Below are 144,179 nucleotides of genomic sequence, written 5' to 3'. Positions count from 1 at the left end.
GGTCAAAGAAACAAATAATCAAATACAAGACAGGCTTACAGAAATCCAAACACAGACAATCGATGTGAAAACTTCTACAGACACTGAAATCCAGAATGTTAAAGATAAATTAACAGAGGACGTTCAGACACTAACTGACAAAATAGAACACATAGAAATTAACCATGACACAGAAAATTTAAAGGCAGATTTTAAGAAAGTCACCAAAAGCAACCGTAAATTACGAAACGAACTGACAGAAAAGATCAATGAACTCACTACAAGAATAGATCTTTTAGATACTAACAATGACGAGAGATCAGACGACACTGCATCAGTCCCAGTGCAACAGAACTCTAATAGTAATAACACGCCATTGACAAATATACAACAAACTATCACAGATCTAAAATCGCGTAATGATTCATTGCATCAGCAAATAAATTCTCTACAGCAAGAGATAGCGGACGCACAAGAAACCGCCGCACATAATCATTTTCAACAGAACACACACCGTTACGAAATGCCTCAGATCCATAATACATATAATGTTGGTAGACTTCAGAGAGTAAGAGATTTTACCCAGGAAGAAAGACACACAAATCCATATTCAAGACAATACGACAACACTTACACACACAGACATGAAAGTTTTAATCACAAACATTTTCTTTCAGTTAGAAAGTTTAAAACATTTAAAAACGACAGGGCGCAAATACATCCGTTGGATTTTATCCAACAGTTCAGGGGAGCACTTCCACCATCATGGCCAGTACAACATAAGTTAGAATTTATTGTCAGTTTTCTTGAAGGAGAACCAGCACGACGAATGCGACCAATTGCTAGACAATGTTTTTCCGTAGAAGCATTTGAGGAAGCATTTTTATCAGCATATTGGTCTGACACTACACAAAACAGCATCAAAGATCGGCTACTTAGTTTGCCAAACTTTGAAAATTCTACCTTTCCAACAATCACACAATTTTTCGAGTACATGGTGGAACAGAACCAGTACCTCAACGAGCCATACAGTCAATCGGCATTAATACAGCTTTGCATTTCAAAACTGCCCAGAGCTTTGAAAGTGTCATTACTGACAGGGCATCAAAAGGACAATGTATCCGCTTTTAGAGACATCTTACAACTATTAGAAGCACACCAGGCAGACTACGCATTTGTTAACAAAAATTTTTCACGACAGAACGGAAAACAAACTCAGCTACTTTTGAACAAACACGATTTGGTAATAACAATCCGAGTAAACGCTTTCGCAGCGAAAATGACAACGAAAACAGGAGTAATGAAAAACATTATACTGACACGGTAAATTTATATTCAGGACAGCAACAGAATCCGAGATTTAACACGCAACCGAATAGGTCAAATTTCCATATGAATCATCGCTCAGATAATGCGACCGGGGAAGGCCATTACGCGGGTCGACCGCAAAATGAACAAAAACAAACGTTTCTACGGGGTGCAGGTGGGCTGCCGTACAGTCACAGTTATAACGACAGGAGAAAAGAAAACGAACACAGACCGCCGAGGACGTTCCACAATGACAATTTTAACGGAAACTACAACAGGGCCCAACAGCTGCGTTATCGTATGAATGTACCAGACACCAGATTTCATCCACCAGACACTGCTAATAATCAAAACGGCAGAACTGTACAGTTGATAGAACACATACCAAACTCCCAAGCTGAAAATCACATATCGGAAGAATTATGACTAGAGAAAACCTGCAATGAATCTCTTAATGTCGATACTATGAAATCACACAGAGAAAACATAACGACCGAAAATGCCATTACATTTGACGACGTGAGAGACACATTGTTACAGGAAAAACCAATCCTACAGAAAACAATATATCACCCAATAATAGAGATAAATTTACAGTCGCACAATATTTTAGCGATAATTGATTCAGGTTCACCTATGTGCATAATTGACGAAGACACATTTAACAGATGCAATAGCAATAATGATTACCCAGTATTTCCTTTAAACAGAACGAAGGTCAAGGGAGCTTTTGCAGGAAAAGGCATTGAAGTTAAAAGACAGACACAATTAACATTTGTTTTTGCAGGGGAAACGTTCCACAGTGATTGTTGGATAGTTCCGAATTTAACAACAGACATGATATTAGGAATAAATTTTCTTGTTCAGTACGATGCGAAGATTGACTTCAAATCGTCATACCTCACACTACAAAAGGAAAACAGGGAAGTGATCGTAAGATTTCAAAACACAGTATCCTCCGAAGAACAAAATATGCACAGGATCGAGATTATTACTGATTCTCAAGATAACGATTGTTATATCGCACTATACACGAACACACTTAATAATGACTTGGTAGAGGAACAGGAGTACAATATGTCCGAGACAATTACACGCAAGGTAGACAATAGTGTAGCAAAATGCGATGCAGAACGCACAGAACTTGAAAATATTCTGGTACAACACAAAGCAGTTTTTGCCAATGTTCCAGGAACAATGACAGGATTTATGTACGAATTTCAGGTGAAACCACACGAGACTTTCAAAGCAAAGCATTATCCAATCCCACACATACACACAGAAGCAGTTAAGAAAGAATTACGAGCAATGATCGATCAAGGAATAATAGAACCAGCAGCCAGCCAATATATAAATCCACTACACATTGTTGAAAAGAAGGATGGATCACTACGTTTAGTTTTAGATTCACGTCAAGTTAATAAAATAATCATTACAGAAACCGACCGACCACAGACGTTAGAAGAGTTACTGCAAAAATTTCATGGCACCTCCATTTATACTACACTCGACCTCAAATCAGGGTTTTGGCAAATCCAACTACACCCAAATTGCCGAAAATATACGGCATTCCTTTGCTTTGGGGAATGCTATCAATTTTGTAAACTTCCGTTTGGACTAACGATTTCGTCTGCCGCCTTTATACGAGGCATGAATACTATTCTACCACAAGATCTGAAAAACAAAATTACTGCATATGTCGATGACATTTTAATTGCAGCAGAAAACTGGGAACAACACAATCATACTCTTCAACAATTACTGAATACATTCGAGCAGAATGGTATAACTATAAACTTGCGTAAATCTGAATTTGGTAAAGCGTCAATAAAATTTCTAGGGCACATTATCTCACAAACAGGTATCGCACCAGACCCTGACAAATTGCAAGCACTGAAAGACATCGACGTGCCAACAAACAAAAAGGAACTTCGGAGCTTTTTAGGTCTTATCAATTATTTTAGAAAATTTATCCACTACAAAGCATTAGACACGCCCTTGCTATACCAGCTTACAAGTAAAAACACACTTTGGTCATGGAATGAAGACGTTGAAGCTGAATTCGAGAACTTGAAAGAAGCATTATTAAAAGCACCTTTGTTATCACACCCTGACCCAACACAAAACTTTTCCGTTGCAACAGATAGTTCAACCACAGCACTAGGAGTACATATTTTCCAAGAAATAAAGGAAGAAGATAAGACAGTCGTGAAACACATTGCTTTTGCAAGCAGTATACTTTCTCCAGCAGAGCGCAATTATTCTGTAACAGAATTAGAGACACTATGTGTAATTTACGCTTTTAAGCGATTCCGTCATTTTCTATATGGCCGACATACAACAATATATACCGATCACCGAGCAATCCAGTTTTTATTGTCAGCAAAACTTACGCACGATAGATTAAGCCGCTGGAAATTATACTTACAAGAGTTTGATTTTACCATTATACACATTCCAGGCACGCAGAATACTGTTGCCGACGCATTGTCAAGGTCCATTCACAATAAACGCATGGAGAAAGAAAATACCTTTTGCTACAACAACCATAGTATTATGTATATTAAACAAGTAGCTTTCGAAAACTTTATATCAGCAGCATTACAGGATATAGAGAGAGAACAGCAGAAAGATGAAACACTGAAAGAGATTGTAACGCTTTGGAAAGACAGAAGTAACGCTAAAGTCAGACTTCATTACACTGTACATCAAAATATACTCTTTATTCGATCATACCGAGACGGTAATAATTGGCTTTTATGCATTCCGGAAGGGATCGTAAATAAACTGATATGGTATACACATCTAAGTTATGGACACTACGGAACGAGGAAATGCTTTCTGATTCTGCGACAAAATTGCCACTTTAATAACATGGAAAAACACATAAGAAAAGTAATAGCATCATGCAAGATATGTCAAAAAGCTAAATCATCAAAAGTGTCACACATTCCACCATTGTATCCCATCATACCGGTTAAGTTAAGACACATGGCAGCAGTGGATCTTTTCGGTCCAATCCCCAGAACAAATAATGGTTATAGTTATATTTTTGTAGCTGTAGAACTAACATCCAAATTTGTAACATTTTCTCCACTAAGGAAAGCAACAGCAAGAACAGTATCAAGAGCGTTTGTAAGAGATTTTCTATCAGTAGTAGGACGTGTACAGAAGGTTATTTCGGATAACGGTCCGCAGTTTAGGTCAGACGTATGGAAGAAAATGTTAGAAAGTAAGAACATAACACCTATTTACATATCAAGATATCACAGTTCTTCCAACCCATCAGAAAGAATAATGAAAGAGATCGGGAAGTTATGCAGAATTTATTGTCATAAAAGACATACAACATGGGATAAATATATTTTACAGTTTCAAGAAGTGATAAATGCAATACCCAATGAATCTACGATGCTATCACCAACCGTAATACTGACAAATAAAGACCCACCGAACAAAATTACCGAACTAATTACTTTTCCTAAGACGCGTAGGCTTCGACATTGTGAAATAATAAGACACAGCATTAGCAAACACTAAAAGAGCTGCAGATCGGCGGAAGAAACAACAGAAGCAGGTAAGTCGACTACAGAAGTACGAGATTGGCGACAAAGTACTGATTCGCACTCATTTTCTTTCCAACAAAGGTAAGCACAGATGCCGTAAATTCGAACTTCTGTATGCAGGCCCTTACAGAGTTCGTAATATTCCACACGCTAATGTAGTGCATGTGGAAACGCTACGTAAGAAGAAATCATTAGGGAATCATCATGTATCCAACGTGAAACATTTCTTGACTTAAATTTTTGCATTTCAGCTGACGAAAGGACGGCGTGACACGTAAGTATGCAACAATGGTAGTTTCAGCGCGCTTCAGTAACAAACAAAGCCGCGACACGCAGCGGGCCGCTAATATTTCACCGTACCTTAAAGAACACAGCAGTACTTAATGATGCTACGCCAGCCAAGACAAATAAAAACACGAGAAACATTTCCTAACTTAAAGAGAACATGCAGACAACGACACGACGTATGAATTTGTGCACTGAGAGCTCATAAATGAAAGAAATTTTATTTTATAACGTGACATAATTACTTAAGAAAATGTCGATTTTTGCAATAGCTAAACTGATAATATAGATCGTTCATTAATCAATTATTTTAGTGGTAACATTAACATGTACTCTTTCTTCCAGAATGCAGCATTGTTGTCACACGTCATCAAAATGAAACGTAGTTTTAGTTAGAATAAGGATGTGAATCTTTAGGTCACGCAGATAGCTGACGCTAATTGTCATTACAGAAATTTTATAGGTCATGCCGGGAGCTGACGTGATTTTGCAGCAGTTAATATTATGATAAAGTGTTCTATAGGTCATGCCAGGAGCGGACGAGAAGTACCAGAAGATGTTTATTGAAGTCATGCCGTGCACTGACGATAATTAATACTGAATGTTTTATAATAAGTCATGCCGTGCGCTGACGTTAATTAATGCTGAATGTTTATAACAGGTTATGCAGAGAGTTGACACAGATGCAGAAGAAGAATGTGTATGTTATGTTAGTATATAAGAAATGTATAATGTTAAGAAATAATTTTGCTAGCATGTGACACATTGCAACACTATGGATGGGGACCACACATTACAATGTCTAACCAGAATAATGTTTACCTTAATTTTCAGCTGCAAAAGAATACTTTAAATAATTTTATGACAGTAATTTTATTGTATATTATGACCTGACATTTGACGACTCATAACTGACGACTACACCCCTGAATGGAAGATAAAATTTTAGGACAGTAAGTCAAGAAATGCATTGTCAACAAAATTTATAATTAATGATGTAAGAAACTAAGATATGTAAATACAGAATAAGTAATAATGTACTTGTCTATAACAAATCTGTATACTATCAAATACTGAATAAGTAGGAACTTTTATGTCTTTTATATATATGGGAATAATTTTCTGGAAGAATTCTTAAATTAAAACTACATATTGTTACAAATTACGACACAACATATTTTGTCATAGGGAAAATTATTTGGTAGTCAAATTATGGTACCAACAATGTCTGTGAACCCATTGCCAAAACAATTTTACCCGTACCTTAATTCCTGTGCATCCCCATGGTTATTGAGCACAGAATCAGTGAATTGTGAAACACGTGACTTCAACCAATGATGTTCTCGACGAGGTGTTTGCATACCTAGATGCACACCACAGCCCGATGTATGTCAATTGGTGCCTGCATACCTAGATACACACCACAGTATGATGTACGACAATAGGTGTTTGCATACCAAGATGCACACCACCAACCTTAATGGACCATTGGAGATGGAACTTAATCCTGATGTGGCTGCGGCAACTCAGGCTATTCGACGACGTACTTAGTGTTTGGGTACACTAAAACTATGGAGCAAGGCGATGATGGAACCACATGGCGAAACCTGGTGTTGTGCTATGTGAGGGAAAGGAACAGACTTTTGAGTGCATTCACAGACAGTTGCCAGTGCTTTGACCATGCTATCCAATTCCTTTTGTACCTTCCTTAATTGTGGTACTAAGAGATGCCAATTTGAATTAAATGTTTCATAATGTAAACTTTCAATTGCTTCATATGATCTGTATATTGATTTTCACATTTACTCTTATTCTTGTTGTTAAATTGGGAACCAAATTTTACTTGATGTACAATTCCTACTAAAACCCTTTCTATTTACATATTCTCTTTATTAGAGATAGACAAATCATTTCGTATGACAGCATTTGTGTATACACTTTGTTCAAACTATTTTCTATAATCAAATTTTATACTTATGTTGAGTCCATATGACTCAACAACGTAGTAAAATTTTAAGAAAGCCGAGTAGCGGCATATGTAATTATGTAACAGGCGTATTTAAACTGTTTTAGCATGTAATTATCTGAACTGTTTCTAATTTAAATTGTTTTGTTAATTAAATTGCATTGTGTATTATTGAGAAAGAGCGGGAAACCGCGCATAGATACATTTTGAAAAAGAGCGGGAAACAGCGCGCGGTAATACATCTGTAATGGTAGCAGGGATTGTCTGCACCAAAAACCATTGTTGGCGGCGAGACCGCACTTTTGTAGCATTGAGCGTTGGAAGCGAGCAGTTGCGAGTAAGATGTGAGACGAGGCAGTCGTAGCTAGCGAGACATGAGAGGAGGTCGCTGTAAGCGAGGTATGAATTAACACTTTGAAAGAAGCGGTGTGCTCGCCAGCCACTCGCTATATGTAGCGCAATGCTAGTTTTTAAGAATTTTTGTAAAGAACTATGCCCCTTGTAATTGTTTGTCAAGATCGTTCTCAGAATATAGTTATGTAATTTTGATGGAAAATTAGGTATGTAGCGCAACGCTACTTTTTAAGAATTTTTGTAAAGAACTATACCCCTTGTAATTGTTTGTCAAGATCGTTCTCAGAATACAGTTATGTAATTTTGATGGAAAATTAGGTATGTAGCGCAACGCTACTTTTTAAGAATTTTTGTAAAGAACTTTACCCCTTGTAATTGTTTGTCAAGATCGTTCTCAGAATATAGTTAACTTCTACCAGATTAAATGCATTAAGAATTTTCTATCCCAAAATCATTCACGTAAATGCTTTACGGAATTTATTGTTATCTTAAAAGAAAAGTCTAAACTGAGCTTCAGCTTTTATCAAATCTAAATTAACTTCAACTTAAAGAATTCCAGTCACAAAGTATTATGAAACTCCACCAGCAGCTTATAATTATGTTAAAGAGAAGTAAGTATATTCATTCCACAGTTTGCTGTAGCAGTCAGATGGCGATCCAGTATAAATAATTAAAGGTAAGAATCAGTCTTAATAATTTCAGGTAACGACTGAGGGTCACGGCGACAACACATTTTATGTTTCGTCGTAATAGTCAGCAGGTAGTCTTGACAGAGCAGCAGTTAAAAGATTTTAAGAGACGCAGCGTTCAGTCAGCAAGCAAACGTACATCCAATATTAGACGGGAAGGTTTCAAGGTCTAGTATGCAAGGACTGCTTTGTGGAGAGCGAAGGCGGCATGGTGCTCGATTCGCGGAAGCGCGTGGCGCGCCCGTGCGAGATTTGCAATGGTCGGTGGGACGCCTCCGTCGCCACGTGGCCTGCAGCTTGGGGCATTGTTTGGTTTTTCGCGCATAACGTGAAAACTAGGTAACTTACGGTGAAGAGCGATGTGGCAGTGGATTGTGGTCAGCAATATGCACCTTCTGAAAGATCGATCTACATTTCAAGTCACGAGACGCAAGGGTTATAGTAAACTCAAAATCGGTTAATATCACGAATACTGAAAGATTAATAAAAATAGTAAATAACAAGTTACAGGGATGAGCGAGCACTCATTAAAGACGTTTCGTCATAGCGGATCGAGTGCCGTAGTCACATGTTAAGATTTATAAATGATTAAGCCCGTAATGAGCAATAAACAACGTTTGAGGGAAAATTGTTTATAAAATTCAATAGAAAATTCATGACGTAAGGAACGGCACTATATAACATTTTGTGTGGCATCACACGTATTTTAAACTAGTTAAGTTATTCTACACAGTTAATTTGCAATAGTTTTCATTCTTTGCAAATTATTATTAACATTTATCGCCCATCATTAATTAATTATTATAGATATGAAGATTTTGAGCAGCGCAATGTGTAGATCGCTATAGATTTCGTCTAAAAACGGTGCTATATGCAGTTCTAGGTTAAAACTTTACAGCACAGATGTCAACAAATAAATTTGCGATAAGTGGCGAAACTTTGCAAAAACTAAAACTTGATTTACGGGTGATAGAATAATCCTATAAATTAATGTAACATAGGAAATAAGATGTATTTTTAGCGCGGTTCCGATGGCGTACTTATTTATGTCGAGGGATGTATGTATCAAAATTTGTAACCTTAACTGGTGATACTGGTACTTGCATAACCGAGCCTATATAAGCGAGTGGCCATCTTGGCCAGGGATCAGTCGTTGATCAGTCATTTTGGAGGGTGCGTGGCGAGCGAGCCGCACTTGAGGGTGGCCCATGTGGTCGTTTGAGAATTTTTTTCTGCGCCGATTTATTTTGATAAAGAGTATTGTTTGATAGTGCAAGTGTGCAAGCATATATTTGGTGAACTGGGAGTGTTACGATTATTTGTGTGAGTACGAATTACGAGGTATACATCGGCGTAAGTGAACATATGGCGATCTGTGATTTCGCGCCAAAACTGCTAGAACAAAGAAGACAGTGGTACTTGTGGTTCTGTTCGAATTATTTGAATAATTTTCGTTTATAGCAGCCTACATTACTGCTATTGGGGGCTCGGAGTCAAATTATTATTAAAGTTAAACTGTGAACCGTCTCACCAGTGCTAATTTCACTGTATGAAAGAAATGGACAACTCCAATAAATTGTGATTTAACTGTGTCGTGAAAAACTGATTTTACTATAATAAATTGCCTAATTCTTGTTCCCTAGCATAAACTGTACTTACGTGTGAGTGAATAATTAATTCAAAAACTATAACAAATGCGCGGGTGTGGAAATGTACTAATGCACCAAGTGTGGAAATCATCCCCTGAGACTTACGTGAGAGCGAAAATTTTTTAACCAGCATCTGTAATGCACATTCGTGTAAACACACTTCAACCGCACTTGATTTTTTTACCGCGCCGTCGCCACACGTTTCTCAATCCGCGCACTTCATTCTCAAATTGTTTATCATGAATGGGCTAAGTACTCTGTTTGTCCATTAAATAAGTGCATTGGTGAGTGTTTAAGTAGATTTGTGTCCTCGGAGTCTTTCATGGCAGCATGTGTGAAACCATCTCGGTTTTCAAGCTGCGTCAGTTCGAATACAATTCTCGCGCTTTTGATGACAATCTCCGACATGGTCATCACGAGTAAAAGCACTGGCCGGCACAGCTTCCGCTTGTATCGGCACGATTACGGCTGCTAACACCAGTCAGAGAGGGTCGGAACGCGGTGTGCGGAAGGTGAGTCGGGCAGCTGATAAGAGCTCCGGGTCGCGGCGGGTCCGGGGCCAACGATAGATACGGGCCCTACAACGAACTTATGACGTCACACCAGTTGGCTTGTCCGCCGTATCTCGTGAACGCTCGGTTCCGTGCAGAGCCCACGGGTAATAAATTTTTAACTGAAAACGTACCCACTGAAGTTCTTAATTTTGTCGTGTGCTACAGAGAACTTTCAGGCATTTAAGCACGCGGCCAAGAACTATTAAAGTCATCTGAAATAGTATTCGCTCCGCGATGGAGACGGCTGCTGGCACTCGTAAGACCTGCGGTGTCACGAGCTGTGACGTAGGCCCCACGGCCTCTCTTTCTCGTCGGCCTCGCCGCGGAACCGTATGACGTCACGCGGCACGAGGGTCCGGCGCCACGATTAAAACAGCCGCTCCCGCCTCGCTACAAGCGTTAAGCATCCGTCGTTGCTTCTTTTCGGCACCCGAAATCCGCCCTCCACGGCCTACATAGTGTGTACGCCTGGCCTCTGTTGCAAGTGTTGCTCCTCATTCTAACCTCAGCCGCCTCTTTTACACTACTAGCCATTAAAATTGCTACACCAAGAAGAAATGCAGATGATAAACGGGTAAACATTGGACAAATATATTATACTAGAACCGACATGTGATTACATTTTCACTCAATTTGGGTGCATAGATCCTGAGAAATCAGTACCCAGAACAACCACCTCTGGCAGTAATAACGGCCTTCACACGCCTGGGCATTGAGTCCAACAGAGCTTGGATTGCGTGTACAGGTACAGCTGCCCATGCAGCTTCAACGCAAGACAAGTGACTGGGGTACTGTGACGAGCCGGTTGCTCGGCCACCATTGACCAAACCTTTTCAATTGGTGAGAGATCTGGAGAATGTGCTGGCCAGGGCAGCAGTCGAACATTTTCTGCATCCAGAAAGGCCGGTACAGGACCTGCGACATGCGGTCGTGCATTATCCTGCTGAAATGTATGGTTTCACAGTGATTGAATGAAGGGTAAAGCCACGGGTCGTAACACATCTGACATGTAACATACACTGTTCAAAGTGCCGTCAATGCGAACAAGAGGTGACAGAGACGTGTAACCAATGGCACCCTATACCATCACGCCGGGTGATACGCCAGTAGGGCGATGACGAATACAGGCTTCCAAAGTGCATTCACCGCGATGTCGCCAAACACGGATGCGACCATCATGATGCTGTACACAGAACCTGGATCATTTGAAAAAAATGACGTTATGCCATTCGTGCACCCAGGTTCATCGCTGAGTACACCATCGCAACCGCTCCTGTCTGTGACGTAGCGTCAGGGGTAACCGCAGCCATGGTCTCCGAGCTGATAGTCCCTGCTGCTGCAAACGTCGTCAAACTGTTCGTGTAGATGGTTGTTGTCTTTCGAACGTCCCCATCTGTTGACTCAGGGATCGAGAAGTGGCTGCACGATCCGTTACAGCCATGCGGATGAGATGCTTGTCATGTCGACTGCTAGTGATACGAGGCCATTGGGATCCAGCACGGCATTCCGTATTACCCTCTTGAACCCACTGATTCTATATTCTGCTAACAGTCATTGGATCTCGACCAACGCGAGCACCAATGTCGCGAAACGATAAACCGCAATCGCGATAGGCTACAATCCGACCTTTATCAAAGTTGGAAACGTGATGGTACGCATTTCTCCTCCTTACACGAGGCATCAGAACAACGTTTCACCAGGCAACGCCGGTCAACTGCTGTTTGTGTATGAGAAATCGGTGGGAAACTTTCTTCATGTCAGCACGTTGTAGGTGTCGCCACCGGCGGCAACCTTGTGTGAATGCTCTGAAAAGCTAATCATATGCATATCACAGCATCTTCTTCCTGTGGCTTAAATTTCGCGTCTGTAGCACGTCACCTTCGTGGTGTAGCAATTTTAATGGCCAGTAGTGTATAACGGAATCCTAATATGTTGACGTACGAGCTAAGATTCTCGTGTTTTCAAACAGCATTTTGTACCCTTTCTCCAGGCAATGCTCAGCAATGTCCGACCTGTGAAGCTTCCTTTCTTTGATATGTGTCGTTTGCTCGGTACAGCGCTCGTCAGCTGTACGAATTGTTTGACCTACACTGAAGTGCCAGAGAAACTGGTATAGGCATGCGTATTGAAATACAGAGATATGTAAATAGGCAGAAACGGCGCTGCGGTCGGCAACACCTATATAAGACAGCAAGTGTCTGGCACAGTTGTTAGACCGGTTACTGCTGCTACAGCGGCAGGTTATCAAGATTTAAGTGAGTTTCAACGTGGCGTTATAGTAGGCGGACGAGCGATGAGAGTCAGCATCGTCGAGGTAGTAATGAATTGGGGATTTTCTCGTACGACCATTTCACGAGTGTACCGTGGATATAAAGAATTCGGTAAAACATCAAGTCTCCGACATCGCTGCCGCTGAAAAAGATCCTGCAAGAACGAGACCAACGACGACTGAAGAGAATCGTTCAAGGTGACAGAAGTGCAACCCTTCCTCACATTTCTGCAAATTTCAATGCTGCGACATCAAAAAGTGTCAGCGTTCAAATCATTCGACGAAACATCGTTAATATGGGCTTTAGGACCGAAGACTCACTCGTGTACCCTTGATGACATCAAGGCACGAAGCTGTACGCCTCGCCTGGGCCCGTCAACACCGACATTGGACTCTTGATGACAGGAAACAAGATCCCTGGTCGGACAAGTCTCTTATTGTAGGTAAAAAATGGCTCTGAGCACTATGGGACTCAACTGCTGTGGTCATTAGTCCCCTAGAACTTAGAACTACTTAAACCTAACAAACCTAAGGACATCACACACATCCATGCCCGAGGCAGGATTCGAACCTGCGACCGTAGCAGTCGCACGGTTCCGGACTGCGCGCCTAGAACCGCGAGACCACCGCGGCCGGCCCTTATTGTAGCGACTGGATGGACGTGTACGGGACTGGAGACAACCTCACGAATCCATGGACCCTGCATGACAGCAGGGGACTCTTCAAGTTGGCGGAGGCTCTGTAATGATGTGTGGCGTGTGCAGTTCGAGTGATATGGGACCCCTGAAAGCTCTATATACGGCTCTGGTAGGTGACACGCACCCATTGATGTCCCTTGTGCAATCCGACAGGCTTGGGCAATTCCAGCAGGACAATGCGGAACCCCACACGTCCAGAATTGCTACGGAGTGGCTCCAGGAACACGCTTCTGAGTTTAAAAGCTTCCGCTAGCCGCCAAACTACCCAGACATGACAGTCATTAAGCATATACGGGATACCTTCCAACGTGCTGTTTATGGACAGCCCTGCGGGATTCATCGTGTTAGTTCCCTCCATAACTACTTCAGACATTAGTGGGGTCCATACCACGTCGTATTGCGGCACTTTTGCCTGATCGCAGGGGCGCTTCACGACAGTAGGCAGGTGTACCAGTTTCTTCGGCTCTTCAGTGTATATAGAAGATGTCGCCAGCTGGGTTCCGTTATAAAAGAGGCGGCTGCTATTAGAATGAACGGCAATTTTAACTCAGACCACGGATACACACTGAGTAGGTAGTGGGGGCGGGAGCTTGTAAGGAGGCGGTGGCGGCAGTTTCAAACGTGGCGCCGAGCTCTCGCACCAGCTGACGTCACTCGGTCCCGCCGAGGCCCACGAGAAAGATAGACGGCGGCGCGTACGTCACGAAAGTAGGCCTGAGCACTCTCGCTTCCTCAAATGAGCAGACAAACTACCCTTCTACACCTGTTAACTCGTAACTACTTGTGTACGTAAAAACGAGAACTGCATCTGATACTGGTGTCCGCTATCATGGAGTCTTACTGTATGTTATTAGTCCTACGCTGATGGGAACCCATAGGCCTATTTCTAGTTTGTTACGGCTGTACTGGGTTACAATAAAATTATAATCATGCCAAAACGAATATCGGTCGGACGAGGCATCACTTCTTGTATGAAATGAGAATTGTTAAGCAGTAGAAACTAAATACTATAAACAAACCGTTATACCATTTATATCGAGTATCGATGTTAAGTTAAATTTTGTTGTACTGCTGTTGGCCAGTAAGACTTCATAATAGCAGATTCTAGTAGACGATGCAATTCTCGTTAGTACGCACAAGTCCAGCTGCGAGTTAACAGGTTTAAAAACGCTTTTTGTCTGCTTAACGGAGCGAGCGAGCGAGTTCGCGCCTGCGACCATAAATATAATAGACTGGCCCTGACGTCATTTTAGTGGCTCCAACATCTCCGGGATAAAGTCACGTGAATGTTGGCAATACACGGTTGTTTCGTGTTGCGCTTATGGCTGTACTCAGCGTTTTGTCCAGGGAAATGGCATTACATTTCACGTGTAAGTGTTTCTATGATAGTGCAGATGCGTTTATTGAAATCTGCTGAAGTGACTTTTATATATTTTTTACACTTGAAATAGAGTATCATGTAAATTAAAGTGTTGAAAGTGACGCCTGTAAAGTCAGACTCATATTAAATTTTGGAAAGTATCTGTGATACACTCCTGGAAATTGAAATAAGAACACCGTGAACTCATTGTCCCAGGAAGGGCAAACTTTATTGACACATTCCTGGGGTCAGATACATCACATGATCACACTGACAGAACCACAGGCACATAGACACAGGCAACAGAGCATGCACAATGTCGGCACTAGTACAGTGTATATCCACCTTTCGCAGCAATGCAGGCTGCTATTCTCCCATGGAGACCATCGTAGAGATGCTGGATGTAGTCCTGTGGAACGACTTGCCATGCCATTTCCACCTGGCGCCTCAGTTGGACCAGCGTTCGTGCTGGACGTGCAGACCGCGTGAGACGACGCTTCATCCAGTCCCAAACATGCTCAATGGGGGACAGATCCGGAGATCTTGCTGGCCAGGGTAGTTGACTTACACCTTCTAGAGCACGTTGGGTGGCACGGGATACATGCGGACGTGCATTGTCCTGTTGGAACAGCAAGTTCCCTTGCCGGTCTAGGAATGGTAGAACGATGGGTTCGATGACGGTTTGGATGTACCGTGCACTATTCAGTGTCCACTCGACGATCACCAGAGGTGTACGGCCAGTGTAGGAGATCGCTTCCCACACCATGATGCCTGGTGTTGGCCCTATGTGCCTCGGTCGCATGCAGTCCTGATTGTGGCGCTCACCTGCACGGCGCCAAACACGCATACGACCATCATTGGCACCAAGGCAGAAGGGACTCTCATCGCTGAAGACGACACGTCTCCATTCGTCCCTCCATTCACGCCTGTCGCGACACCACTGGAGGCGGGCTGCACGATGTTGGGGCGTGAGCGGAAGACGGCCTAACGGTGTGCGGGACCGTAGCCCAGCTTCATGGAGACGGTTGCGAATGGTCCTCGCCGATACCCCAGGAGCAACAATGTCCCTAATTTGCTGGGAAGTGGCGGTGCGGTCCCCTACGGCACTGCGTAGGATCCTACGGTCTTGGCGTGCATCCGTGCGTCGCTGCGGTCCGGTTCCAGATCGACGGGTACGTGCACCTTCCGCCGACCACTGGCGACAACATCGATGTACTGTGGAGACCTCACGCCCCACGTGTTGAGCAATTCGGCGGTACGTCCACCCGGCCTCCCGCATGCCCACTATACGCCCTTGCTCAAAGTCCGTCAACTGCACATACGGTTCACGTCCACGCTGTCGCGGCATGCTACCAGTGTTAAATACTGCGATGGAGCTCCGTATGCCACGGCAAACTGGCTGACACTGACGGCGGCGGTGCACAAATGCCGCGCAGCTAGCGCCATTCGACGGCCAACACCGCGGTTCCTGGTGTGTCCGCTGTGCCGTGCGTGTGATCATTGCTTGTACAGCCCTCTCGTAGTGTCCGGAGCAAGTATGGTGGGTCTGACATACTGGTGTCAATGTGTTCTTTTTTCCATTTCCAGGAGTGTAATTCGGTTACAGAAGTAAGTATAACTCTCGTCCCTACTCATAGGTTCCCTAAGGATGGAAGCCGAAGGCAGCTTTGGATACAGGCCCTGAAACGGAAAAACGTTAAGCTATCTGCACATAAGCGCCTTTTTGTATATACAAGTGAGATTATAATAAGGTTAGAGCACCTATAGTCGACACATGAAGAGAATTTTTTTCTACCTTCTAATATTATTAAATAAATGTAGGCTCCAAAATTATTTTCTGAAACTTCAAAGACTCACCTTTCATCTAAAATATCATTTTTTTCAAACTGATAGTTTAAAATTTTGTAAAAATAGTAGGAACTGAACCTTTGCGGTGTACCTAAAATTGATACTCTAAAATGGACCTGCTCCTAAAGTCGACAATTTTGGCACCTATAGTTGACATAATCCCCATATCCCATTTTCTTTTATAAGTGACTGGAGCTCAAAACGCGGCGAATCCAATGTTTAAAGTTTTGACACGAGCACACTCTTACTGTTTAAAGGATTTTGACGACTTTTTACTTTAATTGATATTTTATAGTAATTTCGGTCCGCTGCCCACCAGAGGGGCATTCGATGTATTTGTTAGATTTTATTAATGGTGCTATGAACAAATCCAGGTCAAATGTAGTTCTGACATAATTTTTGGCAAATAAAAAAGTAATTTTTGTTGGAAGCGTTTGGCAGTCAATTGAGAAATGTGGGTAACATACGATACAAACATAGGATGGCAGACCACTGATTTGAAATACCGCCACGTTTTGCCAACAGTCACGTGGTTTACGTTGGAGCCAATACTTCATAGAGGGTAATCTGCCTAGTCAAATGCACAGCGACATTGTGAATAATGTTTTACCCGTACCGATGGATAGTGTTCCACTTTTAACGATACTGGGTGAGTGGTTTCAGCACGATGGATGCTCAGCGCATTATTCACGACTAGCTTGAGAAGTTTTGAATCGAACCTATCCGCATCGATGGATTGGGGCAGGAGGTCCTCAAACGTGGACCGCACATTCACTCGATTTCACTTCTGGCGATTTTTTCCTGTGGGGATGGCTAAAAGAGAGAGTTTTCATGGATATACCAACATCCCCCGAAGATAAACGCAGCTAATTTGCAGTGAATGTGCAAACATTAGCGCAGAGACGATAATACTTGTCGGATCGTCATTCACACAAAGAGTTGCAATGTGCATTAGAAAGACCGGCTAACATTTTGATCATTTGCTGCACTGAAGCATTTGTGAGCGGTAAGGGGCTCACAGTAATCAAGATCCTCGAGATAGTGAGAGGTGAGGGGACTCACAGTACTCAAGCGCCCCGCGATAGTGAGAGGCTAACCAAAATCAATCACCCGGAAGGGAACACATTACTCAAAAAAGGTTCAGAAGGCTCTAGGCGCTTCAGTCCGGAACCGCGCGACCGCTACGGTCGCAAGCTCGAATCCTGCCTCAGGCATGGATATGTGTGATGTCCTTAGATTACTTAGGTTTAAGTAGTTCTAAGTCTAGGGAACTGATAACTTCAGGCGCTAAGTCACATATTGCTTAGAGCCATTTGATCCATTTGTCTGGCGATGTCGTTAGATCGGTTACTGCTGCTATAACGTCAGGCTAACAAGATTTAAGTGAGTTTGAACGTGGTGCTTCAGTCGAGGCACCAGCGATGGAACACAGCATCTCTGAGGTAGCGATGAACTGGGAATTTTTCCCTTACGGCCATTTCACGAGTGTACCGTGAATTATCAGGAATCCTATAAAACATCAAATCCTCGATATCTCTGCGGCCGGAAAAAGATCCTGCAAGAACGGGACCAGCGACGAATGACGAGAATCGTTCAATGTGACAGAAGTGTAACCCGTCCTTAAAAATTGCTGCAGATTTCAATGCTGGGCCATCAAAAAGTGTCAGCGTTCAAATCATTCGACGAAATGTCGTTAATATGGGCTTTAGTACCGAAGACTCACTCGTGTACCCTTGATGACTTCACGGCACGAAGCTTAACGCCTCGCCTGGGCCCGTCAACAACTACATTGGACTCTTTATGACTGGAAACATGTTGCCAGGTCGGACGAGTCTCTTTCCAAATTGTACCGTCTGGATAGACGTGTTCGTGACTGGAGACAACCTCACGAATCCATGGACCCTGAATGTCAGCAGGGGACTGTTCAGGCTGGTGGAGGCTCTGTGAAGTTGTGCAGTTTCAGTGATATGGGACCCCTGATACCTCTATATACGGTTCTGGTAGGTGACACGCACCCATTGATGTCCCTTGTGCAATCCGACAGACTTGGACAATTCCAGCAGGACAATGCGGCACCCCACACGTCCAGAATTGCTACAGAGTAGCTCCAGGAACACTCTTCTGAGTTTAAACGCTTCCGCTAGCCGCCAAACTACCCAGGCATGACCATTATTAAGCATAACTGGGACACCTTCCAACGTCTTGTTCGGAAGAGATCTCCATCCGTTGGTAATATTACGGATTTATGGAAATGCGTACCATCACGTTTCCGACTTTGATAAAGGTCGGATGTAGCCTATCGCGATTGCGGTTTATCGTATCGCGACATTGCTGCTCGCGTTGGTCGAGATTCAATGACTATTAGCGGAATATGGAATCGGTGGGTTCAGGAGCGTAATACGGAACGCCGTGCTGGATCCCAAATGCCTCGTATCGCTAGCAGTCGAGATGACAGGCATCTTACCCGCATGGCTGTAAAGGATCGTGCAGCCACGTCTCGATCCGTGAGTCAACAGATGGGGACGTTTGCAAGACAACAACCACCTGCAAGAAGAGTTCCACGACGTTTGCAGCAGCATGGACTATAAGCTCGGAGACCATGGGTGCGATTACCGTTGAGGCTGCATCACCCGCAGGAGCGCCTGCGATGGTGTACTCAACGACGAACCTGTGTGCACGAATGGCAAGACGTTATTTTTTCGGATGATTCCAGGTTCTGTTTACAGCATCATGATGCTCGCATCCGTGTTTGGCGACATCGCGGTGAACGCACAGTGGAAGCGTACATTCATCATCGCCATACTGGCGTATCACCCGGCGTGATGGTATGGGTTGCCATTGGTTACACGTCTCGGACACCTCTTGTTCGCATTGACGGCACTTTGAACAGTGGACGTTACACTTCAGATGTGTTATGACCCGTGGCTCTACCCTTCATTCGATCCCTGCGAAACCCTACATTTCAGCATGATAATGCACGACCACATATTACAGGTCCTGTACGGGCCTTTCTGGATACAGAACACGTTCGACTGTTGCCCTGGCCAGCACATTCTCCAGATCTCGCATCAATTGAAAACGTCTGGTCAATGGTAGCCGAGCAACTGGCTCGTCACAATACGCCAGTCACTACCCTTTATGAACTGTGGTATCGTGTTGAATCTGCATGGGCAGCTGTACCTGTACACGCCACCCAAGCTCTGTTTGACTCAATGCCGAGGCGTATCAAGTCCGTTATTACGGCCAGAGGTGGTTGTTCTGGGTACTGATTTCTCAGGATCTATGCACCCAAATTGAGTGAAAATGTAATCACATGTTAGTTCTACTATAATATATTTGTCCAATGTTTACACGTTTATCATCTGCATTTCTTCTTGGTGTAGCAATTTTAATGGCCAGTAGTGTAGTTTAGACAAGAAGAGAATAGAATTCTGCAGGCTTTCGCGGCCGTTGCCACTGAAGTTAAAATCTTCTGGGTTTTTAAGATCTTGTGGTGTCCTCTACTACTAGAATACAGTGGACGCCAGAAAATCCTGAGGAAGATCCCAGCAGAGGGGTCGAAACGTGGATCATTTTAGTAGAAATATGATGCCACCTAATAACCCAGAAGATTTTAACTTCAAGAGAATAGAAGCGTTTATAAATGTGGCGCTACAGAAGAATTCTGAAGATTAGATGGGTAGATCACGTAAATAATGAGGAGGTATGGAATAGAATTTGGGTGAAGAGGAATTTGTGGCACATTTTGACTAGAAGTAGGCACCAAGGATTCACCAGTTTACTATTGGAGGGCAGCGTGGAGGGTAAAAATCGTAAAGGGAGACCAAGAGATGATTATACTAAGCAGATACAGAAAGACGTAGGATGCAGTAGTTACTTGGAGATAAAGGAACTTGCGCAGGATAGAGCAGTACGGAGAGCTTTCCCAAACCTAGTCTCTGGACTCAGGACCAAAACAACAACAACATGATAAAAATAAGAATAAAAACAATGTAGTTTATTTTGAGTAGGAGTACCAATGTTACATATTTTATTCATAATTAGAATGTCATTTATGAACAATAAAACAGATTTACATTATGTAGAACTGCGGTACGGGGTGGTCCTTATTAACTTTTAAAAGCATCAGAATCTACGCTGACGCCCTGCGACGAGTAATTTAATATGAGACACATGGTGCTCCAAATGTCGGCAGATACCCCAAAAAGTGGGTGAAAAATGTTGAACGTGTGACGTCACCGGATGACGTACCTCGCCGCGTGTGTATCAGTTTGGCCTGTCGATCCAACTAGATTCGCTGGTACGGGGCAGTGCTCCCGCACAGTGGTGTAAATTTCGAACACCTTTTGTAAACGTGATGTGTTGTAAAGGTGAAAGTTAAAAAACTGGACATGTTCAGCATATGTAAACCGATATGGTATTGTATACCATATTTGTGAGATACAACAAGTGACTGTGAGCAATAGGTACATGGCCATAACCTCCTCACAAGGTGTTTTACGTTTCTAAATATTTTAAAGATGGCAATGCTTTTATAATGTGCTATTTTTATCCACTTGATATCTTTTGCATGAGGTCAGCGTAAAATGAACATGTTTTACAACAAAAGATTTAAGACTGAAGATGACAGCATAGTCCGTTGGAATCAGTTGTGTTCAATAAAAACAAAATTTAAGCGATCTGGGTTGTTGAATGATTTTTAACAATTAAATAGATCGCCCTTTAGTTCTCTCAAATTAGAAAATGCAGTCACATAGGAACTTCTCAAATTTTTGGACGAATGGTTCTGAGATACTGTGTTTACCTGAAATTCAATTTATTTGACGTTATCCCAAAGTGATGCACTAGGCGTCGATGTAAACAAATTATTATCTTAATACACTCCTGGAAATTGAAATAAGAACACCGTGAATTCATTGTCCCAGGAAGGGGAAACTTTATTGACACATTCCTGGGGTCAGATACATCACATGATCACACTGACAGAACCACAGGCACATAGACACAGGCAACAGAGCATGCACAATGTCGGCACTAGTACAGTGTATATCCACCTTTCGCAGCAATGCAGGCTGCTATTCTCCCATGGAGACCATCGTAAAGATGCTGGATGTAGTCCTGTGGAACGACTTGCCATGCCATTTCCACCTGGCGCCTCAGTTGGACCAGCGTTCGTGCTGGACGTGCAGACCGCGTGAGACGACGCTTCATCCAGTCCCAAACATGCTCAATGGGGGACAGATCCGGAGCTCTTGCTGTTGACTTACACCTTCTAGAGCACGTTGGGTGGCACGGAATACATGCGGTCGTGCATTGTCCTGTTGGAACAGCAAGTTCCCTTGCCGGTCTAGGAATGGTAGAACGATGGGTTCGATGACGGTTTGGATGTACCATACACTATTCAGTGTCCACTCGACGATCACCAGAGGTGTACGGCCAGTGTAGGAGATCGCTCCCCACACCATGATGCCGGGTGTTGGCCCTATGTGACTCGGTCGTATGCAGTCCTGATTGTGGCGCTCACCTGCACGGCGCCAAACACGCATACGACCATCATTGGCACCAAGGCAGAAGGGACTCTCATCGCTGAAGACGACACGTCTCCATTCGTCCCTCCATTCACGCCTGTCGCGACACCACTGGAGGCGGGCTGCACGATGTTGGGGCGTGAGCGGAAGACGGCCTAACGGTGTGCAGGACCGTAGCCCAGCTTCATGGAGACGGTTGCGAATGGTCCTCGCCGATACCCCAGGAGCAACAGTGTCCCTAATTTGCTGGGAAGTGGCGGTGCGGTCCCCTACGGCACTGCGTAGGATCCTACGGTCTTGGCGTGCATCCGTGCGTCGCTGCGGTCCGGTCCCAGGTCGACGGGCACATGCACCTTCCGCCGACCACTGGCGACGACATCGATGTACTGTGGAGACCTCACGCCCCACGTGTTGAGCACTTCGGCGGTACGTCCACCCGGCCTCCCGCATGCCCACTATACGCCCTCGCTCAAAGTCCGTCAACTGCACATACGGTTCACGTCCACGCTGTCGCGGCACGCTACCAGTGTTAAAGACTGCGATGGAGCTCCGTATGCCACAGCAAACTGGCTGACACTGACGGCGGCGGTGCACAAATGCAGCGCAGCTAGCGCCATTCGACGGCCAACACCGCGGTTCCTGGTGTGTCCGCTGTGCCGTGCGTGTGATCATTGCTTGTACAGCCCTCTCGCAGTGTTCGAAGGAAGTATGGTGGGTCTGACACACCGGTGTCAATGTGTTCTTTTTTCCATTTCCAGGAGTGTATTTTAGGACTTGTATAAGTTATGAATGCTTATGGAAAAGGCTAAAAATTGACATATACATTACTAAATTTATTCTGGACTTGCATCCAAGCTACAATGAAATAGTTATAACTTACTGTATGCAATATGTGACATAAATATTAACACTGAAAAAGCAGAATTACAGAAAGTGTTCACAAGTTTGTCAGCTATAAAAATTCTTAAAACTAGAATTAATTTAAATGTATTTTTCCACTGTAACATTAGCAAGCACATTCAGTACGGTAAATCTCTTGAAGGCCATTAATCAACTACGTTTTCAAGTTATTTCAACCTTCTAAATATGTGGCACATATGACTTTGTATGTCTATGTAGATGAAGAGCTCATTTCGCGATACCAATCCAAGCATTTGTCTCCGCTTTGGTTTGCCATGTTCAAAAAGGAAAACAATATTTATAAATAGTAAATAAAATAAAATTTTAAAAACAATTCCAAATTTCGTCCCCTGGATGAAAATAAGAACTGTATGGGGTACGAAATCATGAACCTGCTCAGATTTATTATAATAGCCGCTACGGTAACATACGCCAAACCCTTCACTATAGCGATTACACCCCCCAGAAGCTACAACAGACTGAAATACAGTCCATTATTTGAACAACAATCAGTGTTCACACTAGGAATGTTGTTGTTGTTGTCTTCAGTCCTGAGACTGGCTTGATGCAGCTCTCCATGCTACTCTATCCTGTGCAAGCTGCTTCATCTCCCAGTACCTACTGCAACCTACATCCTTCTGAATCTGCTTAGTGTACTCATCTCTCGGTCTCCCTCTACGATTTTTACCCTCCACGCTGCCCTCCAATGCTAAATTTGTGATCCCTTGATGCCTCAAAACATGTCCTACCAACCGATCCCTTCTTCTAGTCAAGTTGTGCCACAAACTTCTCTTCTCCCCAATCCTATTCAATACCTCTTCATTAGTTACGTGATCTATCCACCTTATCTTCAGTATTCTTCTGTAGCACCACATTTCGAAAGCTTCTATTCTCTTCTTGTCCAAACTAGTTATCGTCCATGTTTCACTTCCATACATGGCTACACTCCAAACAAATACTTTCAGAAACGACTTCCTGATACATAAATCTATATTCGATGTTAACAAATTTCTCTTCTTCAGAAACGCTTTCCTTGCCATTGCCAGTCTACATTTTATATCCTCTCTACTTCGACCATCATCAGTTATTTTACTTCCTAAATAGCAAAACTCCTTTACTACTTTAAGTGTCTCATTTCCTAATCTAATTCCCTCAGGATCACCCGATTTAATTTGACTACATTCCATTATCCTCGTTTTGCTTTTGTTAATGTTCATCTTATATCCTCCTTTCAAGACACTGTCCATTCCGTTCAACTGCTCTTCCAAGTCCTTTGCCGTCTCTGACAGAATTACAATGTCATCGGCGAACCTCAAAGTTTTTACTTCGTCTCCATGAATTTTAATACCTACTCCAAATTTTTCTTTTGTTTCCTTTACTGCTTGCTCAATATACAGATTGAATAACATCGGGGAGAGGCTACAACCCTGGCTCACTCCCTTCCCAACCACTGCTTCCCTTTCATGCCCCTCGACTCTTATTACTGCCATCTGGTTTCTGTACAAATTATAAATAGCCTTTCGCTCCCTGTATTTTACCCCTGCCACCTTTAGAATTTGAAAAAGAGTATTCCAGTCAACATTGTCAAAAGCTTTCTCTAAGTCTACAAATGCTAGAAACGTAGGTTTGCCTTTTCTTAATCTTTCTTCTAAGATAAGTCGTAAGGTCAGTATTGCCTCACGTGTTCCAACATTTCGACGGAATCCAAACTGATCCTCCCCGAGGTCCGCATCTACCAGTTTTTCCATTCGTCTGTAAAGAATTCGCGTTAGTATTTTGCAGCCGTGGCTTATTAAACTAATAGTTCGGTAATTTTCACATCTGTCAGCACCTGCTTTCTTTGGGATTGGAATTATTATATTCTTCTTGAAGTCTGAGGGTATTTCGCCTGTCTCATACATCTTGCTCACCAGCTGGTAGAGTTTTGTCATGACTGGCACTCCCAAGGCCGTCAGTAGTTCTAATGGAATGTTGTCTACTCCGGGGGCCTTGTTTCGACTCAGGTCTTTCAGTGCTCTGTCAAACTCTTCACGCAGTATCGTATCTCCCATTTCGTCTTCATCTACATCCTCTTCTATTTCCATAATATTGTCCTCAAGTACATCACCCTTGTATAAACCTTCTATATACTCCTTCCACCTTTCTGCCTTCCCTTCTTTGCTTAGAACTGGGCTGCCATCTGAGCTCTTGATATTCATACACGTGGTTCTCTTCTCTCCAAAGGTCTCTTTAATTTTCCTGTAGGCAGTATCTATCTTACCCCTAGTGAGATAAGCTTCTACATCCTTACATTTGTCCTCTAGCCATCCCTGTTTAGCCATTTTACACTTCCTGTCGATCTCATTTTTGAGACGTTTGTATTCCTTTTTGCCTGCTTCATTTACTGCATTTTTATATTTTCTCCTTTCATCAATTAAATTCAATATTTCTTCTGTTACCCAAGGATTTCTAGCAGCCCTCGTCTTTGTACCTACTTTATCCTCTGCTGCCTTCACTACTACGTCCCTCAGAGCTACCCATTCTTCTTCTACTGTATTTCTTTCCCCTATTCCTGTCAATTGTTCCCTTATGCTCTCTCTGAAACTCTGTACAACCTCTGGTTCTTTCAGTTTATCCAGGTTCCATCTCCTTAATTTCCCACATTTTTGCAGTTTCTTCAGTTTTAATCTACAGGTCATAACCAACAGATTGTGGTCAGAGTCCACATCTGCCCCTGGAAATGTCTTACAACTTAAAACCTGGTTCCTAAATCTCTGTCTTACCATTATATAATCTATCTGATACCTTTTAGTATCTCCAGGGTTCTTCCACGTATACAACCTTCTTTCATGATTCTTAAACCAAGTGTTAGCTATGATTAAGTTGTGCTCTGTGCAAAATTCTACTAGGCGGCTTCCTCTTTCATTTCTTAGCCCCAATCCATATTCACCTACTATGTTTCCTTCTCTCCCTTTTCCTACACTCGAATTCCAGTCACCCATTACTATTAAATTTTCGTCTCCCTTCACTATCTGAATAATTTACACTAGGAATAGCAGGCTGTTAATTCGACTGATGCACTAAGTCAACGTCTCAGCGCAAAAAAATAAATAAATAAATAAATAAAATAAAATAAAATGAATTCCTGTTTACACAGAAGTTAAACGTCCTCCAGGCACCAGCCACTCTCAAGAAGATAATGGAATGAGCCCACGCACGCGGAAACACCTACACGTTGGTTACCAACTGTGGAAATTGAAAATTTCTAGAGGGACTAAAGTAGGAGCCCTAGCCGTATTATTATTATTATTATTTGAAATCCTTTTTTTTATACTGCAATCACGCAAAGTGCTATCACCATATTAAAAAATTTCATAGCTTTATTATTATTAAACTTGTATACATCTGTGGTACGTTAGAAGTGGTGATGCTGGCAAGTTAAATTTAAGGGAGGGGGCAAAGGGAGTTACGAAATGTCACCCTATCCCACACTATACCCTAGTTTGAAGACAGCATCACTTCCAGTCAATGCTGCAGGATAGACAAAATTGGGACCTCAAGATAGGATGCCAGTTATCTGCCGACTTTCCTGCACAAAATATAAATTATATGTTCCAGGTCGATAACAAGGAGACTCCTGCAAGTTGAAATGCATTCAACTCATAATCTAAAATTTACACTGTATTTTTGGCCTATTTTGGTAGCACGCAAACGTTTTCCTGACAATACCAACATTTTTTTCTGATCAGCTTCCACTTTTTTTCATAGCAGATAGTCTATACGCACTTACACGTTCGATGTCGTGGGAAGAACACGAGGTACACTTCTACTTACCTGTTTTATGTACACGCCATTCACATTACCATTCACTGACAGGCTGCAGTACACATTGTTCGTGATTACTTGGTAGACTTTGTGGAGGACCAGCCCTACCACCATACGTGATAAGCGGTGATCCGCTTACGCTGAATTACAACACGTTAATTATATCAGATATCAGAGTAATCGTGTTATTAAAAATGACGCATGATGTCATACTATCTCGGCACAAGCATCAGATATTAGAACTGGCATGTGATTATATTTTCATGCAATTTGGGTGCATAGATGCTGAGAAATCAGTACCCAGAACAACCACCTCTGGCCGTAATAACGGCCTTGATACGCCTGGGCATTGAGTCAAACAGAGCTTGGATGGCGTGCTGCCCATGCAGCTTCAACACGATATCACAGTTAATTAAGAATAGTGACTGGCGTATTGTGACGAGCCAGTTGCTCGGCCACCATTGACCAGACGTTTTCAATCGGTGAGAGATCTGGAGAATGTGCTGACCAGGCCAGCAGTCGAACATTGTATGTATCGAGAAAGGCCCGCACAGGAACTGCAACATGCGATCGTGCATTATCCTGCTGAAATGTAGCGTTTCGCAGGGATCGAATGAAGGGTAGAGCCACGGGTCGTAACACATCTGAAATGTAACGTCCACTGTTCAAAGTGCCGTCAATGCGAACAAGAGGTGACAGAGACGTGTAACCAATGGCACCCCATACCATCACGCCGGGTGATACGCCAGTGTGGCGATGACGAATACAGGCTTCCAAAGTACATTCACAGCTATGTCGCCAAACACGGATGCGACAATCATGATGCTGTAAACAGAACCTGGATTTATCCGAAAAAATGACGTTTTGCCATTCGTGCACCCAGGTTCGTCGTTGAGTACACCATCGCAGGCGCTCCTGTCTGTGATGCAGCGTCAAGGGTAACCGCAACCATGGTCTCCGAGCTGATAGTCCATGCTGCTGCAAACGTCGTCCAACTGTTCGTGCAGATGGTTGTTGTCTTGGTAACGTCCCAATGTGTTGATACAGGGATCGAGACGTGGTTGCACGATCCGCTACAGCCATGCGGATAAGATGCCTGTCATCTTGACTGCTAGTGTTACGAGGCCGGTGGGATTCAGCACGGCGTTCCGTATTACCCTCATGAACCCACTGATGCCATATTCTGCTAACAGTCATTGGATCTCGACCAACGCGAACAGCAATGTCGCGATACGATAAACCGCAATCGCAATAGGCTACAATCCGACCTTTATCAAAGTCGGAAACGTGGTGGTACTCATTTCTCCTCCTTACACGAGGCATCACAACAACGTTTCACCAGGCAACGCCGGTCAACTGCTGTTTATGTATGAGAAATCGGTTGGCAACTTTCCTCACGTTAGCACGTTGTAGGTGTGCCACCGGTGCCAACCTTGTGTGAATGCTCTGAAAAGCTAATCTTTGCATATCACAGCATCTTCTTCCAGTCGGTTAAATTTCGCGTCTGTAGCACGTCACCTTCGGGGTGTAGCAATTTTAGTGGCCGGTAGTGTATATATAAAATACTGAATTGTAATTAATACTGAATTGATTAAAATAGTTTAGTGTACTCGCGACATCAAGGTGGGCGCACCAGCGTTGACCATCGAGAGTTTTTTGGTTTCTGCGTGGATTTAGCGTATGTTGGTGAGACCCTCTCTGGCGGAGCAAGCTACGAGAAGAGTGTGTGTGTGCACTTTCATTATTCTGTGGCGTTCATGTTTCCGTAACTTTCCAATCGCCTTCATTATTGTCGCATACAATTATTCAATTGGCCTTGGTTTTCTTTCCGGTTTGCTATTGTCCTTTCTTTATACAGTGTTAACGATGCTTGGCTTTCGTTTTGTAGTTTACCCTCGGTGTGCCCCTTCGGATTTGTGTACGCTTTTTTTTTTGTCAACCACTGAGTACTTTGCGCCACTGTCGTTTTCCCAGAAACCGACCTGGATCGTGCATTCGTAAATATAGATGTGTTAAGAATTAATTCCGAAATATTCATGACACGAAAAATTTTAAAAGTAGAAACACCATCAAAAAACATAATAAAAGCGAATGATTTACATAGAATTCTTATCCAACATTTTTAAATTTTAGTGGAAAAATAGTTACTTTCTTTGTCACCCATAATGAATTTTACATAAAACCGATTGTAATCAAATGATAATAACTACTGATTCAGTGCCAAAAGAAGCCCTTCTCGGCATATAATAGTGTTCAAAACTGTAATGCATTCTTAAACACTTATGTCTGACCATAAGCCAAAATACTTAAAAATGTCACGAACTAGATCATAATTTATAAGCAAAAATATATTTTTAGTAATTGACTGCGTCAACTCACTTGCTCACTTGTTTCGTAATACTCCGGAATCTGCAAGTTAATGGCAGCCTGAATAGTTGTGTGAGTCACATCCTCCGTCCTGCCCTTCGTGTGATGAAGAGACTGCCCCCCTGAGAAATTTGTTCTCACCGCAATATCTGTGTGACGATTCTGGTGAGTGCTCGCCAGACATTTCTCCTCTATGACTACCTAAATCTTACCACTTCTCTCACATCTTCGCATAACTTCAAAGTAAAATGAGACGCAGCAGTCGGCCGGGGTGGTCGAGCGGTTGTAGGCGCTACAGTCTGGAACCGCGCGACCGCTGCGGTCGCAGGTTTGAATACTGCCTTGGGCATGGATGTGTGCGATGTCCTTAGGTTAGTTAGGTTTAAGTAGTTCTAAGTTCTAGGGGACTGTTGACCTAGAAATTAAGTCTCATATCGCTCAGAGCCATTTTTTGAGATGCAGCAACAAGAAACAAAATAAGCAATTAAAAAAAAGTATTCATCTACATCTACATCTACATGACTACTCTGCAATTCACATTTAAGTGCTTGGCAGAGCGTTCATCGAACCACAATCATACTATCTCTCTACTATTCCACTCCCGAACAGCGAGCGGGAAAAACGAACACCTAAACCTTTCTGTTCGAGCTCTGATTTCTCGTATTTTATTTTGATGATCATTCCTACCTATGTAGGTTGGGCCCAACAAAATATTTTCACATTCGGAAGAGAAAGTTGGTGACTGAAATTTCGTAAAAAGGTCTCGCCGCGACGAAAAACGTCTATGCTGTAATGACTTCCATCCAATTCGCGTATCATATCTGCCACACTCTCTCCCTTATCACGTGATAATAGAAAACGAGCTGCCCTTTTTTGCACCCTTTCGATGTTCTCCGTCAAACCCATCTGGTAAGGATCACACACCGCGCAGCAATATTCTAACAGAGGACGAACGAATGTAGTGTAAGCTGTCTCTTTAGTGGACTTGCTGCATCTTCAAAGTGCCCTGCCAATGAAACGCAACCTTTGGCTCGCCTTCCCCACAATATTATCTATGTGTGGTCTTTCCAACTGAAGTTGTAATTTTAACACCCAGGTACTTAGTTGAATTGACAGCCTTGAGAATTGTACTATTTATCGAGTAATCGAATTCCAACGGATTTCTTTTGGAACTCATGTGGATCAACTGCCACCTGCCACACCATACAGCAATCTTTTCTAAATCGCTTTGCAACTGATAATGGTCTTCGGATGACCTTACTAGACGGTAAATTACTGCATCATCTGCGAGCAACCTAAGAGAACTGCTCAGATTGCCACCCAGATTTCCACCCAGGTCATTTATATAGATCAGGACGCTTCCATGGGGAACACCTGATATCACTTCAGTTTTACTCGATGATTTGCCGTCTATTACTACGAACTGCGACCTCCCAGACAGGAAATCACGAATCCAGTCGCACAACTGAGACGATACCCCATAGGCCTGCAGCTTGATTAGAAGTCGCTTGTGAGGAACGGTGTCAAAAGTTTTCCGGAAATCTAGAAATACGGAATCAACTTGAGATCCCCTGTCGATAGCGGCCATTACTTCGTGCGAATAAAGAGCTAGTTGCGTTGCACAAGAACGATGTTTTCTGAAGCCATGCTGATTACGTGTCAATAGATCGTTCCCTTCGAGGTGATTCATAATGTTTGAATACAGTATATGCTCCAAAACCCTACTGCAAACCGACGTCAATTATATAGGTCTGTAGTTCGATGGATTACTCCTACTACCCTACTTTAGCACTAGTGCGACCTGCGCAATTTTCCAATCTGTAGGTACAGATCTATCGGTGAGCGAGCGGTTGCACATGATTGCTAAGTGGAGCTATTGTATCAGCGTAATCTGAAAGGAACCTAACCGGTATACAACCTGGACCTGAAGACTTGCCCATATCAAGGGATTTGAGTTGCTTCGCAACCCCTAAGGTATCTACTTCTAAGAAACTCATGCTAGCAGCTGTTCGTGTTTCACATTCTGGAATATTCTATTCGTCTTCCCTGGTGAAGGAATTTCGGAAAACTGCGTTCAATAACTCCGCTTTAGCGGCACAGTCGTCGGTAACAGTATCATCGGCACTGCGCAGCGAAGGTATTGACTGCGTCTTGCCGCTTGTGTACTTTACATACGACCAGAATATCTTCGGATTTTCTACCAAATTTCGAGACAATGTTTCGTTGTGGAACCTATTAAATGCATCTCGCATCGAAGTACGTGCCAAATTTCGCGCGTCTGTAAATTTTAGCCCATCTTCGGGATTTCGCGTACTTCTGAACTTCGCATGCTTTTTCCGTTGGCTCTGCAACAGCGTTCGGACCTTTTTTGTGTATCACGGGGGATCCGTTCCATCTCTTACCAATTTATGAGGTGTGAATATCTCAATTGCTGTTGCTACTATATCTTTGAATTTGAGCCACATCTCGTCTACATACGCATAGTCAGTTCGGAAGGAATGGAAATTGTCTTTTAGGAAGGCTTCTAGTGACACTTTATCCGCTTTTTTAAATAAAATTATTTTGCGTTTGTTTCTGATGGATTTGGAAGAAATGGTATTGAGCCTAGCTATAACGACCTTGTGATCACTAATCCCTGTATCAGTCATGATGCTCTCTATCAGCTCTGGATTGTTTGTGGCTAAGAGGTCAAGTGTGTTTTCGCAACCATTTACAATTCGCGTGGGTTCGTGGACTAACTGCTCGAAATAATTTTCGGAGAAAGCATTTAGGACAATCTCGGAAGACGTTTTCTGCCTACCACCGGTTTTGAACAAGTATTTTTGCCAACATACCGAGGGTAGGTTGAAGTCCCCACCAACTATAACCGTATGAGTGGGGTATTTATTTGTTACGAGACTCAAACTTTCTCTGAACTGTTCCGCAACTGTATCATCGGAGTCTGGGGGTCGGTAGAAGGAGCCAATTATTAACTTAATTCGGCTGTTAAGTATAACCTCCACCCATACCAATTCGCACGGAGTATCTACTTCGACTTCACTACAAGATAAACCACTACTGATAGACACAAACACTCCACCACCAATTCTGCCTAATCTATCTTTCCTGAACACCGTCTGAGACTTCGTAAAAATTTCTGCAGAACTTATTTCAGGCTTTAGCCAGCTTTCTGTACCTATAACGATATCAGCTTCTGTGCTTTCTATTAGCGCTTGAAGCTCAAGGACTTTTCCAGCGCAACTACAACAATTTACAACTATAATTCCGACTGTTCCTTGATCCAAGCACGTCCTGTAATTGCCATGCACCCTTTGACATTGCAGCCCACCCGTACTTTCCCGAGGCCTTCTAACCTAAAAAACCGCCCAGTCCACGCCACACAGCCTCCGCTACCCGTGTAGCCGCCAGCTGAGTGTAGTGAACTCCTGACCTATTCAGCGGAACCCGAAACCCCACCACACTATGGCGCAAGTCAAGGAATCTGCAGCCAATACGGACGCAAAACCGTCTGAGCCTCTGATTCAGACCCTCCACCCGGCTCTGCACCAAAGGTCCGCAGTCGGTTGCTGTATTTTAACACCTGTATTAAAAACTATTTGTCTCCTTCAGTGGGAACAATTCGTAGCGATAACCGATTATTAAACTGTGAGTGCTCATTAGTAATTACAGCAAAATCACGAAACATGAGAACAAACAATTTTGAAATGATTATAACAAATGACACAAAAAGTATAACGTGGGAATTTTTAACCCATTGATTAATTTCTTATAATCAATAATTTTTGGGTTTTCCGTTTTATTTTAAGTTACTGTGAAGTGATTATGCAGTTTTGCCCCCCCCCCCCCCTCCCCGATAGCTAACTGTCAGATGTGTGCGTCAGTGCTAAATGTCAGGTGTGAATTCTCAGCCTGTAACTTTGTCTATTATCACGTCATCTGTGCTTCTAGTCTATATCTCGATTTTGGTGATTCATCTGCTTCCACACTGCCAGAGGTTTTATTCTTCTGCTCCAATTCAGAGACCCGTGTGAGTGATTTATTAATAAGCCGGGATTCCAGAAAACAAATGCCGATTGGTTCGACTAGATCACAAAAGATACAACACAAAGAAAATATTAAGTCCTCAGCATAGAACTTCACAGTCTGGTGTTTCATCCAGCACAGACGTCGTTTTTTAATTACGTCACTATCTTCAAAACATTAAAAGGCAAGCGATTTCTTACGATATAGCAACAAGAATTTTCCAAACTTTTGACTCTACATATTGATGAAAACTTGACCTACAAGAAGCTTATTACTAAGCTACTGAAAAATTAAGATATTTTTGCTTCTCTTACATTTTTGTTGTCTTGGAAACAAACGAATCAGCATCATGACACGTTTTGCAATGTTTTGTGGAATTTCATCACTTAGGAGAAAGTATTGATTGCACAAAAGCGAGTAGTAAAAGTAATACAGTGTGATTATAAATTACTAATACAAAAGTAATCTTTAATTGTGTGAAGGGTAAATTACTTACAGACATGTTTGTCACAGCACTGAATGCAACATATCTTCAAGCTTGATTCCCGCCTAACACCGTTAGTTCCAGACCTCTCCGCAAGGTGCCATGAGTGAATGAGTTATCCCAACAGTCATCAAGGAATCGTATAACAGTTCAGAGTGTGCACATTGGTGTTTATGGTTTCATGAATCCAATCCATTACTACAGTTCAGAGACAGTTCAAAAATAAATGTCGCAAACCACCATCTCAAAGACAAAATGTTATAAATTGGTACAATCGTCTCACAGAAACTGCCTGTATGTCACATGGGACACCGGCACGGAATTGGCCAACAATCTCTGATGCCGCAATTGACCCAGTTTGGCAGTATTACATAGGTAGTCCGGGTTATGGGATGTGGTTTCGTGGTATGGGGTTACATTAAGGGCAGAATGTTTGTTCCTTCGCTAACGGGAAACGTCGACGTTGTACGACGACGGATAACACAAGCAGTTGACACCGTACATCAGAACTTGCTTCGTAGGATTTGGCAGGAAAGTGATTACAGACGTTATTGAGGTAAGCACATTGAACATTTGTAAATAAAACTTGAAAATATACTGCATTCAGAACTGTATCAAACGTTCCTGTAAGTTATTTGCCTTTTTTACAATTAAACAATTTTGTTCAAGTAATCTATAAACACCCTGTATTTGTTGGTCACGCTGGGTTGTCATTTAGGTATCTCTTCAAGGAGTTGGGCATTTTAACTGCTCCGTCATAGTAAACATATTCGCTTATAAAATTTGTCATAAAAATCCATCATACACTCCTCGAAATGGAAAAAAGAACACATTGACACCGGTGTGTCAGACCCACCATACTTGCTCCGGATACTGCGAGAGGGCTGTACAAGCAATGATCACACGCACGGCACAGCGGACACACCAGGAACTGCGGTGTTGGCCGTCGAATGGCGCTAGCTGCGCAGCATTTGTGCACTCCCGCCGTCAGTGTCAGCCAGTTTGCCGTGGCATACGGAGCTCCATCGCAGTCTTTAACACTGGTAGCATGCCGCGACAGCGTGGACGTGAACCGTATGTGCAGTTGACGGACTTTGAGCGAGGGCGCATAGTGGGCATGCGGGAGGCCGGGTGGACGTACCGCCGAATTGCTCAACACGTGGGGCGTGAGGTCTCCACAGTACATCGATGTTGTCGCTAGTGGTTGGCGGAAGGTGCACGTGCCCGTCGACCTGGGACCGGACCGCAGCGACGCACGGATGCACGCCAAGACCGTAGGATCCTACGCAGTGCCGTAGGGGACCGCACCGCCACTTCCCAGCAAATTAGGGACACTGTTGCTCCTGGGGTATCGGCGAGGACCATTCGCAACCGTCTCCATGAAGCTGGGCTACGGTCCTGCACACCGTTAGGCCGTCTTCCGCTCACGCCCCAACATCGTGCAGCCCGCCTCCAGTGGTGTCGCGACAGGCGTGAATGGAGGAACGAATGGAGACGTGTCGTCTTCAGCGATGAGAGTCGCTTCTGCCTTGGTGCCAATGATGGTCGTATGCGTGTTTGGCGCCGTGCAGGTGAGCGCCACAATCAGGACTGCATCCGACCGAGTCACACAGGGCCAACACCCGGCATCATGGTGTGGGGAGCGATCTCCTACACTAGCCGTACACCTCTGGTGATCGTCGAGTGGACACTGAATAGTGCACGGTACATCCAAACCGTCATCGAACCCATCGTTCTACCATTCCTAGACCGGCAAGGGAACTTGCTGTTCCAACAGGACAATGCACGTCCGCATGTATCCCGTGCCACCCAACGTGCTCTAGAAGGTGTAAGTCAACTACCCTGGCTAGCAAGAGCTCCGGTTCTGTCCCCCATTGAGCATGTTTGGGACTTGATGAAGCGTCGTCTCACGCGGTCTGCACGTCCAGCACGAACGCTGGTCCAACTGAGGCGCCAGGTGGAAATGGCATGGCAAGTCGTTCCACAGGACTACATCCAGCATCTCTACGATGGTCTCCATGGGAGAATAGCAGCCTGCATTGCTGCGAAAGGTGGATATACACTGTACTAGTGCCGACATTGTGCATGCTCTGTTGCCTGTGTCTATGTGCCTGTGGTTCTGTCAGTGTGATCATGTGATGTATCTGACCCCAGGAATGTGTCAATAAAGTTTCCCCTTCCTGGGACAACGGATTCACGGTGTTCTTATTTCAATTTCCAGGAGTGTAGTTTGAGGAGAACAATGCTGTCCATTCCTACAATGCTAAAGAATCGTCTTTGTTGCCTGTAACTGAAGCTGTCAGTGACTCAGAAATCAGCTTAATATGCAGCAACGAAAATTTGTGATCTTCTTCACGGGTTTGCAGCCGGATCATTTCGTCCTCCAGACACAATATTTCGGCGGACCAGCTGGCCGCCATCCTCAGGTGAGTTAATGCTGGTGCACTGCCTCGCCGGAACTGAGTTCCAGCCACAACGACGGAAACCTTTATACACCACAAACCGTTCACCGCGCATGCGCGAGAAGATAGCGCCTCCTGGCGATAAGAAGACACGCAGCGCGCCGGTGGAGAAAGACGGCGGAAACGATAAATCGCATCAGGAAGGATCCAAAGATCGAAAAGAAGAACGTTTTTGTTTAATGTCCGACAACATCGGATTCCATATTTTGCTTAGAGGAAAACCTCTATCCCTGTTAATAATATTGCTTGCTAATCTGATTTCAATAGATTCTTTAAGAATACATTCCCAATAGCGAGAAGCAGGAGAGATCAATTGTGTCCTGTCGTACATCATTCTGTGTCCCTCGTTAAGGCAATGTTCCGCCACTGCAGATTTCTCGGGCTGGAGCAACCGAGTGTGCCGATGATGTTCCACACACCGGTCCTTAATCGTTCGAATAGTCTGACCAATGTACTTCTTTCCACAGTGACACGGGATTTCATATACACCGGGTTTCCTCAAACCCAAATTATCCTTAACTGAGCCGAGAAGGGCTCTAGTCTTGGGCACCGGCGTAAAAACACTTTTAATATCATATCTCCTTAGAATTCTTGAAATTTTAGATGATATACTTCCCGCAAAGGGTAAATAAGCAACAGCTACAAAAGTATCCTCTATAGGCTCGCGTGACGGACCAAACTGAAGAGCACGGCATATTTGTTGTTCCGTATATCCATTCTGTTTGAAAACAGTTTTCAAATGGTCAAGTTCTTCTTTCAAATGTTCCTCGTCAGAAATGGCATAAGCTCTTTTTACCAAAGTCCGCAAAACTCCACTACGTTGGTGTGGTGGATGACAGCTGGTCGCATGAAGATAACGGTCAGTATGAGTGGGTTTCCGATACACACTGTGCCCGAAAGTCCCATCGTCCTTTCTTTCAACCAAAACATCAAGAAATGGAAGTTTGCCATCACTTTCAATTTCCATGGTAAACTGAATGCTCGGATGTAGACAATTAAAATGATCCAAAAAACGATTCAAGGCATCAATTCCATGCGGCCAAACCATAAAAATGTCATCAACATATCTGAAAAAACACTTAGGTTTAAGAAACGAAGTTTTGAGTGCCATGTCCTCAAAGTCTTCCATAAAAAGGTTAGCGACTATGGGGGAGAGGGGACTCCCCATAGCCACTCCGTCAGTTTGCTCAAAATATACATCATTAAAAAGGAAATACGTCGAAGTCAACACATGACGACATAACTTGGTGGTTTCTTCATCTAATTTCTCACTGATTAGTGACAGGGACTCTTCAAGAGGAACCCGAGTAAAAAGAGAAATAACATCAAAGCTGACAAGCAAGTCAGAAGGACCAGAGTATAATGATTTTAATCGTCGAATGAAGTCAGACGAATTAGATATGTGATGTTCACATTTTCCCACATATGGCCTGAGGACCGAAGCTAAATATTTGGCCAAATTATAGGTAGGGGCGCCCAAGTTGCTGACAATGGGACGCAGAGGAATACCACTCTTATGTATTTTGGGTAAACCATACAATCTCGGAGGAACCGCCGCACCAGGATGAAGTTTCTTGATGACATCACTAGGTAAAGAGCTCTTCTTTAAAAGTGAGAGAGTCTTTCGTTTTATACAATCCGTGGGATCATTTTTGATTTTCCGATAGGCCGATTCCTGTAGCAAAAGATCCATTTTGGCAACATAATCCTCACGTGCGAGAATAACCGTGGCATTGCCTTTATCAGCCGGAAGAATGATTAGATCCCGATTTTCTCTCAGAGACCGAATAGCAGCCCTTTCACAAGATGGAATATTATTCCTTGGAGGTGGAGTTCGACGAAGTTTATAGGCAACCTCCTGCCTGATCTCTTCTGCCCTGTCCTCAGGAAGGCGGGCCACAGCTTGTTCTACAGCACAAATAAAATCCGTAATAGGAGTCCTCTTGGGAGTAGGTGCGAAATTTAACCCTTTTTTCAAAACAGGAATTTGATGATGCTACATTATCTGTTTTGAAAAAAGGGTTAAATTTCGCACCTACTCCCAAGAGGACTCCTATTACGGATTTTATTTGTGCTGTAGAACAAGCTGTGGCCCGCCTTCCTGAGGACAGGGCAGAAGAGATCAGGCAGGAGGTTGCCTATAAACTTCGTCGAACTCCACCTCCAAGGAATAATATTCCATCTTGTGAAAGGGCTGCTATTCGGTCTCTGAGAGAAAATCGGGATCTAATCATTCTTCCGGCTGATAAAGGCAATGCCACGGTTATTCTCGCACGTGAGGATTATGTTGCCAAAATGGATCTTTTGCTACAGGAATCGGCCTATCGGAAAATCAAAAATGATCCCACGGATTGTATAAAACGAAAGACTCTCTCACTTTTAAAGAAGAGCTCTTTACCTAGTGATGTCATCAAGAAACTTCATCCTGGTGCGGCGGTTCCTCCGAGATTGTATGGTTTACCCAAAATACATAAGAGTGGTATTCCTCTGCGTCCCATTGTCAGCAACTTGGGCGCCCCTACCTATAATTTGGCCAAATATTTAGCTTCGGTCCTCAGGCCATATGTGGGAAAATGTGAACATCACATATCTAATTCGTCTGACTTCATTCGACGATTAAAATCATTATACTCTGGTCCTTCTGACTTGCTTGTCAGCTTTGATGTTATTTCTCTTTTTACTCGGGTTCCTCTTGAAGAGTCCCTGTCACTAATCAGTGAGAAATTAGATGAAGAAACCACCAAGTTATGTCGTCATGTGTTGACTTCGACGTATTTCCTTTTTAATGATGTATATTTTGAGCAAACTGACGGAGTGGCTATGGGGAGTCCCCTCTCCCCCATAGTCGCTAACCTTTTTATGGAAGACTTTGAGGACATGGCACTCAAAACTTCGTTTCTTAAACCTAAGTGTTTTTTCAGATATGTTGATGACATTTTTATGGTTTGGCCGCATGGAATTGATGCCTTGAATCGTTTTTTGGATCATTTTAATTGTCTACATCCGAGCATTCAGTTTACCATGGAAATTGAAAGTGATGGCAAACTTCCATTTCTTGATGTTTTGGTTGAAAGAAAGGACGATGGGACTTTCGGGCACAGTGTGTATCGGAAACCCACTCATACTGACCGTTATCTTCATGCGACCAGCTGTCATCCACCACACCAACGTAGTGGAGTTTTGCGGACTTTGGTAAAAAGAGCTTATGCCATTTCTGACGAGGAACATTTGAAAGAAGAACTTGACCATTTGAAAACTGTTTTCAAACAGAATGGATATACGGAACAACAAATATGCCGTGCTCTTCAGTTTGGTCCGTCACGCGAGCCTATAGAGGATACTTTTGTAGCTGTTGCTTATTTACCCTTTGCGGGAAGTATATCATCTAAAATTTCAAGAATTCTAAGGAGATATGATATTAAAAGTGTTTTTACGCCGGTGCCCAAGACTAGAGCCCTTCTCGGCTCAGTTAAGGATAATTTGGGTTTGAGGAAACCCGGTGTATATGAAATCCCGTGTCACTGTGGAAAGAAGTACATTGGTCAGACTATTCGAACGATTAAGGACCGGTGTGTGGAACATCATCGGCACACTCGGTTGCTCCAGCCCGAGAAATCTGCAGTGGCGGAACATTGTCTTAACGAGGGACACAGAATGATGTACGACAGGACACAATTGATCTCTCCTGCTTCTCGCTATTGGGAATGTATTCTTAAAGAATCTATTGAAATCAGATTAGCAAGCAATATTATTAACAGGGATAGAGGTTTTCCTCTAAGCAAAATATGGAATCCGATGTTGTCGGACATTAAACAAAAACGTTCTTCTTTTCGATCTTTGGATCCTTCCTGATGCGATTTATCGTTTCCGCCGTCTTTCTCCACCGGCGCGCTGCGTGTCTTCTTATCGCCAGGAGGCGCTATCTTCTCGCGCATGCGCGGTGAACGGTTTGTGGTGTATAAAGGTTTCCGTCGTTGTGGCTGGAACTCAGTTCCGGCGAGGCAGTGCACCAGCATTAACTCACCTGAGGATGGCGGCCAGCTGGTCCGCCGAAATATTGTGTCTGGAGGACGAAATGATCCGGCTGCAAACCCGTGAAGAATATCAGCAGTTATTACGCCGGGAAAGTCTACGAAATCACAAAATTTGTGATCGTTTACCCAATTCCGTAAAATATCTGACAGATAGCAAAGGCAGTTTTAAATCTAACCTAAAATCATTTCTCCTCGACAACGCTTCTTCAGTATGAACGATTTTTACTTAAAAACTGGCAACCTACAAAGCACCTAGTCTTTAAGCGTATTTGCTTGAGTATCATTAAAAATATGTTCATTAATGTTAACAATGATCATTTATACGTATCCTGTATACTTACTCGTTCTCCATTATTTCGAGAGAAGAAGCGTTCATATGATTGATGGAACATGTAGCTAACTAAATAACTAGCAGGTGATGATCACTGAGTGCGCAGCAAAGGCTCAGATCTATAAATGCCACATATAATCACTGATGGAATCCACATCCGAGACATAATTATTCCACTCTTGCTACAGTTATTGCCTCCTTAATCATTCGGGATATTAGGTTGATGGCTAACTCTGCCACAAAGACTTCTTGCACTTCTTAGCGTCAAACCAACTTTTACACTCCTGCCTAATCATTTTCGTTGCGAAGGGACTACATTTCGTACTATCCCTGAACATAAACCGGTTATACCTATTTGCATTATGAAAGAACAATGTTTTAAGAACAACTTTTACAAATTAATTCTGGTGGCATACATTACAGGTTCAAATGGCTCTGAGCACTATGGGACTTAACATTTGAGGTCACCAGTCCCCTAGAACTTGGAACTACTTAAACTTAATTAACCTAAGGACATCACACACATCCGTGCCCGAGACAGGATTCGAACCTGCGGTCGCGCGGTTCCAGACTGAAGCGCCTAGAACTGCTCGGCCACAACGGCCGGCTGCATAAATTTACAGAATAATTATTTCCATTTGTTACAAGACAACGAACATATGTTGCTGCTGTGGTCTTCAGTCCAAAGACTGCTCTGATGCAGCTCTCCGTGCTACTCCATCCTGTGAAAGCCTCTTCATCTCCGAATAACTACTGCAACCTACATCTTTCTGTATCTGCTTACTGTATTCCTCTCTTCGTCTCTATCTAGAATTTTTACCACCCCCCCCCCCCCCCACACACACACACTTCCCTCCAGTACTAAATTGGTGATCACTTAATCTGTCAGAATAGGTCCTATCAACCGTTTGCTTCTTTTAGTCAGGTTATGCCACGAATTACTTGTCTACCCAGTTCTATTCAGTACCTTCTTATTATTAGTTACGTGATCTACCCATCTAATCTTCAGCATTCTTCTGTAGCACCACATTTGCAAAACTATTTTCTTATTATCTAATGTGTTTATTGTCTGTGTTTCATTTCTGTATATAGGTACACTCCAGACAAATACCTTCGGAAAAGATTCCCTAACACTTAGCTCTATATTCGATGTTGACAAATTTCTCTTCTTCGGAAACGCTTTTCTTGCCATTGACAGTCTTCAATTTAAATCCTGTCTACTTCGCCATCATCACTTATTCTGACGCCCAGTAGAAAAACCTATCTACTACTTTAAGTGTATGACTTCCTAATATAATTCCCTGAAGGTCACCTGATTCAATACGACTACGTTCTGTTATTCTTGTCTGGTTTTTGTTGATGTTTATCTTATATCCCCCTTTCAAGATATTGTCCATTTCGTTCAGTTCCTCTTCAAAGTAATTTGCTGTGTCTTACAGAATTAGGATGTCATCGGCAAACCTCGAAGTTTTACTTCTTCTCCCTGATTTAATTCCTACTCCAAATTTTTCTTCAGTTTTCTTTACTGCTTACTCAGTCTACAGACTGAATAGCATCGGGTATAAGCTACAATCCTGTCTCATTCCCTTCTCAATCACTGCTTCCTTTTCATGGCTCTCGACTCTTACAACTGCCGTCCGGTTTCTATGCAAGGTGTAAATAGCCTTCCGCTCCCTATATTTTACCCCTGCTACCGTCAGTATTTCAAAGAGAGTGTTCTACTCAACATTGTCAAAAGGTTTCTCCAAGTCCACTAATGCTACAAACGTAGGTTTAATTTTACTTAACGTTTCTTCTAAGATAAGTGGTGGGGTCCGTACTGCCTAGTGTGTTCCAACAGTTCTCCGAAATTTAAACTCATCTTCCCCGAGTTCGGGTTCTATCAGTTTTTCTATTCTTCCTTAAAGAATTGGTGTCAGTATTTTACTTATGAAAATGATAGTTCTGTAATTTTCACACCTCTCAGAATCTGCTTTCTTTGGAATTGGAATTATTACATTGTTCTTGAAGTCTAAGAATGAGTTTTGTTTTGGCTGGCTCTCTCAAATCTATCGGTAGTTCTGACGGAATGTCGTCTACTGAACGTCCCTTGTTTCGAATTAGGTCTTTCAGTGCTCTATCAAATTCTTCACGCAGTGTTATATTTTCCACGTCACCTTCATCTACGTCTTCTTCCATTTTTAAAATATTGGCTTCGGCTCTCTCGTATAGGTCCTCTATGTACTCCTTCCACCTTTCTGCTTTTCCTTCTTTGCGTAGTACTGGTTTGGCATCTGATATCTTGTTACTGATACAGCTGCTTATCTTTTCTCCAAAATACTCTTAAATTTTCCTGTAAGCGTTATCTATTTTCCTGAAGTGAAATACGCTTCTAAATCCTTACATTTGTTCTTTGGCCATTCCTGCTTAGCTATTCTGCACTTCCTGCCAATCTCATTTTTTTAGATGTTCGTATTCTCTTTCGCTTGATTCATTTTTTTATTTTCTCCTTTCATCACTTCATTTCAGTACCTCCTGTGCCACTCAAGGATTTCTATTAATCCTTGTCTTTTTATCAAGTTGACTCTCAGTTGCCTTCACTATTTCATCTCTCAGAGCTACCCATTCACCTTCTACTTTATTCTTACCCCTGTTCTAGTCAATCATTCCCTAAATGTTCCCTCTGAAATCTCAACCACCTCTAGGTCTTTCATCTTATCCAGGTCCCATCTTCTTACTTTCATAACATTTTGCTATTTCTTCAGTTTTAATCTACAGTTCATAACTAATTCATAACTTATAAATTGTGGTCAGAGTCCACATCTGCCCCAGGAAATAGAATTTAAAATTTGGTTCCCAAATTTCTGTCTAACCATTACATAATTAATCAGAAACCTTTCGGTGTCTCCAGGTCTCTTCCACTTATAAATTTATGATTTTTAAAATTAGTGTTAGCAATGAGTAAATTATGCTGTGTACAAAGTTCTACCAGGCTGCTTTCTCTTTCATTCCTTTCCCCAAGCCCTTGTCCACCGACTATTTTTGTTTATCTCCCTTTCCCTACTATCGAATTCCAGTAGCCGTCACGACTAAAGTTTCGTCTCTCTTAACCATCTGAACAATTTCTTTTATCTCATCGCACGTTTCTTCAATCTTTCATCGTCCGCGGAGCTATATGGCATATAAACTTGTAGTACTACAGTATCCATAGGGAACATAGATGTTACCTTAAAGTATGATAATCGTTAGCAGTCATTGGTGTTACACAGTTGCTATGAATCTGCGCAAAGATTATTTTGTTTTTAGTTTTTCGGCTCCCGTGATTTTCGGTGATGGCACTTCACGGATTGCTGCTTACACTACTCAGTGTCAGAAGAAAATAATGATTCATGAACAGCTTGTACGCTTCCTTTTTGTATAGAGAAATGGTAGTTATGACTAGTAGCTTCCTTTCGCTGTCACTGAAAGGAAACACAGAGTTTCAAAGGTAAGCCTAACTTTGGTCTTTCGCAAGTGAAGAGCACGTGCAAATTACAACGATAGCCAATCGCTGCAGACAGTGGTATGTTCCTATTTTTGAGACCTGCTTCATAAGTTACGTGACAGTCTTCCGGCTGTTTTACGTGTGGTTGAGTAGAAATTCTTGTGACGGCATCTAGGCAGTTCCAAGAAGGACTGCAATTATTTTAAGCTGAAGGACAAGGCAGATAACTGCCTGCTATCGACGTGTGCTTCCCTGTATGGAGAACATTTAGGTTTCGGAAACAATAGCACCGACGCGTTCTGGCAGCCTGTAATTTTCTTTGCGTGACGGAAGGTGAAGAGGCGAACACAGTCCACAAGAGGAGTTGGCTACGGGAAGTCCCGTGTCCTATAATGCGAGACAAACTTGTGACGTAGATACGGAAATCAACTGCCTACAAGCTGAAGAACCCATGCGGTTGCAAGGAAGGCGCCTCAGCCCAGGACAGGTAAGGTGGTGCCTTAAGCCGTCGCCAGACAGGACGTGGCGGGGTGCAGACAATATTGGCGACCAGAAAGTGATTAGCAAAACGAGAAGCCTTTAATTAGAATTCCTAGTGCCCAGCCCGCAGCTCGTGGTCGTGCGGTAGCGTTCTCGCTTCCCGCGCCGGGTTTGATTCCCGGCGGGGTCAGGGATTTTCTCTGCCTCGTGATGGCTGGGTGTTGTGTGATGTCCTTAGGTTAGTTAGGTTTAAGTAGTTCTATGTTCTAGGGGACTGATGACCATAGATGTTAAGTCCCATAGTGCTCAGAGCCATTTGAACCATTTTCCTAGTGCCCACTTCAACTGAGAAATACACTTATAGATACAGCTTGTAGCTCTGAGGAATTAGGTGATTGTCTGGGATTCATAATCAAAAACGATTCTTTCTAAAATGTTCACTATATTCTGAAAGTCACAGACCAAAAATGATCCACACAATCCAACTACCAGAGCAGTTCAGAGTCTAATGCGCTGATGCAACTATAACTGTTCAAATTAAGTGTTTAAGTGAATGCTCGCCATAATTTGATGATAATGTTCATCAAACGCCACGGTAAATAATGGTAGAATGTCTGTCCCGCGGCGGCACGTGAAAATACGACATACGCGAACTGAAGATAGATCATTAAAGTCATCCCAGAATTAACACTTCACTCAAAAACGATTTGATGGTTACGCGTATCCCGAGTAACTTATTACGGCATCCGATGTTGTTTATAGCAATGATACCGACGCGACGCGACTCCCGGCACAGATGGTGCGCTGATCAGCGTCTGGAGAGAACTGGGGCCTTTTTTCCTCGCGCAGCGTTCTTATATATAAAGCCGCGGTGCTGACGGCTAAGGGAACGCTTGATAAAATCGGCTCTCCCTACTAGCCGCTGGGCTAGTAAGGCATCACTTCAAGTTATTAAATAAATCATTGCTTCCGTTGCTGATGGCCAATGAAGCTCTCAATTTAAATGTGCAATCGGCACACAGGTAAGTAATCATAATAAAAGTCTGACGTGGCTCAGTCAAATATTTTGAGCGAGAGAATTAATTTAATTACACTACACGCAGTAGACGAGCTCTGAACTTGCCCTTTGGAGATACGCTATCGCTATGGTTTTATAGTTATTCAGTTGAAACTTCTCACATCTTCATGAATATAGCGGATCTCCCTTCTACTTAAATTTAAACATCCTAGCTTTATTTATTCACCTACTTAATCTATCTTGCTTCCTTAATTTCTAAGACAAAAACCAGAAAATCATGAATTTCAACTAAAATTTTAATTTCTGAGATCCAGAATACTGCTTCTACTAAATTGTTATGCAAAAGGAATCTAACAATGAATTTTTAAGTTTCTAGCTCTTTTCTGTTGCGCCAATGATTTTTACAGAAAAACGTCCAAACTTCGAAAGCGGTTAAAGTTATTGAATTGATATTCAACACATAATGATACAGTATTACTCCTGAGATGCTAGCAACGTTTCAGGTTCTTTACTTGATTTTTAAAGTATTGCGCAACATTTATGACGTCAGAGCTAGTTACAGCGGACTGGTGGCACACAATTGAAAGACTGCTGTGAATTTTATACGGCGTGAGTAGGCTGCTTCCCTACAACATTGTACCTCCGAAGCATGTTCTGGTACACTCTCTCCATCCCACCTGGTGTCTCTTAAATGTCTTGTGCAGCGGCCAGAACTCGTTCCTTTGTCTCTACAGGTGTCTCATAAATTAGGCTCTTCATACGACCCCACAAGAAGTAGTCCATAGGGGTTAAATCCGGCGATCGTGTCGGCCACGCGGTTGGACCACCACAGCCTATCCATCTTTCACTATACCGTCTGTTAGGATGTGTCCGGACAGACAGCGAAAAGTGAGGTGGTGCTCCATCATGCTGAAACCACATTTCCTGACGGACATTCACTGGCACAGCTTCCAAGAACGGATCCTGTACGTGTCGTAGGAAGACTAAGTATGCAGGGCCCTTGAGCTTGGATGGAAGGAGGTATGGTCCAATCACATGACAGTCCAGAATACCTGCCCACACGTTAATTCCAAAACTGTCTTGAAATCGCTGAACATGCGTGGCATGAGGGTTTTCGTGCGACTAGCCATGGCTATTTCGAGCATTCAAAACACAATCCCTTGTGGACATACTTTCATCTGTGAAGAGAACTCGACGTTGAAACAGGGGTGCGTCGATGCAACGGCGCAGGAAACATGTGCAGAAGGCGACGCGTTGTGGAAAGTCTGCTGGATCCATAGCGTGTACCCTTTGTAAGTGGTACGGATGTAATTGTTGCCCATGCAGGACGTCCAAGACGGTACTGTAACTAACAGAATTTGCGCGTGCACATGTTCGCGAACACGTTTACGGGCTATCTTCAGTGCGACGCAGTACACCTTCTTTAAATTCGGGAGTGCGGCGTCGCCCTGGAGCACCACAGTCCTGCCTCCTGACGGTGAAGGTAGCCGTTTCTCGGAGCCGTTGTGTAACTTGGGCAAACAGTTTGTGTGATGGAGTGTGACGGTGTGGAAAACGTTCGTGATACAGCCGACTAGCAGCTCTTTCGTTACCTCCAGCTTCGTCATACAAAAGGAGCATGTCTGTGTATTCCGCAAACTTGCTCTGCACCAGGTTTCCTCTATCGCTGATGCACAGGTATTGACTCGGTGTCACAGCAAAACGGACAATAAGTGACATCTGGGGATCATCGTGTCCACCCTGTTGCATACCAGGACAGGGAACTAAAAAAAAAAGTGTGTGAAATCTTATGGGACTTAACTGCTAAGGACATCAGTCCCTAAGCTTACACACTACTTAACCTAAATTATCCTAAGGACAAACACACACACCCATGCCCGAGGAAGGACTCGAACCTCCGCCGGGACCAGCCACACAGTCCATGAGTGCAGCCCCTAAGACCGCTTGGCTAATCCCGCGCGGCGGACAGGGAACTCCGAGACGTTTTTCTTGCCCTAAGCAGACGTTGACGAGGTATACATCTGAATTGAAACTGTCGTAGAACGGAAACGATACGATTCCGGACGTGTGTTCCTATGCGAAATGCTCTGTACTTACAACCCTCTACATGTCCTAGAAGTTTGTAACGGGAATTTCCGACCACCCTGTATAAATAAAAACGTCAATATCCGTCAACGTGTAATAAGACAAAAAGGAAAGATATATGTCCGGGCTATCAACTTATTAAAGTTCATCAAGTGGAACAATCCAGCTCCTAGCACAGAACGCTCTTATATTCGCATAACATTAAGTATTATGTAAATTATTTCTATTAATTGCGTAAGGAAGCCTCACAACTTTTTGGAAAACACGAACGTGAAGGAAAAAAATCTGCGGAAAATTTGTGGAAAATATGAACCAGTGACACACTAACACAAAGGTCAGCATGGAGTTGGGAGTGGGGGGAGGAGGGGGGGTGACAGCATAAATTTCCCGGGCATTAGCTTAAAGATGGAAGACAACAACCATAAATTTAAAAAAATGTCGGCTCCTCTACTGACACATTCATCCCGACTTTCTCCCAACATCCTACAGCGTATAAACGTACAGCTTTCCAGCAAATGATCCACCGTCTCCTTCCTATCCCTATGCCCCAAGAAGACTTTGACCAGGAACTTAATACAATAAAAACAATAGCCGTAAATAATGAATTTAACTCCAGCATCATTGATAAAATCCTAGGTAAAAAGATGAAGAAGCAAGATAGGTCCCTACTGTCCCCAGTGAAAACCACAGACACACTGGAAAAGAAATGGTGCAGATTACCTTTTATAGGTAAAACGTCAAACAGGATAAGTAACATTTTGAAGGAAATGGGTTTCTCCGTGTTTTTCTATGTCCGTCAGACAATAGTTAGTTGCTTGTACAATGCAAAAGACAAACAACCAGGCAACACAAAGACGTGGGATTCATAAAAATCACATGCCGTGAGTGTCCTTCTTGCTACATTCGACAGACGAGGAAGTCAATCTGCAGAAGCTGGAGACAGAAGAGTGATTCAGCCTTTGAGGGACATTGCCTCAACAATAACCACAAATACATAATAGATGCACAAGTTTTACACACAGAGGAAAAGGTGGCTAAACTCAACCAGTTCGAAATTTTAGAAATTAAAAAACAAGTTTGTACATCGCCACACGTATTACTAAACGAGCAAACCCAGTTCAATTATTCATCTCTTTTAGACGAAATCACAACTCTAGGATAGGAGTAAAACTTCGGGACTCAGTCCGTCAGTAGATAAAAAGTTATTGGCTTGTCGGTAACTTTATTCCCAGGTATGTTCAGTCATGTCAGTGAAACTGCTGGATTGTGTAATTCTATACGTAATTTCTTAAAAATGGATCATCGAAATAATTTTATATTAAGCCGTGGATCGATACATTAAGAAGTTGAGATGACTATCTTTGCCTCATCATGTTTATCTGGGGATTATCATCTTTGGGAATTAGTAATGTACTTGAAAATGAGCTTGTAACCCGGACCCTAGGTTGTTCAGTAACAATAATAAAAACAGTGTTTGTTTGGTTAAAATAAATTAAATACGAGATTTCTCGAACGCCAAACCGACCTAATCTCTGCACTATAACATGGTACGTCTAGACACTACGGTAGGATGTAGCTTCGTTACAACAGAATTTTGATTTTATCTTACTCTCTTCTACAGGCTTTAATCGCCGATGTGTTATTAATTCGCATCGTCTTATAACAAATCCAAACAAAAACGACAAGATTTTCATGAATCTTTTAATGTACTGTGGCCTAAAAACGGATTACATTGATAACACGTGATTTATAACGCGATAATGTCTAAATATGAAAATTCTTTAATCACCAATTTCACGTTTCCCGTTGTTTTATTACAACGAATCGGAACAATAACAATTCGTTCTCAAGACATTAAATGTGCTGGCGCTTAGAAACAGCATGTACTCACGGGCTGTAAGACACAACATAAAACCCAACGAATATGGGCGTCTACTAAACAAGACAAGTACAGACAGTATGAGGTCTTGCTCTCTGTGGGTCTCGAGCTTTCTGCTCGTGACGTAAGGAGCGTTCTTGTCGACAGCTTTACTGAGGGGTTTGTGGTTCCTCCTCTCCAAAGGTCTGAAGACGATCACACAATTCTAACACTGTCGTCGAACATTCACCTCCGTGAAATGAACTTATTTAACACACGGCGAGGTAAAGTCTCTCAGTGACGGTGATAACCGGGCAGTTCGCAACTCAAGAGCTGACCCGGCTGGTGTTGGCCTTCTGAACACCACCAGCGCCTCTGCTCGTGCGTTGGCTGGCACTCTTATGTATGCATTTTTACTCGATTCCCTCCCGTGTGGATGCAGTCAAAAGCGATGGCTGCCCTCAACAACTCACAACAGTGACATTTTAGGATGAGAGGTGAACTTTCAAAGCAGTTACATACAAAATAAATAGTCTGACGTTAGCTGCAGACATTTGCATAAAATTTTCGGTAAGGGGAAGGTTACCACAAGAATTCGGGAACCGACGCTCCCCAACATTTATGCATCCAATGGAAAATACGAGGCCTATTCGGAAAGTGAGGTCCGATCGGGCGCTAAATGGAAACCGCAGTGAAAATCCTATGAAGCTTTGCATAGATGTGTTGGACAGTGTCTCTATTATGGCCGCCGATCGCGTCATGTCGCCCATTTCAGTTCAGAGCACAGAGAAAGCACGTGAAGCCTATAAAACAGTGGCCGGCCGGAGTGTCCGAGCGGTTCCAGGCGCTACAGTCTGGAACCGCGCGACCGCTACGGTCCCATGTTCGAATCCTGCCTCGGGCATGGATGTGTCTGATGTCCTTAGGTTAGTTAAGTTTAAGTAGTTCTACGCTCTAGGGGACTGATGACCTCAGAAGTTAAGTCCCATAGTGGTTCAAATAGCTCTGAGCACTATGGGACTTAACATCTATGGTCACCAGTCCCCTAGAACTTAGAACTACTTAAACCTAACTAACCTAAGGACATCACACAACACCCAGTCATCACGAGGCAGAGAAAATCCCTGACCCCGCCGGGAATCGAACCCGGAAATCAGGGTGCGGGAAGCGAGAACGCTACCGCACAAAGTGCCATAGTGCTCCGGGTTTTTTTTTTTTTTTTTTGTTTTTATAGAAAACAGTGTCTCCCGTCAATGACGAAGTCCTGGAGAGAGATTTCATGCAGACCTCAGACCTCACAACATAACTGTTAAGCGTTTCCTTCTTCATGAGAGTTCTCGGCCGCACTCTGCAGGGGTAATGACGATGCTCCTGCAGCGTTTTCGATGGGCGGTGTTTGGTCACCCACAATACACCCCGTAACTGGCTACCCTTCAATTTCATCCCTGCTCATATGAAACGATTGCTATGAAGACATTTTGGCACAGACAACGAGTTGTAGGCAAGCGTAGAGAAGTGGCGGAAAGCATAGGCGGCTGTCTTGAATGAAGGACATTGGGAAGTTGGCAAACATCAGTGTGGCGACTGCGTAGAAATGTGGCCGGAAGGGGTAGCTAACTGTTGCAAGTAAAATATTTTTGATTTTCACAGTGGTTTCCATTTTGTGACCGATCGGACCTTACTTTCCTAGTATCCCTAATAGTAACCTCAGAAATTTTCGTACACGTTGCAGTTACTTATAATGAAGTAATATCTAAAAAAATTCTGCACAAATACCCAGTCGCATTTACAGAATGGAATTTTCACTCTGCAGCGAAGTGTGCGCTGATAGGAAACTTCCTCGTATATTAAAACTGTGTGCTGGACAGGGAACCGGAATCGTGACCTTTCCCGTTTGCGGACAAGGGCTATACCTACTGATCTACCCAGGCGCGACCCACGGCACGTTCTCACAGCTTTACTTCCATCAGTATCTCACATCTCACCTCCTACCTCCCAAATTTCACATAATCTCTCCTGTGAAACTTTTGGGACCAGCTCTCCCGGAAGACAAGAGCAGTGCTAGCCCTGCAAGTTTGCAGGCGAGCTTGTGTGAAGTTTGGAAGGTAGGAAGGAAGTGGGGTATCGGCGGAAGTAAAACTGTGCTTGGGTAGCTCAGCTGGTAGAGCACTTGTCTCCAAAACGCGAAGTTCCCAGCCTCGAGTCCTGTTTTAATGTGCCGGGAAGTTTCATCCTGTCACATTGTTTGCAGAACATTCGTTCAATCCACGCCAGAATACTGATCAGGTGTGTGGGACAAATACAAAATAGGGATAAATGGCAGTGCAAACGGCCACAGCTTTATTTGACCCAGGGGAGTGCGTAACGAAAAGTATGATAGCTTGAACTTTGTAATGGAACTAGTTAATGAAAAGCTGTCATTCCCTATTGAAGAACACGACACTTTTGTTTTATATACAACACCAACCAATAAAGCTTCAGTTTCAGTTTCTTTTCATAATTGCACTGAGGGGAAAAAATCGCGACATCGAAAAGAACATTAATGTAGAGTAATAAAATTTCGGGAATACGTTTCTCTAGGTAAGATACACTCATGCTCATAAATTAAGGATAATTGCAGAAGGTAGTTCCACACAACGTGGCACTACACAAAACTGGCGCTAATAGCATAGGCACATAGGGAACACACACGACAGAGATCTGTAAGTCCACGGTATTGGTGATAAGTTCAGAAAACCGTCCCGAAACACATGTGCTACAATACGCCACTGTTTCCTGCGCATGTACCCCGACATCAATATGGAATATGATCACCATGCACACGTACACAGGCCGCACTACGGGTTGGCATACTCTGGATCAGGTGGTCGAGCAGCTGCTGGGGTATAGCCTCCCATTCTTGCACCGTGCCTGACGGAGCTCCTGAAGTGTCGTAGGGGTTTGAAGACATGCAGCGATACGTCGACCGAGAGCATCCCAGATGTGCTCGATGGGGTTTAGGTCCGGAGAACAGGGAGGCCACTCCATTCGCCTGGTATCATGTGTTTCAAGTACTCCTCCACGATTGCACCTCCGTGGGGCGGTGCGTTCGCATCCATCAGGAAGTAGGTGGGACCCCCTGCATCCCTGAAAATGCGGACATACAGGTGCAAAATGTCGTCCCAATACACCTGACCTGTTACAGTTCCTCTGTCAAAAACATGAAGGGGTGTACGTGCACCAATCGTAATCCACACTATCAAACCACAACATCCATACAGGTCCCTTTCAAGGACATTACGGGGTTGGTATCTGGTTCCTGGTTTACGCCTGACTTGTTACAGTTCCTCTGTCAAAAACATGCAGGGGTGTACGTGCACCAATCGTAATCCACACTATCAAACCACAACATCCATACAGGTCCCTTTCAAGGACATTACGGGGTTGGTATATGGTTCCTGGTGGTTCACACCAGATGAAACCTCGGCGAGAATCACTGCTCAGACTATACATGGACTCGTCCGTGAACATAATCTGGGACCACTGATCCAATGACCGTGTACTGTGTTCTTGACACCAGACTTTACGGGCTCTCCTGTTACCAGGGGTCAGTGGAATGCACCCTGCAGGTCTCCAGGCGAATAAACCATGTCTGTTCAGTCGTCTATAGACTGTCCATCTGGAGACAACTGTTCCAGTGGCTGCGGCAAGGTTCCTAGCAAGGCTACCTGCAGTACTCCGTGGCCCTCTGCGGACACTGATGGTGAGATATCGGTCTTTTTGTGGTGTTGTACACTGTGGACTTCCTGTACTGTAGCACCTGGACACGTTTCCTGTCTACTGGAATCGTAGCCATTATCTTGAGACCACACTTTGTGACACACGGACCTGCAACGACCTGCTGTGTTTGAGCAGCCTCCAGTCGCCCTCATAACGCCATCAATATGTGTTCTTTGAGCCATTTTCAACACACAGTCACCATTAGCACGTCTGAAAACGTCTGCACACTTACTCGCTGCACCGTACTCTGACATGCACCAACACACCTCTGCGTATGTGGACTGCTGCCAGCGCCACCGTGCGACGACCGCAGGTCAAATGCACCGCATGGTCATACGCTGAGGTGATTTAAACTTGCAAACCACCCACCAGAGCGTTGTTTCACCATGTATAAGCATTACCCTTAATTTATGAGCATGAGTAGATTTAAGTGACTAACACTGCAAGATCGCAGGTTAACATAAGCGTAAGATAAATTACTGGAAATGTGAAATGCTGGTACGTTCATAAACGGTGTGCAAAATGTTCAAATTTGTGTGAAATCTTATGGGACTTAACTGCTGCGGTCATCAGTCCCTAAGCTTACACACTACTTAGCCTAAATTATTCTAAGGACTAACACACACACACACATCCATGCCCGAGGGAGGACTCGAACCTCCGCCGGGACCAGCCGCACAGTCCATGATTGCAGCGCCTAAGACCTCTCGGCTAATCCCGCGCGGCAATAAACGGTGTAATCGCCAGAATGTTGAGTGCATGCATGAAAATATGCATGCATTGTGTTGTACAGGTATAGGAAGCTGCCTCTCTGGTCACTTCCGTTTGTGTCTGTGAAGCACCCTCAGTAGGGGCACACGCAAGTCTGTCCGCGGCGAGCGTCTGAAGTGGTAAGATCTCTCACGTCTCTGCTAAGTCCGTAGGACAATGGATTTCTTAAGTTCAGCCTGACTGAAAATTTAATCACCTTTATTTCAGGTTTAGATATAAAATATCTTACTTTATCTTAAATTTCAACGAAGTGTAATTCGAGTGTGAAGTTCAGAATATCTTCCAGTAGTTGCTTTGTCACTACTTAGTGAATAAAGTGGAACCACGTGTTGAAGATCCGTAACTGTAACTAAGATCATCAATCTTAAATGCGAATGTGCGTGAGATTATAACGTCTCATCTTCACAATACTTTTCAATATAGCAACTTTCCTTTATGTTCAACCCACGTGGGGTGTACTTTGTGAGACCAGTACCACGTGCTTATACAATTGTTTGACCCATCAGGTTAATAGTAAGGCAATAGTTACCAGTTCGAGGTTTTCTTTTGTAAATTGCGTTTCGATGTAATTTATTTTAATCATCAAAATTATTGTGGAGTTACACTCTTTGTGTAAACCAAGTTCACCACGTGAAGCATGTGGTGTAATCATCAAAGAAGCCCTGAGCTATTCTTTTCGGGAAGCTTTCACAGAGAGTTAGTATGAATTTAGTATACCAGTGTGTGGCAGTTTCATGACGGACAGGATTGCGCTACGAACGTAACTTCTTTGGGTGAAAATTGAATCGGTTGGTTGTGGTTAATTTTCTCTTACACATGTTTCAACGTTCTTCGTGTGTTATTTTATTAATGCAGTGTTGTATGCAGTCTCCCAATCTTGGCTCCACATTTGATGTGTTCCGTAAGATTACAAATTCACATTTTCACAATCCTAAACAAGGCACCAGTTTAATTATGAATCAAGTGTAATATGCTGAAATTATAATTAATGTTAGTCTGGTTGGGAATTTGGTAAGCTAGACTGGATACCTGGTGAAACAGTTGCTCAGTAATGCAAGGTTAATTTCCCCAGATAGCTCACGGCTTTTAACCCGCTTTTATTGTCTTGAATATCAGCACCGCTTTCAGAACAACTTAACGCATCAACATTACAAGCTTTTCGTAGGTAACCTTCAGTTTGCGCTGAAATGGTCCTGTTTCCGAAAATTCTTACTGTCAACCGTTTCTGGCGTTAATCTGCTTGTCACAGGTAGGGGTGGGGTGCCCTCCGGTCGCCGGAGCTTTCCCCTGGGGGTGAAGAGGTGAGTAGGGGGGTGTGGAGGAGGAAAGGGGTGGTCTGCCTGAGGATGGAATTAGTCTTTCTGTCCGCACATCAAAGATAGGACCACATTCCGGCATTTCCCTGGCGTGAGAAAGTTCGTTGTTTCGTTCCAAAATTATTGTGCACTGCAGAATCCAAAGTAACGCTAGTGTCACCAGTCGGTGTGTGTCCCGTGCTGGCCAGTGTAGAGATAATGTTGGAAACCAGCACGAACTTCATGAATTGTAATGGCGTTTCTCGAAAGGTTCGACTACGAAATTTCTGTTGCTTTCACATACTTTTACGTAGAAAAAGGATCATATTGGTTCGTCGGATTGGCAGCAGCATTCAATCTCCCATACACGTAGAGCCTGGAAATTGTGCGTGTTCTGGAGACAAGCCCAGTGTTGACTGGTGCCCTCTCGCTGTACTTGAAGAATGTTAAATGTCGCTCAGGCTGTATAGCGCAATCAATTTTCTGAACAGCTCGTATTTAACTCGTTTGGTTATGCATCGTGTATGCTCAGTTATCTAAATATTTGTCTCATGCGAGATGTCCTGATGTGCAAGTCTAATTCATTCTACTTCCTGCAGTCTTTCAGTTAAACGAGGATCTCACATGGTTTAGAGTAATTTTTATTTTAATCTGGAGCAATTTTCACAACATTGTTCTGTATTATTCTTTGTCAGTTGATCACTTGATAAGTTAAATAAAACTTTCGTGTTCTCGATTCGACTTTACGTTTTGAATTCCTAATGTCCTACAGTTTCTGTATGGCGAGCCTTAAACAATAAAGGAAACCAGCTGCTTTACTAGGATGTTTGTTTAATTGTGATGAGTTTTCGTTGTATTCAGTGATCAAGCACTATCAGGTTTTTGTAAGAGGAGCAGTTGGTGTCAAACGCTATTGAGCGTTATTGCGACGTCTTCCAGGTCTGATAATTGTGCCACTATTCATGTTAATTGTATTACGTATCGCGGCAGGAACAATCTGCATATCTTACATTAAATTTCTTCAGTAACTAAATCAGGTAATTACCAACAACTTTTGTTTTCAACTTGTGTAAAAGTGAGATAGCCGGCCGGATTGCCGAGCGGTTCTAGGCGCGCTACAGTCTGGAACCGCGCGACTGCTACGGTCGCAGGTTCAAATCCTGCCTCGGGTATGGGTATGTGTGATGTCCTTAGGTTAGTTAGGTTTAAGTAGTTCTAAGTTCTAGGGGACTTATGACCTCTGAAGTTAAGTCCCATAGTGCTCAGAGCCCTTTGAACCATTTGAAAGTGAGGTACACGTATAAACTGCACCTGCACCTGAATAGTATTGGTTCAAGAACATTCAGAAGATCTTACTTTTCAGCAATTAATTTATTTGGAAACTTTAGACGTTAAAATTACATTTAAGTATATTATAATTATTATTGATCATTGAATAATTTACAAAATAACCAAAAAAATGTGTAGCATGACTGAACTATGTTTGTTAACACCATCATTATTATCCTTTATTTATGATCGTTGAAAATAGTTTCTTGGGGGCAAACGGTAGTATGGTGGGGAGAGCTTGTTCTTGTACGCTGCCGAGTTCTGAAACTCATGTTGACTGGATATGTCAAACAGAGAACATTGTTACTGAAATGTGGGAAAAGTGAAGCGAATAGCAAATTGCATTCAGTTTAATGACGTATGTGCAAAAAATGCAACAACGAAATTTATTTTGCAAGCAGTGTCATCCCATTGAAGAAACACCCAATAATGAAATCACAACGTAGAAAACTAAGGAAAGAAAAAGTCTTTTCTTACAGTATCAACTTAAAATTATTCTCAAGACAGTGAGAAAACATCAAGAAAGCAAAGTCACACAAGGGACTTGTGATGTTTGTTAGCCAAATTTCTTTTCTAAACTTACAGTTTTTTTCAAAGTGTAATAATAGTTGGGTTACAACTGGCAGACGATTCAAGACCGACGTCAGATACCCCACAAAAGGGTACTAACAAAGTTTCAAGAACCTGCATTATGAGGGGACTCTAGGGATAAACTGCAGGCTTAATCATTGCTTCCGAAGCGACAGCGAAGACGAGCTTAGACTAAACGCAGAGCACACAAAGGCATTTAAAAACTCTTCCCGAGCGGCCATAAGCGAAAGCAGCGGGAAAAAACGCTAACATATGGTTAAGTCGAAAGTACCGATACATGGCTATCCTCTGATATGCACGTCACGGTAGTTTCAGAGTATGGATAGAGACGTAGGCTTTAGGTCCGTATTACTCAGTAAAATAAACCCTTTTATTAAAGCTATTATGTCACATTTCCCTCCATTATTGTTCAATGCATATAATGAGCACTTTACGAAGGAGGTTCTTGAAGACTGGTATGACAGCATCATTGTAGGTGGCAGAAAAATTGACAATCTTAGGTATAGATGTGACACTCCGACAATTGCAGCAGACGAACATCGATTGGTAAGAATCAGGCGAAGGTTGGCCTATAGAAGCAGACAATATGGTCTTGACATCGACAACACAAAGACAACAGGCCTGACATCACATGAATTTCTGGCTACGATGTCGTCAGCAGCGTCGAGTATTCAGGATCGGTTGTCATCGATACTGGATATTGCAAGCCTGAGATCCGCAGCGCATTTCGGTTGCGAGAAGTTTTACAGCAAAACTTGCTCGTATCTGCAAGGACACCTTCATCTCTGTCAAGACAACCCTCACGTTCGTCGGATCTTCCCTATCGTGACCTGTGCTGCAGAAACTTGGACGATGAAGACTGTGGATCGCCGCAGGATTGATGCTCTGGAATGTTGTGCTGTAGAATATTGCTTCGAATAGCATGGACAGCACCTCGGTCTAATGAATCGATCCTCAGGCAGCTCGACGTCAGAAAAAGACTGTCGACTCTTGGCAACTAAAATCGGTTGAAATATTTTGGTCATATTTCCAGAAGGCAAGAGGCAATGGAAAGAACAATCATAGAGGCCTAAGTCGACGGCCGAAGACCTAGATTACGCGCAACACTGCAGTGCATAAACCAGATTAAGAGCTTGACTGGGGTGGGCTTGCAGCAGGCAATACGCCCAAGACAGAGCTTCGTGGAGATAGATCGTCCAGGGACTTGATGCCTCTACACCCTAGCGTAAGGTTAGACCAAAAAGGTAGTAGGGGTGCTTTAATAAAATATATGTTTTGCAAAAGACCTTTCATAAAAGTTGGTGCAGGGTCCAACCTTCCACGAAAGTCATTATACACTTGGCGCTTCCGTGAATGTCTTCGAAGGTTAGTTGGTGTGTCACTATTACGTGAAGAGAATAAAGTGATGTATAATCCAAAGCATGAGGATTATAAAAGCTGCGGGATGCGGTTAGGGTCATAGAAGAAAATAACTGCAGCGATCAGCTACATCAAAAGTGGCTGTATGCTGGAAGCAGTAAGGGAAAAATTGAGTGGGTTAAGGTGTCAATACTTGGCTGAGAAACTGAAAGTAATGACACTCTTATTTATGAATGAGTCGATCGGTCGAAACGAATTTTGTGAAAGAAGACATTTACCTGTGTATTGTATTGTACTGTGTGTTAACCGGAGACCTAGAAACGACGGAGAGGCTTCGTCCCCGCCGCAGCCGCAGTGGTCCACAACCACACGACGACTACCGCAGTCCACTTCACCCCTCCGCCGCCCCACACCGAACCCATGGTTATTGTGCGGTTCGGCCCCCGGTGGACCCTCCAGGGAACATGTCACACCAGACGAGTGTAACCCCTATGTTTGCGAGGTAGAGTAATGGTGGTGTACGCGTACGTGGAAAACTTGTTTGCGCAGCAATTGCCGACATAGTGTAACTTAGGTGGAATAAGGGGAACCAGCCCGCATTTCGCCGTGGCAGATCGAAAACCGCCTAAAAACCATCCGCAGACTGGCCAGTTCACCGGACCTCGACACAAATCCGCCGGGCGGATTCGTGCCGGGGACCAGGCGCTCCTTCCCGCCCGGAAAGCCGTGCGTTAGACCGCACGGCCCAACGGGGCGGGCTACCTGTGGAAGTTCCACTTCTTAATTGAAATAAAAACTTTATGTTAGTATTAACGATTATCCCTCACCTATCGCTAAAATTCTTAGTGTAACTACGAAACGTTCTTTTGCAGAAGTGGTATTTCTTACACAGGTATCTTGTTTGCAAGTATAAAGGTCTACTTTCACAATCCCAGACTGAAACGTCAGTTCGTCCACTCTCAAATAACCATCATATTATACACTGAGGCAACAAAAGACATGGGATACGTACTAATGTCGTGTCGGAGCTCCTTTTGCCCGGGGTACTGCAACAACGCGACGTGCCATCGACTCAACAAGTTGTTGGAAGTCCCCTATAGAAATAGTGAGGCATGGTGCGTGTATAGCAGACCATAAATGCGAAAGTGTTGCTGGTGCAGGATTTTGTGCACGAGCTGAGCCGTCAGTTATGTCCCATAAATGTTCGATGGGATTAATGTCAGACGATCATTCTCTCGAATTCCCCAAAACGTTCTGTACAATCCTCCAGCTGTCCAGTCGTCTTAGGGTCCAGCCGATATGCTCACGAGCCGAAGAGAGGAGCTGCAGGCGATGTCGTGCTGTTAGTACGAGGTGCATTCAAGTTCTAAGGCCTCCGATTTTTTTTTCTAATTAACTACTCACCCGAAATCGATGAAACTGGCGTTGCTTCTCGACGTAATCGCCCTGCAGACGTACACATTTTTCACAACGCTCACGCCAAGATTCCGTGGCAGCGGCGAAGGCTTCTTTAGGAGTCTGGTTTGACCACTGGAAAATCGCTGAGGCAATATCAGCACGGCTGGTGCATGTGCGGCTACGGAGAGTGTCTTTCATTGTTGGAAAAAGCCAAAATTCACAAGGAGCCAGGTCAGGTGAGTAGGGAGCATGAGGAATCACTTCAAAGTTGTTATCGCGAACAAACTGTTGCGTAACGTTAGCTCGATGTGCGGGTGCGTTGTCTTGGTGAAACAGCACACGCGCAGCCCTTCCCGGACGTTTTTGTTGCAGTGCAGGAAGGAATTTGTTCTTCCAAACATTTTCGTAGGATGCACCTGTTACCGTAGTGCCCTTTGGAACGCAAAGGGAAAGGATTACGCCTTCGCTGTTCCAGAACATTGACACCATCATTTTTTCAGCACTTGCGGTTACCCGAGATTTTTTTGGTGGAGGTGAATATGTGTGCTTCCATTGAGCTGACTGGCGCTTTGTTTCTGGATTGAAAAATGGCATCCACTTCTCATCCATTGTCACAACCGACGAAAAGACAGTCCCATTCATGCTGTCGTTGCGCGTCAACATTGCTTGGCAACATGCCACACGGGCAGTTGTGTGGTCGTCCGTCAGCATTCGTGGCACCCACCTGGATGACACTTTTCGCATTTTCAGGTCGTCATGCAGGATTGTGTGCACAGAGCCCACAGAAATGCCACCTCTGGAGGTGATCTGTTCAACAGTCATTCGGCGATCCCCCAAAGCAATTCTCTGCACTTTCTCAATCATGTCGTCAGACCGGCTTGTGCGAGCCCGAGGTTGTTTCGGTTTGTTGTCACACGATGTTCTGCCTTCTTTAAACTGTCGCACCCACGAACGCACTTTCGAGACATCCATAACTGCATCACCACATGTCTCCTTCAACTGTCGATGAATTTCAATTGGTTTCACACCATGCAAATCCAGAAAACGAATGATTGCACGCTGTTCAAGTAAGGAAAACGTCGCCATTTTAAGTATATAAAACTGTTCTCATTCTCGCCGCAGGCGGTAAAATTCCATCTGCCGTACGGTGCTACCATCTCTGGGACGTATTGATAATGAACGTGGCCTTATTTTAAAACAATGCGCATGTTTCTATCTCTTTCCAGTCCAGAGAAAAAAAAATCGGAGTCCTTAGAACTTGAATGCACCTCGTAATGGCAGTCGCGTCGGCCGTCTGCTGCCATAGCACATTAAAACCGTATTTCACCGCACTGTCCTAACAGATACGTTCGTCATACGTCCCACATTGATTTACGCAGTTATTTCAGACTGTTGCTTGTCTGTCAGCACTGACAACGCAAACGGCGCTGCTCTCCGTCGTTAAGTGAAAGCCGTCGCCACTGCGTTGTCCATGGCAAGAGGTAATGCCTGCTATTTTCGGCACACTCTTGACACTGTGAATTTCTGAATATAGAATTTCCTAACGATTTCCGAAATGGAGTGCCCCACGTGTCTATCTCTCAGTACCATTGCGCGTTCAGAGTCTGTTAATTCCCGCAGTGCGGCCATAATCATGTCGGAAACCCTTTCACATGAATCACCCGAGTACAAATGACAGTTCCGCCAATACACTGCCCTTTCATACCTTATGTACACGACACTAGCGCCACCCGTATACGTGCACATCGCTGTTCCATGAGTTTTGTCGCCTCAATGTAAAGTATCCTCGCTCTGCCTGGCGATCTCATGGAGCATCTTGTCCGCCCCGATAGCTAAGTGGTCAGCCTGACGGATTGCCGTCCTCAGGGCCCGGGTTCGATTCCCGGCAGGGTCGGGAAATTTTTCCGCCCAGGGACTGGGTATTGTGCTGTCTTCATCATCATTTCATCCTCATCTGGCGCTCAGGTCGCCCAATGTGGCGTGGAATGTAATAAGACCTGCACCAAGACGGCCGGTCCTGCCCCACATGGGGCCTCCCGGCCAATGACGCCAAACGCTCATTTCCATTTGCATGGGGCGTCTTTCGCTATCGGCAGCTTCACCCACATTCATCTCTGTCCCTGCGTCTCTTCAGGCAATGTGCTCACCTCCATCATATCACATCTCAGACTGTTAACTATGCAGCGTCCATTGTTGAACAACTATGGCGACAATTGTTGCGTTAGTGTAGCTACACCGTAGCCGTACTTTAGTCAGAGAAGTTTGTTAAAATACTTGAGAAAAAGATATTTTTTGTCGAATGAAACAATTTCACTGTTACCAGTCACTATATTTAAGCCCGCAACGCATTCATTGTAAATGCTCAAACCTCCCTCATCAGTTGGATTTGTGCCTAGTAATATGGACTAGAATGAGTTCTGTTACAGCTGTGAAGTAATCTTTCGTACTGTCTAGTAGCGAAACAAAACGTTATTTCAGTATGTTGCTCATAGTTTAGTGAAGATCTTCGACTGGAAGTATGAACGAAAGTATCTTTGTCGAAGTTCCTTTGTAGATTAATACATGCATTAAGAAGGTAGCCACATGAGACAAATTCAACAATGGTGAAGTGAAATTAAATGCACTTGTGATTCATCCACTTTGCAGTTTCAATTTAATAAACTTTGTCTAGCCAAGATAGTTGGCCTCTACCTGATTTTTTTAAAAAAGAAAATTGTTCCCTGCTTGAACGGGATCCTAGTGAAGCAATGCACCGTTTTCATGATATTTCCATTTCACCGTTCCCTTTATTATTGGACACAAAACAACGCTCTTGGGCTATCACTCCTTCTATCTACACCTTGTGACGTAACAGCAAACCTGCTCGTCACTTTTCGTAACAAGCGGAATCCGGGAGAAAGGCCTTCCGTTCCGCGCAGCCACCGAACCATCATACTGGATCCTAAGTAACAGGCGTGAATGCGGTCCGTCATCCGCAGCGGAACTGCGCCTGCAGGAAATCCCGGAACATGTTCTATCTTCTGATAATGCGTCATTCTCGTTGCTCAATGGTCTTAGCATGGGACGGAATGTGTTAACTACTTTCTGACGTGCCCACGAATGTAGCCGGTGGACACAAACAGTCTGAAAAGCGTATAAGTGTGTTGCAGGGAAGGCTGTGCTGAGAAATAACTAATTAGAATAAAGGAATACATTGCGCCATTTCCGAGTTAATTAGCATTGAAGTTAGCCAATCAAAACACTGCGCGGAAATTCAAGCAGTTCGCCAGAGACAGTTTCGCCGAATGTGTTCTTCGTTTGTTTTCCTAAAAGCGAAGAAGAGAAACTGTAGTAAGTAGGCTGTTTAGGTTTTTATGTTGGTGACGCCACGTAGCGCTCTATATGAAAATCACTGTGCTGTGTGAAATCTGTGGCTGGTTTGCATTGTTGGAATATTCGCTATTGTAGTGTTGGGCAGTTGGGTGTGAACAGCTCGTAGCGCTGCGCAGTTGGAGGTGAGCCGCCAGCAGTGGTGGATGTGGGGAGTGAGATGGCGGAGTTTTGAGAGTGGATGATCTGGACGTGTTTCCGCCAGAAAGAGTAAATTTGTAAGACTGGATGTCATGAATTGATATATATATATATATATATATATATATATATATATATATATATATATATATATAATGACTTTTGAACACTATTAACGTAAATACATTCTTTGTTCTTTATCAAAATCTTTCATTTGCCAACTATGCCTATCAGTAGTCAGTGACTTCAGTAGTTAGGATCTTTTATTTAGCTGGTAGTATTGGCGCTCGCTGTATTGCAGTAGTTCGAGTAACGAAGGTGAGGTAAGTGATTCGTGAAAGGTATAGGTTATTGTTACTCAGAGCCATTCTTTTGCAGGAATTATTGAAAGTCAGGTTGCGTTGCGCTAAAAATATTGTGTGTCAGTTTAAGCACAGTCATTTATAATTTTTCTAGGGGACGTTTCAAAACATACAAATATTGGACTTGAGACGGCAGTAAGGACAGAAACAGAGCCAAAGCCTTGGCAGTCTCGTGCGCCGCCATCTGCGGTATGAGGATAACAAGTGTCCCTAATAGTGTCTGGCAGTCCGCCTGAATTTGCACGCGAACCGCCCTGACTGGCTAACTAGAAAGTTAATCAACTCGGAAACGTTGGAACGTATTGAAATTTTTGCTTAAGAATTATTTGTTAGTACAACCTACCCTGCAATAGCCTGACAAGCTATTCAGATTGCTTCCGACCACCCTGCACATATGCAGGGTGTCCCACTTAACTCTGCCACCTCATATATATCCGAAATGAAACAAAAAGCCAAAAATGCAATTGGCCAGGAATGCACCTACGTATGTCAGGGGCTTACACAGTAGCTCAACGAACATCACTTTCAACAATCGGTTAGGGTTTTAAATGTCACACTATATTTTTCTTCCTTCAGAAATGAAAACCAGGGGTAGAATTAGAGATGAGAGACTTGGTTTCAGTGTTCTAAACCTCCTACGTTCTGAAATATTAAACTTCAAAGCGTGGAAACGGTGCGGCGGTTTCTGCCATAATGCACAGGGACATTGCCTGCAACGTCTTGCAACCTGGTCAGGGGCTATCACAACGGGCAGAAATGCAGAGTCCACGAAAGTAAACAAACACGACATTTATTTCAATGGCACATGTATGTTTCTTCTACAGAAATGAAAACTAGAGGTAAAATTTAGTGATAAGACGTGGTTTAGGGTCCTAAACAAAATATTGTTAGTGGTATACAGTGTGTTACAAAAAGGTACGGCCAAACTTTCAGGAAAAATTCCTCACACACAAACAAAGAAAATATGTTATGTGGACATTTGTCCGGAAACGCTTACTTTCCATGTTAGAGCTCATTTTATTACTTCTCTTCAAACCACATTTATCATGGAATGTAAACACACAGCAACAGAACGTACCAGCGTGACTTCAAACACTTTGGTACAGGATATGTTCAAAATGCCCTCCGTTAGCGAGGATACATGCATCCACACTCCGTCGCATGGAATGCCTGATGGGCTGATGCAGCCCTGGAGAATGGCGTATTGTATCACAGCCGTCCACAATACGAGCACGAAGACTATCTACATTCGGTACCGGGGTTGCGTAGACGAGAGCTTTCAAATGCCCCCATAAATGAAAGTCAAGAGAGTTGAGGACAGGAGAGCGTGGAGGCCGTGGAATTGGTCCGTCTCTACCAATCCATCGGTCACCGAATCTGTTGTTGAGAAGCGCACGAAGACTTCGACTGAAATGTGCAGGAGCTTCATCGTGCATGAACCACATGTTGTGTCGTACTTGTAAAGGCACATGTTCTAGCAGCACAGGTAGAGTATCCTGTATGAAATCATATTAACGTGCTCCATTGAGCGTAGGTGGAAGAACATGGGGCCCAATCAAGACATCACTAACAATGCCTGCCCAAACGTTCACAGAAAATCTGTGTCGATGACATGATTGTACAATTGCGTGCGGATTCTCGTCAGCCCACACATGTTGATTGTGAAAATTTACAATTTGATCACGTTGAAATGAAGCCTCATCCGTAAAGAGAACATTTGCACTGAAATGAGGATGACACATTGTTGGATGAATCATTAGCAGAAGTGTACCCGTGGAGGCCAATCAGCTGCTGATAGTGCCTGCACACGCTGTACATGGTGCGGAAACAACTGGTTCTCCCGTAGCACTCTCCATACAGTGACGTGGACAACGTTACCTTTTACAGCAGCAACTTCTCTGACGCTGACATTAGGGTTATCGCCAACTGCACGACGAATTGCCTCATCCATTGCAGGTGTCCTCGTCGTTCTAGGTCTTCCCCAGTCGCGAGTCATAGGCTGGAATGTTCCGTGCTCCCTAAGACGCCGATCAATTGCTTCGAACGTCTTCCTGTCGGGACACCTTCGTTCTGGAAATCTGTCTCGATACAAACGTATCGCGCCACGGCTATTGCCCCGTGCTAATCCATACATCAAATAGGCATCTGCCAACTCCGCATTTGTAAACATTGCACTGACTGCAAAACCACGTTCGTGTTGAACACTAACCTGTTATGCTACGTACTGATGTGCTTGATGCTAGTACTGTAGAGCAACGAGTCGCATGTCAACACAAGCACCGAAGTCAACATCACCTTCCTTCAACTGGGCCAACTGGTGGTGAATCGAGGAAGTACGGTAGATACTTACGAAGCTAAAATGAGCTCTAACATGGAAATTAAGCGTTTCCGGACACATGTCCACATAACATCTTTTCTTTGTTTGTGTGTGAGAAATGTTTCCTTAAAGTTTGGCCGTACCTTTTGTTCGTGTATGACATTCAGCACGAGAAACGCACTCACAAATAAAGGGCAATGTCATTTCTGATGAACCTGCGTCACCTCAACAGATGTTCGAAGTGCCCACGATTTGCATCACTGTAATTATGGAGAGGGTGACAGATGAGCTTTCCACAGATTGTAGTATTTCCATAGATATTGCCGCACATGCTGCAGTAATATTTTGTCGCATATCCTCTAGTGTCCTTGGGGGTTCGTGGTAGACACACCCTTTCACTGCGGCCCAGGGACATCGCATTGGCGGACCCGTCTGGCCAGCTCATAAGAACTCTCCGTCCTATCCACCTACATAGAAACACTACATTCACAACTATCCTGCGTAGTGTGCGGGACATCCATCATGCTGGAACCACACCGATAGACGCGTTCCCAATCCCACTTCCTCCATTAGAAGGAGTAGAGTGTCTGCCAAAATAATGCATATCACCGTCTGGTTAATGTTGCCTGACAGGAGTAGGGACCTACATTAAAGGTATCAACGATGCCGTATCAAACACTGACACTCCACTGTCGTTGATGAGCAACCGCTCGAACCACTGGGGACTTTGCACAGACGAATAGGGCATCTTCGGCAGATTTAGAACACCATGGTCTGTCAACTTATCACGTAGGAAAATGGAATGTAGTCGAATAAAATCAGGTGATGCTGAGGGAATTAGATTAGGAAATGAGGCTTCTAAAGTAGTGGATAAGTATTGCAATTTGGGCAGCAAAATAACTGATGACTGCCGAAGTAGAGGAGATATAAAATGTAGAGTGGCAATAGCAAGGAAATGGTTTCTGACGAAGAAAAATTTGTTAACATCGTATATAGACAAGTGTTAAGAAGACTTTTCTGAAAGTAATTGAAAGGAGTGTAGCCATTTATCGAACTGGATCATGGACGATAAACAGTTTCGACAAGAAGACAATAGAAGCTTTTAAAGGTGGTGCTACAGAAGAACGGTGAAGATTAGATGCGTAGATCAAGTACCTAATATGGAGGTACTGAGTAGAACTGGGGAGAAAAGAAATTTGTGGCACGACCTGATTAGAAGAAGGGATTGGTTGGTAGGAGACATTTTCAAACATCAAAGGATCCCCCAATTTAGTACTTGAGGGAAGAAGGGGGATAAAAATCGTAAAGGGAGACCAAGGGATGAACACAGTGAGCAGATTCAGAAGGAAGTAGTTTGCAGCAGTTACCCGGAGATGAAGAGGCTTGCACAGGACAGACTAGCGTGGAGAGCTGCATCAAACCAATATTTACACTGAAGACTCCAACAACAACAACAACAACAACACGTAGGAAGTGCAACCGTGCGCTCGACGAAAGATCCGTATCCAAAGACTGGAAACTTGCACAGGTCACACCAATATTCAAGAAAGGTAGTAGGAGTAATCCACTGAATTACAGTCCCATATCGTTAACGTTAATATGCAGCAGGATTTTAGAACATATATTATGTTCGAACATTATGAATTACCTCCAAGAAAACGGCCTATTGACATACAGTCAACATGAATTTAGAAAACATCTTTCCCATGAAACGCAACTAGCTCTTTATTCACACTATTGACAAGGGATTTCAAATGGATTCCGTATTTCTGGATATCCGGAAGTCTTTTGACACTGTACCACACAATTGGCTCGTAGTGAAATTGGGTGCTTATGGAATATCGTCTCAGTTATGTGACTGGATTTGCGATTTCCTGTCAGACAGGTCACAGTTCGTAGTAATTGACGGAAAGTCGTCGAGTACAACAGAAGTGATTTCTGTCGTTCTCCAAGATAGTGTTATAGGCCCTTTGCTGTTCCTTAACTACGTAATAGATTTGAGAGACAATCTGAGCAACCGTCTTCGGTTGTTTGCAGATGACGCTGTCGTTTATCGACTAATAAAGTCATCAGAAAATCAAAACAAACTGCAAAACGATTTAAAAGAAATATCTGAATGGAGAGAAAATTGGCAGTTGACCCTAAATATCGAAAACTGTGAGGTCATCCGCATGAGTGCTAAAAGGAACTCAAACTTCAGTTACACGATAAATCAGTCTAATATAAAAACCCTAAATTCAACTAAATACCTAGGTATTACAATTACGAACAACTTAATTTGGGAGTAACACATAGAAAATGTGGAGACTGTGTTTTATTGGCAGGAAACTTAGAAAGCTTAATAGACCTACTAAGGAGACTGCCCTACGCTTGTCCGCCCTCTTTTAGAATACTGCTGCGAGGTGTGGGATCCTTACCGGATAGGACTGACGGAGTACATCGAAAAAGTTCAAAGAAAAGCAGCACGTTTTGTATTATCGCGAAATATGGGAGAGAGTGTCACAGAAATGATACAGAGTTTGGGCTGGAAATCATTAAAAGGAAGGCGTTTCTCGTTGCGACCGAATCTTCACGAAATTCCAATCACCAACTTTCTCCTCAGAATGCGAAAATATTTTGTTGACACCGACCCACATAGGGAGGAACGATCACCACGATAAAATAAGGGAAATCAGAGCTCGTATGGAATGATGTAAGTGTTCATTCTCTCCGCGCGCTATACGAGATTGGAATAATAGAGAATTGTGAAGGTGGTTCAATGAATCCTCTGCCAGGCACTTGAATATGATTTGCAGAGTATCCATGTAGATGTAGATGTAGATGACGTCAGGATGATCTTGCAACCACTGAAGTGCAAAACGGCAGAATTAAATGCGGGATTGAAAGTACAGTTCGTGGAGGAGTAAGATATGATACGGACGAAACGTATGGCTATGCAAAATTCTCCAAACACTCCTACGGCGTATTCCAAAGCCGCGTGCAGTTTGCTGTACACTGAGCTCTGGATTGTGCGCTACACCAGTCGTTGTGGTTGTTAGTTGCTGTGTCCGCGCATTGGCGCTTTGCGAGTCCCCAGCCGCGTGTTTCCGTGAGACTTGTGCAAACGCTGGAAACGGTAGGACGTGAAGGACGCCGTCATCATGGGTAGCGTTCAGCGTACAGTGTTACAGCGGCGGTAGCATTTCTCTGACATTCGCCGCAATTTAACATTATACCTAGTTTTCTTCGTTACTGAAGACAGACATATCTACGAGACGACCGCAAGTGTCACAGGCAGGGAAAGCATCGTCTGAAGCGTACGTCAGATGCGTCATAGTGTGTTTCCTTACTTGACGCCGACAGCGGTAGCAGACGCTAGTAGACAGAACAGTGTAGACTGATAGTGGTCTGTTTAGAGCGGGCTGTAAGAAAGTGCAGGCAACCCTTGCCCTGCACACTACGGCAGAAACCGTGGTGCCGTTAACACTCTTTAAAGTCTAACATTTCAGAGTGTGAGAGGTTTAGAACAGTACTTCTACTTTTGATTTCTGTAGACAAAAACACACATGTGCCAATTAAAAAAAAACCTAACTTTGTGTTGAAACTGCTGTTTCTTGACCTTAAACGTTGTATATAACGTTTGTATATAACCCACTAACGAGGCAGCCTACATTACACTTGTCCGTCCTCTGCTGGAATATTGCTGTGCGGTGTGGAATACTTCTCAGGTAGGATTGACGGGGGACACCGAAATAATGCAAAGAAGGGCAGGCCGTTTCGTGTTATCGTGCAATAGGGGCGAGAGTGTCACTGATATGATACACGAATTGGGATGGCAGTCACTGAAACAAAGGCGGTTTTCTTTGCGGAGAGATCTATTTACGAAATTTCAATCACCAACTTTCTCCTCCGAATGCGCAAATATTTTGTTGACGCCCACCTATGTAGGGAGAAATGATAATCATAATAAAGTAAGGGAAATCAGAGATAGAACGGAAAGATTTAGTTGTTCCTTTTTCCCACGCGCCATTCGAGGGTGGAATGGTAGAGAAGTAGTATGAAAATGGTTCGATGAACCCTCTCCCAGGCACTTACGTGTGAATTGCAGAGTAACCATGTAGATGTAGATGTAGATGTAGAACGCTCGACCCCTGCACCACCACCAGGGGGGGGGGGGGGGGGGGGAGGCGGGAGAGTAACTCTGAAATCTTAAATAGGAACCCCTATTTTTTTATTGCAGATTAGCATTCTCCGTGAAAAAATATGTAACTTTTGTATGAAACATTTCTTTCATGGTAGATGGCGCTGTAATCGGCAAACATCGAAATGAGGTGACAGTTGCTGCAAAACGGTACTATCTCAAACAAGCAGATATCCGATTAAGACAATCGAAGTACTTCTTTGACATTTTTGATAATGCTATCATGTGACACCTCCCACAATCGAATGAACCACAGACTGCGCTCATGTGCTCAGTCCGCGGTCAGAGTGTGCATGTTATTTCAATGCTTCGGACTGTACACATCTTCTAGGATGAAGAGCGGTGTACTAAGCTGCTGCCAGCTTGCCCCCCTCGGGGGCAATCGAAACTCAGTAAAGAAAAAAATGTACGCCTCTTGTCGCAATTGTTCCACGATGTTAACTAAAAACTGGTTCAAATGGCTCTGAGCACTATGGGACTTAACATCTATGGTCATCAGTCCCCTAGAACTTAGAACTACTTAAACCTAACTAACCTAAGGACAGCACACAACACCCAGCCATCACGAGGCAGAGGAAATCCCTGACTCCGCCGGGAATCGAACCCGGGAACCCGGGCGTGGGGAGCGAGAACGCTACCGCACGACCACGAGATGCGGGCGATGTTAACTATTGTAGAGAGGCTCGACATCATTGCTGTATATTGTGAGACTCATAGAAATGTTGACGAACATCGTCAAAGGTATGTTACCGTGTTCCCCAATAGGAATGCTCCGTCTGCAGCAACGTTTCGCGGTATTGTCCACTTGTTTACTGGAATGGAAAGTGTTAAGCCTAGAGAAAGAGTCCGCCCGCGGCCTGTGACAAACGAAAGTAACAAAATGAGTGTTTTAGCTGCTGTTGCTGCAGTTCCTAACATTCGTTCTCAGCAAACTGCTCGAGGCTCGGGAATCTCGCAAAGAACTGTCCTACGCGTACTGCATGCACAAAAGGGGCATCCATTTCATTTATTGCTGCATCAAGAGCTGCGTGGTAAAGATTTTCACAATCGCCTGAATTCTGCAGCTGGGTACAGGAACAACTGGTAGCCAATAATTTCATTTCACAGATACTTTTCACCGATGAATCAAATTTTACGAATCGTGGTCAAGTGAATCGACATAGTATGCATTATTCATCATTTTGATGTGCAGCTCCTTGTATTGGCCGTGTTTGCAGTTAAAAATATTTTGGATTTGAGGTCCGCCAGTTATGCAAAACACCGTTTTTCTTCAACACCCAAACATGTTTCGGCACCACTGTGCCATCATCAGTGGGTTTCCTTTTTATTTTGCACTGTAATATGAACATTTATGTTAGAAGTTTGTAAGGTTATGTTAATATTTAGTAGAAACAGTCGATCGCTTTTTTGTATATACCTTTACATTTGATGAATGTGAAATTTACAGATCCCTTTTATGTTGTAGCTTGTCATCTGTAACCAAACAATGTTGTTTAGAACGTTTTTTGGTGGGAATTAACCTATCTTCTGGAATGTAATTTAGTTACTCGCGATGTTTTCGCGCCTATATTCGGTTATTACTTACAGTTTTCCGTGGCCAGCACTCTCATTTCCCGCATTATGTTGACGTGTAGTGATGCACACGCAAGTATAGCCGGTTTTATCACAAATATCTTGATGAAAACACTTTTCCACCTCGCCAAAACACGTATGATCGCGGTTTGTTGTGTGTCCCAGCCCAGGCGATGTTCATTTGTTCACTAGAGAGTTCGGCGCTAAACTTGAATCTTGTTTGTGTTTTATCTTTGTGTGTGCGTGTGTGTGTGTGTGTGTGTGTGTGTGTGTTTTCTGTACGCTTCTTTAGCTTTTTTGCGTTGTCATTTTTATGTGGTATTTCTTTGTGTGTGAATGGTGCGTCTTTGTGAATTTTTTTTTTTGTGTCTACTTTTCGTATGTGTGTGTGTGTGTGTGTGTGTGTGTGTGTGTGTGTGTGTGTGTGTGTGTGTGTGGACTTTATCTGTTTGTGCTGTCTTTATTTGTAAAGTTCCTTTAATGTGTTGAATAGTGTGCCCTTGCAGAGTGTAGTGTATTCGTTTAAGACCTGTTTTCCCTCTGCTATTGCCTTTTGTATATGGAAGTTTTCTTCAATGGTCAGTTTGCTGTATAGGCTGTGGCTGGGTTTTAGTATTCTTAAGTCTGTTTCTATTGTGGTTGGGTGGTGATTGTGGGCTACAAGGTGGTCAGCGAATGTACTATGGGAGCTGTTGCTTTTTAAAGCTCTGAGATGTTCTGAATATCTAGTTTTGAAGTTTCTGCATGTTTGTCCTATGTACACTGACTGGCAAGTGTTGCATGTGAGTTCATATATTCCTGATCAGCTGAATTTATCCATAGGTGTTTCTTGTGTTCTGATCTTTTTCTGTGTTGTGTTCTCCGTCCGGTATCCTATTTGGAGCCCCTGTTTCTTTAATATGTTCCCTATTCTGTGAACAATCTTGTTATCGTAAGTGAGTATATGCCATTTTGTTTTGTGTGTTTGTTGTTGCTCTGTTGTGTCTCGTGTGTGGTCATTGTGTTTAGTGTTGTTCGGTGTTGGGTGAGGATTTGGTTGTGTGTGGTATGTTCCTTCCTGTACTGCTTGTATATTTTTTGATTTAACTTGCCAGCATATGTGTTGTATAACCATTCTGCACTGCTATTTGTTTTATTGTGTTTAGTTCCTGTGTGTAATTCTGTTTGTTCATGGGTGTTCTGTTTAATCTGTGGAGCATGAATCTGAAGTTTGCTTGCTTATGAGTTGATGGGTGGTTTGATAGGTTGTGAATGGTGGTGCTTGTGGTTGTTGGTTTCCTGAATATTGTGAAGTTGTGTGTGTTGTTTGTTTTATGTATGGTGAGATCCAAAATATAGTATGCATTATTGGCCCATGGAGAATACCCATTGGGTAAGGCCAATTTAACATCAAGGCCCGTGGAGTGTCAGCGTTGGTGCGGTACTTCAGGTACGCAGGTAATTGGGCCATACTTCATAGAGGGTATCTGACTGGTCAAATGTACAGCGACATTGTGGATAATGTTTTACCCACACTAATCGACGATGTTCCACTTCAAACGAGACTGGATATGTGGTTTCAACACAATGTATGCTTAGCGCGTTATTCACGACTATCTCGAGAAGTTTTGAAACGAAACTATCCGGGTCGACGGATTGGACGAGGAGGTCCTCAAACGTTGCCCGCACGTTCACCCGATTTGACTTCTAGCGATTTTTTTCCTGCGAGGGTGGCTATAAGAGAGAGTTTACATGGTTGTACCAACAACCCCCGAAGATAAACGACAGCGAATTCGCAGTGAATGTGCAAACATTAGCGCAGAGACGCTAATACTTGGGGGATTGTCATTCAGACACAGAGTTACACTGTGCATTAGCAACAACGGACAACATTTCGAACATTTGCTGCGCTGATACACTTGTGAGAGGCAAGGGGACTCACAGTAATCAAGAACCTCGAGATAGTGAGAGGCTAGGGGAATCACCAAAATCAAGCACCCGCAAGGGAAGACATTACTACTACATCCACGTCGTTGTTCCTGGGTAACGCTAAATGCATTACGGGAGGGTAGACGGTGTCACATTATAGCATTTTCTCAAATATCAAATAATGTACTTTTATTTTCCTAATCGGATGTGTATTTTTGTGGCATATTACCGTTTTGCAACAACTGTCACCCTATATTAAAGTGTGCCGATTACAGCGCCATATATCATGAAACGGAAGAAATGTTTAATACCACGAAGAATCCAAATCTCCGAAAAAAATAGGTGCCGGCCGCGGTGGTCTCGCGGTTCTAGGCGCGCAGTCCGGAACCGTGCGACTGCTACGGTCGCAGGTTCGAATCCTGCCTCGGGCATGGATGTGTGTGATGTCCTTAGGTTAGTTAGGTATAAGTAGTTCTAAGTTCTAGGGGACTGATGACCACAGCATTTGAGTCCCATAGTGCTCAGAGCCAAAAAAATAGGTGTTCGTATTTTAGATTTCAAAAACACCTCCCTCGTGCCCCCAGCGATGCTGCAGGGGGGTCGAGGGTATGTTAATCGATGTCTCTCATGGAGATCAACAACGTTTACTATCACTTCTTTTTAATCCGATGTGTCTTTAGCCAAATATTCCGAAAAGCATTCACTCTATATATACACGATGTGATCAAAAGTATCCGGACATCTGGCCGAAAATGACATACAAGTCGGTAATACTGGAATTCAACATGGTGTTAGCCCACCCTTAGCCTTGATGACAGCTTCCACTTTCGCTGGCATACATTCAAGCAGGTGCTGGAAGGTTTCTTGGGGAATGGCAGCCCAGTGCTGCACTGAGGAGAGGTATCGATGTCGGTCGGTGAGGCCTGGCACGAGGTCGGTTCCAAAACATCCTAAAGGTGTTCTATAGGATTCAGGTCAGGACTTTGTGCAGACCAGTCCATTACAGGGATGTTATTGTCGTGTAATCATTCCGCCACAGGCCGTGTATTATGAACAGGTGATCGATTATGTTGAAAGATGCAATCGCCATCCCCGGTTTGCTCTTCAACAGTGGGAAGCAAGGAGGTCCTTAAAACGTCAATGTAGGCCTGTGCTGTGATAGTGCCACACAAAACAACAAGGGGTGCAAGTCCCCTCCATGAAAAACACGACAACACCATAACACAACCGCCTCCGAATTTTACTGTTGGCATTACAATCGCTGGCAGACGACGTTCACCGGTCACTCGCTATACCCACACCCTGTCATCGGATGGCCACATTGTGTACTGTGATTCATCACTGCACACAACGTTCTCCACAGTTCAATCGTCAAATGTTTGCGCTCCTTATACCAAGCGAGGCGTTGTTTGGCATTTACTGGCGTGAAGTGTGGCTTATGAGCAGCCGCTCGACCACGAAATCCAAGATTTCTTACCTCCCGCCTAAGTGTCATAGAACTTCCAGTGGATCCTGATGCAGTTTGGAATTCCCGTTTGATGGTGTGGATAGATGCCTGCCTATTACACATTACGACCTTCTACAACAGCCGGCGGTCTCTATAAGTCAACAGACGAGGTCGGCCTGTACGCTTTTGTGCTGCACGTGTCTATTCACGTTTCAACTTTACTATAACATCGGAAACAGTAAACATAGGGATGTTTAAGACTGTGAAAATCTCGCGTATAGACGTGTGAAACGAATGACACCTATCACTTGACCACGTTCGACGTCCGTGAGTTCCGCGGAGCTCACCGTTCTGCTCTCTCACGATGCCTAATGACTACTGAGGTACCTGTGACTTCGTAGGTACTGAGGTACCTGATGTGGAGTACCTGGAAGTAGCACAATGCACCTAATATGAAAAAGTGTGTTTTTGGAGGTGTCCCGATACTTTTGATCACACAGCGTATATGAAAAGCAATATGTAAATCGGTATGTGAAGACCATTGGACCATTTATAGAGTTTTTTTTCTGTAAAAATGACTAATTATTTTTTTTCAAGAATTCCTCTGTGGTATAGTGGGAGCAGGTAAGGAGAAACATATATAATCTTGAAGTGAAAACACTTACAAGGTAAACACTCCATCGCATATCGCATGCCGCCCCCCCCCCCCCCCCCCCTCCTCATATGTAGTGGTAGCATGGCCCTGTGGATAGCTCGTCAAAAGGTGAACACAGATCAAGCATGAATCCCGGAAGAAGGTGTACTGAATTGTGTAAAAAGAAGCAACGTCGAGAGATACAGCCGCGGCGTCGTGGTTATGTGGTGAAGGTGTTGGACTGTGAAGGGGCAGATCCGTGTTTCAATCTCCCTTGTGCCCAATTTTTTTCCCCCAAAATTATGAACTGTACGTCTGGTCACTGACCTGTCTGTTCTCCTTCTATAGTCTTGGCAATGGTTACAGAATATGGATCACTTGATAAGAATATATTACCGTCGCAAGTTAATGTGATGAATAGTGAGAGGAGGTGAGGTGCCACATAGACCTGTCACAGAAATGAAAACAACAAATAAACGGGTGTGAACTGTGTTACGACTAAGGAATTCAAGAGTCAAAACTTCCGAAACGGAGTGCAAGAGTCATAACACGCGGTACTTGTGTAGAAGAAGTACGAAGCACGTAAGTCTGGAGGGTCGCTTTCTTAAACCTCGCTGTTGCAAACGGACGTTGCACCACGACACAGACACACATTTAAACACAGAGAACAGAGACATGAGTGTAGAAAATTCGAACACCGATCATCCCTGTCACAGACCAACTCCGTGACAACATAACCACGACGCCGCGGTTGTTCAAGTTCACTCGATGCTGCACATCTTGATCTTGGATCGTTCATTGTTTCTATTTTGTACTCCACATAGGATTATACAGCCAATCGGTTGCAAACAACTGTTTGATGCATTGACCAAGGTTTGGACACATACTAAGGGTGTCTTCATCAGAATGAAATTTACTGTTAATCAAAATTTCATTCAGAGGAAGACACCCGTAGTAGGTGTCGAAACGGAAGTCAGCTTACCAAACAGTTGTTTGGAACCGGATGGTTGTATAATCCTGTGTTGAAACTAGTATACGGTTGCTGAGTCACAGCCATGTTTAAAACTGTAAGGTTTCTATTGTGCTTGTTTTTTCACAGTTCAGTACACCTTCTTCGTGTTTCAATGATTGATCTGTGTTCAATTTTTGACGGGCTCTCTGTCCACTGGGCCTCCTTATAACTAAATTTGAGGGGGTGCGATGGTGAGTTTCCATTGTTAGAAGAAATTTTATCGTCTCAGCAATAGTTCGAAGTTGTCCCATTTAAGAAACACTGAAAAAATCTCGACTTTCCTACGAGCAGGAAGAACTTTTACTATTCGCGCCTCTCTCGGCTTCAGAAAGCACTCTGAGTTACAAAATATTGCTCTCCGAAATGAAATTTTTCGCAGCAATTCCATTCATGTCACGGATGTCGCCATGGAGGGCGAAATTCAGCCTCAAAAGCAAAAGTAAAAAATAGTGCACCAAATGGGCCTACCTCTCCCTGATCTGCAAACACTGTACCTCTAGACGCCAGTTGCCTGTCTCTAACGACATAACCTCTGGTGTTGGGCAGCGTTAGTGCCGCCACACCACCAAGAAATTTTTGCCACTTGGCGTGGCAGAGACACATTGAGGTGCCAAAGAAACTGGTATAGGCATGCGTATGCAAATACAGAAATGTGTAAAGAGACAGAATACTGCGCTGCGGTCGGCAACACCTAAATAAGATAGCAAGTGTATGGCGCAGGCGGCCGCGGTGACCGAACGGTTCTAGGCGCTTCGATCCGGAACCGCGCGGCTGCTGCGGTCGCAGGCTCGAATCCGGCCTCGGGCATGGATGTGTGTGATGTCCTTAGGTTGGTTAGGTTTAAGTAGTTCCAAGTCTAGGGGACTGATGACCTCAGATGTTACGTCCCACAGTGCTTAGAGCCATTTGTCTGGCGCAGTTGTTACATCTGTTACTGCAGCTATAATGGCAAGTTATCAAGCCTTAAATGAAATTGAACGTTGTTCAAATGGTCCAAATGGCTCTGAGCACTATGGGACTCAACATCTGAGGTCATCAGTCCCCTAGAACTCAGAACTACTTAAACCTAACAAACCTAAAGACATCACACACATCCATGACCGAGGCAGGATTCGAACCTGCGACCGTAGCGGTCGCTCGGTTCCAGCCTGAAGCGCCTAGAACTGCTTGGCCTTACTGGCCAGCCTTGAACGTGGTGCTGTTGTCGGCACACGAGCTATGGAACACAGCATCTCCGAGGTAGCAATGAACTGGGGATTTTCCCTTACGGCCATTTCACGAGTATACTGTGAATATCAAGAATCCGGTAAAACATCAAATCCCTGACATCGCTGCGAGCGGAAAAAGATCCTGCAAGAACTGGATCAGCGACGAATAAAGAGAATCGGTCAATGTGATCGAAGTGCAAGCCTTCCTTAAAAATTGCTACAGATTTCAGTGCTGGGCCACCAACAAGTGTCAGCGTGCAAATCATTCATCGAATCATTGTTAATATGGGCTTTAGGAAGGCCCACTAGTGTACCCTCTATAACTTGCCGACACAAAGTTTTACACCTCACCTGGGCCCGTCAATACTGAAATTGGACTGTTGACGACTGGAAACCTGATGCTTGGTCGGACGAGTCTCGAGCAGATGGACGTGTACGGGTGTGGAGACAACCTCATGAATCCATGGACCCAGCATGTCAATAGGGGACTGTTTAAGTTGGCGGAGGCTCTGTAATGGTGTGGGGCGTGTCCAGTTGGAATGATATGGGACCCTTGATACGTCTAGATATGACTGTGAGAGGTTAAGCGTACGTAAGCGTTCCGTCTGAACAGGACATTCATGTCCATTGTGCATTCCGACGGACTTGGGCAATTCCAGCAGGGTAATGCGAAACCCCATCCGTGCAGAACTGCTACAGAGTGGCTCCAGGAATAGTAATCTGAGTTTAAACATTCCCGCTGCACACCAAGTTCCTCAGGCATGAAATTTATTGAGCATATCTGGGATGCCTTGCAACGTGCTGTTCGGAAGAGATCACCACCCTCGTACCCTTACGAATTTATGGACAGCCCTTCAGGATTCATGGTGTCAGTTTCCTCCAGCACTACTTCAGTCATTAGTCGAGTCCATGCCACGTCATGTTGCTGTACTTCTGCGTGCCCGCGGGACCCCTACAGGCAGGTGTACTAGCTTCTTTGGCTCTTTAGTCGCACACCCACTCGCTAAATACGTCCTGTGGAAGACAGGTAACAGCTGCACCACAGAGAACCCAGAACGAGCCACATGCCAGGAAAACTAGCGAACAGCGAAGCGTGATCAACTGTGGAGGCGCTTAACCGATGCACAGTAGATTATTGACTGAGTTACGGCAGTGGTTTAATTGGTAATTACAGTGTTCGTATCCTACAGCGGCCAGTCTGCAATTTGAATTTCGATGAGAGTGTATGTCTCCGGTTTTGCCGATCGCGTCACAACGACGTCACCAGAGGCTGGGTGTCCGCGCCGTGATTCCGGCACGTGCAGCCGGTTAAACGGGTAGACCGGCTGGCCAGCTGCAGCTCAGCTCACGTGAGAGAAAGCGTGGAGGCGTGCCCTGGCGTGGCTGCCCGACCCTGCGCTGACCTCAGGCCGCGAGCTGCGGCTGCAGCCGCCTGGCGCTGCGTCTCCGTCCCAGCTGCGTCACTGGAGGCGGCGGCGAACAGCACAGCAGCAGGCGCTCACATGTGGCTACCACAGGGTTCACTTGTCGGTCCTTTTTTCTTTTAAAATACGTTAAAACAGGGTGACAATTATTGAACTACGAGGTTTGTCCGGAAAATACATATAAAAGTTGAATAATAACTTTATTTTACAATTATTCAGGTATTACAATATAGTCTCCTTCGAAGTACTCGCCCTGAGACGCGATACACTTCTGCCAACGCCGTTTCCACTATTGATAACATTGCTGAAGGTCTTCAGTTGTGATGTTGTTCAGTTGCCGTGTCGTTTCCGCCTTGATGTCTTCCACATCTCCCAAGTGTCGCCCCCGAAGCACCATTTTGCATTTCGGGAACATGAAGAAGCCACACGAGGCTAAATCGGGTGAATAAGGCTGGTGGTCTGTCACGGTGGTTGAGCTTCGGGCCGAAAACTCGCGTACAACGAGCGACGTGTGAGCGGGCGCATTGTCGTGATGAAGGATCCACCTGCCCCCTTTTGCCAACTCCGGTCGAACTCGGGCCACACGAGCTCTGAGACGTGTCAGAACTTCAACGTAAAAATTTCCGTACACTCTCTGGCCGGGAAGGACAAATTCCTTGTGAACAATGCCCCTAGAATCAAAGACAACAATCAACATTGTCTTCACATTGGACCTTGATTTTCGCGACATTTTTTTTCTCGGTTCTCCTGCTAGTTTCCATTTCTTGCTTTGAGATTTGAGCTCCACATCGAATTCGTAAGACCAAGACTCGTCTCTAGTAATTACTTGGCTGAGAAAGTCCCCTCGTTCCTCTGCTTCCAACCAATCCTCACAGCACTCAACCCTCTTTGCTTTCTGTTCTGGCGTCAAGAGCTTCGGTACGATTTTCTCACACAATTTCTTCATTGCACGTTTTTGTGTCAGAATTTCGTGAACGATTGTTTTGGGGATTGACAGCTCGTCAGCAATCATTCTGACTGTCAATCTACGATCTTTAAGAACACAAGCCCGAATTCGTTCAATATTTGCATCGGAACTCGATGTCGACGGGCGTCCTGGGCGAGGGTCATCGTTCACTTCTTCTCGGTCATCCCGGAACATTCTGAACCACTTGTTCACGGTTGGTTCCTTCAGAGAATGGTCTCCGTAAACGTGTTTCAAACACTCAAAAATCTCACGGCCATTTTTGCCTAGCTTTGCAAGAAACTTGATGCTGAGGCGCTGTTCCTCAATCAGAGACAGCTCCATGCCGACGGCACGTGAAAAACGGTAACTGTCAACAAGCTGCCGCACACTCCCACCTTCACGCAGGGAGCTCTGACTCGAACTGAGCGTTGATGGGATTGATTACAGCAGTAGTCCCACCTGGCGGTGACTGCAACCTGTAAGACATTAATCAACTTTTATACGTATTTCCCGGACAAACCGCGTATGTGAAAAAAAATCGTAAATCAGTTACAAACTACGGCGTGCACACACTTTATTCAACATATAAACGCCACAATAGCTACTCCGATTTAGGTTATGATGTGTTCGATATGCTTGGTATCATTGGCGATGATGTGGCGCAGACGAATAGCGAAATTCTGCATGACCCGTTCAAGTGTCGGAACACCGGTGCTGTCGATGACCTCCTGAATGGCTGTTTTCAGCTCAGAAATGGTTCTGAGGTTATTGCTGTACACCTTGTCTTTAATATAGCCCCACAAAAAGGAGTATCTTGTGTTAAGATCCGAAGAATATGGTGGCCAACCGAGGCTCATGCCAGTGGCCTCTGGGTACCCCAGAGCCAGAATGCTGCCTTCAAAGTGCTCCTCCAGCACATCAAACACTCTCTGCTTCGATGGGGTCGAGCTTCGTCTTTCGTGAACCACGTCTTGTCGAAATCAGGGCCAGTTTGGATAATGGGGATGAAATCATCTTAAAAAACCTTCACGTGCCACCAAGAATCATCGCACCGATTATTCCGTGACTGGACATTGCACACCACACAATTACCTGTTGAGGCTGAAGAGACTTTTCGATCGCGAAACGCGGGTTCTCAGTCCCCCAAATGCGCCAATTTTCCTTATTGAAGAACGCATCCAAATGAAACTAGGCTTCGTCGGTAAACCAAACCTTACTAATTCCCATAATTTCCTGCACTTAACCATGCATTTGAACGTCCTACCGTCACCCGTTCAGAAATTATGACGATTTTATTTCATGTAGTTTAGTAATTGTGACCCTGTATAGAAATTTAAAGTTCCACCTGAGGTACTTACACTCTCTTACTTGTTCAGTTATTTGTCCATCTACAACAATTTTGGTTATTTCTGGTTACAGAGCTTGAAATGCGATCACTTTTATTTTACGTGCTAATACGGAATGAGAATATCCACAGATAAAACAAAAGTGATGGCATTTCAAGGTTTGGAACCCGTAAGAGGCAAAATTGTTGTACATGGACAAATAACTGAACAAGTAAGAGAGTTTAAATATGTCGGGCGGAATTTTAAAATTTCCGGATCACTTGATGTAGAACTAAAATTGGGAAGATTCAAACATTTCTGTGGACTCTTACGACGCACATTGAAACATGAAGTGCCGAAAGAAATGCTAATTAGGCTTTAAGGAGTAATAGCCTTGCCTTTGTTGCTTTATGGTAAGCATAGATGGACACTAAACATCTGATCGATTACGATGGATCGAATCATCAGAGATGGAGTTCCTGCACTTCGTAGCCAACAACCGTTACTGGAGCATAATAGAAACACGATATTAGACAAGAACAAAATTTTAAACTTCTAACAGATATAACTGAAAAATACAGACCGAGTTGTAAGCACCGCGTGAAACGTTCTTCTGATAACAGGAAAACTAAAGCAGCAATGCTACATAATACAGTACCAAAAGAGATGGTGTGAACAGTTCTGAGGCGCAACACGTCAAATGAATCATTACTTGAAAGGTGATCATGATTATGATGCTGCATTAGTATTCTCAAATGATTATTCATGAAAAAATAAATAAACTGTATGAGAATACACAAGAATACCTACAACAAAAAATGCTCACATAAGATACTTAAAACATTATAACACGGTACTGTGGTCACAGTGCTTGTGTGCCAGATATAGTACTGAATTAACAAGCTTGACAAATTAGAAACCTTAGAAAGAAGAATTATATGAAAAATATTAGCCACATAGAAAAAATGCAGTATATTCAAAGTTAAGAATTAACGATGAAATTTATCAGAACATATATCAGAAACAGAAGAGAGTACTATATTTTTGGTATATTTACAATATGGATGACAATACACTCACCAAACAGATCTCCATATATCTCAGGCAAAAGAGATTAACAACTACCTGAGTTGAAGAGGTTACGAAACAACTGGAAAGGAACAATATACGAGAAGGAGTATTGGAAAGGGAGATTTTTAGCTAAAAGTTTTTACATTTTTGTTAGTCACTTGTTCCACAGGATATGTATACATGATTAGTTACACTGAATGGCTACGTGCTGTCCATTTGCAAGTTCTTAAATGGCGCTCTGGCCTAAATTTAACTTTAATTCAGTTCTTGTTGCATAGACCCCAAAATGAGATTTTTCTCGTTGGTGTGGAACAAGTCAAAGTGTAACATAAGAAACATAAAGAAACAAAATAATACTAACTTCCATAATCATTTGTCAGGAGATTGTAAAAATCTACGAATACACTGCAGTAAACTGGGACAGCTAATACTTACAGAATTAATACACTGTCAGAATGAAACAAAGCTACGCACTTTCAATACGGTTATAACCAAAATATCTGATCTTGACTGTTGTGAAGAAGTGGTTCAAAGCTGAAATGTAAAAGACATTTTTACTTAAGCTGATGTTACGGTAGAAGGCGTTGCCTACCAAAAAGTCTTTCAACTTTCAAACACTGTTTAAACTATGTTTGATTTGGAATCATGTTTTTAATGATTGCTGGTAGTTTATTGAAATGTGTGTTAGTGTATATTGAACCCCTTTTTGGACCAAGGTAAGTGATTTTAGGTCATTGCGTAGATTATATATATATATATATATATATATATATATATATATATATATATATATATATGCAGCAAATTTCATTAAGGAATAAATATACTGAGAAGTAGAGGTTAGGATACATAGTTCCTTGAACAGGTTTCTACATGATGTTCTTGAATTTACACCACCAATAATCTTACTGCACGCTTATGCACTCTAAACGTTTGTGCTCAGTTTGACGAGTTACCCCAAAAAATAATCTCATAAGACATAATGGAATGAAAGTAAGCAAAGTACGCTACCTTTTTTATATTTATTTCTCCTATTTCTCCTACATCTGACATCATTCGCATTGTAACTACAGACTTCTTTAAACGCTTCAGCAATTCTGTAGTATGCCCTTCCCAAATAAATTTATTTACTAGTTGTAATCCCAGGAATTTAACACTGTCAGCCTCTTCTATCTGCATATGTTATACGTGATAAGTAAAGAACATATTGTTTTTCAGTCATAGAAGCAACTATCTTTAAGGAATGTTTCTAGTTTAGATTTAAAACCTGCTTTTCTATCTTGCTGATATTGTATGTTATTAGGCGAATGACTGAAATTTTTTTGTTGATGCATACTGAAATTCTTTCAGAGTCACTGAGACCTTTTAATATTGAGCTTTAAAGGTCTTTATTCTTCTAGTCTTGTACGTATGAACATCACTTTTTTTTTCTCAAACTGTGGTCGATCATGAACAACGAATTTCACTAGCGAATCTTATTCGTACCGCTCGCATTTGTGGAATCATCAGTTTTTTCCAAAGTCATGAGTACCTCGGAACATTATCCAATCAGGTACTATTGAGTGGTAGTATGCAGAATACGTCATGAGAATGATTCCTTTGTTTCCTAGACTAGTAATTATACGAAGATGAAAAGCAGTTGAACTTACTTCTGAAACTGTCAGTTGGTAATGATTACACAGCCTCAGTCGTAGGTAAAGTACGTGGCAGCCATCTACATACTAACTACGCAACCCACCGTATGGTATGTGGCGGAAGGTACTTTGTACCACCAAGTACTCAGTTCCTTCCCTGTTCCACTAGCAAATATACCGAGGGAAAAACGACTGTCTATATGGGCATCCGTATGAGCCATAATTTATTTTATTTTATTTTATCTTCGAGTTCCTTACGCGAAATGCACGTTGACGCCAGTAGAATCGTTCTGCAGTCAGCTACAAAAGCCGGTTCTCTAATTTTTCTCACTAGTATTCCGCGAAAAGAATGTAGTATTCCGTATAGGAATTCGTCTTAAGTTGACGAAGCATCTCCATAACCTATCAACCGCGAATCTAGCACGCCGCCTCTGAACTGCTTCGATATCTTCCTCTAATCTGACCTGGATATCTTAACATGGGACATAAATTCACGCAGAAAGCCTGCGATAATAAAGTAAATTCTGGCCATTTGTGGGTCGAATAGAATCGACACACAGTGGTAAGTTCAGCTAACGAAGATGGTGGTGATTTTGTTGGCGGTGTTTTGGCGCCGACAGGGTTTGCGAATGCCAAATTCTGTTCCGCAGAGACTTTTACAGCTTTCACCCTCTTATTTTACGTCACAATCTTCTTCAATAACCGCTCGTCACGATCACTCAAGCGCATACTTCCGTCCACGTTGTGACTTAGCGGATGATGTGTTTCTACCTTCCTCGTATGAGGCACAAATCTTCTACAGAGTACCCCCTGAAACACCAAATACTTCGGCGATGCTGGTTACGGAAACACCTGTCATACCAGCAAAGAGGGGCTGTACAAGGGCGATGTACTTGAGGACAATATTATGCAAATGGAAGAGGATGTAGATGAAGATGAAATGGGAGATATGATATTGCGTGAAGAGTTTGACAGTGCACTGAAAGACCTGAGTCGAAACAAGGCCCCCGGAGTAGACAACATTCCATTAGAACTACTGACAATCTTGGGAGAGCCAGTCCTGACAAATCTTTACCATCTGGTGAGCAAGATGTATGAGACATACTAAATGCCTCAGACTTCAAGAAGAATATAATAATCCCAATCCCAAAGAAAGCAGGTGTTGACAGATGTGAAAATTACCGAACTATTAGTTTAATAATACTAACACGAATTCTTTACAGACGAATGGAAAAACTGATAGAAGCCGACCTCGGGGAAGATCAGTTTAGATTCCGTAGAAATGTTGGAACACGTGAGGCAATACTGACCCTACGACTTATCTTAGAAAAAGATTAAGAAAAGGCAAACGTACGTTTCTAGCATTTGTAGACTTAGAGAAAGCTTTTGACAATGTTAATTGGAATTCTCTCTTTCAAATTCTGAAGGTGGCAGGGGTAAAATACATAGAGCGAAAGGCTATTTACAATTTGTACAGAAACCAGATGGCAGTTACAAGAGTCGAGGGACACGAAAAGGAAGCACTGGTTGGGAAGGGAGTGAGACAGGGTTGTAGCCTATCCCCGATGTCATTCAATCTGTATATTGAGCAAGCAATAAAGGAAACAAAAGAAAAGTTCGGAGAAGGTGTTAAAATCCACGGAGAAGAAATAAAAACTTTGAGGTTCGCCGATGACATCGTAATTCTGTCAGAGACAGCAAAGGACTTGGAAGAGCTGCTGAACGGAATGGACAGTGTCTTGAAAGGAGGGTATAAGATGCACATCAACAAAAGCAAAACGAGGATAATGGAACGTAGTCGAATTAAGTCGGGTGGTGCTGAGGGAATTAGATTAGGAAATGAGACACTTAAAGTAGTAAAGGAGTTTTGCTATTTGGGGAGCATAATAACTGATGATGGTCGAAGTAGAGAGGATATAAAATGCAGACTGGCAATGGCAAGGAAAGCGTTTCTGAAGGAGAAAAATTGGTTAACATCGAGTATAGATTTAAATGTCAGGAAGTCGTTTCTGAAAGTATTTGTATGGAGTGTAGCCATGTATGGAAGTGAATCATGGACGATAAATAGCTTAGACGAGAAGAGAATAGAAGCTTTCGAAATGTGGTGCTACAGAAGAATGCTGAAGATTAGATGGGTAGATCACATAACTAATGAGGAGGTATTGAATAGAATTGGGGAGAAGAGGAGCTTGCGGCACAACTTGACTAAAAGAAGGGATCGGTTGGTAGGACATGTTCTGAGGCATCAAGGGATCACCAATTTAGTACTGGAGGGCAGTGTGGAGGGTAAAAATCGTAGAGGGAGACAAAGAGATGAATACACTAAGCCGATTCAGAAGGATGTAGGCTGCAGTAGGTGCTGGGAGATGAAGAAGCTTGCACAGGATAGAGTAGTTTGGAGAGCTGCATCAAACCAGTCTCAGGACTGAAGACCACAACAGCAACAACAACCAGCATCAACAATTTGCCCACTTCCGAATTCACTTGCATCCGACATAATGAACTAACAACTACACGGCACTGTTCCGAGCACGAGTGACGCTTGCAACGCACTGAGAACATTGCGCAGGTGGCGTTTGTGGTCAAATACAACAGCGCCACCTGCGGACTTGGCTACCACCTGCATTTACGTTAAAGCCTGCATTGCTATCTGTGTTTCCGCATTTTTATCCCATCCCTGTGGCTCTTCCATTGTGTTGGGATTACTTGAGAACACTAGACCGTTGTATTTTTCCCGCACATAAATAACAGCGAAATAGATGAGGCGATCGAGGTGGCCTCGAGACTACTACATTGCCTCTGCTGATCGTCCTCTCGTGACAGAACACTTCATGCACTCATGACAAGGTCGTCACGGCGCTGTGTACTATTGCTCCGTCTTCCTAGAAATATCCACACAGTTATACATCTTCTGTGAGTTTATCCATATGCACTCGAGCGTCAAAGAAACAGGTATATGCATGCATATTCAAATACAGAGATATGTAGACAGGCAGAATACGGCGCTGCGGTCGGCAACACCTCTACAAGACAACAAGTGTCTGGTGCAGGTGTTACGTCGGTTACTACTGGTACAAAGGCAACTTATCAAGATTTAAGTGAATTTCAAGGCGGTGTTACAGTCGGCGCACGAGCGATGGGACACAGCGTGCCCGAGGTAACGAGTGTACCATGAATATCGGAAATCAGGTAAAATATCAACTCCCCGACATCGCTGCGAACGGAAAAAGGTCCTGCAAGAACGGGACCAACGACGACTGAAGAGAATCACTCGAAGTGACAGAAGTGCAACCGTTCAGCAAATTGCTGCAGATTTCAAAGCTGGACCATCAACGAGTGTCAACATGCCAACCACTCAACGAAACATCATTGATATGGGCTTTCTGAGCCGAAGGCCCTCTCGTGTACCCTTGATGACCGCACGACACAAAGCTTTACACCTCACGTAGGCCCGTCAACACCGACACTGCACTGTTGGTGACTCGAAAAATGTTGCCTGGTAGGACGAGTCTCGTTTCAAATTGCATCGAATGGATGGACGTGTACGGGAATTGAGACAACCTCATGAATCCATGGACCCTGTATGTGACCAGGGGAATCTTCAAACTGGTGGAGGCTATGTAATGTTGTGGGTCATGTGCAGTTGAAGTGCTAAGGGACCCCTGATACGTCTAGATACGACTCTGACAGGTGACATGTACGTAAGCATCCTGTCTGATCACTTGCATCCATTCATGTCCATTGTGAATTCCGACGGTCTTGGACGATTCCAGCAGAACAATTCGCACCTCACACGTCCAGAATTGCTACAGAGTGGGTCGAGGAACACTCTTCTGAGTTTAAACACTTCCGTTACCCACCTAACATGAACATTATTGAGCATATCTGTGGTGCCTTGCAACGTGCTATTCACATGAGATCTCCACCCCGTCACACTGTTACGGATGTACGGACAGCCCTGCAGGATTCATAGAGTCAGTTCACTCCAGCACTATTTCAGTCGTTAGTCGAGTCCATACCACGTCGTGTTGCGCACTTTGCCCGCTCGCGGGGGTCTTACACGATATTAGATGTGTGTACACTTTGTTTGGCTCTTCAGTGTATGCATTAGACAGTTTCTGGACTTACCGGTTAGCATTAACAGTTTGGTGAAACAATAATGGTACTATGCGGTGACACCAATCTTGAGATCGTACAGTGTACTGATGGTGAATTTCTTACGCAGAATGGTGCATTTTCTGTGACTTCACATACCCAGGCAGGCCTAACATGAAGAAATAAGGAACTGAGGGTCAAAAAGTCCTGGTTCGACTTCACTCTAAAAAGCAACGACAGAGCTCAACACGTCGTAGTGGCCGAAATGATCCAATTTCTGTGATGACCAGACTTCCTTTTCACTAAAAGGGTCAAATCCGACCCAGTCTTTTATATATACAATGTGATCGAAAGTTCCCAGACTCTAGTTACAGGATATTAATACAGGGTGTGTCCACCATTCGCCTATATGATGGCTTGAACTCCACAGAGGTCCGGTGTTTGAATGTTGGTAGAGGAATGGTAGCCTATTCTACCTCAGGAGCCAAAACCAGACAAACTAGTCATGCTGAAAACTGGAGTGTAACTCGTTCCAGACGTGCTCCATTGGGTTCAGATCGGGATTTCCGGCAGGTCGGTCCATTTCAGGAACACTTTTGTCCAGAAACGATTGCCCCACAGGTGCTGCTTTATGACAAAGTGCATTGCATTGTCATGTTGATGCAATCATCGTTTCCGAGCTGTTCCTGTACTGTATGCAGCACACAAGGCGATTGAAACGTGTTCACATCCGTGTGCAGTTAGCGTTTCCATAAGCGCAGTAAGGGGTCCACACCCTATGCATCAAACACACCCCCAAACCGTGACACTATGTCCTCTCTACATCATTGTCGGCACCATACATGATGGTAGATAACGTTCTCCTGACATTTCACTAGACTGGCCTAGGGTATAATGTGTTTCATCAGTCCAAACCGCTCTTTTTGGGTCATCCACTGTCCGCTGGTGTCGCTCTTTACACCACCTCAAGCGTCACTTTGTAAGGTGTCTATAATTTCGCACCTTAGAAGCACACATCCAAATACTTTGCCATGCTCTACAAAGACAATTAGGTATCATGTGATAGGTTGCACATCGTATATATGAATATATAAAGGAGACTGACATTGTCACGCACGCCTTGTAAATAATTGTTAACGCTTTTTGCTTGAAAGGTGATGGAGTGTCTTTATTATCATGCTGATACTGGTTGCTTCGTACCCGTGGTCTAGGGGTAGCGTCTTTCATTCATAATCAAAACGTCTTCGGTCCCGGCTTCGATCCCCGCCACTGCCTAAATTTTGATAAATAATCAGCATTGGCGGCCGAAGACTTCCGGCATAAGAAGTCAGCCTCATTCTGCCAACGACCTTGTCAAAGAGGGCGGAGGAGCGGACAGACGTTCAGGGCACTCGCTTGTCCTAGGGGTGGGAAATTGCCCCTAAAGGCGGAAGAATCAGCAATGATCAACGACATGAGGATGCAGAAGGCAATGGAAACCACTGCATTAAAGACACGTAACGTGTATCCACAGGACATTTGGCCTGTAGTTGAAGAAGTGTCATGATGACCTCTCCATTGGCAAAAGATACCGGAATTGTCCCCCGTTCGGATCTCCGGGAGGGGACTGCCAAGGGGGAGGTTACCATGAGAAAAAGATTGAATAATCAACGAAAGGATAACGTTCTACGAGTCGGGGCGTGGAATGTCAGAAGCTTGAACGTGGTAGGGAAACTAGAAAATCTGAAAAGGGAAATGCAAAGGCTCAATCTAGATATAGTAAGGGTCAGTGAAGTGAAGTGGAAGGAAGACAAGGATTTCTGGTCGAATAAGTATCGGGTAATATCAACAGCAGCAGAAAATGGTATAACAGGTGTAGGATTCGTTATGAATAGGAAGATAGGGCAGAGGGTGTGTTACTGTGAACAGTTGAGTGACCGGGTTGTTCTAATCAGAATCGACAGCAGATCAACACCGACAAGGATAGTTCGGGTATACATGCCGACGTCGCAAGCTTAAGATGAACAGATAGAGAAAGTGTACGAGGATATTGAAAGGGTAATGCAGTATGTAAAAGGGGACGAAAATCTAATAGTCATGGGCGACTGGAATGCAGTTGTAGGGGAAGGAGTAGAAGAAAAGGTTAAAGGAGAATATGGGCTTGGGACAAGGAATGAAAGAGGATAAAGACTAACTGAGTGCTGTAACAAGTTTCAGCTAGTAATAGCGAATACCCTGTTCAAGAATCACAAGAGGAGGAGGTATACTTGGAAAATGCCGGGAGATACGGGAAGATTTCAATTAGATTACATCATGGCCAGACAGAGATTCCGAAATCAGATACTGGATTGTAAGGCATACCCAGGAGCAGATACAGACTCAGATCACAATATAGTAGTGATGAAGAGTAGGCTGAAGTTCAAGACATTAGTCAGAAAGAATCAATACACAAAGAAGTGGGATACGGAAGTTCTAAGGAATGACGAAATACGTCTGAAGTTCTCTAACGCTATAGATACAGCAACAAGGAATAGTGCAGTAGGCAGTACAGTTGAAGAGGAACGGACATCTCTAAAACGGGCCATTACAGAAGTTGGGAAGGAAAACATAGGTACAAAGAAGGTAGCTGCGAAGAAGCCATGGGTAACTGAAGAAATACTTCAGTTGATTGATGAAAGGAGGAAGTACAAACATGTTCCGGGAAAATCAGGAATACAGAAATACAAGTCGCTGAGGAATGAAATAAATAAGAATCGCAGGGAAGCTAAGACGAAATGGCTGCAGGAAAAATGTGAAGACCTCGAAAAAGATATGATTGTCGGAAGGACAGACTCAGCATACAGGAAAGTCAAAACAACCTTTGGTAACATTAAAAGCAACGGTGGTAACATTAAGAGTGCAACGGGAATTCCACTGTTGAATGCAGAGGAGAGAGCAGATAGGTGGAAAGAATACATTGAAAGCCTCTATGAGGGTGAAGATTTGTCTGATGTGATAGAAGAAGAAACAGGAGTCGATTTCGAAGAGGTAGGGGATCCAGAATTAGAATCGGAATTCAAAAGAGCTTTGGAGGACGTACGGTCAAATAAGGCAAAAGGGATAGATAGGAAGAGGCAACAAAACGACTATTCACGTTGGTGTGTAGAATATATGAGTCTGGCGACATACCATCTGACTTTCGGAAAAGCATCATCCACACAATTCCGAAGACGGCAAGAACTGACAAGTGCGAGAATTATCGCACAATCAGCTTAACAGCTCGTGCATCGAAGCTGCTTACAAGAATAATATACAGAAGAATGGAAAAGAAAATTGAGAATGTTCTAGGTGACGATCAGTTTGGCTTCAGGAAAAGTAAAGGCACGAGAGAGGCAATTCTGACGTTACGGCTAATAATGGAAGCAAGGCTAAAGAAAAATCAAGACACGTTCATAGGGTTTGTCGACCTGGAAAAAGCGTTCGACAATATAAAATGGTGCAAGCTGTTCGAGATACTGAAAAAAGTAGGGGTAAGCTATAGGGAGAGACGGGTCATATACAATATGTACAACAACCAAGAGGGAATAATAAGAGTGGACGATCAAGAACGAAGTGCTCATATTAAGAAGGGTATAAGACAAGGCTGTAGACTTTCGCCCCTACTCTTCAATCTGTACATCGAGGAAAGGTGGAAGGATATCAATGATACGATTCGCTGATGACATTGCTAGCCTGAGTGAAAGTGAAGAAGAATTAAATGATCTGCTGAACGGAATGAACGGTCTAATGAGTACACATTATGGTTTGAGAGTAAATCGGAGAAAGACGAAGGTAATGAGAAGTAGTAGAAATGAGAACAGCGAGAAACTTAACATCAGGATTGATGGTCACGAAGTCAATGAAGTTAAGGAATTCTGCTACCTAGGCAGTAAAATAAACAATGACGGACGGAGCAAGGAGGACATCAAAAGCAGACTCGCTATGGCAAAAAAGGCATTTCTGGCCAAGAGAAGTCTACTAATATCAAATACCGGCCTTAATTTGAGGAAGAAATTTCTGAGGATGTACGTCTGGAGTACAACATTGTATGGTAGTGAAACATGGACTGTGGGAAAACCGGAACAGAAGAGAATCGACGCATTTGAGATGTGGTGCTATAGAGGAATGTTGAAAATTAGGTGGACTGATAAGGTAAGGAATGAGGAGGTTCTACGCAGGATCGGAGAGGAAAGCAATATGTGGGAAACACTGATAAGGAGAAGGGACAGAATGATAGGACATCTGCTAAGACATGAGGGAATGACTTCCATGGTACTAGAGGGAGCTGTAGAGGGCAAAAACTGTAGAGGAAGACAGAGATTGGAATACGTCAAGCAAATAATTGAGGACGTAGGTTGCAAGTGCTACTGTGAGATGAAGAGGTTAGCACAGGAAAGGAATTCGTGGCGGGCCGCATCAAACCAGTCAGTAGACTGATGACAAAAAAAAAAAAAAAAAAAAAAAAAAAAAAAAAAAAAAGTGGTTGGAGCGACAGCGGAAATGAAACAACAGGCAGAAGTCAATCTCTGGGTGGAAAGCCCGCACAGGTGTTGGCCTTGCTTAAACACAGGAAGTAACTAGACGGACGTCGTGGCACTTGAGCTCAGGAGCACAACAGGGTGACGGACGGCCTCTATTGCAGTAGGGCCGGAAGGATAACCGGATAATACTTACGAACTGCAAATTTTGGACGCAGGTGAGAGGAACGAAGAAGCGCACCTCGGAAACCACGCAGGCTGGGTTATTTCCAAGGATTTTTACTCAGAAGTGTAACATTGTACGAGTAAAGGTTTTTCCTCGCAAACTTTCCGCGCTGGACGATAAAAGACTAAAATATGGTTGGTCGGCGTTCGGAAGAATCTGTAGAAAGAGAGAATATTCCGTGATTTCGGGAATATGATTCGTTTTCGGAATTACAAGGGTGGGGTGCCGAGCCTTGCTGGGAGGCCAGCAGTGAAGGGACGAGGTCTTACAATGTGAGCGCCCGTGTGGGACGGTCGCTTGGGATCAGCTTTGTTTGTAGAGACGGACTTGATGTCTTTGCTCTCAGTAGAGTTTATAGTTAGAACAGTTAGGCACTGTACTGTTGCGAACTTATACGATTGTGGATTTCACCTCCGAGTTGGAAGTCGTCGTTGAGTACGCAGCGTTCAGTAATTGAGAGCACTTCCTCTGCCTGTACTATATCTCTATACTATATACTATATATACTGAACTCCTTCCTTGTGGCTGCGAGTTCGCGTTTCTCGTCTGTAGTACACAAAGAGGAGAAGACAGTATAAGAGTATATTAGTCAGAGGACGGCCTTCTGCCCTCCTACTGTTTGAAAGAGTTTATTTGTGGCTGGCGTTCTTCCATCGACGCAAACCAGTACGAGAACCATCACTTCGGCGCACCGGACACAGTACATACGGTGATATCGCAAATTGCTTCGGCTTGCTAGGGCTATAAAAGCTAAACAGCTGTGATAATGTTAGTTTCTTTTTACTGAGGTTCCACACCACCTTAGATCATCTTTGAAAGTAGTGTCGTCTAGTGTTTGGTACGTAGATGATGTCAGTCATTTCGCGTTATTGAAACTAGATCACGCAGTCATAATAAGGGGCAGAGTTGTAATTTTATGTTAAAGTCCATTAAGAGATCCTAAGATATGCTTCAGGGGGTAGTCAGACAGGGCCAAATATTCATTTTAGCGTTTATTATTTTCCGTTGCGCACATTTATTTTTACGCCCACCTGGAGTAGCATCTTGGAACTTAACACTGATTAAATAAATGTGTGGCTTGTGAGGAACTGCTGGATCTTTGTCCCCCATTCTCTTTCTCACTCTACGCAAAGTCGTTGTAGTAGCTGGACTGTTGGTCGCAGTTTGGAACTCACGAGTGATTCCCTCTGCTGGTTTCATGTGGTTTCTCACAACCATTACCCCATAAAGCTCGACTGTTCCTGTCCGTCAACACCTGACGTTTGACTGCTGTTGGTTTAGCTGCGGTTTGTCCTTCGCGTTTCAACGTCACCAACAGGCGACCTGGCCAGCCTCAGAAGGACTGACGTGTGCCTGATGGATTTGTTACCCAGGTGACACCCAGTGTCCAGCGCGCGTTCGAAGTCTCTGAGGTCTCCTGACGCATTCTGCTGCTACTGTTTCTCTGCTAATACCACAATACAGCCTGACTCCTTTGACAATGGCGGGCCCGCCTCTCGTTGCATCTAGTGACGCCTGTATATAAGAAGGGTAAAAGGACGGATCCTCAAAATTACAGACGTATATCCTTCACATCGGTTTGTTGCAGGATTCTCGAACATATTCTCAGTTCGAATATAATGAATTTCCTTGAGACAGAGAAGTTGCTGTCCATTCATCAGCACGGCTTTAGAAACCATCGCTCCTGCGAAACGCAACTCGCTCTTTTTTCACATGGTATCTTGCGAACCATGGATGAAGGGTATCAGACGGATGCCATATTCCTTGACTTCCGGAAAGCGTTTGACTCGGTGCCCCACTGCAGACTCCTAACTAAGGTACGAGCATATGCGATTGGTTCCCAAGTATGTGAGTGGCTCGAAGACTTCTTAAGTAATAGAACCCAGTACGTTGTCCTCGATGGTGAGTGTTCATCGGAGGTGAGGGTATCATCTGGAGTGCCCCAGGGAAGTGTGGTAGGTCCGGTGTTGTTTTCTGTCTACATAAATGATCTTTTGGATAGGGTGGATAGCAACGTGCGGCTGTTTGCTGATGATGCTGTGGTGTACGGGAAGGTGTCGTCGTTGAGTGACTGTAGGAGGATACAAGATGACTTGGACAGGATTTGTGATTGATGTAAAGAATCGCAGCTAACTCTAAATATAGATAAATGTAAATTAATGCAGATGTATAGGAAAAAGAATCCCGTAATGTTTGAATACTCCATTAGTAGTGTCGCGCTTGACACAGTCATGTCGATTAAATATTTGGGCGTAACATTGCAGAGCGATATGAAGTGGGACAAGCATGTAATGGCAGTTGTGGGGAAGGCGGATGGTCGTCTTCGGTTCATTGGTAGAATTTGGGGAAGATGTGATTCATCTGTAAAGGAGACCGCTTATAAAACACTAATACGACCTATTCTTGAGTACTGATCGAGCGTTTGGGATCCCTATCAGGTCGGATTGAGGGAGGACATAGAAGCAATTCAGAGGCGGGCTGCTAGATTTGTTACTGGTAGGTTTGGTCATCACGCGAGTGTTACGGAAATGCTTCAGGAACTCGGGTGGGAATCTCTAGAGGAAAGGAGGCGTTCTTTACGTGAATCTCCACTGAGGAAATTTAGAGAATCAGCATTTGAGGTTGACTGCAGTACAATTTTACTGCCGCCAACATACATTTCGCGGAAAGACCACAAGCATAAGATAAGAGAGCTTAGGCCTCGTACAGAGGCATACAGGCAGTCATTTTTCCCTCGTTCTGTTTGGGAGTGGAACAGGGAGAGAAGATGCTAGTTGTGGTACGAGGTACCCTCCGCCACGCACCATATGGTGTATTGCGCAGGAAGTATGTAGATGTAGATGTAGTGATCAATTCCGCATTATGTAGCGATGTCCGGATACTTTTGATCAGTAGAGTATTTTTCGAGTCAGTTTTTTTTTTGCCCACACTGCAGATTGAAGTGGAGAATGCTCCTGGTAATTTCACGCTGTGACGTCACAAAACCCGTCCACGACAGGTCGGGTGCGGAGGTCTTTATCAGAGCGCGTGGTGCAGTGTGCTGCGCTGTGGTGCGGCGTACAGCTTGGCTCGCCGCCACGTCCCTGCCGGGTTGACGACCAGCGAGTCGAGGACGCGGCACCTGCGGATCGCCTCGCCCCCCGCCTGCTGCGTAATGAAGTGCGCCGGCCGTCTGGCTACGGAGAACAGGTTACCCTCTCTCTCCCGCCTGACTCACCGCCCGCAATTACCGCAGCGCGCCGGCCAACTGCCCGACACGGGGCTCAGATGCCGTACGGCAGGAAATCCCCACACCACACGATCTCACGGCTTAAGTGCTCATCACACACTACCACCACTGTAAATTTTTGCAAGTAGTATGAGAGTTTCATTGCCTTTTGAGAGGGAACGAAGACTTATTTTCACCAAACCCTTTACGCTGTATTTAAAAGCATCATCAGCGATCGCACTAGCAGTTGCGGTTTTGTTTACAAATCGGTTTAACGAGATCGCAAACAGATCACAAATGTAAAATTACTTTTCTCGTACTGAGGTTTCCCGGATCTTTTTACGTTCAAAGAGCCGGCTGTTCTGGCGGAGCGGTTCTAGGCGCTTATGTCCGGAACCGCGCTGCTGCTACGGTCGCAGCTTCGAATCCTGCCTCGGGCTTGGATATGTGTGATGTCCTTAGGTTAGTTAGGTTTAAGTAGTTCTAAGTCCAGGGGACTGATGACCTCAGATGTTAAGTCCCATAGTGTTCAGAGCCATTTGAACCATTTTTGGACGCTCAAAGAACAAAAAATATTGATGCACCACGAAGGAATTAAGTCAATGGGACGGTATCGGTAGATGTGATGAACAGGTACATACGAACAAGTGATTACAATTTCAGAACAATTGGATGATTCATTGAAGAGGAAGAGCTTCACAAGTTGAGCAAGTCAAGAGCGCGATGGTCCACCTCTGGCTCGTATGCGAGCAGTTATTTGGCCTGTCATTGATTGGTTTTGTTAGATGTCCTCGTGAGGGATATCGTGCCAAATTCTGTCCAATTCACGTATTGCACAATCAAAATCCCGAGATGGTTCGAAGGCCCTCCCCATAACCTCCAAACGTTCTCAACTCTGCAGAGATCCGGCTACCTCGCTGTACAAGGCAGGGTTTGGCAAGAAGCACGAAGACAAGCAGTAGAAACTCTCGCCATATGGAAAAAAAATGGTTCAAATGGTTCTGAGCACTTTGGGACTTAACATCTGAGGTCATCAGTCCCCTAGAACTTAGAACTACTTAAACCTAACTAACCTAAGGACATCACACACATCCATGCGCGGGACAGGATTCGAACCTCCGACCGTAGCAGTCGCGCGGTTCCGGACTGAAGCGCCTAGAACCGCTCGGCCACCACGGCCGGCCGCCATATGCAGGCGGTCGTTATTTTGCTGAAATGTAAACCCAGAATGGCTTGGAGGCACTCCACACCAACCAACACTGTTGGTTGTCGGGCCGTATGGTTGGCGACAGTCAGCTTTATATTCAACCCCTGTCGGATCCACCACTCTTGCTTGTCGAGCCATATGGGAGACAACTGTTTGGCTGGTATCCCACTACTGTCTGCAGCGTCTCGAGATACGTCTACGGCCTGGAATATCACTGACTGCAAGAGAATTGTTGACAGTGAAGAGTCTCGCTTCGAACTGGGTTCCGATGACCAGCAAAGACCTGTATGGGGACGCTCTGGGATACTAACATGGCTGTCGCCCGCCAAACTGCCAACAACCAGGATTCAACCGGGATTGGTAGTCAGTGGTACCATTTCTTTCCATAGAACGGCCCCTTTGTTTAGCACGGTGACACGTCGACCATATTCTAAGCCCCATTTTGTTGCCCTTCATGGCAAGCCATGCTGGGCTTACGTTTCAACAATGCCCACCCCCTCGCCCCTGTTCAAATCGACAGTTTCTACTTTTGTGCTTGTGCTTGCCAAAACCTACCTCGTCCACCAACGTCGCCGGATCTCTCTGCAGTTCATAACGTTTGCAACGTTATGGACAGGGACTTCTAACCAGCTCGCGCCAGTTAGGCAGAATTTGGTTCGATATCGCTCACGAGGACATCCAGCAGCTCTACCCATCAACGCCAAGCCGAGAAACTGCTTGCATGAGGGATAGAGGTGGACGAACGTGTTATTCACTTGCTTAATTTGTGAAGCTATCTCTTTTAAATCATTCAATTTTTCTGAAACTGTAACCATTCGTTAGTCTATACATGTACTTCATATCAACAGATTTCCGTACTGTTCGCGTAGTTATTTGGGGCAGTTTTGTTTTCTTCTTGACTGTACTTCCATGTGTAAACTTGCTCGTATATTATGACATTTCTCGAGACCACAAATTTATCCTCTGTGGGAAGCAACAAGGGTTCCGAGAAAAATGATAGTGTGAAAAAACTAGTTCACCCTGTTCGTCCATGACATCCAGAAAGGGGAAGATAGAGGCGCCTGGGTGATGCTGTGTTCGTTGACTTCCGGATAGCACTCGATGCACTTCCCGCGGTACCACATAATGACAAAAATACAAACATACGAAATATCAGACCAGCTATGTGACGGGATTGACGAGTTTCTAGCAAACAGAACACAGCATTTCATTCTGAACTGAAAGAAACTTCCGATATAAGTGTAATATCGAGCGTATTCCAAAGTAGTGACGCAGGACCGCCTACATTTCACAAAGTTCATGCGAAACACCCACGATTAAATTGTGCTTTTTTTAGCGGCCTTATAATGTAGCAGCCTAAAATTTTTATTTAAATAACAGTGGCCTAATGTATGCAGTTAAGTGCTAACCGGTTTGACCGCTACGGAAGCTTTTTCATTCAAATTCTAGCTCTTAAGTTACGCTTCATTCAAGGAATAGAGGTCTTTATACGAATCGAGGTAGCGAAAAGTTTGCACGAACTTATATATTCATTTTAAAGAGAATATTTCAAAACAGTCACCACCGACGTCGTACATTTCTATTCACGTTCAAGCTCGAAACATGTCAAAAATAGTGAAATGACGTCACACGCTGTTGTAACAATTCGCACATGTTATCTTCGCTACAAGGTAAGATATACCTCGAGTACATTTGTTTCCTCGTCGTTTTTCTGTCGTTACAATAGTGGAGAATCGGCTTCCACATCTGTGTGCTTAGACGATTCGAATTAATATTCTTTAAGTTTTTTATGATAAAAATTGCATACCAGCCACCAAACGACTGCCAAAATATTGCCAGTTGTATCAAAACCTAATTTGATTGATTTGTGTTTGCGATGTCGAAGGAACTGTATGTCGGCTCGAATACCACTATCTCAAAATATTGCTTCATTCAGCAATGTCTGCTGTAGACCCAGGCATTTACTTGCTGATTTTCCAAAATTAAAGAAACAGAATTTATTACTTCTGAAAGTTGCAGATTTTTCTCATCTGTGAAAGGGCGTTCTTCACTGCCCTGCCGTGCGTCTTTGTTAGTTCTGAGACCATCGGATCGTTCCCAGATTTAGTCCTGCCGTGGTGCAGCGCTCATTCGCAAAGAAAACTTGTAACCTTATTTCGTCCTGTCAAAATGTTCACCATATTCCCTTGCGAGCTTAAGCGGATCTACGTCTCCAAAGAACGTCAGTCTGGAAAAAAAACTTTATCTGTTATTTTGAGCCAGTCGGCGAGCAAACGCATGACTCCTGAAAGAATTTATGATAAGCTAGGTTGAACTAATTGACGTACCAACGTACCACGAAGGAACCGGCTGGTTGCATCAAGTTGTGGTAAACTTCCATGAGGGCCAGTTTCAAATAATGTCCTCCATGCATTTGTTTCACAAGCGTCACCTCGTCCTATGGTAATTTTATTTCATACATTTTTTAACTATTGGTTACTTACGTAATAAATGTTAGAGTACAGAGTGATGAGACAAAAACTGAATGCGCGTGTTGGCGTTACGGGCATATGATGCGGTACGGAAAATAACTTACATAAGCGGAGCGGAAACAAATGAGCAATTCATGAAGTGCTAATGCGCGCCAAAAATGTGGAGGTCCACTGGCTAAGCGACACTGAAGTGAGGAGATCGTGATGGCTAGAGCTGCGCTCTATCTAAACTATGGTTCAGTAATTTTAGTACAGTACGTAAAAGAAGCAGTAAATGGTAGGAGTACAGGTAATGTTGGTAGCAGTGGTAGCGAAAGAAACGCTAACGAATGTCTGAGAGAGGAACTGGGAGCTTTTTTTCCTTCTTTTCTTTTTTTCTTTGTTAGAGATGCACATTGTTCAGCATGAGTCCTTTGTTTGTTGTTTGGCTCATTGTTGTTAGAACCGCACATGATTCAGTATTAGTCCATATGTATTTTATATCCTTACAAAATACAAATTCAATTTTATACGTAATAAATATTACCTATTTGCACCTCTTTCCGTAAACTCTGCGCTTTTACGCAAGCAAAACAACAACCTTTGATGAGAGAGCAGTATACATGCAGAAACACCGAACAACATCTATAGAATTATTATTGTTATTTTGTACTCAGTAGAACGATCTTCATCATGATCAAAGGCAAGAGTTTACTTTTATTACTGATGAGTGCGAAAGCTGTTTAGCAAATAACAGAAACATGTTTCATACAAGCTCGACGAAGTATTGAAGCGATGTTTGATATGTTTCTGTTTCGTGTTCTTTTTTTCTGCTTTTTTTTTTAGGAAACTGCGTTTTCTAGTGCTCTTGATAAATCTGTTTTTTTTTCATTTTTACTAAAACATCCCTCTGTTGCATTTTAAAAATAATCAATAATTTTTACTGTTACTAGTCACTGTTTCTTTATTTCCACGAAGCGTTTCAAAGGTTTAAACCTCCATCATCAGGTGGAACTGCATTTGTTAGTCTGACATGTGTGTGTGTGTGTGTTGTGTTATGATTTTTCGGAGGAACTTGTGGCACTGTCTAGTGGGACAAACAAAGCACTATTTCGTAATATGGTTTTGGGCTTCCTTTGATAAGAAGTAAACGTATATCTCCAGAATGAGATTTTCACTCTGCAGCGGAATGTGCGCTGATATGAAACTTCCTGGCGGATTAAAACTGTGTGCCCGACCGAGACTCGAAATCGGAACCTTTGCCTTTCGCGGGGAAGTGCTCTGCCATCTCAGCTACCGAAGCACGACTCACGCCCGCTACTCACAGCTTTACTTCTCCCAGTATCTCGTCTCCTACCTTTCTCATTTTGGAAACATCCCCCAGGCTGTGGCCAAGCCATGTCACCGCTATATCCTTTCTTTCAGAAGTGCTAGTTCTGCAAGGTTCGCAGGAGAGCTTCTGTAAAGTTTGGAAGGTAGGAGACGAGGTACTGGCAGAAGTAAAGCTGTGAGTACCGGCCCTGAGTCGTGCTTCGGTAGCTCAGATCGTAGAGCACTTCCCCGCGAAAGGCAAAGGTCCCGAGTTCGAATCTCGGTTGGGCACACAGTTTTAATCTGTCAGGAAGTTTGAAACGTATATCTAACGGTAAAAATAAAGTAAGTAAAAGAATGGTCACAGGTTCCTTTCACTGCCGTAAGTGAAACGATTGTGTGAGTACTGGAGGTACTCTATTTTACTTATTTTATTTTTACCGCTAGATATACGTTTACTTTTTTATCGAAAGAAACCCAAAACCACGTTCTGAAACAGTGCTTTGTTTGTCCCACTAGACAATGCTACAAGTTCCTCCAAAAATCGTAACATAACACACACATAGATGTCATACTAACAAATGACCCACCTGATGATGGAGGTTTAAACCTGTGAAACGCTTCGTGGAGATAAATAATGACTGGTAACAGCAAACTTGCTGATTCATTTAATGTCAATAACGGTCACGGTAAAGCCTAACCTAAAACGTTCGCGTTGAAACAATTTTCGAATAAACCAAGAATTAAACATTTATAATCTTTCTTTAAATACTGCTAATTTTTAAGTAACAGGTATCACGATAACTATGTAGAAGAAAATATTCTGTGGGTTATGCGGCCCTTTATATATCCTCCTCGCTCAATTTCTAGATGGTTCACCGCTTCCCGTTTCTAGGGGAATCTAGTAAGACAGAGGTCACATATGCAAAGAAAAGCGATCGAAATGAGGAAAAGACCAATAGGTATGCAACACACTTAACGTACAGTAACGCGGTTGCGATCTCAGCTGAGAAAAGCTGCTGGGAAAAGCACCGTAGCCTGCGCTTACTTATGACAGTCTGGGACAGTTTTACGGTCACCATCTGGGAATGAGCATCTCGTAAATGGTGAACCTTGTCCGTTGCTGAGAGCATTTGCTGACAGTGGCTGAAAGACAGTGAAACCACGAGTAGACGACAAGGAGTTGGATTTCCACGCTTCACCACAGAGTGTGTAAACCGGGGACTTGTCCGCTCTGGAAACCACTGTAGGCGCTGCTCTGTGGTAGGTAAGACGAAAGAGTACGAGTACAATGGCGGTGCTACCACCAGTGTTTCGGAGCCTACCGTTCACGACACACACTCTGTTGTACATGGGTTTCCTCGGCAGTCGACTGTTTCCGTTCCCATTTTGACCAAACGCCCTCGTCAGCTACGATCGCAGTGGGCATAGGATTGTCGGGACAGGACTGTGTACCAGTGGAAGCAAATCGCTTTGACGGATGGATTTCGCTTCTTTTTTACATCAGATCAACACCTTGGTCGGATACGCCGTCGTCCAGGGTAGAGCTGTCCACAGCATCCACCAAGAGTGTGCAGTCGATCGTTGAGTTTCGAGCGTGCCGAGTTTCTGCGACGTAGCGTGGAAAAAGTACATCGGCGAGTCTTTCCGAACGTGCGGAGCCGTATCTTGCATCTCAGGTACTCGTGATTGTGCTTCTGAAAGTAGGTCAGTGAGGTGGGAAAACACCAGCCACGTCAGGTGACGGCATCTGTGTTCAGTGCAGAGTCGCGAGTCGCCAGTCCCCCAGTGTATATATGCCGTTACTAAGCACCAACAAATACCGGATCTCGCGAAAACCCGCCTTTGATTGTACGATTTGATGTAATAAAATGATGGGAACCGTCTTACTGATGGTTAAAGAATTATTGTAACACGTGTATTGTAAAAGTACGCCGTTCTAAGGCAACAGCACACTGAGGAACCGTCAAAACGCATTGTTCTTGGTACAGTTTGCGTAATGGGACGCGAAATTAAAGTGTCACCCATCCACAAGGACCAGCTCACTTTGCAGTTAAATATAACTTTAATTTAGTGTTTTGTTTATGTATTCGTAATATTTTGTAATGTTTGTAAAATAATTAAAGTTTTTATTTTTGTTTTGTATGTTTCATGTTTGGAGAGAGCAGCGCAACTCGCGGAAACAGCATCTTCACTGCCGGAACCAGAAAGAAAATTGCTGGCCACTAGATGTCGCGGGTCAACGGCCAAAGAGCAGCAGAAGATCCTGTGACCGGGTTGTTGCGTCGAAACTCCAACAGTCAAATAAATAAAAATTTGTAACTTTCCAGAGTAATGACGTTACAGAATGTTTAGTTCATGTTGTATTTAGTTCAGTTCTGTTTTGTCGAGTCTGATGTTCACATCCGTATGTAGCATATACGAAGACAGTAAAATAGTGTATGCTCTAAAGCTTAAATACGTCTTCGAGAATTATTTATGAAGAGTTACATCGAGGAAGAATTATTACTGAATTTTTCCAAGATATTAATTTTCAGAAGACTTTGATTTCGATTTTTGAATCTTAAAGGTTTTACAGTCTGATTTTAATATGGGAAAAATAAGATAACTCGTAAGAATATAATTTACTAGAAGAAACAAACGACATCTACATTTCAAAAGTTTGCGCAAAACAGTTGGAGTGAGTGACGTAATTTTGCACGAACGACTCAACTGAAGGTGTTTTAATTACAGTTTCGTTCAAGAATATTTCATAGAGAACTTTAAAAGAATGTAAATAATTTTTTTGAATTATATGTAAACGACTTAGGTAACGAAGTCAGCACATGGTCATATTTCAAACAGAAATCATTCAGCCATACGCGTCGTTACACAACATTTGTTAGAAATAAATGTCAGCTAATAACGTACGTACGATTAATGCTTTTAGGAGCTGGTAAGATATGAAGTATGGTCACAAATCTCTTATGGTCACTGTTGTGTAATGAGCAGAGACGCATATTGGTATTGTAACAGATTATGTGTTACTGCTTCGCGTACCACTCGAACCAAACTTTTTTTTACTAGCTTTTAGATTTTCTAATAGGTTCTCTCACTTTATTAATTTAACAGAAGAATATTCTATAATATTCGGTGTACACTCATAAGCCACAATATTATGACCACCGACCTACTATCGATATAAACTCGTCCAGGCGATAGCAGCGTCACCCGGTGAGGAATGATTGCTAGTCAGACACACACGCGGTGGATATAGTATCAGTGAGCGAGCTGTTGTGTCTAGAATGGGAAAAGCGTGCGATCCATCTGAGTTTGACCGAGGGCAGATTGTGATGGTCCGGAGGCTCGTTAGGAGCATTTCGAAAAATTCACTACTTCCAAGACTGCTGTGATGAGTGTCTTTGACACGTGGCGAAAACAAGTTGAAACCACGTCCAGACATCGTGGACTTGGGCGGTTACCCCTCATTATGGACGTCGGACTCGTATGCTGGGCAGACTGGCAAAACATTATAGGCGGGAGACTGTGGCGGAGCTAACATTAGACTTTAATGCTGGTTGAAGTACAGGTGTGTCTGAACACACAGTGCACCGAACAGTCCTAACGATGGACCTTCACAGCCGACGAACACGTGCCAATGTTAACACCTCGATGTCGGCAAGTACGACTGAAATGAACACATCACCATCGGCACTCGACGTTGGCGCAGCGGCAGAGCGTAGCATGGTCTCATGAAGCCCGTTACCTTCTTCGTTATGCCGACGGGAGGATGCGAATCCGTCGTATTTCAGGGGAACATCTCCTTGACACCTGTACTGTGGTACGGCGACGAACTGGCGGCGGCTCCATGGGTCCATTGGAGATAGTGCAAGGCACCATGACGGCCAAGCAGTAGAGTACACTGGTTGCAGACCACGTACACCCCTTCATGGAGACCATGTTTCCCGACGGCAGCGGCATTTTTCAGCAAGATGATGCACCATGTCACAAGGTTTTGCCTATCTATATCTGAATTCCGCTCCAGCTACTGCCGGCTCTGGATGCTGACGAGTCCTCTCCATTTGGCTCGGTCCTCCCACCACTTTTCTTCCTCCACTTGCTGCCAGGTCGCACCTCTCCTTTCCACAGATATTCTCCCGTTTTCCGCCATTTTCTTGGGTGCCCTCTAGGTCTTTTCCCATCCATCTTTAGCTCTTCCATAATTTTGGGGAGTCTCTGCCCATGCATCCTCTTAACATTGCCATACCATCTTAATCTCTTTTTTTTTCAATTTCTTCTCTCATGCTTTCTTGTTTAAGGTCCTTTCTAATCTCTACATTCCTTACTCTGTCCATTCTTGTTTTTCCCTTAACTGCTCTGAGAAATTTCATTTCCCCCATTTGCAGTCTGCTCCAGTCCCTTTCTGTCATTGTCCATGGGGAAGTAATAATTGTTATACATAAGGAGTTTTGCTTTTTCTGAAACGTCCTTATTCCAAATCAGGTGTTTTATTGTTTTGTAGAAATTACCTTCTATGAATTTCGTTAATTATTCTTCCATCCCTGGATATTTCACTCCCTAAATAAGTGAAACTTTCTACCACTTTGAGGGGTTCTCCATTCAAGGTTTTATTTCCGTTGATCCCTTTCTCTCTTCCAAATACCATTAGTTATCTTTATTTATTTGTAATACATACCTTTTGATTATTTCCTTCCACGCATCAAGCTGTAACTGTACATTTACCTCTTTATCATTCCATATTACCATATCATCTGCAAAAATCATATTTTTATCTTTTTATTTTACTATATCTTTAACTACCCTATTCATTCCCTCCATCACAACATTAAACAGTGCAGGAGATAGAATACTTCCTTGCTTAAGTTTTTTTAAGGTTTTGTATTATCGCGAAATATGGGAGAGAGTGTCACAGAAATGATACAGGATTTGGGACGGACATCATTAAAATAAAGGCGTTTTTCGGTGTGACGGAATCTTCTCACAAAATTTCAATCACCAACTTTCTCCTCTGAATGCGAAAATATTTTGTTGACACCGACCTACATGGTGACGAACTATCACCACCATAAAATAAGGGAAATCAGAGCTCGTACGGGAAGATACAGGTGTTCATTCTTCACGCGCGCTATACGAGATTGGAATACTAATGGTGAAGGTGGCTCGATGAACGCTGTGCGAGGTACTTAAATGTGATTTGCAGAGTATCCTTGTAGCTGTAGATGTAGAAGTTCAGGAGTGAGAAGGAGTGGTTCGAGGAACACAGTGGCGAGTTCCGATTGATGTGCTCGCATCCCAGCTCGCCAAATCTGAACCTCATAGAACATAACTGGATGTGACTAACCGTGGCGGTAGAGCTCACCGCCCCCCCCCCCCCCCCCGCCCCCCTCCTCGGAATTTACGGGAATCAGGTGCCTTCTGTGAGCAAATGTAATGCCAACTCCCCCAAGGTCTTATTGCTTCTATGCCACGACGTGTCACCGCTGTTATCCGTGCCAAAGGTTGAAATACCGGCTGTAAGCTCGGTGGTCATAACATTCTGTCTGGTCAGTGCAAGTGCGCTCTTACTGAAGAGTGAGGTTGTTTTATTGTCTTTATCTACGGGACAGCTCGCACTACTCGCAGTAAGATATTTTGCATTTTCTTCTTTCATATTTTGTATTTCACATCTTGTAAAGATCATGCAACTGGAAAGGAACAGTGGTCAAGTAAGAATAATGTTATGGTTGGGACTTGAAAATTTACGTAACAAATAAAAACACCTACAGCCGTCCTTATGATTTTATTTTATTTTGTCGCTACCAGTTTCAACGCTTCAGTGAGTCATCTTCAGCCTGTTTTTGATGCAGTACAGGTTGATATGATCCCCGTTCATAACACATTAGTTGCATTACTGGACTGATGACACGTTATCTGCGTATCTAGCTATGTGCCGGACATCCATCATGTTGGAAGTACATCGCCATTCTGTCATGCAGTGAAACATCTTGTAGTAACATAGGTGGAACATTACGTAGGAAATCAGCATACATTGCACCATTTAGATTGCCATCGATAAAATGGGGGTCAATTATCCTTCCTCCCATAATGCCGCATCATACATTAACCCACCAAGATCGCTGATGCGCCACTTGTCGCAGCCGTCGTGAATATTCCGTAGCCCAATGGTGCGTACTATGCAGGTTTACGTTATCGCTGTTGGTGAATGACGCTTCGTCGCTAAATAGAACGCGTGCAGAAATTCTGTTATTGTCCCGTAATTTCTCTTGTGCCCAGTGGCAGAACTGTACACGACGTTCATAGTCGTCGCCATGCAATTCCTGGTGCATAGAAGTAAGGTACAATGGTGCAATCGATGTTGATGTAGCATTCTCAACACAGACGTTTTTGAGATCCCCGATTCTCGCACAGTTTGTCTGCTGCTGATGTGCGGATTAGCCGCGACATCAGCTAAAACACCTACTTGGGCATCAACCATGCCGAGCGACGTGGCGCAGTGGTTAAACACTGGACTCGCATTCGGGAGGACGACGGTTCAATCCCACGTCCGGCCACCCTGATTTAGGTTTTTCGTGATTTCCCTAAATTGCTTCAAGCAAATGCCTGGATGGTTCCTTTGAAAGGGCACGGCCGACTTCCTTCCCCGTCCTTCCCCAATCCGATGAGACCGATGACCTCGCTGTCTGGTCTCCTTCCCCAAACCAACCAACCAACCATCAACCATAGCGGCATCCCATAGCGCCATCTGGTTTCCTCCTTCAAGCTAGACGAGTTTCGTTCTTTGTAGTTTTTTCGTTTGACGCTTATTTCGTGAGATATTTGGCCCGTTCACTATCAATGGACCACCCTGTATTATACGTACTTGCTAGTGCATTGGAGGCCGCGACCCCAAGCCTGCCGCCGACGCACTCCTCAAATCGTAACACCGCGCCGCGAGCGATCCATCCTCCTCCGTAACGGTCACTCCAACAATCGCCAACACGACATAGGCCCAAGCAACGGGCAAGCACGACCACTAGGGCCGCGTAGTGGAAAACCGAGAGAACCAGAAGAGGAAATCGAAGAGAAAATGCTCATGCCAGCTCTAACGGCATTACTGCCCCTACTAGATAAGAGTATCACTGGTGCCACTGACTCCCCGGCGGCTCAATGGTTTTACTAAAAACTGAGAATGACGAAATAATTTCATCTTACGTGGAAAACTACGTAAAGTTGTGTCGCATTATTTGTAATGGAACTTTTATAAGCTGATGTCCGTATTAACTGGACATAGTATTTTGCTTTACACATTATACCAAATTCGTGCATACTGTGAAACATTACAATCGTTTCCGCTTCATAAGCAGCAGGTTTCGCTGCTCGCTCGCAACGGGAAATACAAACAAAGGCGGTTCCGCCGCCAATTTTGTTGCACGACGCGGCCGGCCGCGGGTGCAACAGAACCCATGTAGACGGGTGGAAATAAATGTGTCAGGCTTCATAATACGTATTTATATGTGTCGTGTATTATGGATTTCTTGTACGTGAATGTGAATCTGCACTTGAACTTTCTGAATCCTCCCCACACCTTTCCATAAAGCGTGGCCAAATCTTAGTTGGGAAGTAGTTCTGTAGTATAGTGGTGCCAACCTTACTCCTGGGTAAGGGATCAGATAGGCAGCACAGGCAGGTAAAAGTCAAAGACGTTCCAGTGTCACAAGATTTGGGGTGGAGAGGTTGGTCACGGCCAAGTGGTTCGACCATACCCTCCACCGGGGCCCAGGAAGACCTCTGCGTGCCCGTGATATTCTGGGAGTGTTACAGAAGACGGGTAAGTGGGCAGACATGCCCTCAGTGCATCTGTCTCAATGTTCACGCGTGGAAGAGAGGTATTTGATATTTGCACTAATTCTTTTATTCCAGCTTCGGATTGTGTAAGGAAATGAATGTTCTCGTTTAATTTCGGAAATTTGACCCCCTGTTGCCCAGAAGCCCATTATCCTCAGATGATGCTGTAATTTACCGTCTAGTAAGGTCATCCGAAGACCAGTATCAGCTGCAAAGCGATTTAGAAAAGATTGCTGTATGGTGTGTCAGGTGGCAGTTGACGCCAAATAACGAAAAGTGTGAGATGATCCACATGAGTTCCAAAAGAAATCCGTTGGAATTCGATTACTCGATAAAAAGTACAATTCTCAAGGCTGTCAATTCAACTAAGTACCTGGGTGTTAAAATTACGAACAACTTCAGTTGGAAGGACCACATAGATAATATTGTCGGGAAGGCGAGCCAAAGGTTGCGTTTCATCGGCAGGACACTTAGAAGATGCAACAAGTCCACTAAAGAGACAGCTTACACTACACTCGTTCGTCCTCTGTTAGAATATTGCTGCGCGGTGTGGGATCCTTACCAGGTGGGATTGACGGAGGACATCGAGAGGGTGCAAAGAAGGGCAGCTCGTTTTGTATTATCGCGTTATAGGGGAGAGAGTGTGGCAGATATGATACACGAGTTGGGATGGAAGTCATTACAGCATAGACGTTTTTCGTCGCGGCGAGACCTTTTTACGAAATTTCAGTCACCAACTTTCTCTTCCGAATGCGAAAGTATTTTGTTGAGCACAACCGACATAGGTAGGAATGTACATCAAAATAAAATAAGAGAAATCAGAGCTCGAACAGAAAGGTTTAGGTGTTCTTTTTTCCCGCTCGCTGTTCGGGAGTGGAATAGTAGAGAGATAGTATGATTGTGGTTCGATGAACCCTCTGCCAAGCACTTAAATGTGAATTGCAGAGTAGTCATGTAGATGTAGATCCTCCTCACACAGTGGATGCCCACGTAAAATATTGGAAGACTTTGGTGGTATACATTTGGCCAAAGCAATTCAGTCTTGCCCGTAGACATGTGCGTGCAGATTAGTATATAATATATCCGAGATATAAGTTATAAAATTGTAATATCTGTAAACTGGAAAAATTGCTGCAATCGCTGTAAAGTCGAGTGATATTGTTTAAAATACATAGATAATCAATTGTCGTCAATCTTTAACATACCTTAAAAGTCACAAAGGGGTCACGTTAAAGGAATTCATTTAAAATAAAAGATACAGAATGCAGGGACCCACACAGCGTGTGAGCCCTCCAGCCCCTTGCCTAGTAGCGTACAGAAAGGGCACGCTCTCTAGGTAGCGCTCTCAAGCTCCCCTCCCCAGTTATCCGTTGCGCAATTTTCATCCAGGGCTTGACGACATCAACTTTCATCTGGAGTCCCTAGGCAATGAGGTTTGACGGTAATCTTTCAACTGGAATTTTTATTTATGTATACAACAGACAGACCAATATGACTAGTATACGGACAAAGGAGAAACGTGCGTTTTAGTAGAGCTAACGAAGGAGTTTTACGCCCGTCTACTTAGTAAGTAAACTGTGTGATTTGCGAGCGAGAAACAGCCGACAGCTGCCTCTGGGGTGAGCTGCGATAGCCTATACCACTTTGAGGGACACGTACCATATCCAAACGTGGCACCGTTTCTGAGCGTCCAGCAGTACGTTCAACTCGGCACACTCATCGTTGACGTTCGAAATCACGGTGCGTGTGGCGACGGCTCAACGGCTGCTCGAAACTTGCACCACAGCACGGATGCAGGGCGATGGCGTAGCGGACACTACCGTAGGCTTCCGTGCTACCTGTGACAGTAATCCAAAGCAGGAACAGAACATTTTCACGAACTGCCGTATCTGTTGATATGTGGTGTCTTTCCCGACAGCGATTGCATCTTGCAGCAGGAAACTGCCCGTGTCGATTAAAACAAATTTTGCACATGTTATCATTATATTATCGGCTATAACCCGGATTTTTTCAGTTTATTTTATGAGGGCGGTGATGGATACTTTTAGAACACATACTATGATGTGAGAAACATTTTGTTACAGGTTACTTTACTTGTCGCTTTCAAAAATGGCAGGTTGTTCTTAGTAATTACATGAACAATCTGTTTACCCGTTTTTAATATCAGTGTTAGAACTCTCGTAATTTTTTAAAAATTTATAGACATGACACATAACAATTTTTATTTCACAAGAATTTACATAAATTTGACAGTAACGCTCTTTGGAAAATTTTGTACCATAGGAAGTTATACTATAGTATGTACAAAGCCCATGGGAAACTTCACCTGTTTATCTTCAATGATTCAGCAGAAAATGATCCTTACACACTGAAAAGTGAAAGTTGCGGGAAATGTAGAAAAGGATTTTACTAGCATTTATGCCAGAAACAAGTACCTTAATGTTGACCACAGCTGTACATAGTCTTTCTGATATTCATGTAGGTCTTTTCTTCAAGTCTAATATTTCTGCTGTGCCCTTTCGGCAACATCATTCTCTGATATTTGAGAACCAGCAGTACGCTCATAACCAACTTTCTAAAGAAGTTTTTTGTTGAAGCGAATTGCATGAAATCCTAGCCTTCAAATGTTCAAATGTGTTTGAAATCTTATGGGACTTAACTGCTAAGGTCATCAGTCCCTAAGCTTACACACTACTTAACGTAAATTATCCTAAGAACAAACACACACACACCAGTGCCCGAGGGAGGACTCGAACCTCCGCCGGGACCAGCCACACAGTCGTGGCACTGCGCAGTGGTTGAAACAAGATCGCTTTTACATCATTTGTAGGTCGAATTATATTCTAAAAATTGAAGTTAGTATTGCTGCCATGTGTCGGAACTACCTGGTGCAAGGGAAAAAAAAGGACATCACACACATCCATGCCCGAGGCATTATTCGAACCTGCGACCGTAGCGGTCACGCGGTTCCAGACTGTAGCGCCTAGAACCGCACGGCCACTGCGGCCGGCTCGGACTGTGTGGTTCACCTCTAAAGGAGATCAGGTACAGGAGGCTGGTGCGATCTGTTCTTGAGTATTGTTCGAGTGTTTGGGATCCGCACCAGGTCGTACTGAAGGAAGACACTGCAGCAATTCAGAGGCTGGCTACTAGACTTGGTACTCATACGTTTTATCAGCACGCTACGGAGATGCTAAGTGAACTCGAATGAGAATCCATGGGAAGAAGACAAATCTGTTTTCGCAAGTTACTATTGTGGAAATTTAGAGACTGGACGTTTGAAGCCGACTGCAGAACGATTCTGCTGCCTCCAATGCACACTATTGGCCATTGATATTGCTACACCACGAAGATTACGTGCTGCAGAAGCGAAATTTAACCGACTGGAAGAAGATGCAGTGATATGCCAATGATAAGCTTTTCAGAGCATTCACATAAGGTTGGCGCCGGTGGCGACACCTACAAGGTGCTGACATGAGAAAAGTTTCCAACGAATTTCTCATATAGAAACAGCAGTTGACCGGCGTTGCCTGGTGAAACATTGTTGGGATGCCTCCTGTAAGGAGGAGAAATACGTACCATCACTTTGATAAAGGTCGGATTGTAGCCTATCGCGATTGCTGTTTACCGTATCGCGACATTGCTGCTCGCGTACGTCGAGATCCAATGACTGTTAGCAGAATATGGAATCGGTGGGTTCAGGAGGGTAATACGGAACGCCGTGCTGGATCCCAACGGCCTCGCATCACTAGCAATCGAGATGACAAACATCTTACCCGCATGGCTGTAATGTATCGTGCAGCCATGTCTCGATCCCTGAGTCAACAGATGGGGACGTTTGCAAGACAACAAAAATCTGCACGAACAGTTCGGCGACGTTTGCAGTAGCGTAGACTATCAGCTCGGAGACCAAGGCTGCGGTAACCCTTGACGCTCCATCACAGACAGGAGCGCCTGCGATGGTTTACTCAACGACGAACCTGGTTGCACGAATGGCAAAACGTATTTTTTTCGGACGGATCCAGGTTCTGTTTACAACATCATGTTGGACGCATCCGTGTTTGCCGACATCGCGGTGAACGCATATTGGAAGCGTGTATTCGTCATCGCCATACTAGCGTATCACCCTGCATGATGGTATGAGGTGCCATTGGTTACACGTCTTGGTCACCTCTTGTTCGCATTGACGGCACTTTGAACAGTGGACGCTACATTTAGGATATGTTACGACCTGTGGCCCTGCCCTTCATTCGATCCCTGCGAAACCCTACATTTCAGCAGGATAATGCACGACCGCATGTTGGCGGTTCTATACGGGCCTTTCTGGATACAGAAAATGTTCGACTGCTGCCCTGGCCAGCACATTCTACACATCTCTCACCAATTGAAAACGTCTGGTCGATGGTGGCCGAGCCACTGGCTCGTCACAATATGGCAGTCACTACTCTTGATGAACTGTGGTATCGTGTTGAGGCTGCATGGGCAGCTGTACCTGCACTCCCCATCCAAGCTCTGTTTGACTCAATGCCCAGGCTTTTCAGGGACGTTACTACGGCCAGAGGTGGTTGTTCTGGGTACTGATTTCTCAGGATCTATGCACCCAATTTGCGTGAAAATGTAATCACATGTATAATATATTTGTCCAATGAATACCCGTTTATTTCTCTGCCTCGTGATGACTGAGTGTTGTGTGATGTCCTTAGGTTAGTTACGTTTAAGTAGTTCTAAGTTCTGGGGGACCGATGACCATAGGTGTTAAGTCCCATAGTGCTCAGAGCCATTTGAACCATTTTTTTGAATACCCGTTTATAATCTGAATTTCTTCTTTGCGTAGCTATTTTAATGGCCAGTAGTGTAAATTTCGCATAAGATCTGAGTACATAAGTGAAATCGGGGCTCATATGGAGGCATATGGACAGTCTTTTTCTCTCACTCTGTTTCTGAATGGAACAGAAAAGAAAATGCGTAGTAGGGACAGGGAGTACCCTCCGCCACGCGCCATACAGTGGATTTCGGGAGTATGTATGTCGATGTCGATTTAGATGATGCTCTGCCCCAATGAATGTCATTGAATAGTTTCGGGTTCAAGAACTCAATTATCAGAATCTATCTAAATAGTATGTTTTGAGTAAAAGTGGACAACAGTTAACGAAATTTGCATTTTAAATTATTTTGTGCTGACCATTAACTGACACACCACATCCCCCCTATTCTCTGGCTCAACAGTGCTGATATTGCTGAGAGTGTGCTAAAAGATAATTTCAGGTTGAGGACCCCAACTGCACTAAGCACCACTTTAAAAAGTATATTGTTAATCTAAGTCAACAACAACTATCGAATTTAGATTTTTAATTTTTTAAGTGGGCATGAAGTAACGCCCTCCCTCAGCCCCCCATTGGTAATGCGCGTTTTGGAAAGTGTGTTGGTATTGCTAGGATTAAGTAACCGTAGGTCTTTCGTTAGTTATCTGCCGCCTTTAGTGAATTAGCAGTCTAGTTAAAAGTTGATTACTTAATTGTTGTTGTTGTGGTCTTCAGTCCTGAGACTGGTTTGATGCAGCTCTCCATGCTACTCTATCCTGTGCAAGCTTCTTCATCTCCCAGTACCTACTGCAACCTACATCCTTCTGAATCTGCTTAGTGTACTCATCTCTCGGTCTCCCTCTACGATTTTTACCCTCCACACTGCCCTCCAATGCTAAGTTTGTGATCCCTTGATGCCTCAAAACATGTCCTACCAACCGATCCCTTCTTCTAGTCAAGTTGTGCCACAAACTTCTCTTCTCCCCAATCCTATTCAATACCTCCTCATTAGTCACGTGATCTATCCACACTTAAATCTATATTCGATGTTAACAAATTTCTCTTCTTCAGAAACGCTTTCCTTGCCATTGCCAGTCTACATTTTATATCCTCTCTACTTCGACCATCATCAGTTATTTTACTTCCTAAATAGCAAAACTCCTTTACTACTTTAAGTGTCTCATTTCCTAATCTAATTCCCTCAGCATCACCCGATTTAATTGGACTACATTCCATTATCCTCGTTTTGCTTTTGTTGATGTTCATCTTATATCCTCCTTTCAAGACACTGTCCATTCCGTTCAACTGCTCTTCCAAGTCCTTTGCCGTCTCTGACAGAATTACAAGGTCATCGGCGAACCTCAAAGATTTTACTTCGTCTCCATGAATTTTAATACCTACTCCAAATTTTTCTTTTGTTTCCTTTACTGCTTGCTCAATATACAGATTTAATAACATCGGGGAGAGGCTACAACCCTGTCTCACTCCTTTCCCAACCACTGCTTCCCTTTCATGCCCCTCGACTCTTATGACTGCCATCTGGTTTCTGTACAAATTGTAAATAGCCTTTCGCTCCCTGTATTTTACCCCTGCCACCTTTAGAATTTGAAAAAGAGTATTCCAGTCAACATTGTCAAAAGCTTTCTCTAAGTCTACAAATGCTAGAAACGTAGGTTTGCCTTTTCTTAATCTTTCTTCTAAGATAAGTCGTAAGGTCAGTATTGCCTCACGTGTTCCAACATTTCGACGGAATCCAAACTGATCCTCCCCGAGGTCCGCATCTACCAGTTTTTCCATTCGTCTGTAAAGAATTCGCGTTAGTATTTTGCAGCTGTGACTTATTAAACTGATAGTTCGGTAATTTTCACATCTGTCAGCACCTGCTTTCTTTGGGATTGGAATTATTATATTCTTCTTGAAGTCTGAGGGTATTTGGCCTGTCTCATACATCTTGCTCACCAGCTGGTAGAGTTTTGTCATGACTGGCTCTCCCAAGGCCGTCAGTAGTTCTAATGGAATGTTGTCTACTCCGGGGGCCGTGTTCCGACTCAGGTCTTTCAGTGCTCTGTCAAACTCTTCACGCAATATCGTATCACCCATTTCGTCTTCATCTACATCCTCTTCCATTTCCATAATATTGTCCTCAAGTACATCACCCTTGTATAAACCTTCTATATACTCCTTCCACCTTTCTGCCTTCCCTTCTTTGCTTAGAACTGGGTTGCCATCTGAGCTCTTGATATTCATACACGTGGTTCTCTTCTCTCCAAAGGTCTCTTTAATTTTCCTGTAGGCAGTATCTATCTTACCCCTAGTGAGATAAGCCTCTACATCCTTACATTTATCCTCTAGCCATCCCTGTTTAGCCATTTTGCACTTCCTCTCGATCTCATTTTTGTGACGTTTGTATTCCTTTTTGCCTGCTTCATTTACTGCATTTTTATATTTTCTCCTTTCATCAATTAAATTCAATATTTCTTCTGTTACCCAAGGATTTCTAGCAGCCCTCGTCTTTTTACCTACTTTATCCTCTGCTGCCTTCACTACTTCATCCCTCAGAGCTACCCATTCTTCTTCTACTGTATTTCTTTCCCCTATTCCTGTCAATTGTTCCCTTATGCTCTCCCTGAAACTCTGTACAACCTCTGGTTCTTTCAGTTTATCCAGGTCCCATCTCCTTAATTTCCCACATTTTTGCAGTTTCTTCAGTTTTAATCTACAGGTCATAACCAATAGATTGTGGTCAGAGTCCACATCTGCCCCTGGAAATGTCTTACAATTTAAAACCTGGTTCCTAAATCTCTGTTTTACCAGTATATAATCTATCTGATACCTTTTAGTATCTCCAGGGTTCTTCCACGTATACAACCTTCTTTCATGATTCTTAAACCAAGTGTTACCTATGACTAAGTTGTGCTCTGTACAAAATTCTACTAGGCGGCTTCCTCTTTCATTTCTTAGCCCCAATCCATATTCACCTACTATGTTTCCTTCTCTCACTTTTCCTACACTCGAATTCCAGTCACCCATTACTATTAAATTTTCGTCTCCCTTCACTATCTGAATAATTTCTTTTATTTCATCGTACATTTCTTCAATTTCTTCGTCATCTGCAGAGCTAGTTGGCATATAAACTTGTACTACTGTAGTAGGTGTGGGGTTCGTATCTATCTTGGCCACAATAATGCGTTCACTATGCTGTTTGTAGTAGCTTACCCGCATTCCTATTTTCCTATTCATTATTAAACCTACTCCTGCATTACCCCTATTTGATTTTGTGTTTATAACCCTGTAATCACCTGACCAGAAGTCTTGTTCCTCCTGCCACCGAACTTCACTAATTCCCACTATATCTAACTTTAACCTATCCATTTCCCTTTTTAAATTTTCTAACCTATCTGCCCGATTAAGGGATCTGACATTCCACGCTCCGATCTGTAGAACGCCAGTTTTCTTTCTCCTGATAACGACATCCTCCTGAGTAGTCCCCGCCCGGAGATCCGAATGGGGGACTATTTTACCTCCGGAATATTTTACCCAAGAGGATGCCATCATCATTTAATCATACAGTAAAGCTGCAAGTCCTCGGGAAAAATTACGGCTGTAGTTTCCCCTTGCTTTCAGCCGTTCGCAGTACCAGCACAGCAACGCCGTTTTGGTTAATGTTGCAAGGCCAGATCAGTCAATCATCCAGACTGTTGCCCCTGCAACTACTGAAAAGGCTGCTGCCCCTCTTCAGGAATCACACGTTTGTCTGGCCTCTCAACAGATACCCCTCCGTTGTGGTTGCACCTACGATACGGCCATCTGTATCGCTGAGGCACGCAAGCCTCCCCACCAACGGCAAGGTCCATGGTTCATGGGGGGATTACTTAATTATCTACAGTAAATTGTTGATTTCTTAGGATGGATGGAATGTGTAACTGCCGTGAACGGACGCAGGAGGAGCTGGCCACTGTTCGCGAACAGCTGAACGTGCTGATGGCGGCGGTCAGCTGCCTTCAGGCTGCTGCCTCGGAGTGTAGCGGCAGTGGGGAGTCTGTTGCGTCGCATGGTACACCCCAGGTGTTACATGCTTCACCCATTGTCCCTGCTGTCGAGAAATCTTCACGGGTACCGGCCGCGGTTGGGCTACCCTCTCCCCAAGGGGAGTGGCGGGTTCAGCGGCGTTCGCGGCGAACAAAGCGGAGGGCCAATGTGGAGGCTGGCCGTGTGGCATCGCCCGCTCTGCCTGTGAGTAGACATGTGGCTGCTCCTTCAGCAAGGTCCGAGCAGACACACGGGGGAGGGGTTTATTAGTGATTGGGAGCTCCAACGTTAGGCGGGTGGTGGAGCCCCTTAGGGAAATAGCGGAAAGGTCGGGGAAGAAGGCCAGTGTTCACTGCTTGCCGGGGGGTCTGAAGGAAAATTTGGAAAATATATCGAGTAGATTTCCAGACCATATTATAGTTTTGGTTGGAGATTTTAATTTATTTTAGCAGATATAGACTAGGAGAGTCAAACGTTTATAACGGATGGCAGGGACAAAGAATCCAGTGAAATTTTTTAAAGAGTATTATCTGAAAACCACCTTGAGCAGTTAAACAGAGAACCGACTCGTGGCGATAACATATTAGATCTTCAGGTGACATACAGACCCGAACTATTTGAAACAGTTAACGCAGAACAGGGAATCAGCGATCCTAAAGCGGTTACAGCATCGGTGATTTCAGCCGCAAGTAAGAATATTAAAGAAGGCAGGAAGATTTTTCTGTTTAGCAAAAGTGTCAAAAACCAGATTTCAGAATACTTGACGGCTCAACACAAAAGTTTTATCTCAAGTACAGATAGTGCTGAGTAATTGTGGACAAAGTTCAAAACCATCGTACAATATGCATTAGATGAGTACGTGCCAAGCAAGACTGTAAGAGATGGAAAAGAGCCAACGTGGTACAACAACCGAGAAGAAAGCTGCTACAGAAGGAAAGGGAACTTCACAGCAAACATAAACTTAGCCAAACCCTTGCAGACAAACAAAAATTACATGAAGCGAAATGTAGTGTGAGGAGGGTTATGCGAGAGGCGTTTAACGAATTCGAAAGTAAAGTTCTTTGTACTGACTTGGCAGAAAATCCTAAGAAATTTTGGTCTTATGTCAAAGTGGTAGATGGATCAAAATGGTACTGAAACAGAGGATGATAGACTAAAGGCCGAAATACTGAATGTCTTTTTCCAAAGCTGTTTCACAGAGGAAGACTGCAGTGTAGGTCCTTCTCTATATTGTCGCACAGATGACAAAATGGTAGATATCGAAACAGATGACAGAGGGATAGAAAAATAATAAAAATCTCTCAAAAGAAGAAAGGCCACTGGACCTGATGGGATTTTTCTGGAGACTAGAAATCTGGTCTGCAGGAATCAGCATGGGTTTCGGAAAAGACGATCGTGTGAAACCCAGCTTGCGCTATTCGTCCACGAGACACAAAGGGCCATAAACACGGGTTCCCAGGTAGATGCCGTGTTTATGGACTTCCGCAAGGGGTTTCGTACAGTTCCCCACAGTCGTTTAATGAACAAAGTAAGAGCATATGGACTATCAGACCAATTGTGTGATTGGATTGAAGATTTCCTTGATAACAGAACGCAGTATGTCATACTCAATGGAGAGAAGTCTTCCGAAGGAAGAGTGATTTCAGGTGTGCCGCAGAGGAGTGTCATAGGACCGTTGCTATTCACAATATACATAAATGACCTTGTGGGTGACATCGGACGTTCACTGAGGCTTTTTGCAGATGATGCTGTGGTGTATGGAGAGGTTGTAACAATGGAAAATTGCACTGAAATGCGGGAGGATCTGCAAAGAAATGACGCATGGTGCAGGGAATGGTAATTGAATCTCAATGTAGACAAGTGTCACGTCCTGCGAATACATAGAAAGAGAGATCCTTTATCATTTAGCTACAATATAGCAGGTGAGCAACTGGAAGCAATTAATTACACAAATTATCTGGGAGTAGGCACTAGGAGTGATTTAAAATGGAATGACCATATAACATTAATCATGGTTAAAGCAGAAGCCAGACTGAGATTCATTGGAAGAATCCTAAGGAAATGCAATCCGAAAACAAAGAAAGTGGGTTACAGTACACTTGTTTGCCTGCTGCATGAATACTGCTCACCGGTGTGGGATCCGTGCCCGATACGGTTGATAGAAGAGAGACAGAAGATCCAACGGAGAGCAGCGCGCTTCGTTACAGGTTCATTTAGTAATCGCGAAAGCGTTACGGAGATGACAGATTAACTCCAGTGGAGGACTCTGCAAGAGACACGCTCAGTAGCTCTGTACGTGCTTTTGTTGAAGTTTCGAGAAAATACCTTCACCGAGGAGTCAAGAAGTATATTGCTCCCTCCTATGTATATCTCGCGAAGAGACCATGAGGATAAAATCAGGGAGATTGGAGCCCACACAGAGGCATACCGACAATCTTTCTTTCCACGAACAATACGAGAATGGAATAGACGGGAGAATCGATAGAGGTACTCAGGGTACCCTCCGCCACACACCGTCAGGTGGTGTAAGGTGTATGGATGTAGATGTAGAACATGGCGACTCACCAGACTGACGTACAGATTTACAGTCAGGGTGCGTGGGATGACCACACGAGTGCTTCCGCTGTCAGACGAAATCGCAGCCAGACCACAACTCCAGATGAAAATCCTGTATGTGTAGCACGAGGGCTCAGCCTGATTCACATCTTCATAGTGGCGCTAGTACAGCCACTCTTATGCGAGTGGCATGAAATCTGAATAGACATCACCTTTCAGGTGTAGAAGTACGCCCACCAAATTTCGTTTATGATACACAACTCCTTCTTGATGTAGTGATTTTTTTCATCAGTGTATAAACAATAACTTAATGAAAGTATGTTACACTGAGGTCTCGTCTCGCTTCTAATTACGTACTGCCAGAGCTCCACTTCCACCTCAAGGTAATACAACAATGATCCGAAAATCTTACTGCCCAAGATTGCCAGGATCGATTTCATGCCTAATGGCTCATTATGTCTGATGCTCCTCAACTGCAGGAGAAGGCCGTCCGCTGCTTGAATCCGTCGTTGACATCCAAGTAAAATGTACACTACTGGCCATTAAAATTGCTACACTACGAACAAATGCACATGATTAACGGGTATTCATTGGACAAATATATTATACTAGAACTGACATGTGATTGCATTTTCACGCAATTCGGGTGCAAAGATCCCGAGAAATCAGTACCCAGAACAACCACCTCTGGCCTCAATAACGACGTTGATAAGCCTGGGCATTGAGTCAAACAGAGCTTGGATGTCGTGTACAGGTACAGCTGCCCATGCAGCTTCAACACGATACCACAGTTAACCAAGAGTAGTGACTGGCGTATTGTGACGAGGCAGCTGCTCGGCCACCATTGACCAGACGTTTTCATTTAGTGAGAGAACTGGAGAATGTGCTGGCCAGGGCAGCAGTCGAACATTTTCTGTATCCAGAAAGGCCCGTACAGAACCAGCAACATGCGGTCGTGCATTATCCTGCTGAAATGTAGGGTTTCGCAGGGATCGAATGAAGGGTAGAGCCATGGGTCGTAACACATCTGAAATGTAACGTCCACTGTTCAAAGTCCCGTCAATGTGAACAAGTGGTGACAGAGACGTGTAACCAAATGGCACCCCATACCATCACGCCGGATGATACACCAGTATGGCAATGACGAATACACGCTTCCAATGTGCGTTCACCGTGATGTCGCCAAACACGGATACGACCATCATGATTCTGTAAACAGACGTTTTTCCATTCGTCGTTGAGTACACCATCGCAGGCTCTCCTGTCTGTGATGCAGCGTCAAGGGTAACCGTAGCCACGGTCTTCGAGCTGATATTCCATGCTGCTGCAAACGTCGTCGAACTGTTCGTGCAGATGGTTGTTGTCTTGCAAACGTCCCCATCTGTTGACTCAGGGATCCGTTACAGCCATGCGGATAAGATGTCTGTCATCTCGACTGCTAGTGATACGAGGCCGTTGGGATGCAGCACAGCGTTCCGTATTACCCTCCTGAACCCACCGATTCCATATTCTGCTAACAGTCATTGGATGTCGACCAACGCGAGCAGCAATGTCGCGACTCGATACACCGCAATCGCGATAGGCTACAATCCGACCTTTATCAAAGTCGGAAACGTGATGGTACGGAATTCTCCTCCTTACACGAGGCATCACAACGTTTCACCAGGCAGCGCCGGTCAACTGCTGTTTGTGTATGAGAAATCAGTTGGAAACTTTCCCCATGTCAGCACGTTGTAGGTGTCGCCACCGGAGCCAACCTTGTGTGAATGCTCTGAAAAGCTAATCATTTGCACATCGCAACATCTTCTTCCTGTAGGTTACATTTCGCGTCTGTAGTACATCATCTTCGTGGTGTAGGAATTTTAATGGACAGTAGCGTAAATGTCGTGTGGTTAGGGCCTCCCGTCGGGTGGTCCGTTCGCCTCGTGCAAGTCCTCACAGTTGACGCCATCTGCTTGTCGATGGGGATGAAATGATGGTGATAAGGACAACTCAACACCCAGTCTCTGAGAGGAGAAAATCTCCGACCCAGCCGGGAATCGAACCCAGGCCGTTAGGTATATGACATTCCCTCGCGCTGACCACTCATCTACCAGGGGCGGACGACAGCCAACTACCACGTGGTTAAGATCTTCTTCCTCTCGATATTCACAGAGCTGTATATGCATTCTTCCGAGTCGGTGCAGATATTTGTTTGATGACGTCCGTGGTTAAATTTCAGTCTTGTTTGCTTATTTGGTTGAATCAGGAGAGAAGACCAAACAGCGAGGTCATCGGTCACATCGGATTAGGGAAGTATGGGGAAGGAAGTCGGCCGTGCCCTTTCAGAGGTACCATCCCGCCATCTGCTTCAAGCGATGTAGGAAAATCACGGAAAACCTAAATCAGGATGGCCAGATGCGGTTTTGAAGTGTCGTCCTCCCTAATTAGAGGCGAGTGTGGTAGCTGTTGCGCACTCCGCTCGGTCAGTCTTGCAGTTACATAAAACCTGTGTGGGATGGTCTGTTTGTAACATCACTGTTGGGCTGTAACGCAGGGAATGTTGATTCAAGCACCGCAATGCTCTACTAGGCGTGGTCCCGTTGGGTGTGATATGCTCTTGTCTGCCTCCAACCACCCGAACTGACTTACCCAACCAGTTAGAGCGGTACCTCCAGTTCGGACCGGCATTACACTGAACCTTGAACTACTGGATTTGCAAGGTGATGCCCAACAACTGAGCCGCATTCGGGTGGCGCAGTGACTGGTTTACAAGAGCAGTAACCACTACGTTGTATAAATCGCGGAAAAGACCTGAGATATGTAACCGTAACTCAAAGAGTAAAATGTAATTGTGAAGAAAGGTAGCCGAAGTCTGGAGCACGTGAAGCGTCTTAATTAAACATCGGAATCTCAGTTCCAGAGTAGTTCCATCTTCGAACATTCGGAAAGTGTACAAAAATGCTATGTCAATCTCGCACAACGTAAGTAACACTGCGATTGCCTTATATAGACACACAGCAACATGCGATGCTCTTAAGGGAACCTGGACCAACAGATAGTTTTTTGACCGCTTGCGTTGAGAACACAGTGCTCTTTATCAAAAACACCAAGGATGTTCCTGTTTTATGTGAACACTGTATAACATTAGGTAAAGTAGTATTAACAGTCATACTTATTGATCTATGATAGTTCCTTTAGTAAGGCAGTTCGTATGAGAGATAAATTTAGAATGCACATGCAAGATCACCTAAACTGCGTCAGGCTTCTCCCAATATCCACAGAAATAAGTATATGTTATGGCTCACACCTAGAAGTTTGAGGTATAGCTAAGAAAATCTAATATAATAATTAGATGAAATAAATTGTTGTTATTTCTTCAGGTATACTCTACGTTACAAGATCTGAGGCATAACGTATTTCTATGCATATTGAGAGGATCCTGGCATATTTTGAGTGACATTCCACACAAGACGCCCCAGATAATGTTACCAAATTGCTCATCGTTTGGTTTTACAGCTCTTCTAGTAGCCAAGTTTTCAGGCAAAAATACTGGATATAGGATCTGCATGTGGTGGAGTTGTTTCATTTAAACCCAAACATGTTTCGGCACCTTTGTGCCATCGTCAGTAGACATTAAAAATTCATCTCGTAGACAAAGTGTTATAATATCTAAACTATCACAGATACGTTATTATAACTTTTAATATTGCTTTGCCTAATTTTATGTAGTGCTGGAATAGAACCGCAGCGTCTTAGGTGTTATAGATCAAGAGTAATGTATTCTCGAAGCATGGGTAGGTTCTCTTAACGAAAATGACTATGAGCGAACGTTATTCTTCCTACAAAACTTTTTCCATTGGGGAAGGGTCTGAAGAAAAAGACAAATCACTGTACATCCAGTAATTTTTTGCTACAATTTTTTGCTACGAAATTTGCTGTTAAGAAGTACTAAAAGGCTAAGACACTAATGTCACCACTAGAGCCTCGTGTTACTGGTCTGTTTTCAATCGGTTAAAAGACCATTCGTCGCCAGCTGTACTCTCAAGTTGATGACGTTGCAGTCGTTGCGCTGAAACCAGGGAAGACTAGGGACAACCTCAAGCATTTTGGACCAGTTTCTCTTTTGTGCACTGCGTATAAATTATTTCAGAGAATTCTGATGACCAGCCTCTCCCCATATGTAGAACCCTCTCTACCAATGCAGCACGCAGGTTTTAGGCCTAAAAGAAAGTGATCTAATGAAGACCTTGCCCTCACAACCATTATGGAAAAGGGCTGTCAGAATAAGAAGAAAACTGGTATTGTCCTGTTGGATCTAACCTCAGAATATGATACAGTACGGAGAAAGGGCCTACTTTATAAACTGATAGAAAACACTCAGAGCTGCCAGACATGTAAACTTACGAAGAACATTTTAACTGGAAGAAAAATTAGAGTAACTCTTAATGGCAAAGCCAGCAGATGGACAGCGCTCAACAACGGACTCCAACAGGGCTCGGTACTGGACCCCATATTGTGTAACTTGTACACTGCGGATATGCCAGAAACAACGTCCCGTAAGTTTATATATATCTCAATAACAGAGAAGCCGAGAGAAAGCTGAACATGTGAAAGAGCAACCAGACTATTAAACATGAAGATAATCTCCGTTACCTTGCAGTAAAACTCGACCGGTCCCTAACATACAGAGCCCATCTAGAGGATACAAAACAAAAACTGAAATCGAGGAATGCCATTCTTGCCAAACTCGCCGGAAGCGCCTGAGGTTGTGCTGCAAATACCTTGAGAACATCGGCCTTCCACTGGTATACAGCGTGGCTGAGTATTGTGCACCTGTATGGGCCAGAAGTGTGCATATATCAAAAATCGACATCTAGCTAAGAGAAACAATGAGAATAATATTGGGAGCACTTAGACCTACACCTATACATTGGTTACTCGTACTGTCTAATATAGCACCACGTGAAATCAGAAGAAATTAGCTGCTATTAAGAGAATATAGCAAAATACTCGCGAACCCAAACTTTCCCATACACCATGACCTGACAGCAAAAAACCGCCTGAGATCAAGGTCACCTGTATGGCAACAGGTTAAGAGGTGCTTCCCTTCAACTCAGAAAATGAGTGGAGAAGTTTACGGAGTAGAAGCACAGTAAAGTACAGAAAACTGGTTACAGACACAGTCATACCAATAGAGAGCTTGAAGCTTTCCAGAAGCGTGTGGACTACGCTTATAAGACGCGTATATTTCTATTGTCTATTGTCAAACCACAATTTATGAAAGATTTTTATATTTTAATAATAGGATTAAGTAGGAATAATTAATATTTGTCATGTTGGAAATAATTGTGGTAGCAGGGAACGTCTGCACCAAAGCATTGTTGGCAAGAGAAACCGCAAATATATATAATTTTAAAAACGGCGGGAGAGACCGGGTATGGATACATTTTAAGAAAAGAGCGGGAAAGACCGTGCATTGACACATATCTCTTTTTTTTTACGCAACCTTCCCTTCTACAATAACCTATGAAACCTTTCCTTAGGATTTCTATCTCTTGCTTAATAATAACAAATGAAATCTTAACTTAGAAATTTATTCTCTTTCTGAATCTTCGCATACAAATTTAATTGCTGCTGATTAAAAGTGATTTTCTGATTATTTCGACGAAACATAGAATGTGTCGTCGTCGTGGCCCTCACTCGTTACCTGCAATAACTCAAAAGTGTTCCTTACATTTTTTACTGTTACTGGATCGCCATCTGACTGCTACATCGAACTGTGACATGAATATACTTACTCTGTTTTACTTTACTCTATTAGGTGCTGGTGAACTTTCATAATAAGTGGCTGTATTTATTACCAAAGCTGACGTTATTCTTTAATAGCAAAGCTGACGTTATTCTTTAATTAATTTGACTGAAGTTACGTAATTCATAGTTACACTGTTTCTTGACAACAATAAAATTTTAGCAAAGTTTTAAATTGATGGTTTTTGGGATGGGTTATAATCACTAATGCAAAATTGCTGGCAAAAATTAATTATATTCTGAAAACGCTTCAAATATTTACTGTTGGTAATGAAATGATTTTACAAACGTTCAAATGGGACTTACTTTTTACAGTAATCTTACAACTAGCATTGCACAAACATAACTTCAGTAGTCTTGATTTTCGCAAGGACAATAATTTAATAATATTAGCTCCTCTTATGATAATAGTTAGCTGATGTCTCTGTACATCCGCTTATAATCTCTTGTAAATAATAGCTGGTGGCTGGCAGGCACAGCGCTCCTCTCAACCTCTCGCTTCAGACCTGCTACCAACTCGCTTCACATCTCGCTTACTACTGACTTCCTACGAACGCTAAAGTGCGATCTCTCCTGCCAACAATGTTTTCTGGTGCAGACATTCCCTGCTACCACAATTCTTTCCAACATGACAAATATTAATTATTCCTACTTACTCCTATTCATAAAATATAAACATCTTTCATAAATTGTGGTTTGTCAATAGACAATAGAAATATACACGTCTTACACGCTGAGCCGTGTGAGGACGGGCGTCTCTCAGTGTGAATGTAGACTCAACCAATCAATGGCCCACTTCATCGAGTGCACTGTGCACGGTTTTACTGGTGAACAGGAGGATATACATAACCTCACGGACAGAGCCATTGAATGGCTTAAAAAAAAGTCATATTGTACAAAATTTTGTAGTATGTAATTAAGTAATGATGAATGTGTCGTTTTGATGCTATAATCTCCTCGTAATATTTTACTTTGTAAATGCCGTTCGAGTAAATAGATAAGTTTTCTTGGCGAGCTGTATCAGTGTTGGAGGTAGAGTGGTGTCAGCAGGCGAACGCCTCGCCGGAGCGCGGCATTCTTCCCTCGGCTGCCGGCCGCGAGATGAGGCCTCAAGTGGAGCCGGTGGGGTCGCGACCCCAGCCGAGAAGCCGGCGTGGGCCGTGGGTCGGCTGCTGCACAGCCCGAGCGACCTGCCCGAGGCCGTCGTCTGCAGGCGAGCCGCAGCACTCTGCGAAAAACTGCACGCACAATAGACCAGGTGACACTTGTGCAATTTCTGCACAGGCGTTATTGAAATGTGATCAAATCAAACACCTTTCAGTAATCTAATCTCCAAACTGAACCGTGGATTTACTTTCAAAATCTTTTCTTAAAGAATTTACTTCATTTACTAGCGATTCATCAAGAACATTAACACATTTAATCACACTATGTGAGCGTGGAAGCAGTTGCCAGTGGGTAACTGATGAAAACAAATTTCTTTCAACAAATGGAAATCTTATTCCTAAAACCCTTTCTTAAAAAAAGATTTCAAAATTATAATCAGTAAATTATAATCAGTAAGTACCCTGAGTCGAAACAAGGCCCCCTTGGGAGAGCCAGTCCTGACAAAACTCTACCATCTGGTGAGCAAGATGTACGAGGCAGGCGAAATACCCTCAGACTTCAAGAAGAATATAATAATTCCAATCCCAAAGAAAGCAGGTGTTGACAGATGTGAAAATTACCGAACTATCAGTTTAATAAGTCACAGCTGCAAAATACTAACGCGAGTTCTTTACAGACGAATGGAAAAACTAGTAGAAGCCGACCTCGGGGAAGATCAGTTTGGATTCCGTAGAAATGTTGGAACACGTGAGGCAATACTGACCCTACGACTTATCTTAGAAGCTAGATTAAGGAAAGGCAAACCTACGTTTCTAGCATTTGTAGACTTAGAGAAAGCTTTTGACAATGTTGATTGGAATACTCTCTTTCAAATTCTGAAGGTGGCAGGGGTAAAATACTGGGAACGAAAGGCTATTTACAATTTGTACAGAAACCAGATGGCAGTTATAAGAGTCGAGGGACATGAAAGGGAAGCAGTGGTGGGGAAGGGAGTGAGACAGGGCTGTAGTCTATCCCCGATGTTATTCAATCTGTATATTGAGCAAGCAGTGAAGGAAACAAAAGAAAAATTCGGAGTAGGTATTAGAATCCATGGAGAAGAAATAAAAACTTTGAGGTTCGCTGATGACATCGTAATTCTGTCATAGACAGCAAAGGACTTGGAAGAGCAGTTGAACGGAATGGATAGTGTCTTGAAAGGAGGATATAAGATGACCATCAACAAAAGCAAAACGAGGATAATGGAATGTAGTCGAATTAAGTCGGGTGATGCTGAGGGAATTAGATTAGGAAGTGAGACACTTAAAGTAGTAAAGGAGTTTTGCTATTTGGGGAGCAAAATAACTGATGATGGTCGAAGTAGAGAGGATATAAAATGTAGACTGGCAATGGCAAGAAAAGCGTTTCTGAAGAAGAGAAGTTTGCTAACATCGAGTATGGATTTAAGTGTCAGGAAGTCATTTCTGAAAGTATTTGTATGGAGTGTAGCCATGTATGGAAGTGAATCATAGACGATAAATAGTTTGGACAAGAAGAGAGTAGAAGCTTTCGAAATGTGGTACTACAGAAGAATGCTGAAGATTAGATGGGTGGATCACATAACTAATGAGGAAGTATTGAATCGGATTGGGGAGAAGAGAAGTTTGTGGCACAACATAACCAGAAGAAGGGATCGGTTGGTAGGACATGTTCTGAGGCATCAAGGGGTCACCAATTTAGTATTGGAGGGCAGCGTGGAGGGTAAAAATCGTAGAGGGAGACCAAGAGATGACTACACTAAGCAGATTCAGAAGGATGTAGGTTGCAGTAGGTACTGGGAGATGAAGAACTTTGCACAGGATAGAGTAGCATGGAGAGCTGCATCAAACCAGTTCCAGGGCTGAAGACCACAACAACAACAACAAGTACCCTCTAAATATCAAGTTACAATTTATTCAGAGGCAGAAATAACGTTTTTTTGTTGACATTATGAGCTTTCGGGCTAAGAAGCTCGCCGCTCCCTTGTAACAAGGCTGTAGTCACGACCGCTCACAACAACCTCTGAAAGATGACACTGGTGCAAATCTGCAACACACCAGATTACTTTGAACTAAAAATTTTAACAACTCACACAAACACTTAAGCTATGCACCCCGTAGGAGGGATGGAAATGGTACAAGACACTCACATTAAAAAAAAATTATTCGCCACCGAAAGTGCAACTTGTATTTAAAAGAAAACTCTTACAGTGGGAGGCTGGCAACTTCATATACAAAAATGACCATTTAAATAAAAACCCATGAAATACATTCTTACATAAAATGTACAAACATGATCTACATTACACATGACCGCCTCTCAAGGTTATAGGCAACATAAAAAAATATTTCATGAATTCTGCCTTTACACCTTAAACAATAAATTCGTTGACACCGAATCCGACAAACATGACAGAGGCAGCTATTAACGTATGGCAGATTGACAGGGGGATTACTGAACAACCCGAACCGCAGATTGCTCTAACCCGCCCCTACTCCACAAGGGAAAAACGGACCACCCAATTTATAAACAACCACCTTCCCGCAAGTGGGCAAACGGAGAAGAATGGTGGGACGACCCCAAAACAAAGCGGCTGGTAACCTCACCAAGAAAACAAGTAGAATTTAACAAGTAAGTGAAACAACATATCTCCAATCACTTAACTTCTAATAAACTGAGATTTCTGTCGAAGACCTGGCGCAGCACCTCCAAATCGCTCTCCCGAACCGTCCGCTGCCAGCCACTTCAACGGACGCAGCAAGGCGCGCCGATCTCCCGTCTCACGGCGTCGCAGCTCGCACCGGCCAGCCCGATGTCGTGGTTTAACTCCTGTTGCTCTCGTGTCGACCGCGCCGACGCTCAAGGCGGACAAATCATCTTGTGTCCCAGCGCATGACCGACCAACCGATCGATCCCACCGCCAGTGACTGTTGCCCGAGCAACTCGAGCAGACTGGCGGCCTAATGCGCAGACTCAGATGCAGGAACTCATCCCCGACCGGGGGACCACTAGCTGAGTGCTGTTACTGGCGGAGTGGCAAGACTCTCATTTTCTGGCTTTCAAGTTTGATCCAAGCGACAGGCATACCAGCACTCCGACAACAGACAGACACTAACTGCCGCACAAATGCGAACGAGAGACAGAGCAGCAACTGGTGACGCGAGGCTGACCCAGCCTCACTCTTACTGACCAACAGCCACTGGCGAGCTCGTAGCGCCCATTAAATGGAAGTGAGCTGGCAACCTTTCCCCTTTCCCACCGGAGGGAGACACCGAAGCTGCGATTGCCACAGCGGCGCCACCGCCAGAAACGGAGGGCTACTGCTTCGCACAACACGCTGCGGCGCGCTCTTCAAAACAGCAATATCTACCTCGGTTCACAAACATTTTATTTGGCTGCCAGTTTCGGCGATTTGGTTTAAAAGGCTCTGAGCACTATGGGACTTAGCTTCTAAGGTCATCAGTCCCCTAGAACTTAGAACTACTTAAACCTAACTAACCTAACGACATCACACACATCCTTTCCCCAGGCAGGATTCGAACCTGCGACCGTAGCGGCCGCGTGGTTCCAGACTGTAGCGTCTAGAACCGCTCGGCTACTCCGGCCGGCCCGGCGATTTACTACACCATCTTCAATCCCCCTGACGGCCGTGTAGGAAGATTCCAACCTCGGTTCCTGCTAAAATAGAGGCCGGCCTGGCATCTGTAGATTTCTGCTTGATAAAGCCGTCACCTCAACTATCATCTGCAGAGTTTGGAATCTTCTTACGCTTCGGCCAGGGAGCCTGAAGATGGCGTAGTAAATGGCAGAAACTGGTGGCCAAATAAAATAACAGTTTAGAAATTATACGGCTGAGAGGTGTTTGATTTGACATCCTGTACTGAACAGCCGAGCCCCGCAGCCATCTCCGAAAAAGTGGACGTACAGAGATTACTGAAAAGTGGACATAGTTTTTAGTGGAAGGTGACTTAAAACAATGAAAACAAGTGCCGCAAAACGAAGACAGATGTTCGACCATCGCAGCGTCCAATGAATGCACGTCCAGGAATCGTACCGTCAGGACCTAATGAAGACTCAGACAACTTAACAAACTGGCGATAATCTTCTTAATAGTTTCACTTGACCAAAAGAAGCGATCGGTTGATAGGACACGCACTGAAGGGCCAAAGAAGTTTCAATTCGTTAACAGAGGAAAATGGGGAGAAACAAAAATTGCAGAGACAGACGAGGACTTGACTATATGAAGCAGGTTGAGATGGATATAGAATGCAATAATTATGTGGAGACGGAGGGGCCTGCACATGATAGTCTTGTGTTCAGAGTTGCATCAGATCAGTCTTCGGACTGAAGACCACAACAACATTCCAAGTAACGTAAGCAATACATAATGCCTGAATATGAGCACAAGTGGCTCGAAAAGCGTCGCCAGTAAATTAATATTATAAGATTAGTAATCTTTACGTCTTGAGACTAATTGTGTCACATCCATGTAAACTTTAAAGTAAACTCATTTTACAGATCCAGCTTACTTTGATCACAATCATTTTACAGTGAAAGAAAGCAGTGACGCACAGTCTCTAAGGAAATAGTTTTTCCTTACAGCGTTGTGACTGCAACTTTCACGGTTCGTCCTATATTCGCTGCTGAGTACAAATATCATTATTAAGTGAACGTATTGGTACACAGGTATAAGAATCCCAAGATCTCTGAAGAGGTTTCTGTAAGATGTTATCTACTTTACATAATATTCTTATTACACGTTTCTGTAGGGAAAAAAATGGTTCAAATGGCTCTGAGCACTATGGGACTTAACATCTGTGGTCATCAGTCCCCTAGAACTTAGAACTACTTAAACCTAACTAACCTAAGGACATCACACACATCCATGCCCGAGGCAGGATTCGAACCTGAGACCGTAGCAGTTTCTGTAGAATATATACTTTTTTCCGCCTCAGCAGTTTTGGCCCAGAAGATTATCGCATAGGACAATATTAGCCGGCCAGTGTGGCCTAGCGGTTCTAGGCACTTCAGTCTGGAACCGCGCGGCCGCAACGGTCGCAGGTTCGAATCCTGCCTCGGGCATGGATGTGTGTGATGTCCTTAGGTTAGTTAGGTTTAAGTAGTTCTAAGTTCTAGGGGACTGATGACCTCAGAAGTTAAGTCCCACTGTGCTCAGAGCCATTTGAACCATTTGACAATATTAACTGAAATTATTCAAAAGATGCTACCCATGCTGTCTCCAGTTCAATACCATGAGAGAGAAATTTCTAAGTTGCAGGCAGGCAGAATTGAGCCTTTTGGTTAATTTATCTAACGCGCGGCGCCACCTCATTTATTATTATTCATATGGATGCTTCATTCAGTGCATCCCCATCGACCTCTGCTTTTTGTTCCTGTAAGTAATTTTTATTTGTTTGGAACTGCATCGAGTGATGCACTGATTATGGCGTAAGCCGTTTGCTCCAAAGCATTTGTAAGCCTGTTCCATTAGGTTCCTGGATATGTCTGGTATGCATGTGTTTTGGCCCCTTATCAGTATACTTTCATCTGAACATACATCATTTAAGCCTTTCAAGAGTGAACGTCACAGGTAAATCATTTATGTATACGAGGAACAGTTTAGACTAAGCACTGAATTTTGCGAAACACCATATTCAATGTTTCCAAGACTTTTTTCAGGTCATTTCATTTGGCTGTTGTGAAACCATCGCACAACTGCATCTCGAATCGGTACTGAGAGAGTTACACACTAGTTGCGGATGTGTGTGATTTATTTAACACAAAACTTTCGGGACTACAGTAACCTCTTACGAAGTTCTATAAAATGAAGGTAAACAGTCATTACTTGATATTGCTTCGCATGCTAACAGAGATATAATGTAAATCGATCTATAACTCCCTCTGTTATAGGTACCTTAACGTTCATACGCCACTAGCCATAGTCAAAAGTGAAAAAGCAAGCAGCAAATGTGCTTTATCATATATATAAGACCCTGACTTGTACATCTCATGTTGGCACATTACAGTCTCACAAAGCTTAGTTTATTAACTCAGGTCAACTGCCCTCACTTCCAAAAATGTTACATCGGTAGTAAAATCTTTGGACATTTATATGGCGAGCCAATGCAAGCCGTAAAAACCAATCTTGCGCCTACGTTGCAGTGTTAGCATCATTGAGAATAACCAACAGGAAACACTGTTACTTACGGACCAGTACGGAAATTAGGTTGGTGGCTGCTTCTGACTTGGACATCGCTAAAGAGAGAGCATAAATGCCCCTTTTAATTTAACACGTTGACGCATTCCACTCTTAAAGCACTTTCCTCTAAATTTGTCAGCAACCAATCTTTTCTTCTCAAAGCAATACATTCACACTGTCCGTGATACTACCTACCAAAAGGTGCTAATTCTTAAGGTGCTTAGCGACCACCGATGAACCATTCTCTCTATTATTATGCTCTTTAAACCTTTATTTTAAAGTTTCTTTCCGTGTGCCCAACATATTTCGTTTGACAATCCGGACACTTTGTTTCACAGACTCCCACCTTCCTCACCCAACTCTCACTTGATCTAGTGTTGTGGTTCGGCCTCCGCCTCAGTTTGTTGTCCCTTCGCAGAGTAATTTCAACCCTTTAGTTGTTGAATAACTATGTATTTGAGGTGATTTGCCAATATGACATGACTACCTAATCAAAAATAAACTTTAAGGTATGTAGAGCTACACCCCAATATAGATCGATTTACGTTATATGTGTGTTAGTCTACGTGTTTCCTTGTTTTACAAAAATTAATAATGGTATAATGTAGTCCCGATGCATTTTGTCTTAAATAAATCACGCATTTTCGAAAACTGGTGCGTAATAACCTGAGTACTGATATATTTGCTAACGTGAACCTCCGTTTTGTATAGTTAGAATAAGTATCCATACAAGAAGAGTACCTTTAGCGCCAAACCATTTTAGTTTTCTCATGTTAATATCCAATCCAATTATTTGGGAAGACCACGGAAAATGATATTAGGATAACTGTTTTGCTTAGCTGGACATTAATTTTTGTGATAATATGGTCATTTTCTTGGAGAAAAGAGTTTATAGAAGCGAAAGTGAGGTGTTGCTAAAAGGGTATTCTCATAAAGGTGGTTGATCGTTTTGTTGCAAGCTACCAGTGTGGTTTCGTAAGTCTCGTAAATTTCCATTAAAGAACGGAACATTTTTGTTGCGCCTTTGTGATTGGTAAGGTAGATTATTCCAACGTTCATGTAAAGAACTGCAACAATGTGCAATCTACAGTTCATTGTTGACAGCCGTCTGAATTGGTAAGTGTGGAAAAACCCGAGTTATGTACTGTTATTAAACATTTTCATTTGAAGGGTTGAACTGCTACACGAATCAAAACAGAACTGGATTAAGTTCACGCGCACTCTTCACCCTCATTAAAGACCACTTGCTTTTGAATCAATGAATTCAAATGTGGTCGGACAGTCTTCGAAGACAAACCTCGCTCCAGCCGCCTAATTGATGTCACCACCAAGGAATCCGCAGACAAAATCCGTGATATGGTAATGCAACCTTGCCGAATAAAAATTCGAGAGATTAACTGAAAAATACATCTGCTCAAACAAGCAGATAAAAATTCGCTTGGCGCCTTCCTGAGAAACAATCTCCGCATCTTCCAAAGTAACAGTGGAAGTGTAGACCAGATGTGGCTTGAATTCAAAGAAATAGTATCTACAGAAATTGAGAGAGCTATAACAAGTAAATTAACAAACGACAAAATTGATCCCCTGACAAAGCATGGGCAGAATACTCTGTTGCAGAAACAACGAAAAAAGCATGCCTAATTTAATCGAACGCCAAATCCCCAAGATCTTTTACACAACAAGTTTGTCTGTGTAGCCATCCTACGCAGCAAGCCTCTAAATACTTGTTTTGTAAATAAAACTACCTTTTCCTGCTGCTAGTACTTTATTTATCCCATACGCGTTTCGCCTTCTCCTGTTCTAAGGCATCATCAGTGGGGTCTATGACGATACAGTTTTGTTATTTTTAGATTGTTTGTTTATGATGTTTATACCGTGTGTGGGTATGAGTGAGAGAGAGAGGGGGATAGGGCCGATGAGTTCTTTTTTTTTTGGGGGTGGGGGGGGGGGGAGGGAGGGCGGGTGTACCAGCTAGTGGTTGAAAACTTTGGTGACAGCTGATCTGATTTTCTGTTTCAATATTCTGTGGAGGGCTTCATGGATGAGTGAGTGTAAAGATGTTGGGTTCTGTTATTATTATATTTGACAGTATTATTATATTGTTGATTCTCGCACTCATACACACACACGGTATAAACATCATAAATAGAAGTTAGTCTCGAACATATACTTCGTTAGGTTGGCAACAAATAGGTAAACATACCAAAGAAGTGTTGTGAAAACAGTGTACAACGAAATAGTTGTACTGAGTGACAAAAGAACAATAGTCCACCACAAAAAAGAGTGAAAAACATGGTGAACAGTGCGTGGAAGGCGAGAACACAAAGATGTGGTTATATGGCAGTGATAAAAGTGGTAGTGCGACGTCCAGACTAGATGTGAGGAAACGCAGGTCAGCAAATCGTAGGCAATTACTTTTTTTACAAAAAAAAAATCGCGAAATGAACTCTTTAATAATCTAAAACTAACAAAACTGTATCGTTACAGATCCCACTGATGATGCCTTAGAACAGGAGAAGGCGAAACGCGTATGGGATAAATAACTAGCAGCAGGAAAAGGCAGTTTTATTTACAAAACACGTATGTTTTAAAGAAGCTCTAAATTTAACGAAGATTTTAATGCGAGATGCTTATAATAGTTTCCAAAACGAAAATTTTCTCGAAACCTGGCAGAAAATCCAAAGAGATTGTGGACGTATGTTAAATAAGCTAGCTGCAAGACACAGTCGATGCCTTCTCTGCGCGACAGAAATGGAGATACTAACGATGACAGTGCTGCTAAAGCAGAGCTACTAAACACAGCCTTCCGAAATTCTTCACCAAAGAAGACGAAGTAAATATTCGATTGCAGCTGCCAATATGAGTAGCTTAGAAACAGATATCATCGGAACAGTGAAGTAACTTAAATCACTCAAAAAGCAAGTCTCCCGGTCCATAATGTATAACAACTAGGTTCCTTTCAGAGTACGCTGATGCAATAACAATTATATAGAACCGCTGGCTCGACGTACACAAAGACAGAATGTTGCCCAGGTCACACCAATATCCAAGAAAGGTAGTAGGAGTGGTCCACTAAATTACAGGCCCATATCGTTAACGTCGATATGCAGCGTGATTTTGGAGTATATACTATGATTGAATATTATGAATTACCTCGAAGAGAACGGCCTATGGACACACAGTCAACACGCGTTTAGAAAACATCGTACTTGTGAAACACAACTAGCTCTTTACTGACACGTAGTGTTGAGTGGTATGGAAAACGAATTTCAAGTTGATTCCGTGTTTCTAGATTTCCAGAAGGCTTTTGACACCGTGGCTCGAAATCAAATAGCGAGCTCATCGAATATCGCCTCAGTTATGCGACTGTATTCGTGATTTCCTGTCAGAGAGGTCACAGTTAGTAGTAAATGAAGCAAAGTCATCGAGGAAAACGAAAGTGATTTCTGTCGTTCACTAAGGTAGTGTTATGGCCTTGTGCTATTTCTTACCTATATAAACGATTTAGGAGACAATCTGAGCAGCCCTATTAGGTTGTTTACAGATGATGCTGTCGTTTATTGTCTAGTGCAGTCATCAGAAGATCAAAAGTAACTGCAAAACGATTTAGATAAGATATCTGCCTGGAGCAAAACTTAGCAGTTGTCCCTAAATAATGAAATGTGTAACGTCATCCACACGAGTGCTAGAAGGAATCCGTCAAACTTCGGTTATACGTTAAATGAGTCGGATCTAAAGGCCGTAAATTCAATTAAATAACTAGGAATTACAATTGCGAACAACTTAACTTGGAAGGAACACAAAGAAAATGCTGTGGGGAAGGCAAACCAAAGACGTAGATATGCAGCAGGATTTTAGAACATATATTGCGTTCGAACGTAATGAATTACCTCGAAGAAAGCGGTCTATTGACACACAGGGGTTTAGAAAACATCGTTCTTGTGAAACACAACTAGCTCTTTATTCACATGAAGTGCTGAGTGCTATCGACAAGGGATTTCAAATCGTTTCCGTATTTCTGGATTTCCGGAAGGCTTTTGACACTGTACCACACAAACAGCTCGTAGTGAAATTGCGTGCTTGTGGAGTATCATCTCAGTTATGTGACTGGATCTGTGATTTTCTGTCAGACAGGTCACAGTTCGTAGTAATTGACGGAAAGTCATCGAGTAAAACAGAAGTGATTTCAGGCGTTCCCCAAGATAGTGTTATGGGTCCATTGCTGTTCCTTATCTATATAAACGATTTGGGAGACAATCTGAGCAGCCGTCTCCGGTTATTTGCAGATGACGCTGTCGTTTATCGACTAATAAAGTCATCAGAAGATCAAAACAAACTGCAAAACGATTTAAAAGAACTATCGAAATGGTGCTTAAAGTGGCAATTGACCTTAAATAACGAAAGGTGTGAGGTCATCCACATGAGTGCTAAAAAGAACGCGTTAAACTTCGGTTACACGATAAATCAGTCTAACCTAAAGACTGTAAATTCAACTAAATTCCTAGGTATTACAATTACGAACAGCTTAAATAGGAAGGAACGCATAGAAAATGTTGTGGGAATGCCTAACCAAAGACTGCGTTTTACTGGCAGGATTCTTAGAAAATGTAACAGACCTACTAAGGAGACTACGTCCACTACGCTTGTCCATCCTCTTTTAGAATGCTGTTGCGCGGTGTAGGATCCTTACCAGATATGACTGAGTACATCGAAAAAGTTCAAAGAAAGGCAGCACGTTTTGTATTATCGCGAAATATGGGAGAGAGTGTCACAGAAATGATACAGGATTTGGACTGGAAATCATTAAAAGAAAGACTTTTTCGTTGCGACGGAATCTTCTCACGAAATTCCAATTACCAACTTTCTCCTCCGAACGCGAAAATATTTTGTTGACACCGATGTACAGAGGGAGGAACGATCACCAGGATAAAATAAAGGAAATCAGAGCTCGTACGGAAAGATATAGGTGTTCTTCTTCCCGCGCGCTGTACGAGATTGGAATAATAGAGAATTGTGAAGGTGGTTCCATGAACCCTCTGCCAGGCACTTAAATGTGATTTAGAGAGTATCGATGTAGATATAGATGTAGATTGGCAGAACACATAGAGGATGGAACAGATCTACTAAAGAGACTGCCTGAAGTACACTTGTCCGTCTCTTTTGGAGTACTGCTGCACTGTGCGGGGTTCTTACCAGATAGGATTAGCGGATTACATCGAGAAACTCCAAAGAAGGGCAGTACATTTTGTTTTATCTAGAAATAGGGGAGAGAGTATCACGGACATGATACAGGATTTTGGGTGAATATCATTAAAACAAAACCGTTCTTCGTTGCGGCGGGATTTTCTCACGAAATTTCAATTACCAATTTACTCGTTAGTATCGAAAATATTTTCTTGACGCCGCCTTAAACAGAGAGAAACGATCGTCATAATAAAATAAGGAAATTCAGAGCTCGCACTGATAGACGTAGGTGTTCGTTTTCTTTCCGCGCGCTGTTCGACAGTGGGATCATAGAGAATTAGTGCGAAGGTAGTTTGATGAACTTTCTACCAGACACGTAAGTGTGATTTGCAGATTAGCCATGCAGGTGAACACGCGAAGTATGGACAGGGGTTTATAGTTAGAGGTGACTTGCTTATCTTCATTTTTATAAATGGCCGTTATTACTGAATACCTCAGTGTATCACGAAATAGCTCGCGATACGTCGACTGCTTCCAAAGCTTAAGTCAGTGCAAGAATTTAACATTGTGGTTGAAATATGTCGGTTACAGGAAGAGTGAGAGCGCGCTGAAAATGGCCCGGTGCTCAGTAGGCGCGTCACCCCGGCGTCGCCGCCGGGCATCCTGGCTGGCAGCGTGCTTCCGCCGGGAATCCGGCAGCGGCGGCCTTCCGGGAGTGACGTCACAGCTGCGACCGAGGTGGGGCGAGGCACACACAGACCGCAGACCGTAGCGGCACTGCAGCAGCTGCGCCGCCGCCGGCTTCTGGCTGCTGTGTTCACTGGCGGCTGGCTGTAATGCTAGTATTGGTGTCAAAAGTAGTCATAACCCTAAAGCCGTCGGCACACGGACCGTGCATCCGAACGTTGAGCGTTAACGTGCCGAGTTTCTGACGTCACGTTCTGGAGTGTTTGCGAGCGTGCAGAGCAATGTCTGGCATGAAACTTCCTGGCAGATTAAAACTGTGTCCAGGGCCGAGACTCGAACTCGGGACCTATGCCTTTCGTGGGCAAGTGCTCTACCAACTGACCTACCCAAGCACGGCTCACGCCCCGTCCTCACAGCTTTACTTCTGCCAGTACCTCGTCTCCTACCTTCCAGATTTAACAGAAGCTCTTCTGCGAACCTTACAGAACTAGCACTCCTGAAAGAAAGGATATTAAGTTTCATATCTGCGCACACTCCGCTCCAGAGTGAAAATCTCATTCTGGAAACATCCCCCAGGCTCTGGCTAAGCCATGTCTCCGCAGTATCCTTTCTTTCAGGAGTGCTAGTTCTGCAAGGTTCGCAGGAGAGCTTCTGTTAAATCTGGAAGGTAGGAGACGAGGTACTGGCAGAAGTGAAGCAGTGAGGACGGCGCGTGAGTCGTACTTGGGTAGCTCAGTTGGTAGAGCACTTGCCCACGAAAGGCATAGGTCCCGAGTTCGAGTCTCGGTCCGGCACACAGTTTTAATCTGCCAGGAAGTTTCATATCAGCGCACACTCCGCTGCAGAGTGAAAATCTCATTCTGGAAACATCCCCCAGGCTCTGGCTAAGCCATGTCTCCGCAGTATCCTTTCTTTCAGGAGTGCTAGTTCTGCAATGTTCGCAGGAGAGCTTCTGCAAAGTCTGGAAGATAAGAGACGAGGTACTGGCAGAAGTGAAGCAGTGAGGACGGGGCGTGAGTCGTACTTGGGTAGCTCAGTTGGTAGAGCACTTCCCCACGAAAGGCATAGGTCCCGAGTTCGAGTCTCGGTCCGGCACACAGTTTTAATCTGCCAGGAAGTTTCATATCAGCGCACACTCCGCTGCAGAGTAAAAATCTCATTCTGGAAACATCCCCCAGGCTCTGGCTAAGCCATGTCTCCGCAGTATCCTTTCTTTCAGGAGTGCTAGTTCTGCAAGGTTCGCAGGAGAGCTTCTGTTAAATCTGGAAGGTAGGAGACGAGGTACTGGCAGAAGTGAAGCAGTGAGGACGGCGCGTGAGTCGTACTTGGGTAGCTCAGTTGGCAGAGCACTTGCCCACGAAAGGCATAGGTCCCGAGTTCGAGTCTCGGTCCGGCACACAATTTTAATCTGCCAGGAAGTTTCATATCAGCGCACACTCCGCTGCAGAGTGAAAATCTCATTCTTGAAATATCTGGCATGTCAGATATTCTGAGCGTGCGTCTGAGCGCTGACTAATGAGATGGCACAACGCCACCTACGTCACACGTACGCTGTCTCCCTTCAGTACAGAGTTATGAGGCGACATTCATTTCAAGCCTATATGTATATATGCCGTTTCTGACAACCAGCAAATTGAGAATCACTGGAAAACCCATTCTTAGTTGTGTGATTCGTTCCAATAAAAAATGAGAAACATCATATTCGTGGCAATAGAATTATTGTAACTTGCATTTAATGAGAGTAAGCTATTTGAAGGCAGCGACACACTGATGATCCACCCAAAACGCATTATTCTTGGTACAATTTGTTATAATTAAATTTCAATTAGTAACATAATTATCTACGATTAACGTTTTTAGCCGGACTTAACATAGTATGAGTAAATACAATGAGAATGTTGTTGGTTTAGCCGGCACGATAGCTCAATGTGCTCGTCAGAGCAATAAAAAAACTGAGTGAACCGATCAATGAAGAAACTGAATGGGGTGGTTCAAATTGTTCTGAGCACTATGGGACTTAACATCGGAGGTCATCAGTCCCCTAGAACTTAGAACTACTTAAAAATAACTAACTTAAGGACATCACATACATCCATGCCCGAAGCAGCTCGCCGTCTCGGAACTCACTCCTCTTAACTTCTCCTTACTACAATTTACCGAAGTAGATTCAAACAAGCTATCTGGCTGTGTTTTCATCTGACCATCAGGGTCTCAATGTTAACCTTAAGCTCCGCCTACAAAAATTTTGTCTATCCAATGAGAAACGTTATATTTTTTGTGGGGGGGCAATGTTTTTAAAGTTTGCAACGTAACAGAAACGCTAAAAAGTCTCACGCTAAAACCTGCAGCTGGTGTGGTCCTTTTAGCGTTATCTTAAGATCTATACTGTTCTTCTGGAGGGCTCTATCTTTTAACATGGGCTGGGGGGTGGTCCTTGACGTACCTGAGACACGAAAAAGTCTCACGCTAAAACTTGCGGGTGGTAGTGGCCCTTTTTTGTGTTGTGGTATACTGTTTTTCTGGAGGGCTCTAGCTTTTAACATGGGCTGGGGGGTGGTCCTTGACGTACCTGAGACGCGAAAAAGTCTCACGCTAAAACGTGCGGGTGGTGAGCCCTAGTGGTTAGCTGGAGACCTGGGTGTCCGTCCCTTATCATAGGGCCTTCTAGCTTAATACGGTTCTGCTCTCGGCTTCTGTCCTCGTTTCTCCCCTCGGAACTGTGTCTGCCTCACGGTGGGAAGGTACGACATGCATTTAGGCATTGTTGTGTTAGTCTGTGGTATTCCATTTGCTCACTCGTTACTCGTATTACTTTGGTTAATTTAATGTCACGATTTATTAGGAGCTATGTGACATACTAGTAGATTTGCTTATTATGTCAGGGTTTTCATGGAAGGTGTTTGTGTTTGCCTGACACCTTACACCTTCTTCATGACAATTCTCGGCCGCACTCTCCAGGGGGAAATTAAAATGCCCCTGCAGTGTTTTCGATGGGAAGTGTTTGATCACCCATAATACAGCTTGTAATTATCTCGTCCTGAGTTTCGTCTCTGCTCACATGAACCGCTGGCTGTGAAGACAACATTTCGGCACAGACAATGAGCAGCAGACGAGCGTAAAGATTTGACGGAAGGCAACGGCAGCTGCCTCCTATGACACGGGTTGTGTTCCCCGCATCTCGTGGTCGTGCGGTAGCGTTCTCGCTTCCCACGCCCGGGTTCCCGGGTTCGATTCCCGGCGGGGTCAGGGATTTTCTCTGCCTCGTGATGGCTGGGTGTTGTGTGCTGTCCTTACGTTAGTTAGGTTTAAGTAGTTCTAAGTTCTAGGGGACTGATGACCATAGATGTTAACTCCCATAGTGCTCAGAGCCATTTGAACCATTTTGAACACGGGTAGTGGAAAGTTGGTACAACGCTGCGACGAATGTCTAAGTTGGAGCGACGACTATACTTTCCGAAGAGGCCTCGTATTTGTGCTATTCACAACTGCCTGAAGAAACCGTTCGACATTCATGACGTCTGGAGCACAGTATTGTGTGGGAGTAAAGCATGGCCGGTTGAAAACCTAAAAGGAAACAAGGTTTGATATGAGGTGTTACAAGAGAGCTCTGAAAGCGAAGTGTGCAGAAGGGAACATATGAGGTTTTCAGCATTACCGTCGACGAGAAGAATATGTTGCAGACATGACTATAAGAATGGACAAGAAGACTCGTATTAACACGCCAGGCAATAACTTCCACATCGCGACGGGCAGCCATAGAGGGCAAAAACAGTAAGGAAAGACAGAGATTAGAGTATGTAAAAGCAAATGATAGTTAACCTCCAGTGTGGGTGCTGCTATAAGGTGACGACACAGGTAGAAGGGAGTCTATAGTGGAGGCATCAGACAGAGAACTGACAAGAATTCCATCGTCCGACCGGATTTCATACTGCGTGCATTTTCACATTTATCTGTTTGTTGTATGATGACCAAGGCGAAGGAAACCAGCTGGCGCAGCTGAGAGCATTCTGGTGAATGAAAGCTCTGATATCATAAATTAATACGTCTTGAATAACTGCAATACTGAGATCTTTCCACCTGGTTTATTAGATCATGAGACAGGCAAAATACCTTCGGACTTCAAGAAAAATGAAATAATTCCGATTCCAAGGATTGCAGGAGGTGAGAAATGAGAAAACTGCTAAAGTGTGATCTTTTCACAACGTTTACTGAAATACACTCTTTAAATTTTGAAGATAGCGGGTATAAAATACAGAGACTGAAAAAGTTACCTGCAGCTTATACATAAGCAAGACTGTTGTAAGACTCGAAGTGCGTGCAAGGGCAGTAGTGGTTCCGGACGTTACGCAATCTCTACTTCGATCAAGTAGTAGAAGAAACCAAGGAGAGAATTGTAAAGGCGATTAAAGTTGAGGAGAAAGAAATATAACTTTGCGGTTTGACGGTGACACTGTAATTCTGTCAGAGACGATGAAGGATTTGAGATGACATTTGAACAAAGCAGATTGCGTCTTGAAAAGGGGTTGTAAGGTGATACAACGTTACCTAACGGATTTCTGGTGAGTAGTAACTCCCTAACCAGCATTCGATATGAGGA

General features: G+C 43.6%; 1 long non-coding RNA gene across 1 annotated transcript; it reads left to right on the top strand.

Annotated features, from left to right (window-relative positions):
- The first annotated feature begins 44,262 nt into the window (after positions 1-44,262).
- LOC126284220 (uncharacterized) lies at positions 44,263-103,740 on the top strand. The gene is made up of 2 exons (XR_007551449.1): positions 44,263-44,408; positions 103,548-103,740. It is a non-coding gene; the product is annotated as an uncharacterized LOC126284220 (long non-coding RNA).
- The last annotated feature ends 40,439 nt before the right edge of the window (positions 103,741-144,179 follow it).

Source organism: Schistocerca gregaria, chromosome 8 (assembly GCF_023897955.1).
Source record: "Schistocerca gregaria isolate iqSchGreg1 chromosome 8, iqSchGreg1.2, whole genome shotgun sequence".
NCBI classification, from domain to species: domain Eukaryota; kingdom Metazoa; phylum Arthropoda; class Insecta; order Orthoptera; family Acrididae; genus Schistocerca; species Schistocerca gregaria.
This window is presented reverse-complemented; position numbering and strand designations above follow the sequence as displayed.